Source organism: Fulvia fulva, chromosome 1 (assembly GCF_020509005.1).
Source record: "Fulvia fulva chromosome 1, complete sequence".
NCBI lineage: Eukaryota > Fungi > Ascomycota > Dothideomycetes > Mycosphaerellales > Mycosphaerellaceae > Fulvia > Fulvia fulva.
Window position 1 is genome coordinate 4,894,347 of NC_063012.1, and position 141,431 is coordinate 5,035,777.

The 141,431-nt window shown below is 48.8% G+C and overlaps 23 protein-coding genes across 23 annotated transcripts; 14 read left to right on the forward strand and 9 right to left on the reverse strand.

Annotated features, from left to right (window-relative positions):
* Nucleotides 1-45,812: 45,812 nt before the first annotated feature.
* Nucleotides 45,813-46,389, forward strand: CLAFUR5_00944 (Thioredoxin; the record flags this gene model as incomplete). Its single annotated transcript, XM_047900092.1, has 3 exons — nt 45,813-45,976; nt 46,077-46,177; nt 46,232-46,389. The coding sequence occupies 3 exons, from the start codon at nt 45,813-45,815 to the stop codon at nt 46,387-46,389; spliced, it is 423 nt and encodes a 140-aa protein (XP_047757353.1).
* Nucleotides 46,390-47,112: 723 nt separating this feature from the next.
* CLAFUR5_00945 (uncharacterized protein) lies at nt 47,113-49,107 on the reverse strand (the record flags this gene model as incomplete). The annotated part of the gene is made up of 3 exons (XM_047900093.1): nt 47,113-47,711; nt 47,823-48,167; nt 48,222-49,107. The coding sequence occupies 3 exons, from the start codon at nt 49,105-49,107 to the stop codon at nt 47,113-47,115; spliced, it is 1,830 nt and encodes a 609-aa protein (XP_047755265.1).
* Nucleotides 49,108-50,114: 1,007 nt separating this feature from the next.
* Nucleotides 50,115-53,572, reverse strand: CLAFUR5_00946 (WD repeat protein iqw1; the record flags this gene model as incomplete). The annotated part of the gene is made up of 4 exons (XM_047900094.1): nt 50,115-50,189; nt 50,286-50,652; nt 50,714-52,924; nt 52,974-53,572. 4 exons carry the CDS (start codon nt 53,570-53,572, stop codon nt 50,115-50,117), a joined length of 3,252 nt encoding a protein of 1,083 aa, XP_047756726.1.
* Nucleotides 53,573-53,981: 409 nt separating this feature from the next.
* CLAFUR5_00947 (uncharacterized protein) lies at nt 53,982-54,570 on the forward strand (the record flags this gene model as incomplete). Its single annotated transcript, XM_047900095.1, has 3 exons — nt 53,982-54,045; nt 54,103-54,130; nt 54,183-54,570. The coding sequence occupies 3 exons, from the start codon at nt 53,982-53,984 to the stop codon at nt 54,568-54,570; spliced, it is 480 nt and encodes a 159-aa protein (XP_047756725.1).
* Nucleotides 54,571-54,890: 320 nt separating this feature from the next.
* CLAFUR5_00948 (Dolichol phosphate-mannose biosynthesis regulatory protein) lies at nt 54,891-55,280 on the reverse strand (the record flags this gene model as incomplete). Its single annotated transcript, XM_047900096.1, has 3 exons — nt 54,891-55,082; nt 55,133-55,213; nt 55,263-55,280. 3 exons carry the CDS (start codon nt 55,278-55,280, stop codon nt 54,891-54,893), a joined length of 291 nt encoding a protein of 96 aa, XP_047757349.1.
* Nucleotides 55,281-55,576: 296 nt separating this feature from the next.
* On the forward strand, nt 55,577-56,263 carry CLAFUR5_00949 (Small COPII coat GTPase sar1; the record flags this gene model as incomplete). The annotated part of the gene is made up of 3 exons (XM_047900097.1): nt 55,577-55,595; nt 55,660-55,745; nt 55,799-56,263. The coding sequence occupies 3 exons, from the start codon at nt 55,577-55,579 to the stop codon at nt 56,261-56,263; spliced, it is 570 nt and encodes a 189-aa protein (XP_047757348.1).
* Nucleotides 56,264-56,818: 555 nt separating this feature from the next.
* CLAFUR5_00950 (Aldolase vrtJ) lies at nt 56,819-58,126 on the reverse strand (the record flags this gene model as incomplete). Its single annotated transcript, XM_047900098.1, has 2 exons — nt 56,819-57,831; nt 57,877-58,126. 2 exons carry the CDS (start codon nt 58,124-58,126, stop codon nt 56,819-56,821), a joined length of 1,263 nt encoding a protein of 420 aa, XP_047756196.1.
* A 331-nt stretch (nt 58,127-58,457) lies between these two features.
* Nucleotides 58,458-60,541, reverse strand: CLAFUR5_00951 (Cytoplasmic dynein 1 intermediate chain 2; the record flags this gene model as incomplete). The annotated part of the gene is made up of 2 exons (XM_047900099.1): nt 58,458-60,356; nt 60,413-60,541. 2 exons carry the CDS (start codon nt 60,539-60,541, stop codon nt 58,458-58,460), a joined length of 2,028 nt encoding a protein of 675 aa, XP_047756197.1.
* Nucleotides 60,542-60,883: 342 nt separating this feature from the next.
* Nucleotides 60,884-61,350, forward strand: CLAFUR5_00952 (ATP synthase subunit e, mitochondrial; the record flags this gene model as incomplete). Its single annotated transcript, XM_047900100.1, has 3 exons — nt 60,884-60,910; nt 60,991-61,171; nt 61,283-61,350. 3 exons carry the CDS (start codon nt 60,884-60,886, stop codon nt 61,348-61,350), a joined length of 276 nt encoding a protein of 91 aa, XP_047756198.1.
* Nucleotides 61,351-62,159: 809 nt separating this feature from the next.
* CLAFUR5_00953 (uncharacterized protein) lies at nt 62,160-65,263 on the reverse strand (the record flags this gene model as incomplete). Its single annotated transcript, XM_047900101.1, has 2 exons — nt 62,160-64,855; nt 64,903-65,263. The coding sequence occupies 2 exons, from the start codon at nt 65,261-65,263 to the stop codon at nt 62,160-62,162; spliced, it is 3,057 nt and encodes a 1,018-aa protein (XP_047756199.1).
* A 994-nt stretch (nt 65,264-66,257) lies between these two features.
* On the forward strand, nt 66,258-69,653 carry CLAFUR5_00954 (AMP deaminase; the record flags this gene model as incomplete). Its single annotated transcript, XM_047900102.1, has 1 exon — nt 66,258-69,653. The coding sequence occupies one exon, from the start codon at nt 66,258-66,260 to the stop codon at nt 69,651-69,653; it is 3,396 nt and encodes a 1,131-aa protein (XP_047756200.1).
* A 792-nt stretch (nt 69,654-70,445) lies between these two features.
* Nucleotides 70,446-71,904, forward strand: CLAFUR5_00955 (uncharacterized protein; the record flags this gene model as incomplete). The annotated part of the gene is made up of 2 exons (XM_047900103.1): nt 70,446-70,587; nt 70,709-71,904. The coding sequence occupies 2 exons, from the start codon at nt 70,446-70,448 to the stop codon at nt 71,902-71,904; spliced, it is 1,338 nt and encodes a 445-aa protein (XP_047756383.1).
* Nucleotides 71,905-72,297: 393 nt separating this feature from the next.
* Nucleotides 72,298-73,928, forward strand: CLAFUR5_00956 (uncharacterized protein; the record flags this gene model as incomplete). Its single annotated transcript, XM_047900104.1, has 3 exons — nt 72,298-72,888; nt 72,924-73,376; nt 73,869-73,928. 3 exons carry the CDS (start codon nt 72,298-72,300, stop codon nt 73,926-73,928), a joined length of 1,104 nt encoding a protein of 367 aa, XP_047756202.1.
* A 351-nt stretch (nt 73,929-74,279) lies between these two features.
* CLAFUR5_00957 (BTB/POZ domain-containing protein 1) lies at nt 74,280-78,995 on the forward strand (the record flags this gene model as incomplete). The annotated part of the gene is made up of 1 exon (XM_047900105.1): nt 74,280-78,995. One exon carries the CDS (start codon nt 74,280-74,282, stop codon nt 78,993-78,995), a length of 4,716 nt encoding a protein of 1,571 aa, XP_047756203.1.
* Nucleotides 78,996-79,444: 449 nt separating this feature from the next.
* Nucleotides 79,445-81,748, forward strand: CLAFUR5_00958 (uncharacterized protein; the record flags this gene model as incomplete). Its single annotated transcript, XM_047900106.1, has 1 exon — nt 79,445-81,748. The coding sequence occupies one exon, from the start codon at nt 79,445-79,447 to the stop codon at nt 81,746-81,748; it is 2,304 nt and encodes a 767-aa protein (XP_047756192.1).
* Nucleotides 81,749-83,744: 1,996 nt separating this feature from the next.
* Nucleotides 83,745-84,131, forward strand: CLAFUR5_00959 (uncharacterized protein; the record flags this gene model as incomplete). The annotated part of the gene is made up of 1 exon (XM_047900107.1): nt 83,745-84,131. The coding sequence occupies one exon, from the start codon at nt 83,745-83,747 to the stop codon at nt 84,129-84,131; it is 387 nt and encodes a 128-aa protein (XP_047756193.1).
* Nucleotides 84,132-84,806: 675 nt separating this feature from the next.
* CLAFUR5_00960 (HBS1-like protein) lies at nt 84,807-87,349 on the forward strand (the record flags this gene model as incomplete). The annotated part of the gene is made up of 4 exons (XM_047900108.1): nt 84,807-85,152; nt 85,294-85,743; nt 85,887-86,148; nt 86,200-87,349. 4 exons carry the CDS (start codon nt 84,807-84,809, stop codon nt 87,347-87,349), a joined length of 2,208 nt encoding a protein of 735 aa, XP_047757258.1.
* A 374-nt stretch (nt 87,350-87,723) lies between these two features.
* On the reverse strand, nt 87,724-92,082 carry CLAFUR5_00961 (uncharacterized protein; the record flags this gene model as incomplete). Its single annotated transcript, XM_047900109.1, has 3 exons — nt 87,724-88,423; nt 88,475-88,683; nt 89,380-92,082. 3 exons carry the CDS (start codon nt 92,080-92,082, stop codon nt 87,724-87,726), a joined length of 3,612 nt encoding a protein of 1,203 aa, XP_047757257.1.
* Nucleotides 92,083-92,578: 496 nt separating this feature from the next.
* CLAFUR5_00962 (uncharacterized protein) lies at nt 92,579-92,969 on the reverse strand (the record flags this gene model as incomplete). Its single annotated transcript, XM_047900110.1, has 2 exons — nt 92,579-92,780; nt 92,908-92,969. The coding sequence occupies 2 exons, from the start codon at nt 92,967-92,969 to the stop codon at nt 92,579-92,581; spliced, it is 264 nt and encodes an 87-aa protein (XP_047757260.1).
* A 510-nt stretch (nt 92,970-93,479) lies between these two features.
* On the forward strand, nt 93,480-95,903 carry CLAFUR5_00963 (1-phosphatidylinositol 4,5-bisphosphate phosphodiesterase 1; the record flags this gene model as incomplete). Its single annotated transcript, XM_047900111.1, has 5 exons — nt 93,480-93,681; nt 93,746-94,194; nt 94,305-94,787; nt 94,850-95,247; nt 95,717-95,903. The coding sequence occupies 5 exons, from the start codon at nt 93,480-93,482 to the stop codon at nt 95,901-95,903; spliced, it is 1,719 nt and encodes a 572-aa protein (XP_047757259.1).
* A 1,777-nt stretch (nt 95,904-97,680) lies between these two features.
* On the forward strand, nt 97,681-97,969 carry CLAFUR5_00964 (uncharacterized protein; the record flags this gene model as incomplete). Its single annotated transcript, XM_047900112.1, has 2 exons — nt 97,681-97,818; nt 97,871-97,969. The coding sequence occupies 2 exons, from the start codon at nt 97,681-97,683 to the stop codon at nt 97,967-97,969; spliced, it is 237 nt and encodes a 78-aa protein (XP_047757262.1).
* A 1,277-nt stretch (nt 97,970-99,246) lies between these two features.
* On the forward strand, nt 99,247-100,128 carry CLAFUR5_00965 (uncharacterized protein; the record flags this gene model as incomplete). The annotated part of the gene is made up of 3 exons (XM_047900113.1): nt 99,247-99,458; nt 99,522-99,588; nt 99,769-100,128. 3 exons carry the CDS (start codon nt 99,247-99,249, stop codon nt 100,126-100,128), a joined length of 639 nt encoding a protein of 212 aa, XP_047757261.1.
* A 386-nt stretch (nt 100,129-100,514) lies between these two features.
* Nucleotides 100,515-100,903, reverse strand: CLAFUR5_00966 (uncharacterized protein; the record flags this gene model as incomplete). Its single annotated transcript, XM_047900114.1, has 2 exons — nt 100,515-100,543; nt 100,585-100,903. The coding sequence occupies 2 exons, from the start codon at nt 100,901-100,903 to the stop codon at nt 100,515-100,517; spliced, it is 348 nt and encodes a 115-aa protein (XP_047757264.1).
* Between the last annotated feature and the right edge of the window lie 40,528 nt (nt 100,904-141,431).

Below are 141,431 nucleotides of genomic sequence, written 5' to 3' on the forward strand. Positions count from 1 at the left end.
TAGAACAACTAGGTTATAGGGCATAGTAGACGCCCTTAGCTAGCGGGACAACCTAAGGAATAGTTAGCTACGAAATCCGCGGTTAAGCACCCCCCGAAGCTTATCTACTACCGCCTTACGAGGGTATAGAGTAGTATAGCAATCTAACTACGAAGCGAACATATCGGCCTCTAGGGGTACCTATTATAGAGGAAGGTTCTAGGATATACGAATACTAGCTACCCCTACGGCTATCGCTCCTAGAACGTACGGTACGTACTCCTCGTCTATCCGAGGTAGTCGCTAGGAAGGGGGGAGTAGATAGTAAAGGCGAGGAACCGGACGATTAGGGCACTTCTTAATAACGCTAAGGACCTACGGCGTATTACGAACTAGATACTAGAGAAGGGCTGGCTAGAACAGTACCGCCTAGTAGGAGTAGTATAGGAAGAGAGGACACGACGTAGCGTGACGAGACCGGCTAGGAGCGGGGGCTAACGGGGTAGTGATATAGACTACGTACGTTTAGAGGGAAAGCTAATCTAGATAAGGAGTAGTCGGGGGCGGGAAGGGTTTTCACCTATTCGGGTTTCCCTTTATATATAACAATAGATATATACCTATATAGGCCGGATACGGTCCTAGAACAGGGGAATAACAAATCTATCTATCTATCTATTAAACTCGGTCATTATCTAGTCGTAGTACTAACCGATATATATATTTAGACAGCTAGCTATACGGCGCTACTTTATTATATTCTTAGTTAGCTTCTCCTTCTACTACTTATTGGACTTCGATATAATTACTACTTAGACGTTAGTTATATCTTCCTTAGTATTGTCCTTACTAACTTTACGAGTCGGTAACTAAGAAGGAGCTTATAAGGTAGCTAAAGTCTACGAGTTAGATCGAGCTTTTAGCTACTAGCTAATATTACGGGTATATAGGATAGTAATATTAATAATAGTACCGTATTTAAGTAGGTCTTAGAAGAGCTCGCGTATAGAGCGTATCTTAATAAGTAACCTACGACGCTTATCTAAGGTTATCTTTAGTAATATAAGAAGTATATTAGACTAAGCTAATACTATAAGCTAGCAAACAATAATAGCTAAGATAGGAATCTCCTAAATACTAATATCGTATATATCTACGAGCTTCTAGAATATCTAACTAACTAGAGAGCTCGAGTCGGCCTTACCGCGTACTACCTACTCAAACCGGTCGTAGATATAGTTATCCTTAAGATATGTTAAATATAGCATCTTAAAGGGAGTTAATAATTAGGAAGTGATCTAGTAGCCTAAGGCATCTACAATAACTTAGCTTATAGGGAGATACCTTCTCTCCCCTTTAGCTTAGATAGACATCTAATATAATTAATATATTAGTTCCTAATATATTGCTATATACTCGTACTATTAGTTAGTTAAAGATTGATCTCTTACTTCAAGTAAGTCATTTGAAGCTCTGCTAGGAGAGACAGACCTATGTCCTAGCCCCGAGACCTTATACCGCTCCTTCTTTACTTTACTAAGTAGGCCTTAGTATCTATACCTACGAACTTTCCTATTCTATACTAGAAGCCTTAGCAGGATCTAAGCTACTACTTTAGAACATATACACCTTGTTTTATTATATCTAATCTATTATAGATTTATACTAAGAGAAGATAGAGGAGAAGGGAGGCAAAATCCCAATTCTTAGGAGGGACAATTAGAAGATATAGTTCAACCTTTAGAGATATAAGATAGAGAGCTAATTAGTATTCTTTATAATTAATAACCTAATAGAAGTGTCTTTTAATATCATTAAGGGCAAGACTCTGAAACTCTAAGAAGAGGCTATAACTAAAAAGATCCTTAATACGCTAATATAGACAAGATACAATATAGTGTATAACTTTAGTAACGTGCTTTACTACCGAGCGGGCTATACTACCGAGCGGGCTACTTTTGCTAAGAACTATACTACTTCTATAGATATAGCTATACAACTACTATTATAGCGTATATTAACTTTAAACGAGGCCAAACTGACCTTAGCTGTCTAGGCTACGAAACGCGACGCGACAATTACGAATCGACTTACTACAAAGGTATACGACGCGTCTCGAACTACACTAGGGTATCGATTGAATAGACGACCTCCTCGGGGTAACTACGAGCCTAATTCGAAGAAGCTTATAGAGCTAGAAGAGAGGGTAATACTTGAGTATATACTCGAGCTGGATCTTAGAGGTTTCCCGCTATTAAAGGCTAGTATACGAGTAATAGCTGATTCATTACTATAAGAGAAGGGTCTTAAGCCCGCTAGTCTTAATTAGATAGACAGGTTTATTAGGCGGCATCGTGAGCTAAAGGTTTATATAACACGTAGATACGATCGTTAGCGAGCCCTAATAGAAGATCTAGACGTTATCGAGAGGTAGTTCTTGCTTATACGTAATATAAAGGAGAAGTATAGTATCCTTAACTAGGACACCTATAACTTCGACGAGACAGGGTTTATAATAGGTGTTATTACGTCTTAGAGCGTCGTTACGGGTTCAGAAAGGCGTAGTAGAAAGAGGAAGGTCGTTTAATAGGGTAATAGAGAATAGGCAATAGTGATTAAGACTATCTATATAGACGGAATAGCGCTCCTACCCTACGTTATCCTTATAGGCAAACAGTACATTAGTACCTAGTACTAAGACGGCAACTTAGGTCTAGACTAGACAATCGGGCTAATAGAGAACGGCTAGACTAACAATAAGTTCGGTATAGGGTAGCTAGAGCATTTCTAGAAGTATACTATAGCTCGTACGACTAGGGTATAGAGACTACTTATTATCGATAGCTACGAGAGCTATAACTCGAAGGCATTCCAGAATCTATATAAGGAATACAAGATCTTGGCCCTATATATACTATCGTACGCCTCGTACTTACTCTAGCTATTAGATGTAGGTTACTATTCGCCTTTAAAGAAGGTATACGGTGCTTAGCTCTTGGGCTTAGTACGCTAGCGTATTACTTATATCGATAAAGTAGAGTTCCTACGCGCCTTCCGGGCAGCCTATAACGCTATATTTAGACAGGAGAACATCCTATCGAGCTTTAGAGGCGCTAGTTTAGTTCTATTCAATCTATAGGTAGTAATAGACAAGCTTAATATTAAGCTACGTACGCTAACCCCTCTAGCTCCGGACTCTACCCCTTAGGAGTCGAAGACACTACGAACTACAAAAGAATTCGACTCTTAATCGACACTAGTAACGAACAAAATGCGTGCCCGGGCAGGTTCATTGCCAAACTCGTTATAGGAAGGGGTATATTAGCTTATAAAAGGGAGTAGAGAGATAGCGTATTAGATAGCTCTTATACGAAGCGAGATTAGTAAGCTACGTAAGTCTAATAAGGCCCTTATATAGCGAAAAGTACGAAAGCGCAAGTACATTCAGTCTAGAGGGTCTCTAACCTTCGATAAGGCGTCGTAATTAATACCTCTAGAGGATACCTAGAGGCAGGAAGTAAGTAGAGAGTCGCTAGATAGTGTTCGGCTAGTACTAAGACTACGACGCTATAAGCGATATAGCGAGTCGGGGTATAACGTACGTACCTATTAAGTAGACTTACTAGATAGCGAATAATCTAAAGAGGAATTGTCCTCCTAGTAACGATTCTATAGGATGTCGTTGTATTAAGATACCGTCGTAATTAAAGTGGAAGTAGTATAGTTCTTAGCAAAAGTAGCCCGCTCGGTAGTATAGCCCGCTCGGTAGTATAGCCCGCTCGGTAGTGAAGTACGTTATCCTTAGTAGGATTATAGAAGAAGATGAATTTAAGCTTAAGGGCTTATATAAATCTAGAAGAGCTACTAAGAAGTAGGTGTATCTCTAGAATAAGTATAGCTAGGTGCTACTAACTTATATATATAAGCTTATAAAGTAATTTGTGACCTTTAAGATAAGTAAAGCGTTCACTATTAGATCTGTATAGACATACCTAGTTTCTCTTAGAAAAAGGATTACTAATATTGACCTAGAGGGTCAGTATTATAGGAAAGCTAATATAAGGATGACCTAGCTCTTAAGCTTACTACTACCTAACTACTATATAGTTAGGGATCCCCTAGTAGGCAACGACGTTCGTCTACTCCTTTCTCTAGGAACGGACGACATACCTAGTCCTAGGAAGGTATACGTCCGACCCGGTAAAGGCAGAGACTAGAATACCTTAGGGATCTACTCTCTCCCCTATCCTGTTTCTAATATTTATGTCTGATCTAATCCCCCTACTCACCTCTCCGCAAACCTTAGTATCGGGGTTCGTAGACGACACAAACATCCTAGCCTAGTCAGACTCGATAGAAGAGAACTGTCGCCTCCTCGAAGATAGGCATAAGAAATGCGAGGAGTAGGCAAAGAAGCATAGTGCCTAGTTCGCCCCTAAAAAGTACTAACTTATACACTTCAGTAAAGCGAGAACATACTATAATATAAAGGCGGCGGTAAGAATCTAAGGCTACGAGACAAAGCTATTAGCGGACCTACGAGTACTAGGGATCTAGCTCGACCCGAAGCTAAGCTGGAATGTATAGGTTAAGAAAGCCTAGAGTCGAGTATAAGTCAACGAAGCCTCGATAAAGAGACTTACGGTATCTATATAGGGAGTAACATTCGACAAGGCAAGAGTAATGTATAAGGCGATCGTTAGACTAGCTATGCTATACGGGGCATAGATTTGGGGAACAGGAGGCGTAGGCAAGCCGATCCCGAAACGGATAGAGCAACCCCTAAACAGGATATAGGTAGGCAACCTACGTAGGGTACTAGGCGTATATAAGACAACGTTAATAAGCACGGTAGAAATAGAGACAGGAACACTACTAATCGGCCAGTACATCCGGGGAATAAGAATTTAATACGCGGTAAGGACGACAGGTTACCTAGTATAAACTACGATCTAGGAGGCAAAGAATAAGATAGAAAGCCACTACCGGAGAGGGGCCGGACATAGGACAAGCCAAAAAGAGGATGACCTTACTACCTTTACGGCTATATAGACAAGCACCGAATAGCTAGCACGAAAAGAGGAGGAGCGTAGGACTCGCTAGGCCGGCGGGAGCAAGGCTAAGACCTAAAGCCTAGCGGAATAGATAGCGAGCTACCTATAGGAGCAGGACTAGAAAAAGAAGCCCCCTAAGACAACAGGCCCGATAGCGCTCCGAGCCTTCTAGAGACACAATTACTAGCTATATAGGGACCTAACAAGGGCCGAGGCAAGCATAGCGATCCAAATCAGGTCCGAATATATTAGGTTAAGGGCCTACCTATTTAGAAGACGCGTACTAGACATCTATAGCCCAGCCTACTAGTGTGGCTACCTATCGCAAAACCTAGAACATATGCTACTACGATGCCCGTAGTAGGCGAGAGGTAGGGGAAATTGGAGGCACTAAGCGGGAAGGAGAGACTATAAGTCAATTATTAGGGACAAAGGCAACATTCGCCGAATCTCTCGGTAGATACTATAGTAGGGATACCTCTAGTAGTTTATCCTCGCTAGCGAGACGGAGGAGTGGATAGATAAGAGGCGGAAGCTAGGGGGTAGCAGATAGGGTAGTCATTAGGGTAGGCCTATGACACTAGCGTACCCCTAATAAGGGAAAATTAAGACAACAACTAGGAGGAAAAGATAGGCGGGAAGGAGGAGGGGTTTTCACTAACACGGTTTCCCCTCTATATATACGAAAACAAGATAGTATAGCTGTATAGGCCAAAGGGCACTACAACAGCTTAATGAAATATCTATCTATATAGCTAGGGATACTATTATAGCTTAGCTAAAGATGGATTATAAAAGGACCTTCAAGATCCTTAAAGCTTAAGAAGCTAGGTTAGATCCCTCTAAGGCTAAGTATAGTATAGTAGCCACCTAGGTTAAGCCCTTAGGTCTAGTAAGACTACTCTCCTACCTTCTCTATAAGAAGGATTATCTAATTAAGGACTGCCCTAGTCTACTTAAGGCAAGAAAGGTCCTTAGATCTCATTCCTAACTACTATCTTCCTAGAATATAATATATGTTAAGAAGAAGAGAACTCTACTACCTACTTTAAGGAGGACACTAAGAGAGAAGTCCTCTATAGAAGAACTTAAGAAAATGGTAAAGAAACTCAGCTCTAACATACTATTACTCTAGAAGAACTAGGCCTAGTCTTATACCTCTAAAGTAAAGAAGACTAGAAAAGATTTTTCCGCCTAAGAGTCACGTGACTTGTATAGCTCATCCCTAGAGACAATGTCTAATGATAATAAGTATTATAAAGTGGCTTACTTAACTATAGAAGTCTAAGGCAAGTTCCCCTCGTTAGAGTAGTTACTTAACTCCTATACTTCATCCTATATAACTGACTAAAGCTACCTCTTTCGATCTATAACTCCTTTAATAAGGAAGAAATAGATCAAAGTAGGAGGTAGGTTCTTATTAGCTACTTATATTAGGAATGTAGAGATAAGTAGGAGAGCTAGTAGAAAAGTTGTTTTAGAAGATGTCCTACTTATACCTAAGCTAGGAGTAAACCTGGTTTTATAGAACTAGTTTAGTAAGCATTTTAGTGTTTAACCTCTATCATTTTCTCTTGTTTCCCCCTCTAGTAAGACTATTGTCTAGACAAAGCTCCTTAGGGAGTTCTATTTATTAATAAGATTTCTCCTCTTCTATAAGAACGGGCATATTACTCATTATATACACTACTAATAGAGAATGCTTTTGTGACTACTTAATTAGAGACCGACCTAAAGTAGTAGGAGCTTTAGTATAGAAAATTTGTATACTTTGGGAAGAATTTGCTCTAGAATCTTTATAAGGTAATAGACTTAAAAGAACCTATTCCTATCCCTAAGGATAGCTTTCACTAGTATAGAGTATGTTTAATAGTAAAGATGAAGAAGTATAAAGGCAAATTTATAGAGAGAAGACCTAAAAGACTTATACTTATATCTATTAATATATATGGCCTACTACTAATCTTAAGACTAGGATTCAAATACTAGCTGAAGATTGTTAATAACTTCTCTAGGAAGAAGTAGACCTTTCCTCTTAGGAAGAGAGAAGATGCTCTAGTTGCTCTCTAGAACTAGAAGATTAAAGCAGAGAGGAAATTATTAGCGTATCTGAAAGTAGTAAGGCTTAATAATACAAAAGAACTTATTATATTAGTAAAGTAGTAGGAGAAGGATTTAGGGATTAGGCTCGAGCCGACTAAGGTATATAACTCTCTAAAGAATAGACTAGTTAAGAGGTCAATACAAACCTTAGAGGACTCTATAAGGGCAATGCTTAAAGAGGCTAAAATGCCGGTTGAATTTTGGCCTAAAGCACTAGAGGCCTAAACTTATATAAGGAACAAACTACTAAATAGCCCGGATTACGATAGGTTGAAGGTTTCACTAGATAAGGCTTTTAATAGTATTAAACCGACTATCAACTATTCGAAAGTTTAGGGATACAAAGCTATTGTCTATATAGACACAAGATCCTAACCTTAATAGGTAAGAAGTGATAAGCTAATAAATAGGGGTAAAGAAGTAGTGTTTGTTAGGTATATTAAAAACATAGCTAAAGCCTAGCTCTTTTAGGAACTAGACATAAGAGCTGTTAAACAACATATATATATAGACTTCTTTAAGTACTAGCCTAGAGGTAATATAGGTCTTAATGTTCTAACATTGAATCTACTAAGCAGTATACTAGCTAGGAAGCCCTTAGGAAGGCCGAGGAAGAACGTATCTTTAGGACAATCTACCTACTATTTAGGCGTCTATTAAAGTACCCCCGAAATAGATCAGCTAATTAAGAGCCCTAAAGTCGCTTAGCCGAGAAAGCTATTTATATAACTTCCCTAACCTCCGGAGAACGTAAGGGAATTTCAGAAAATCGATTAGCTAACTAAGACAAGCTCCCTAGATCCCTAGGAAATAGACGTTACTAGGTTATAAGTAACGGTCCCTAAATCATCGCTTAGAAAGAGAAAGGCTGACTATAATGTTAAGGGCTATAATATAAAACAGAAAGCCCTAAAATCTATAGTCTCTAAGCCCGAACTAACTACTAAAGTAGGAGAAGCAGTAGACCTCTTAGAGAACCTTACTACTTTTCACTAAGCTTTCTTTATAGCTATACAATTAGTAGACAGTTCAATACTATAGGATAGCGAATTCCTAGAAGAAGTTAAGGAAATGGCCTTTATAGTAACTATAGAAGCTATTATATATAAGTAAGAGGTCCTAATTCCAAAATCCTATAAGGATGCTATAAATAATAAGAAATGGGGACATATTTAGAAGGAAGCAATCCAAAAGGAACTAGATGCTCTATAGAGTAATAATACCTAGGAAAATTCTGTTCTACTAAAAGGAGCAAATCTAGTTATATTAAGATGGGTCTTTGATATTAAGAGAAGCATTAGTAGAGCTATTGAAAAGTTCAAGGCTAGACTAGTTATAAAGGGCTTCTTATAGAAGTTTAGTGTTGACTTTATAGAGACATTTATACCTATAGTAAGATAGGACACCCTTAGGGTGTTTATAGCTATTATATATAAGAAGGATCTTTATCTTCACTAAGTGGATGTGAACAATGTATTTATAGAAAGCACTCTCTATAAAGACATCTTTATGTTACTACTACTAGGAGTTGAGCTTCTACTAAATATAGTGTTCAAAATCCTTAAAAGCTTATATAGACTTAAGTAAGTAGCTAGAGATTAGAATCAACTCTATGTATTAAAGCTTAGAGAGATTAGATTCATATAGTCAGAAGTGGATCTATGCCTACTTATCTATAAGAAGAGGGAGATCATAATCCTTATATATAGATAGATAGATAGATTTGTCATTCCCCTGTTCTATAACCCTATCCGGCCTATATAGGTATATATCTATTGTTATGTACAAAGGGAAACCCAAATAGGTGAAAACCCTTCCCGCCCCCGACTACTCCTTATCTAGTTTAGCTTTCCCTCTAAACGTACGTAGTCTATGTTACTACCCCGTTAGCCCCCGCTCCTAGCCGGTCTCGTCGCGCTACGTCGTATCCTCTCTTCCGGTACTGCTCCTACTAGGCGGTACTGTTCTAGCTAGCCCTTCTCTAGTATCTAGTTCGTAATGCGCCGTAGGTCCTTAGCGTTGTTAAGAAGTGCCCTAATCGTCCGGTTCCTCGCCTTTACTATCTACTCCCCCCTTCCTAGCGACTACCTCGGATAGACGAGGAGTACGTACCGTACGTTCTAGGAGCGATAGCCGTAGGGGCAGCTAGTATTCGTGTATCCTAGAACCTTCCTCTATAATAGGTACCCCTAGAGGCCGATGTGTTCGCTTCGTAGTTAGGTTACTATACTACTCTATACCCTCGTAAGGCGGTAGTAGATAAGCTTCGGGGGGTGCTTGACCGCGGATTTTGTAGCTAACTATTCCTTAGGTTGTCCCGCTAGCTAAGGGCGTCTACTATGCCCTATAACCTAGTTGTTCTACCTCTCTTTCTATAGTTGCTCTATAAACGATTTCTTACCTTCCTATTATATTACTAGCTATTCGTCCCTTGCCCGGTAGTTCGGCTCGTTTCCGGGTCGAATGCCCCTATACGCTAGTACTAATTCGCGGGCCCTTACGACTGTACTAGCGATAACCTTCTATACTAGGTACTGTGCCGACTTGCCTAAGTAGGAGGTCCGTAGTCCCTAGATATATAGGTCGATCGGCGGTATAGCGGTCTCGTACTTAAGTATCCTCGTTAGTGTCGACTTATATGCCCCGGTAACCTTCCTTAGGCATTAGTTTTGGATCTTCGCTAGCGGCGCGACGAGTCCCTTCGATAGGTAGGCCCTCTCGCCTAAGGACTATACTTGGCTACTATAGGTAAGGACTGGCCGTATAATAGCCGTATATAGAAGTCGTGACTACCGGAAGTCCGCCCCCTATATAGACGTAGTGAGCCTCTAGTATAATGCTATATTCTGTTTAGCTTTCCGTAATATTGCCTATACGTACTTCCTCTACCGTAGCGCCGGGTCTACCTATAGTCCGAGGATCCTAAGCTAATTTGCCGGGTTAGTCGTATACCCCTATATCTAGATAGAAGCTTATATATTATAGAACCGTAGCCGGCGCGTAAATTGTATTAGATTGTACTTTTCTAGGGCAAACCGAGCCCCGTGCCTCCTAGCCTAGTCCTCGTAGATCTTATACTTCTCTTCTAGTAGCCTATAGTTCTCCTTAGTCGAGGAAGACTACGCTAGGATATTTATGTCGTCTACGAAGCCGCTCGTAGCGGTGTTCTAGGATTCTAGGGCTAGGAGCAGCGTCGCTATAAAGAAGAGGAACAGAATAGGTACTAGCGTTAAGCCTTACGGGATTCTAGTATAGACTGCTTGAAATAGGCTTCTATACTAGCCGACTAGGATCGACGTACTACGGTTTTAGAGGTAGGACCTTACGAAGTTAACAAGCCACTTAGAGAGTCCCTTCGACCTTAGGATATAGAGTAGCCGCGGGTATAACACGTAGTCGAAGGCTCCCGATATGTCTAGGCTAAGTAAGGAAGCTACCTTGTCCCTATTCTTATACTAGATAGCCTTTACCTAAGAGGTGATAAGTTCTATCGCGGATAGCGTCGATCGCTATAGGCGCGTACCTATCTAGGTGTCCGGGAGTAGGGAGTGTTCCTCTACCGCCTCGGAGAGTCTCGTTATAACTAGCTTCTTAAGCGCCTTCCTAAGAGTGTTAAGGAGCGCAATTAGGCGGTACGACTTCACCTACGTATAGTCTTCCTTCTACGGCTTACGTAGGACTACTGTCGTCGATTGTTTAAAAGCTATCGGGTGGTATCCGGTCTATAGGCAGGCGTTAAAGATCGCTATAACTACTAGGGCTAGTTGATCTCTACACTTCTTTAGTAGCTCGTTTAGGATCCTATCCGGCCCCGGGGCTTTCTTCGCCGGCAACTTCCTTAGTATAGCGGCAACTTCTCCCTCGGACACCTCCTATTAGACCGCGATACTAGGGGCTAGGGGAGTAGAGCTGTTTATATCGCTTAGATTAGCCTCGACTAGGGGCGGGAAGAACTTGCTAGCTAGTAGACGCGCCTTAGCCTCGGGGTCGCTAACCGGGCTACTAGGCGATTGTAGCGCTAGGATAGAGAAGGAGGGGCCCTGTATAGGGTCCTATCGGGCCCATTTCGCTAGCTTCTACATCCTCTCTAGCTTGCCGGCGATTTCTTCTACTATAGCCCTCTAGCCGACTACTTTCTCCCTTCGTATTATAGCTTTCTTCTATTAGTATGCCTCCCTATATACGTTCTAGGCCTCCTCGCTATAGCTGCTCGTCTATACCCGGCGGGCTCTCCTTGCTTCTCTTACTACCGTAGTATACTCCGGCGTCTAGTATAGTTTAGACTATATCGTTAGTTAGGCAAGCGGAACGTAAAGTAAGGTCGCTTTTCTTATTTCGTCTATTAACCCCTAGACTACTTCGTCTCTCTCGTCTTTACTGTTGTATTACTACTACGCGATCTGGACTAGCCTCTTAGAGTCATCGAGGTACGCCTAGATGTTGGCCTAGTGGGCCTTTCCCTAGTTTAGCTTAGGGGTTCTCGCTAGTATACGTTATATCTATGTCGTAATAGAGGTCCTGACTAGCATATGGTCTAACGACGCCTCGAGTTTATATTCGATCCTATAGTAGGTTACCGTGTAGTAGTAGCTATCTAAGATCTAGGAGAGGTCGATCGTGCCTTAGAGTCCCCCTCTCTTCTAGGTGCCTAGGTCCTTCGGGGTATTAAGGGCAATTACGTTACTCGCTATCAAGTCGAGTACTTCGTCGGCTATAGGGTGCGGCTATATAAGGCTTTCCTAGGAAGGGTGGTATATATTAAAGTCTCCTACTACGATGTGGCACCCTTGTCTTTTAAGCGTACTGTCTAGGTGTCTATAGACCCCTAGGTCGCGGCTAGACCTCGAGGCTAGCGGTTATATATATAGGTTATGTATCTAGGTACTACCTACGTAGAGGGAGGTAATATCGCCCCCGCCTTCTTCGTCTACGTAGTACACTACCTCCTAGTCGGATTCTAGTATGTCCTTACTAATATAGAAGCACGTACGGGGTCTGCCGTCGCCTCGTAGGCATGTCGTATAGCCTAGTAACTTGTAGGTCGTTAGTCTCTTATAGTGCGGGTTAATCTATAGCTCCTAGATTATAAGGACGTAGTAGACGCGCGGGTCCGCCTCGTGTAGGAAATAGTTCTAGACTATATCCTTGCTATAGTTAACGTTATACTAGATGATACTAAGCGTGTCGAGGCTAGTTATCGGTATCGACAATCATTTCCTCTATATCGTCCTATGTCCTACTGCCCTATACGTCCTAGTCTACGCCTATCGGCTATATACTAAAGGGGAGCCGGGCCTAGTTAGATTCCCTCGCCGTAGCTAGTAGAGCACGTGGCCTTCCGTACGCCCTAGGTTACGTATCCTTTATATCGTTCTTAGCCCTAGGGCGCTTATACCCGACCGCCGCTAGTTAGTTCCGGTATAGGCTAGCCTTACGGTTGCCGTAGAATCTTAGGGCGACGGTTCTGTTTATGATTACCTTGTTTTTCGCTAGTTTCCGCTATAGGCATTCCGTACTATACGATAGGTAGTGCCCCGGACAGTTCGCGTACCGTCTCGTAGTCGATATATAGTCCCTAGATATATAGTCTCCTATATAGTTCGAGGAGGCCTACTTGTTTATACACGTGTAGGTTTAGTGTCTATACTATTAGCATTTGAAGTATTAGAGGACACGAAAGGATAAGGAGTGCTTTTCTACTATCTTAAGGCTATATTGCTAGACTAGGCCTTATTCTATTACTAGATCCGCCGCTTTCGCGTCTTATAGCTATACTATTAGCGCCGAGGCCTTCTTACCTTCTGGCCATTTCCTATAGAGCCAAGTCGCCTTCTAGATTAGAGAGTTAAGAGTGACCGGGTTGTCCTCTTAGAGAGCGCGTAGGTGACCCTAGTTAGTTAGGTCAAACTCCTTAGGCATATCGTAGACTAGGATCGTGAATTGTTTCGTTAAGACCTTCGCTAATGCCGTAACCTTAGATACCTACTATAGCTGTGCCTCTAGGTGCCTCCTAGTAGTAGTAGAGCTAGTATAGATCTATAGAGTGCCGTTAGACTGTTAGTTTACTACGACCACCCCTAGTTAGTTAATTCGTTAGGCGAGCTCCTTGTTCGATAGCTTCGTAACTTCGGCCTAGTCTTCCTTTGCTATAATACGGATCGTAACTACATCGTGCGTTAGGCGGGGGCCTAGTATCGATGCCGCGACCGATGCCTAGCTATAGGGGTGTTGATTCCGGGTGGCCTTACTAAGCGCCTAGGACGTCGTCCTTATTTCTTATTGCCCTCGGTAATACGACAGTACAAGCGCCGTACGTAGCTAAGTGATCATTACCTATAGAGACCGGTAAGGGAGCTAATCGTTAGTTTCTATACTTTTTACGTCCTCTATAAGTTGCTACTAGTTGTCTTAGGGGGGCTTCGCCTATAGGGCCGTAGGCGCCGTTAGTACCGTAGCCTAGGCTACTATTGCCTAGGAGTTGCCTAATGTAGCTAGGCACCTCCGCGGCGTTTAGAGCTAAAGAAACAGGGTGAGGAGAGCTTCAAGCTATCTAGATTAAATAAGGTAGAACTCCCTTAGTCCTAGGGGTAGTGGCCTGCTTTATATATCGTTAGAATAGCCTTAATAAGAGCTTTCGAATGTGTCTTATTTTGGCGTAGAGATCAGCTCGTGGTAATACTATATCCCTCGAAGTTATTATATATATATAAGAGATATACTAATACTTACGATAGTAGATAGCCTTAGTATAAGTAGTCTAAGCTAAGTACGTAAACTAGACGCGTATACCTATACTACGGTACGCCGAAGGCGACGAAGTATAGGTAAGTACTAAGAACTAGACGATAGAGAGACCTTCTCGTAAGATAGACGTAAAGTAGTCTAGACCGTACGTAATTACGGAGGTACTATCGGGCAATACTTATAAAGTAGAGCTCCTACCTACTTTAAATATTAATAATTGCTTCTACTTATACCTTCTTATACTAGTTTATCCGCCGATTATAGGACAGACATAACCCGTACTACTACCGATCAGAATTATTAACGACGAATAATACGAAACCGATCCCGCCGAACCCGATTAATAGGAAGTTAAGCAAATTCTAGACTATAAGAAGAGATGGCCGCGAGGACTAATACCGGTAGGAGGCAAGTAGCTATATTAGGAATACTTAGTAAAATATATTAGATATAATAAGCTATCCTAGAAAGCTACGGACTAGGTTATCGAGACTACTACCGCCTCCGTAGCCGACTTTTACTATAACTACCCGAGAGCGACTAAGCTACCTAGTTTTTAACTACCTATAGACTAGATACCGAATAAGAATGCTATAGGTATACGTATAGCGCGCTAACTAGTATAAGTAGCGATAGCTCTAATACCGGTAGGACTAGGCCTCCGGGCTTATAAGAAAGAGAGCGATATACGTAGTCTAATAGATAATAAGGTATTTACGAAGGTAATAAGAGATATAATAGATACGACAGATATAAGAGGAGAGGAGAGTGCTCCGGAGCGTACTCTAAGAGGAGGGGGTAGTGTTACCGTACCGGCGTATATTTACTTAAACCTATAGGTACGTACCTAGACCCTACGCCCGCTAACTAATCTGACTAGCGGCTTAGCGCCCGTATATAACTCTCGCGCCCTCCGCGCCTCTCTTAGATAGAACATCTATTCGACTTATACCTTACCCGACTACGTACTTATACCTACTTATAATATAGAGTACGCCTATTATCTAGGTATAGCTTCTTTCCGATATAGCTAGTCTACGTAAGATAGTCTAAGTAGCTATTACCGACTCTATACTAAACGAGGTCTTCCTAATAGAGCCTAGTAACGCGAGTAATATATATTATATTTTAAAGAGCGATCTATAGCTATTTACAAGACTATTGCTATTTACTATCTATTCGAGAGTAGAGTTAAAGTAGATCTACTACTACTATAGAGAACTATATATAACTTCGTTATTTACCGAGCCGTTACTACTAATAGTATAATACGACTAATCTCGTAGACTTATCTAATCCGCGGAGAGCTCGAGTTAATATAATATAGCCGTCGCCGCCTACTAGAGCTATTTCTTATTCTACTCGCTAATAGTAATATAAATAAGGTTATCTTATCGCTATTCCTATTATTCTTAGACGCTTTCGGACTCTATCGCGGTATATACCGCTCGCTAATAGAGATATATCTTATTCTTACCGGACTGTTACTATAAGAGCGTAACCGCGTATCGAATATATTACCGCTATTGCTTAGCCTATATAGTAGTAATACCTAAGAGGTTCTTAATATCCTTATACTATATCTTACGACCCTCGACGAAGGTAAGATCGTTACTCTACCGGATAGATCTAAGGCTATACTCTACGCCTCTACGTTTATACTTATCGGCGATTTACTATAGTAGTAAGAGAATAGTAGTATACTCGGTCCTATATCCTCTATATCCTCCCGCTACTACTATATTATAAGCGAGGATCGAGGTAACCTTATAGTTAGCGTCTCGGATCTACGGTATTATTACGAGAACGAGCGTATACGGAAGTCTATATTCTATATATCCGTATTAGCGAGAAAGGTACACGGATAGAAGTACGATATACTTCTAGATTCGCTAGCTATTTAGCGTATTCTACCGGTACTAGATACTATTATTACCCGCCTATCTAATCTAGTATACTTAGAATCTTAGGGTATATTACTAAACGTAGACCTCCTTATCCTAGGTAAGATACTTATACCGGATAGCTTAATCCCTTATAGAAAGACGCTTTATATCTTCTTACGTCCGCTAGACTAGAATAAGCTATAATCTTATAACTATATCGAGAGCTATAGCTTATCTAAGAACGGACGTTAGTTAATCTAGGTTCTAGTATAGATAAGAATATATCTTATTAAATAGGTACGGGTAGATAGTAGCGGAGTAGAGTAAGAGATCAATCTTTAACTAACTAATAGTACGAGTATAAAGCAATATATTAGGAACCAATATGTTGATTGTGTTAGATGTCTATCTAAGCTAAAGGGTAGAGAAGGTATCTCCCTATAAGCTAAGTTATTGTAGATGCCTTAGGCTACTAGATCACTTCCTAATTATTAACTCCCTTTGAGATGCTATATCTTAACACTCCTACTCATCTTATATAGGAGGTTATAGTCTGCTCACTTCCTGTTAATAGTACTTAGACCTTTCTATAATAGGTTAAGCTAGCTTATAAACCTCTAGAAGTATAGACTAGTCTTTGGTTTTATAAACCCGTCTATAACTATCTCAGAGGTTAGAGTGTACTTAATAGTAATAAGCCTCCTCTACTAAAGTTTCCTAATAGCGTTATAGGCAATGTCAATGTACTTCGACTTGTTATAAACATATATATCTTTTACTAGAGTAAGGGTAGCTTGATTGTCACCTCTAAATTAGACTGGTCTTAAATTTGATATAGTCTCCTAGTTTCTAGTGATTCTTAGTTAATAGGAATAGTCTCCTACTAATTCTAGACAATCCATTTCTCTTAGTAGTAAAGCTAGGAATTAGGACTACCTTATATATACATTTATAGCTATATATTTAGCCTTTATTATAGATGTTGCTACAGACTTTTGCTTCTTACTTATCTAAGAAACTAGTGCCCTATAGAGGAAGAAGACATACCTAAGGATTAAGACTCTATCTACTTTGTCTATTATATAATCAGAATTATAGTATCTAATAAGGTGTCCTTTTCTAGAATTTAAGAACTAAAGTCCTAGATCAGGGTATGATCTTAGGTACCTAGTGATCTTCTTTAAAGCCTTTATATAGTAGGTAGATAGGTCACTTACAAATGAGCTCATCCTTCCTAGAGCAAAAGCAATGTCTAGCCTTATAATTGTTACTAGCTATATCTAAGTACTATTAATACTCTAGTACTCTGCCTTATCACACCTCTTATCTATATAGCTTAAAGGTTTGAGGGCCTTATAGCTGTCTATAGGTGAGTGTATAGGTGCTGCCTTCTTATAGTTCATTCCTATCTTAGCTAGGCTATCCCTAACAAAGTGTCCTTAGTCAAGTTTTAGGATTCCTCTCTTCCTGTCCCTTATAACTCTTATACTAAGGATCTTTTTAGGTTCACCTAGATCTTTGATCTTAAAGATCTTACTAAGTTCTCTTTTGAACTAGAGAACATCTATTAACTTTAGTATAGCAATTAGAATGTCATCTATATATATATAAGGATTAGTAGCCTAAAACGCTTATCGATCTCTACGCTAAAACAAGACACATTCGAAAGCTCTTATTAAGGCCATTCTAACGATATATAAAGCAGGCCACTGCCCCTAGGACTAAGGGAGTTCTACCTCATTTAATCTAGACAGCTTAAAGCTCTCTTCACCCTATTTCTTTAGCTCTAAACGCCGCGGAGGTGCCTAGCTACATTAGGCAACTCCTAGGCAATAGTAGCCTAGGCTACGGTACTAACGGCGCCTACGGCCCTATAGGCGAAGCCCCCCTAAGACAACTAGTAGCAACTTATAGAGGACGTAAAAAGTATAGAAACTAACGATCAGCTCCCTTACCGGTCTCTATAGGTAATGATCACTTAGCTACGTACGGCGCTTGTACTATCGTATCACCGAGGGCAATAAGAAATAAGGACGACGTCCTAGGCGATTAGTAAGGCCACCCGGAATCAACACCCCTATAGCTAGGCATCGGGCGCGGCATTAATACTAGGCCCCCGCCTAACGCACGATGTAGTTACGATCCGTATTATAGCAAAGGAAGACTAGGCCGAAGTTACGAAGCTATCAAACAAGGAGCTCGCCTAACGAATTAACTAACTAGGGGTGGTCGTAGTAAACTAACAGTCTAACGGCACTCTATAGATCTATACTAGCTCTACTACTACTAGGAGGCACCTAGAGGCACAGCTATAGTAGGTATCTAAGGTTACGGCATTAGCGAAGGTCTTAACGAAACAATTCACGATCCTAGTCTACGATATGCCTAAGGAGTTTGACCTAACTAACTAGGGTCACCTACGCGCTCTCTAAGAGGACAACCCGGTCACTCTTAACTCTCTAATCTAGAAGGCGACTTGGCTCTATAGGAAATGGCCAGAAGGTAAGAAGGCCTCGGCGCTAATAGTATAGCTATAAGACGCGAAAGCGGCGGATCTAGTAATAGAATAAGGCCTAGTCTAGCAATATAGCCTTAAGATAGTAGAAAAGCACTCCTTATCCTTTCGTGTCCTCTAATACTTCAAATGCTAATAGTATAGACACTAAACCTACACGTGTATAAACAAGTAGGCCTCCTCGAACTATATAGGAGACTATATATCTAGGGACTATATATCGACTACGAGACGGTACGCGAACTGTCCGGGGCACTACCTATCGTATAGTACGGAATGCCTATAGCGGAAACTAGCGAAAAACAAGGTAATCATAAACAGAACCGTCGCCCTAAGATTCTACGGCAACCGTAAGGCTAGCCTATACCGGAACTAACTAGCGGCGGTCGGGTATAAGCGCCCTAGGGCTAAGAACGATATAAAGGATACGTAACCTAGGGCGTACGGAAGGCCACGTGCTCTACTAGCTACGGCGAGGGAATCTAACTAGGCCCGGCTCCCCTTTAGTATATAGCCGATAGGCGTAGACTAGGACGTATAGGGCAGTAGGACATAGGACGATATAGAGGAAATGATTGTCGATACCGATAACTAGCCTCGACACGCTTAGTATCATCTAGTATAACGTTAACTATAGCAAGGATATAGTCTAGAACCATTTCCTACACGAGGCGGACCCGCGCGTCTACTACGTCCTTATAATCTAGGAGCTATAGATTAACCCGCACTATAAGAGACTAACGACCTACAAGTTACTAGGCTATACGACATGCCTACGAGGCGACGGCAGACCCCGTACGTGCTTCTATATTAGTAAGGACATACTAGAATCCGACTAGGAGGTAGTGTACTACGTAGACGAAGAAGGCGGGGGCGATATTACCTCCCTCTACGTAGGTAGTACCTAGATACATAACCTATATATATAACCGCTAGCCTCGAGGTCTAGCCGCGACCTAGGGGTCTACAGACACCTAGACAGTACGCTTAAAAGACAAGGGTGCCACATCGTAGTAGGAGACTTTAATATATACCACCCTTCCTAGGAAAGCCTTATATAGCCGCACCCTATAGCCGACGAAGTACTCGACTTGATAGCGAGTAACGTAATTGCCCTTAATACCCCGAAGGACCTAGGCACCTAGAAGAGAGGGGGACTCTAAGGCACGATCGACCTCTCCTAGATCTTAGATAGCTACTACTACACGGTAACCTACTATAGGATCGAATATAAACTCGAGGCGTCGTTAGACCATATGCTAGTCAGGACCTCTATTACGACATAGATATAACGTATACTAGCGAGAACCCCTAAGCTAAACTAGGGAAAGGCCCACTAGGCCAACATCTAGGCGTACCTCGATGACTCTAAGAGGCTAGTCCAGATCGCGTAGTAGTAATACAACAGTAAAGACGAGAGAGACGAAGTAGTCTAGGGGTTAATAGACGAAATAAGAAAAGCGACCTTACTTTACGTTCCGCTTGCCTAACTAACGATATAGTCTAAACTATACTAGACGCCGGAGTATACTACGGTAGTAAGAGAAGCAAGGAGAGCCCGCCGGGTATAGACGAGCAGCTATAGCGAGGAGGCCTAGAACGTATATAGGGAGGCATACTAATAGAAGAAAGCTATAATACGAAGGGAGAAAGTAGTCGGCTAGAGGGCTATAGTAGAAGAAATCGCCGGCAAGCTAGAGAGGATGTAGAAGCTAGCGAAATGGGCCCGACAGGACCCTATACAGGGCCTCTCCTTCTCTATCCTAGCGCTACAATCGCCTAGTAGCCCGGTTAGCGACCCCGAGGCTAAGGCGCGTCTACTAGCTAGCAAGTTCTTCCCGCCCCTAGTCGAGGCTAATCTAAGCGATATAAACAGCTCTACTCCCCTAGCCCCTAGTATCGCGGTCTAATAGGAGGTGTCCGAGGGAGAAGTTGCCGCTATACTAAGGAAGTTGCCGGCGAAGAAAGCCCCGGGGCCGGATAGGATCCTAAACGAGCTACTAAAGAAGTGTAGAGATTAACTAGCCCTAGTAGTTATAGCGATCTTTAACGCCTGCCTATAGACCGGATACCACCCGATAGCTTTTAAACAATCGACGACAGTAGTCCTACGTAAGCCGTAGAAGGAAGACTATACGTAGGTAAAGTCGTACCGCCTAATTGCGCTCCTTAATACTCTTAGGAAGGCGCTTAAGAAGCTAGTTATAACGAGACTCTCCGAGGCGGTAGAGGAACACTCCCTACTCCCGGACACCTAGATAGGTGCGCGCCTATAGCGATCGACGCTATCCGCGATAGAACTTATTACCTCTTAGGTAAAGGCTATCTAGTATAAGAATAGGGACAAGGTAGCTTCCTTACTTAGCCTAGATATATCGGGAGCCTTCGACTACGTGTTATACCCGCGGCTACTCTATATCCTAAGGTCGAAAGGACTCCCTAAGTGGCTTGTTAACTTCGTACGGTCCTACCTCTAAAACCGTAGTACGTCGATCCTAGTCGGCTAGTATAGAAGCCTATTTTAAGTAGTCTATTAAACAGGTACGAGTTGCGTAGCAGTGGAAGACGGCGGATCACACGAAAGACGAAGAAGGACCTAATGGGATAGCGTGTATCTACATACAGTATCGCCGGTGTTGGTGTAGGTAGATGCTAGGTGTCCGGATGTTGGCCAGCCTATAGGCTGGCAAACCCTAGTCACGTGATCTAATCACATGACACACCCACACCTACATGCTTGTCCTGCGGCCTGTATGTTCTCAACACTCCCACTCAGGCCACATGGTCTCCTACAATCCCTTTACGCAAGCTGGAGCTGCCTTACAAAGTTTTGGAACTGCTGGCCATTGAGGGGCTTTGTTAACCCATCAGCAGCCATGTCCTTTGTATGGCAGTAGTCCACTGCAATCTTCTTCTGCCACCAGAGATGTCTGACATAGTTATATGCAACATCAATATGCTCTGACCTTTCATGCACATGGGCATCTTTGACAAGTGTCAAAGCGGCTTGGTTGTCACCCATGAGCTTGACTGGCCTTAGCTCGTCAACAGTGCCCTTGCTTGCCCTTACACTCGGCTGGAAAGAGCTCTTTCCCACCAGTTCTGGGCACCCCATTTCCCTGAGGACAGCAGCAAGAAATTGTGACTGCTTTGCGGCTGCGTTCATAGCCATGAACTCAGCTTCCATTGTTGATGTTGCAACAGACTTCTGCTTCCTACTCATCCAGGACACAGGTGATCCACAAAGGAACCACACGTATCCCAGAATTGAGACTCTATCCACTTTGTCCATAGCGTAGTCAGAGTCCGAGTATCCCTGGAGATTGCCCCCTCCCTTTCTATACATAAGACCTAGGTCTGGGTACGACCGCAGGTATCGGGAGAGCTTCTTCAAAGCCTTCATATGCTGCTGCGAGGGATCAGCAACAAATGAGCTAATTCTTCCAAGGGGGAATGCTAAGTCTGGCCTTGTCATTGTCATTGGCCACATCCAGGTACCATTGTGGCTCTGGTAATCCTGTTTGTTGCACCTCTCATCCATAGGTGCCGTAGGCACTAAATGCTCGTAGCTCTCCATAGGTGAGTGGGTTGGCGTAGCCTTCTCTCTAGCCATGTTCATCTTGGCTAAGTTAGCGTGGACATAGTGTCCTTGATCAAGCTTCAAAGTGCCTTGGGACCTGTCTCTTGTAATCCTCATTCCAAGGATCTTCGTAGGTTCACCAAGATCTTTAATCTTAAACACTTTTCCAAGCTCAGCCTTAAACCACTGAACATCTGACAGCTTCGGAGCTGCAATGGGTATGTCATCCACATGGGTAAGGACCATAAGGTCTCTATCCGTATGGATAAGTAGGCATGGATCTACCTGGGACTGGGTAAATCCAATCTTCTCTAGCTTCGCAACACAGAGCTTGTTCCAGTCTCTAGCTGCTTGCTTAAGCCCATAAAGGCTTCGTAGGACCTTGAACACCATGTTTGGAGGTGCTTCAACTCCTGGGGGTGGGATCATATAGATGTCTTCAAGAAGGCTGCTTTGGGTAAAAGCATTATTCACATCCACTAGGTGCATCTCGAGATCTCTCTCACATACTACTGCCATGAATACTCGGAGAGTATCATGTCTAACAGTAGGTGCAAAGGTCTCTTCGAAGTCAACCCCATATTTCTGTGAAAACCCTCTTGCAACTAGTCTTGCCTTGAACTCCTCAATGGCTCCACTAATCATTCTTTTCACATCAAAGACCCACCTAGAAGTAATTAGATTCGCACCCTTTGGCGGTACAACTGCTTCCCAGGTGTTGTTGCTTGCTAAGGCAATAAGTTCGTTCTCGATTGCCTCTCTCCACATATGTCCCCATTCGGGGTCTCCTACGGCTGCCTTATAGGACTTTGGGATTGGCACTTCCTGCTGATAGGCTATGGCCTGCCCAACAGCAGCAAATGCATGTTCTTCCACGTCGTTCAGAATCTCCTCTACCCAGCTCATTGTAGGGTCTAGATGGAACATCTGGGCGATAAGAGCCTTATGGTGTTTAGCCTCATGCTCTTCAGAGTTATCATCTCCGTCCCCCCTTGACCTCTTGTTGCCTGCAACCTGAGGTGGCGCTAGGTGTTCGGATGGGTCGAACTGAACGACATCTTCTTTTTCTTTCATTGGAGTACCCTGATCTCCAAACTTCTGGTATTCCCCAATGTCCTTTGGGGGAGGGGGAAGTTGCACAAACAGCGGTTGCTGTGGTGTTGATGACTTGGGTAGGTTCTGTACAGATCCACCGTTATCGGCCTTCGACAGTGTTGAAACCGCCTCAATATTTTCTCCTGGCCTTCGTAACGGTGTCTCTGATAATCCCCTATCGGAAAATTTCGCCCCAAAGGGCTTCCTCCCAACAGGATTGCGCTGTGGCGCTCGACTCGGCTGGTTAGTGAAGGTGATACCAAGATCCATATCTCCCCCCTTCTCATTCTCAAACCAGTCGACGTGACTATGCGCTTTTATTGCTTTCATGTCGGGATCCCAGAACAGCCATTGTTTTGTGGTGTTTTCTGAGTAGCCCACAAACACGGCTTCTTTTCCTCGGTTCATCAACTTGTCTCTCCTCAAGCCTTGAGGTTGGGCTCTTGGGTCTACATAGACCACAGCTTTGCATCCCCAGACGCGGAAATGGTCGACTGACGGTACTTGGCCAGTAAAGGCTTCTTCTGGTGAAAGAGCAATACCATCAATGATCGGACCATTAGGCAGTCTGTTTCTGATCACAGTCTGTGCTTGCAAAGCTTCTGGCCAGAACTCAACTGGCATGCCAGAGTCTTCAAGCATAGCCCGGACTGTGTTCTCAGAGGCTTGAATTGACCTTTCCACAGGTCCATTTTGAAGAGAGTTGTAGGCATCAGTTGTGTCCATCTGAGTGCCAAACTCCTTCTCCCACTCTTTTAGCAAGGCGAGAATTTCCTTTGCACCATCACTGCGGATCGCAGACAGAAAGCACCTTGACTGCCGTTCTGCCTGGACCTTCCAATCCCGTAGGGCTGCAGGAGCGTCGCTCCTGGCCTTCAAAGGGATTACCCACTTCTTCCTAGAGAAGTTGTCTACAATCTCAAGCCAATATTTGTATCCTAGCCTAGAGACTGCGTCCTGAAAAGGCCCACAGATGTCAATGGAGATGAGGGCCAGCCTCTCCCCTTTCCTCTCTGTGGCAGGTCCTTTGAACTTCCTCATGTTTGCAAGGGAGCAGACCTTGCAATTCTGGTGTTCAGAAGGAACAGGAATGGGATCTTTCTTGTCAGTGACTCTATGCAGGTTTCTTAGCAGTCCCTTGCCAAGGTGTGCACATCTTCTATGCCATAGCTCCCACTGATCTTCGGACTCAGTGTTAGCCATAGCGGTACCGTCACGTTCTTGAGAGCGTATGCCAGCATGCTGTGGCTCAAGAATTTCCGAGATCGAGTGGATAAACGGTACTCCTCCTCGAAGTTTGGTCTGGACAACGGGTTTACCAGACAAGGATTTTAGGGTGAAACTGGGTGGTTGGACAGCAAACTGTTGGCTGAACTGATTCCACGAAACAAGACTAACTCCAAGGCCAGGAACAAACAGGACATTTTCTAAGACAATTTGCTTTCCAGAAGGACCACCCATTACTGCACTTCCCATATGTGTAGCTTGTAGATAGCCACCCCCAACCTTGATCCACTTCCTCTTTTGAAGAGGCTTCAGTGTCCTGAATAGTGAATCTTGGTCAGTCATATGTGATGATGCACAAGAGTCAAGCAACCACTCGGACGAGGGGTACTTGCCTTTGGCTTCCACAGTGGAATGGGCAACCTCATCAACATCATCATCTCCTGATGGTATCTCAGGGTCTGATGCGTCTTCCTGGGTCGCATGGGCCCTTGCAGGCTTACTAGAGGAGGCCTTTGGCTTGCGGCTCTCCTTCATCTGCTTTGCAAGGTCCGTCATCACCTTGAGGACATCACGAAGGTTTGGTGATGATGACCTCCTACGAGGTGGTGACGGTTGTCTCTTAGCAGGGTAGGTAACCCTAGCTAGTTTGTCCTTGTTCCTAACAGCCTGCTGAGCTGCAGAAAGGTGTGGGCACTTGCTCATAAAATGGTCACCACCGCAGAGATGGCACGTGAGCTTGCCCTGGAAACCCTTCTTAGCGAACATGGCTGTCCCTTGATGAATCATTGATTCTTGCTTCTCCCTAAGAATTGCAAGAATGTCTTGTGGTAAGAGATTCACCTGGGCATCAATTGCATCGCGAATTGAGCCAAATGAGTCTGGCAGAGCTGCTAAGAGTTGCTGGATCTTTCTGTCCTCAGTCTTGATGTCTTGGAACTGAGGCGAGATTGAAACAGCCCTCCTTGCAATTGAGCTAAGCTCCTGCCAGGCGTCATCTATAGACTGGTCTTCTGTCATCACGAAATTGGTGTATTGCTGAAGCAAACTTCTTCCAGTAGCGAGAAGTCTTCTCTTATATTTAGCTTCAGCCCATTCCCACAACTCCTTCGCATGCCGGATCTCGTATGTCATCTCTTGGTCATCTGTCGACAGACAGATGTACATCTCATACAGGGCCGTTGCATTGTGCCGTCTGTACGATGCCTTCCTTATCGCTTGATCCAAAGGAAGGGATGACTCCGATGATGCAGAGGGTGTCGCTATAGATGGGGTTGCAGCGGGAATGTCCGTGATGATGTCTTCGAGGACCCAGTCAACCTGCTTTGATACCAGGTGTATTCTCATCAGCTTGAACCATGTTTCGTGGTTCTCTCTTGTCAGAAGAGGTGCTGCTCTCTTTCTTATAAACCCAGTCTCGTTCTCCATTTTTTGTAAGTTGAGGGACAGGTTGGCTGCCCTCAGGTAAAAGGATGTATTCGGTCGTACGCGATCGGATCGAAATGGGATAAACCGAACGCGAGGTTGATAGCGGAGAGGATGGCTATCCGCCGGGAAGAGGAGGAAAGTCGGTCGGTAAGGATCGTGTTGGTGCTGAGACACTGTAGCGTAACTCTCTCAGCAGAGGGGGTTTCTGAGACACTGCGGCTCTCTCAGATGGAACAGTTAGTCGATGCGAACGCGATGTCCGGAGAGCGACTCTTCTCAGTAAGCTCGCCCACTTGTCTGAGGTATTGGCACAGGCTCCCTGACTCGGAGTCTGACAGTGCCTCACTAGGCTCTTTCACGTCTTATATGCACCTACAGCGCGGCTGTAGCTTCCTGTGCAATGCGGGTGCGGCCTCCAGTCTGCCTTCCTTTTGTTCTGAAGAGGAATAACTCCAATACGACTTTGTCGAGGGTGAAACACCGAGTTGCTAACCCGGGCTCATAACCTGTTAAACAGGTACGAGTTGCGCAGCAGTGGAAGACGGCGGATCACACGAAAGACGAAGAAGGACCTAATGGGATAGCGTGTATCTACATACAGTATCGCCGGTGTTGGTGTAGGTAGATGCTAGGTGTCCGGATGTTGGCCAGCCTATAGGCTGGCAAACCCTAGTCACGTGATCTAATCACATGACACACCCACACCTACATGCTTGTCCTGCGGCCTGTATGTTCTCAACATAGTCTATACTAGAATCCCGTAAGGCTTAACGCTAGTACCTATTCTATTCCTCTTCTTTATAGCGACGCTGCTCCTAGCCCTAGAATCCTAGAACACCGCTACGAGCGGCTTCGTAGACGACATAAACATCCTAGCGTAGTCTTCCTCGACTAAGGAGAACTATAGGCTACTAGAAGAGAAGTATAAGATCTACGAGGACTAGGCTAGGAGGCACGGGGCTCGGTTTGCCCTAGAAAAGTACAATCTGATACACTTTACGCGCCGGCCACGGTTCTATAGTATATAAGCTTCTATCTAGATATAGGGGCACACGACTAACCCGGTAAATTAGCTTAGGATCCTCGGACTATAGGTAGACCCGGCGCTACGGTAGAGGAAGTACGTATAGGCAATATTACGGAAAGCTAAACAGAATATAGCATCATACTAGAGGCTCACTACGTCTATATAGGGGGCGGACTTCCGGTAGTCACGACTTCTATATACGGCTATTATACGGCCGGTCCTTACCTATAGTAGCTAAGTGTAGTCCTTAGGCGAGAGGGCCTACCTATCGAAGGGACTCGTTACGCCGCTAGCGAAGATCTAAAACTAATGCCTAAGGAAGGTTACCGGGGTATATAAGTCGATACTAACGAGGATACTTAAGTACGAGACCGCTATACCGCCGATCGACCTATACATCTAGGGACTACGGACCTCCTACTTAGGCAAGTCGGTACAGTACCTAGTATAGAAGGTCATCGCTAGTGTAGTCGTAAGGGCCCGCGAATTAGTACTAGCGTATAGGGGCATTCGACCCGGAAACGAGCCGAACTACCGGGTAAGGGACGAATAGCTAGCAATATAATAGGAAGGTAAGAAATCGTTTATAGAGTAACTATAGAAAGAGAGGTAGAACAACTAGGTTGTAGGGTATAGTAGACGCCCTTAGCTAGCGGGATAACCTAAGGAATAGTTAGCTATAAAATCTGCGGTTAAGTACCCCCCGAAGCTTATCTACTACCGCCTTACGAGGGTATAGAGTAGTATAGTAACCTAACTACGAAGCGAACACATCGGCCTCTAGGGGTACCTATTATAGAGGAAGGTTCTAGGATACACGAATACTAGCTACCCCTACGGCTATCGCTCCTAGAACGTACGGTACGTACTCCTCGTCTATCCGAGGTAGTCGCTAGGAAGGGGTAAGTAGATAGTAAAGGCGAGGAACCGGACGATTAGGGCACTTCTTAACAACGCTAAGGACCTACGGCGCATTACGAACTAGATACTAGAGAAGGGCTAGCTAGAATAGTACCGCCTAGTAGGAGTAGTATAGGAAGAGAGGATACGACGTAGCGCGACGAGACCGGCTAGGAGCGGGGGCTAACGGGGTAGTGATATAGACTACGTACGTTTAGAGGGAAAGCTAATCTAGATAAGGAGAAGTTAAGGGCGGGAAGGGTTTTCACCTATTCGGGTTTCCCTTTGTATATAACAATAGATATATACCTATATAGGCCGGATAGGGTCCTAGAACAGGGGAATGACAAATCTATCTATCTATCTATATCTCTTATATCTTAGCTATAAACTTGTCCGCGGACTCGGCGTCTAGTCGCTATTTATATAGTATTAGTAGTATAGGTAAGCCTAAGTCGAACTTAGAGAACCTTAGATTACGCCTAGTATTAGTATAGAACGGTAAGACGCCTATTATTACGGACACTATATTGTTTACTATAAACTTAGCTAATAGAGTCTAATCTAGCTAGTCGTCCTAGGTATAGTTAACAAAGATACGTAGGTATTACTCTATTACTTTGTTCGTATCCTCCGACTATCTATCTATTTCTAAGTAGAATAACGAAGATAGCTTTCGACTAATACTAAGTAGCGCGTATATCCTACGCTAGAATACGGAAACCTATTACGTACTACGATCCGAGACAATAGACTTCGGGAGCCTATGTCTACTAAACATGTACTTAAGGAATACTAGTACGTAACGCTCTACTATTATCGAGGTAATAGCAATAATTTATTGCTTCTTAGTTAGGCGGTATATAACGGTTATAATATTCTCGTACGTTTGTCCGTCGACTACGCTTGTTCCCTTCGGTAGTTTAACTACGAAGTTAATAGAGATATCCTCCTAAGCGCTAAATAGTACTAGTAGCGGTCTTAATAGCCCTAGGTACTAGATGTTAGTGTTCTTGTTCGTACGGTAAGTACGGTAGGTACGTATATAGCTCTTAATAAATCGTACGATACCTAGCTAGGTATAGTTACGAGCTACTAATCTATATGTCTTCTCGTCCCCTAAGTAACTAGCTACTATATAGTCGTAGAAAGCCTATACGATACGAGTACGTACCGGGATTTCACCTTTATCTAGATTGTCTTCTAACTCCGGAGGAACGAATAGGCTATAACCACTATATATATTCTTAATATATATTATACCTCTGACTAGGACTATATAACGGTTATCGATATAGTGCTTCCTTAGTAAGGTATATAGATTATCTCGTTCTAGCTATTAAACGGCTTCCTTAGCTTCTAGTTACGTATAGAGTCTAAGAATAGCGGTCGTAAGCGGGGTTATAACGTTATTATTATATACCGATAACACTCTAGTAGATAATAGGTTTAGGATGCGATCTAGGCCTAGTAATACCTAATACTACTATTATTTTCGTAGGTTATCTAGGTCTCTAGGCTTCGGTAAGTCCTATAAACGTCGGGTTAAGCTGTCTAGCTTAGTACCTTAAACTCCTAGCCTATAGACGATCTTATAGAAGAACTACGAGAGAAACTCGGCCTAGCGAGCTTGTCTACGGTTCAATTGCTTCGTACTTATAAACTATTCGAGGTTCTTATAATCGGAGTATATAAGCCTCGGCTTGTCCTTCGATTCCGGGTCTAGTAAATTCTTATAATCGTCGGTGCCGTATTCGTTAATAGTTAGCTCCGGTCGCTATTCCTCGAAAGCTTATATAATAGCTAGGAGCTCCTTATCGTAGATGTCGTAGTTATATTACTAGGGATCTATCTTCTAAGATATATAAGCGATAGGATATAACGCTCCTCGCTCGTTATGTTATAAGAGTACTACTACTATTACGTAATCTAAGGTATCTGTTTCTAGAATAGTCTCTCGCCCTAGGTAGAAGTGTTTTAAGGTAGGCGTATCGATAAATGCTTACTTTAATACCTCGAACGCCTATTAATATACTAGAGACTAGTCCTATAGGACATTCTTCCTCGTAAGCTTCGTTATAGGTAAGTAGATCTTACTAAAATCCTTAATAAACCTATAGTAGAAGTTAGTAAACCCTATAAACGACAAGATGTCGGTGACATTCGCGGGTATAGGCTAATTCTTAACGTATTTAATCTTAGCTAGGTCTATCTAAATGCCCTTATTTATAATGATGACACCTAGATAAGTGGTCTCGTGTCTAAAGAACTCGTATTTGTTAATATCTAACTAGAGCCCGGCGGTATCTAGCTTTCGTAGGACCTTTAGGGTATATTAGATATACTCTTCTCTTGTCTTACTAAAGATAAGTGCGTGATTAAGGTAATATAACACGAAGTCATCTAGAAACTCCCTTAGTATATCGTTTATAAATAACTAAAACGTTCCTAGTATATTATATAGTCTAAAAGGCATAACTACGTACTCAAACTGCCTATATCTAGTAGTAAAGGCCGTTTTCTACTCGTCTCCTACTATAATACGGATACGATTAAACGTAGCGATAATATCTAGTTTAGTGAACTATTGCGCGCTAGTAATACGATCTAAGGTCTCTTAAAATAGTGGAATCGGGTAGCGACTCTTTGTCGTAAGCGCATTTAGAGCTCTATAGTCTACGTATACTCGTAGCCCTCTACCCGGCTTTTTAACTATTAGAATAGGTACTACTACTAGTAACACGCTTCTCTAGATAAAACCTTTCTTAAGTTAGTCGTCGATCCACTTCTTAATCACCTCGTTCTCTCGTATAGAGAAGGAGTATAGTCTTCGAAATAGCGGTGTCTAACTATTCTTTAGCTTAATCTTATAGTCTACGCTAGGCCGTCGCGGTGAGACCTTATCTACTTCCTTACGGCTAAATAGCCTAGCCATTTCCCTAAACTCTACTAGTAATAAAGAGATAGGATCCTAGTCTTTGTCCTTACCGTTTATAAAATGTTAATAGTCGTTAGCTAATATAGTAGAAGCGTTAAGTTGCCGCTAGGTATAGTTACCCTAGGGCTTCTCCTATCTATCTATATTTTCTTAAGTATTAGTATCTACTAATATCGCCGCGCTACCTCCTAGTACTAGCTTCGCTCTTATACCGAAAGCCTTTAGTATATACGCGGATAGCGGGTCTCGCGCGACTTACTTATTAGGATTTTCTTTCGGGTTAAATATCTATATTATATATACTTTATAGCCCTTCCTCCGGCTTATACGCCGAAGTGCTTCTATATTAAGAGGCTTGATATCGATCTCCGGCTTAGTCTCGACCTTTAGTTCTTTCTTCGTTCGACGCGCTAGGCGCTTAAGTGTTTTAACCCTATCGGCGGGTAGTAGCTAGCGGACGTAGTAAGACGGTTCCGGTTTATCGTAGGTGTCGACGGTATGTCGTATTACTACCTTCGTCGTATACGTCTCCTATACTACTATAGGTTCGTCTTTATCCTCTACGTAGGGTTTAGCGTAATTAGATAGAGCTTAAGGTCGCGAACTCTCTAGTACTAGTATCTCGGTCTAAAGAACGCCTCTTAGTATAATATCCTTATCGTTAATAGACTATAAGTATACTAGTTCAGTTCCGAGTATATAGTTCTGTCGACAATATAGTAAGAATAGGGTTATAGTTTCTAACGTATAGTAGAACGTAGATTAATACTCGTCGTACTAGGGACGGCCGAGGACTATATCGTATTCTAGTAATACGTAGTAGCTAGACCTAGTCTCTACGTAGTTACCGATCTGAATCTGTACCGTTGTTCTATAAGTAATAAGGTTACTAGTAGGTCGGCTATCTACTAATATTAGCCCTAATAGATTAGGTAGCTATATTATATTAAGGTTATTCTTATACGTAAAGTCGATATTAAAGTACGTAGAGTTAGTACTATTATTATAAAGAGTTTAAGTAGGGATCTTTCTATTCACTATATATAGTATAACTAGATAAGAAGCTATTACCGGATTGTGTTTATCTATAGAGTAGTTTATAGCTAGTAGGGAGTATACCAATATACTTAAAACCTTACCTCTCTTAGGAGGCCTATATTTATGTTTATACTTTTTCTCGTTTTCTCGTAACTCTAACTCGTACGGTCTACTACGTATTACGCTTACGGAGTAGACTAGGCGTTTTCCGCGCCGCCGGTATTATTAGCGTTACTACTATTACTACCGTTACGGCGGTTATTACTAAGGTTATAGTCTAGCGTAAATAGGCGGCGGGCGACATCTCGAAGGGGGTACTAATCGGTATCGACACGGCGGTAACCTTCTTATTCGTACTTTAAGTACCGATTCTAATCGATATATTCCTAGGCGCGAGTAGTATCTAAAGGTTAGATATACTAAAATGCCTAAGGTCGATTAGCCTACTTAGTCTTAGCGTTCGGATTAGTATTGTTACCGCTACTACCCGAAGCCGTATCCTTCTTATCGTCGTTACTCTTAGTAGTCTTCTTATTACCTTAGGTCTTATTACTATTACCGGTCTTACCGTACTTAAGGTCGAACGCCTTAAACTTGTCCTCGTAGTTATATAGCGTAGACACGACTTGCTTAAGGGTTATATTAACTATGTCCACGTTTATAATACGGTTGTTGTAGCGCGAGTTTAACTTACGGAGTAGGAAGTCCTTCTCGAATTTCTTTTCCTTCGCGCCGTTATTAAGGTTAACGATATCGGCGTTCTTACGGAAGGATAGGTAGAAGTCACTAAACTTCTCCTTATTACCCTACTATAGACTATTAAGCTTAGTTATAGTATTAGTATAGGCATTACGGGTACCGTAGCGCCGGGCTAGATCTTCTATTATCTTATCTATAGAAGCGTACTAAGTAGTCGTACCTTCCGTAGACTTAGTAAGACTAGGGATCTTTAAGTCGATATAGGTCTATATACCGTTCTTTAACTAGCTCTAGACGTTCTAAAGGGAGTCCTTTACGGTACGGTACTTAGAAGCTTAGAGCTTAGCTTCGGTAGTACGCTACTACTCTTAGAACTTAATATCGTCGCTCTTTAGATCGAACTTAGTAGGGGCCTTTAGCTCGTTAGAGAACTTAATACTAGTAGTTATATCGGCGTCGTAAGTCCTATATACGGAGATAGGGTTACTATCTAAGTCGGTACTCGGGCGATTCTTCTTATCCTTACGGCTACCGTCCTTACGGCTATTCTTACGGCCCTTATTACCGTCGTCCTCGTCGTCTAATAAGTCTAATAAATCCGGGTCCGACTTCTTCTTTCTAGGCTTATCTCTATTCTACCGACGCTCTAGTAACTCTTTTGACTCGGTTCGCTAAGGTAGTAGGTCTTACTTTTCCTTAGACCGGCTACGGTCCTTCTCTTACTTCTTAAGCTTAGTAATACGCTTCTCGGCTACTACGAGCTTAGTCTCGGTCTCTACTAGCTTACTCTCCGCTACCTTATACTACGTACGGTATACCTTCTTTATATCTTTAGCCCTCGTAAGCTCGTCTAGGTCGATAACGATAGTATTATCGCGCTTAGTAATCTCCTCCTTTAGTCGCGTAACCTCCTCTTCTAGGGACTATCTAGTCGCCTATTCCGTATCGATTATATCCTCGAGTCGGTCTATCTAGTCCTTAGTATCTTACGCCTTACGGAGTTTAATACGGTTAGCTATATCGAGCGTAGTATTAAGTTTATACGTACGTTAGTAATCGGACTCGATATTATAGAGGATCTTATAGATCTACTAGGGATAATCATTAACCGTCTTCTTAAACTTGTCTATATTTAACCCGTTTTACGAGTCGAAGGCTTCCTAGAAGTCGTCGATAGTAACTCTCCTCTTTCTCGGTGCCTTAGTACCCTTATCTTCTATCTTATCCTCGATAAACTCCGCCCTATATAGGTTAGCTTAGTTTAGCTCTATCTCGACCTCCTCTTCCTTAATTGCCTTGAGTTAGTCGAACACCTTCTTTTACTACTTACGGTACTAGTTATTCTCGTCGAGGAGCCTATTTACGATATCTTCTTTAGGTCCTTAAGTCTATATCGCCGGGTTCGCGCTATCGTTATTAGGTAGATCGGATAGTAGGGTAAAGAAGGATAATCTATTAAGGGACGCGCAATAAACGCGTCTATTAGTATTCTCTATACTTACGCCTAGTACGCCGGTACCGGTCTATCTCGCTATTATTACTATATTAGCTATAATCTACTTTAAGGTACGACTTAGTAAGTACGATACCTAATCTTAGTACTTCCTCGTATACTATCGCGGTTTCTCTATAATCTCCCGAATATAGCTTCTCGTGTCTCTCTATACGTTAGTAATAATCTATTCGAAGTGTTATAAGTAGGTATAAGTACGTAGTCGGGTAAGGTATAAGTCGAATAGATATTCTATCTAAGGTAGGCGCGGAGGGCGCGAGAGTTATATACGGGCGCTAAGCCGCTAGTCGGATTAGTAAGCGGGCGCGAGGTCTAGGTACGTACCCGCGGGTTTAAGTAAATATACGCCGGTACGGTAATAGCCGACGCTTCTCCTAAGTAGCGGGAGGAGCGTAGAGGCGAAGAAAAGGAAGAGGATTAGAGAGAGCGATAAGCCCTACGGGATTCCCGTTTCTATAGGCCGTATCTAAGGTTTACGCTACTCCCCTAGGACGAGCTACGTAGACCGGTTACTAAGGAAGGACTTAACGAACGCGACGAGCTAGCTAGGTAGACCTTTCGCCCGGAGGTTATAGAGTAGTCGGGCGTAGGAAATTTTATCGAACGCCCCCGAGATATCGAGGAATAGTAGGGTAGCGACCTATTATCGGCGTATTACCTAGATTATATAAACCTATTCTATAACGAGTTCGAGGGCGGTCGTCGTAGACCGCCCTAGTCGGGCTCCTATCTACTCGGCTAGGAGGAGCTAGTACTCCTCGGCTAGCTTAGAGATATAATTAGCTACGATACGCTCTAGCGCCTTACCGATCGTACTAAGTAGAGCTATTGGGCGGTAGGCCTTCCTAACGTCGTATCTAGCCTTACCCTCCTTACGGAGGACGACTATACTCGAGTACCGGAAGGGGGTCGGTACGTATAACTACTAGAGATATACCGTAAATAGCCCTACGAGGTACGGGGCGAGCGTCTAGCGGTAGTACTTAAGGAATCGGTTAGGGATCTTATCTAGTCCTAGGGCCTTGTCTAGTAGCGCCGCTTTTAGTACTATTAGTACCTCCGCCTCCGTTACTTCTTAGCTAGTCTCGAGCTCCGTTAGGTATATAAAGCCTTCGATATTGTCGAGTCGGGTAGTAACCGGAGGAGGGAAGAACGCCTCTACTAGCGCGTCGGCTCTACCTTACTAGGCTTCCTAGAGGACCCCTTACCTATTACGGATAGGTAGGAACTATAGTAGTAGTAGCGGCGTCTCTAGCTTCCTTATACGCGCCTACTTAGCGAGCTTCTAGACCTTACTTCGGTCTCCTATAACTTTACGGACGGCGTTACGCTACGTAATATTACCCTAGTACCTAATAATCCTACCCTTCTCGTTATCTAGTCGGTAGTATCGGGCGTATATAGCGTCCTATCTTATCTCGTTCTACCGGCGCTACGCCGCTACCGTTATACGGACTACGTCTACGTATTCCTACGACTAGGCTAGCGACGCGTACTTCGAGGGTCGGGTATAGAGGCTCTTATCCCGGATTACTCTTACTATATACTACTATAGGCTACCTACCGCCGCGTCGATTTCCGCCTCTAAGCGGAGAGGTACCGGCGGTACGAGAGCCGTTATTCGTTCTTTTAGTACCTTATTAATCTCCTTCTAGTCCGCTCTCTTCTACTAAGGCCGTAGTTCTAGGGCTAGTAGCGCCTATAGGTATATTATATCGAACGTCGTACGGATAGCTAGGTAGTCTAGATAGCCGGTATCGAGTTCTAGGTACGTATCGTAGAAGATAGTCCGCTAGGCTATCTACTATATCGCGAAGGTTAGGTTAAGCGTCTAGGTCGTATTTTTCTACTAATATATAGCCGTGCCTACGGGAAGTACTAGCCTAAGGCCGGATACCTCTACTAGACTAATAAGCGCGTCTACGGCGCTATAGGCCGAGAGTACGCTATCGCCTCCCTATCTTAGGTAGTAGAGGTTAAGGTCGCCGACTAGGATATATATATTAGCTTCCTCTTAGAGAGCTTCTTAGAGCTAGTAGAGAGTGGCCGACTAGCTATCGTCTACGTCATTATCGCGATTTCTTTACTTACGTAGAAGTAGACCCGCGCTACCGGCTAGTTACCTTAGGGTACTATAAGGTAGTATCTCGGGTCTACGAGTATCGTCTTTCCGTTTATCTACTACTCTTAGATAGCAACTATATAGTACCGGCTAGGGTGTAGTAGGCTAAGGAGTAGCTTCTAGGCCTTGTCCTTACTCCTATTAGCGTTATACTATATAATAGTTAGCTAGGTAAGCGTACTATTTATAGTTAGACTATTATATTAGCTATAGTTCCCTATTCTACCTCCGTAGGTTTACTACTATATTGTCGTTCTCGTCGCCCTCGCCCTCGCCTTAGCTATCCTATCGCGGGGCCGGCGTCGCTAGCGTAGCTACCGGTAAGGGCGCGCTACCTCTATAAGGGCGGAATATCGTCGTATCGAGGCGCGTCTATCCGAGGCCCTAAGCCCGGGGGTCGGGAAGCGCTAGTCGGCCCGCTCCGTATATTAAGCGTCTATCGCTATTTAGCCGCCTCTTCTTACTCCTATATATAACCGGCTAGAAGCCGTTAGCGTCGACTCTTAGACGGTATAGTACTATCGCTATTCCTCCTCTTCCCTAGCGTATACCTAGGCGTGCTCCTACCGCCTATTCCGCTACCTACCTCTTTACTCTATATCCGCCTATCTACGCCTTATAGTCCCCGCCGTAGTTAGCGTACTTACTTATCTTAGGTTAGAGGTATTCGCGGGTATTATATACCTTCGCGTAGTAGCCGTAGTAGGTCTCCTACAGATAATACTTTATAGTATACCTAAATCCCTAGTACCGGAAGTACTAGGTTACTATATAGGTATAGTCGTGCTTTTTAACGTAGTAGTACGAGTAGGCTAGGACTAGTCCCTTCTCTATAGCCTAGATCCTCTAACTATTATACTTAAACGTAAGTACGAGCGACGAGTATTTCCGCTCTATTCGTTCCGGCTTCTTTAGCTAGTACGCCCGGCTAATAACGAGGCCTAGGATAGTGGCCTAGTTATCCTTTATAATAGCCTCTCCTATCGCTACCGGGCTAGTATCTACTAGGAAGGTATTAACTCGGATACCGTATATAAGGGCCTAGTATACTAGCGTAACCGGCGTTACGCTCTTCGCGTTTAGTACCTCGACCGCCTAGGCTACGCTCTATAGTAGCGTCGGTCTCCCCGCTATAGTTACGAGCGTATAGCGTACGTCTCTACTCTTTAGCTTCTAGGCTATAATAATGTCTTATTTACTAGCCTAGCGCGCCTACTCTACGAGGCGTTAGTACGATAGTACCGCTACCCGCTCTCTTTCTTTAGGGTTGTCTATATATATCGTGACCTCGCTCTAAACTAGCCTAACGCGGTACGTTAGTTACTCTACGGCTACTATAGCCGCTTAGGTATATATCGCCGGCCTAGCTCTTCCTAGCGCCTAGATCTCCCGTAGGAGGTCCGCGTTCGTCACTTCCTTTACTAGCGCTAGCGCCTTCGTCGCCCGTAGTAGCTCCTAGATTACTTTAGCTAAGCTCTCGAGGAGGCTACGGATCGCGCGTTTATAGGGCAGACTAGCGCTCGCGAGGATAGCTATAATTTCGTATATAATCGCGGTATATTCTACCGTATCTATACCGTGTTTCGTATACTAGTTCTTCTAGTTAGTAGCTTATAGTTATTATAGTCGTTATAGTAGATAGTCTCCGTATTCCGTTTCTCCCGGGCGCGTCGTCGCTCTACGCGTCCCCCTTCGTTCGCCGCCCTTCGAGGGCGCTCTTTACTTTTACGACGCTATCGCCCCTTCGTTTATCATTCCGTATTTCGGGAGTAGTCTATCGGTTATATACTAAAGGGGAGCCGGGCCTAGAAAGGATTATATATTATAGAAGCTCTTAGGCCGTAGCTACTCCTCTATTACGGCTACCCTACTCCTATCTATTAATACGCCGTCGGCGCTTATAATAAACCCGAGGAACTCTACCTCCTTCTAGAAGAAGTAGTATTTCTTAGGGTTAGTAAAGAGTATAAACTTACGTAGTCTTTAGAGTACCTCGCGTACGGCTCGTACGTAGGCCTTACGCGTCTTACTATAGATAAGAATATTATCTAGGTATACTACGTAGGTATTATCTACTAAGCTAGCTAAGGTACGGTTAATATACTCTAAGAAGGTAGCTAGGGTATTAGTAAGCCTAAAGGATATAACTATATACTCGTAGTATCCGTATCGCGTACGAAACGTAGTCTTCTACTTATCGCCTATCTTAATAGAAATATAATAGTATACGTCTATTAAGTCGATAGTCGTAAAGAATACTAAACCCTAGAGCCTATTAAGCGTCTCTCTTATAAGGGGTAGAGGGTAGCGGTTCTTTATAGTAATCTTATTTAGGCCTCTATAGTCTATATAGAGCCTAAGAGTACCGTTCTTCTTAGGTACGAATAGGATAGGCGTACCCGCCTTACTTATAGAGCGCCTAATCTACCCTTTCTCTATTGCCTCAGCAATATACTTCTTTAAGGCCTCTAACTTAGTTATCGACTAGTAGTATAGCGGCTTAAATAGAGGCTTCTTACTATCTACGAGATCTATCGTGTACTTAACCCCGTCGGGTATCTTACGCTTCGCCTACTTATTAGGTACGTAGATATCTCGGAAGTCTATAAACTCCGGAGGCTACTTAGGAACCCCCTTATTAGCTTTAATTAGCCGGATACTTATAGTAAAAACTTACTTAGAGTCGTCGAGATCCTCTATAAACTCGCGTACGCTACGCTACTATACCGTATAGGTCTCGATACTATAGAGCTACTAGTCCTTCCGATCGATCTTAATAACACGATTACGATAGCGCTAGGGCCTACCTAGAATTACTAACGGCCTACCTATAGGCGCTACGTAGTAGATTACGTTACTTACACGTTCTACTTCTATATTATTAGTAAGCCGTACTCGTAGCGTATAGGTACTATAGTAGTAGCCTTAGTCCTACGTATACGACTCTAGTTTTAGGAGCTTTACCCTACTAATAGGCTATAACTAATACCGTAGGACGTACTTATACGATACGAGGCTAATATTAGCGTAATTATTAGAGAGGAACGTAGCTTCTATAAAGCCCTTCTACGTCTCGACTACTCCCTATAAGTATCTAGCCTTTATAGTATTAACTTATATCGTTAGGTCGACTAGGAAACAATCCTTAGCTAGGCTCTTCTCTTTTCCCGACCCCTTCTTCCTAGTTAGTACCTCGGCGGCTTCTATTCTACGGACTAACTACGAATCGCGGTCTTTCTCTTAGTACCGATTCGGATAGTTAGGACTCTTATAGCCTATCTTATAATAGCTAAAGTATCTTATATTACTTATATCTCTAGCGCTACTACCTAACTCTCTACTACCTCGCGGGCGACCCGTAGGTATTTCGCGTAGAGCCTAATCTAGTTTCTAGTACTTAGGGTCGCGCTCATTCCGCTTATATACGCCGCTAGCGCCTCTCTTACGAGAACGGTTATATCTACTACCCCCGTCGCTACTACTACTACTACGCTCTATACTCTCGATACGTAAGGCTAGGATTACTAGTTCTTCTCTAGTTATTAGGATATCGTATAACTTAATAATTATGGAACCTAGGTAAGGTATAAGCTTAGCGAGTAGGTACCGTATACGCTACGCCTCCGTAGAGTCTCCTAACTAATACTCTATTAAATAGGTACGAGTTACGTAGTAGTAGAAGACGGCGGATTACACGAAAGATAAAGAAGAACCTAATAGGATAGCGTGTATCTATATATAGTATCGCTAGTATTAGTATAGATTAATACTAGGTGTCCGGATATTTACTAGCCTATAGGCTAGTAAACCCTAGTTACGTAATCTAGTTATATAACACACCTATACCTATATACTTAACCTGCGGCCTATATGTTCTTAACATCCTCTATAATATCTAGCTTAGTTATAAACTACCTCGCCGTCTAGTTATTCTTCTACTTTACCGCCTTATATTTGAGTATAGTATTTGATACGCGGTTTATAGAGTGACCGTATACGTTCTAATAGAAGACTTTAAAGTTACTATAGGTATATCTCTCTAAGTCTATAACGTTATAGTTTATATACTATCTCTCGCTTACTTCCTCTATTAGGAATATAACTCTATATAGGACCTTACTCCTATTAATTATATACGTAGCGAAAAGGGACACGATGATAGCGATCGCAGGAAACGACCAGGAGCAGGAGAGTAACGAGTGGAAGGAGGTCTGCAGGAAGGCAGAAACAATGACAATGGCAGGAGATGGCGAGCACCCAGAAAGAGCACTTAAGGGGATGATTTTGGAGCTCCTTGGAGGGCTAAAGGCACTAAGGAGCCAAACAGGACAAATCATTAACAGGACAGTAGCAGCAGCAGCAAAGAAGAGGACACAGGAAGGCCAGAAACCAAGCCAACCAACCTGGGCAGCAATTGCATCCCAAAACCCTCCCCCCCAGAAAACAGCTATCAAGATCTACATTTCCGACCAGCAAGAGCAGAAAGAGATTGAGGGCCTGTCAGGCAAGGAGATCATACAGAAGATTGGGATACAAGGCATCATTGGAGCCAGGAAAGAGAAGGGAGGTGTCCTTAAGCTGTTCACAGCACAGGAGCAAGACAGGAAGAGGCTAGAGACACAGAAGGAGTGGACAGTCAAACTAGGCAAGACGGCTAAGGTCTCACACCAACAAAATATGGTTATTGCCCATAGGATGACCACAAAGTTTGACATTGAAGGAGACCTTAAGAGGCTGCAGGACCAGAACCAGGCTGTATGCCCAGGGCTACAGATCACAAAAGCAGCATAGGTCAACAGAAAGACAAAGGACACAAAGAGAGAGTCTTCTCTAGTGCTCTGGATAGGCACTGCAGAACAGGCAAACACCGTGCTTGACAAGGGCATCTTCTAGGAATGTGAAAGAATGGACACAGAAATCTATAGAAGCACCCACAGACTACTGCAATGCTTCAAGTGCCAACAGTATGGTCATATCTCTACTAGATGCCCAAGCCAAAAGGACACTTGTTCCCACTGTGCTGGTAGCCACAAAGTACAGAATTGCACAGCCCCAAAGAGTGAAGCCAGATGTGCATGCTGTGGAAAGAAACACCCTTCCTGGTCCCAAGACTGCACAGCTAGGATTGAGGCAAAGAGGAGGGCAAGAGAAGCCAGGATCAACACCCCTATCAGATTCCAGACAGGGACAATCACCCAAGAACCCCCAAGGACTGTCTACAACCCTCTAAAAAGAGGCAGAACAGAAGAGACCACACAGGCCCAAGGCCACCCTGCCATAGGTAGACCAAAGTCAATTATGGTTGCAGGAAGAGACCCGTCACAAAGCAGGCTCAACCTTACCACAATCCCAAATAGCAGCCAGCAGCAGGAAGCACGAGAAGACCAGCAGGAGACCAGCATGGATGAGTCATGATTGAGACACCCAATCTTACCACTATCCAGTACAATGTCAACAAAAGCCAGCACAAGGTCCAGAGAAGCTTTCTCCAAGCACTGGACCCAAAGAAACACCTAGTCATTGCAGTCCAGGAACCTTGGATTAACAGCAAATCTAACAGACCATCTACTGCTAACGACCCAAGGTATCACACACTCCTAGCCAAACAAGGCACCCCTAGAACATGCATGTACATCAGCAAAGAGATGGCAACAGACAGCTGGGAACAAATCCAACAGGAAGGGGGAGACATCACCTCAGTCAGACTCAACACCAACCAAGGCAGCATCCACATCCACAGTGTATACAACCCACCCCCTAGCTCCAGAAGCAGCACCCAGCTGGGCACACTACAACAGCTGCCAGACATCTTGCAGAGTGACTCCCAACACATCGTGCTGGGAGACTTCAACTTGCACCATCCTACATGGGGATCAGACTTTGCACCTGCCCATCACTTCCTAGCTAACAGACTCCTCTCCACTACCCAAAGCAACAACATGCACCTAGTTACCCCAAAGGGCCTAACTACCTGGTCACAGAGAGCAAGCTCAAGCACCATTGACCTGTGCTTTGCATCACATGACCTGCAGCAGAAGGTCACCAGATGCTGGGTTAACCAGGACTTGGAGTCCTCATCAGATCACCTCCCAATTCAGGTGGAGTTTGAAACACAGACACAGCAGGAAGGAGACCTAGAACCTCAGCTGGCCTGGAAGGCAGCCAACTGGGAACAGATCAGACAAGACCTGGAACAGAAGCTAGCTGGACTAGAGACCAGGAGACTGGAAACAGCCTTAGACATAGACCAAGCAGTGGCAGAACTGGTTAGAACAATGCAGGAAACTGCAGCAGCCCACACTAGAGAAAAGAAACAGTCACTGTACCAGAAGCCATTCTGGACAAAGGAATGCTCAGAGAAGGTCAAGGCAGCCAGGCAGGCCAGGAGAGCCCTTACCCAGAGTCACTCCCAGGAAGCATGGGACAGATACAACCAGGCAACCAGAGACAAGAAGGCCCAGATCAAGAGGGACAAGATGCTGGAGTGGAGGTCAACAGTTGGATCCATTACCCAGAATCCTGAGAAGATGTGGAAACTAGCAAAGTGGGCAAGACAACCTACACAGGACAGAAACATACTGCCCCAGTTTCCAAACATTGAAGACCAGGAAGGAGTAATCCAACACACTCTCCTAGGAAAGGCACAGGCATTGGGGAAACATTTCTTTGGCACACAGGTAGAAGCTGACCTGCAGGATCTGGAGGGCAGTGTGTATCCAACACCACTAGAGCAATCCTGCATAGTGGGAGAGGGAGAGATCAAGAGCATCATTAAGAGACTCTCAGGAAACAAGGCCCCAGGACCAGATGGGATTCCAAACTTGTTCATCAAGACATGCAAGGACCAGATCTCCCCTGCACTGTCAAACATCTTTTCACAGTGCATGGCCCAAGGACACTGCCCTAAACACTTTAAGGAGTCACTGACTGTGGTCTTGAGAAAACCACAGAAAGAGGACTACACAAAGCTAAAGGCATACAGACCTATTGCCTTGCTCAACACACTAGGCAAACTCCTGGAAAAGATCATAGCAGAAAGGCTGACAAACCTAGCTGAAGAACATGGAATCCTTCCTGAAGAACAGATGGGAGGCAGGAAACAAAGATCAACACTAACAGCTGTAGAACTTATCACAGAGCAGATCAAGACCCTGTGGCACTTTGGGAACAACAAAGCAGCCACACTCCTCTCACTGGACATATCAGGAGCCTTTGACAATGTCTCACACCAGAGGCTGATCCACATCCTGAAACAGAAGGCTATCCCCAACTGGACAGTCCAGTTCATCCAGTCCTTCCTCAGAGGCAGAACCACAAGACTAAGACTGGGCAGATACAAATCTGACAGCATGCCTACAGAGACAGGAATCCCACAGGGATCAACAATGTCTCCAATCCTGTTTCTCCTCTTTATAGCAGACCTGCCAGCAAAGCTAAACTCTAGAAACACATCAACCTCAGGGTTTGTGGATGACACAAACATCCTAGCCTGGTCAGACAGCACAGAAGAGAACTGTAGAATCTTGCAGAAGAAACACGAGGAATGTGAGGAATGGGCCAGGAAACATGGAGCCAGATTTGCCCCAGAGAAGTATCAACTCATCCACTTCAGTAGAGCCAGAAACAGACACAATATGCAAGCCCCAATCACTATTCAGGGACACACAACAGAACCCTCAAGTGAATTAAGGGTGCTAGGAATATGGCTGGATCCAAAGCTTAGCTGGGGACCACAGGTCAAGAAAGCACAGGCAAGAGCAGACAACAACAGGCAAGAGCAGACAACAACAGGCAATCAATTGACAGGCTTACAGCCTCCACATGGGGAGCCACATTTGCGAAAGCAAAGGTTATGTACAAGGCCATTGTGAAGCCAGCTATGCTATATGGAGCCCAGATCTGGTCAGCCCAAGACAAGATCCCAAAGAGAATTGCAGATCCTATCAGCAGAGCCCAAGCCTCCTGTCTGAAAAAGGTGCTTGGAGCATACAAGTCAACTCCAACAAGGGTGGTCGAAATGGAGTCTAGCTCCCCACCAGCCAAGCTCTACCTTCAAGGGTTGAGATACCAGTATGCAGGAAAGACGTCTACATACCCAGCCCAGCTAGTAATCCAGAAGGCAGTCAACAAAATCAGGAGCCAGTGCACAAGAAGGCACAGACAAGCAAGACCCAATCCAGCCCCACAGAAGCAGCAGGACCTGCAGAAGTTCAAAGAACTAACAGAACAGCTGCACCTAGCCCAGCAGGAACAGGACAGAGGGGCTCAGGGGAGAGAATCAGCAGCCAGCCAAGGGAAGAAGCAACAGTCTCTAGCTGAAAGGATGGCAGGACTCCTCTGGAAGACTGAATGGACAAGAACCCCACAGAGGCCAGGAACCCCAAAGGCACTCCAACAGTTTGGTAGCCACAACTACCTACTGTACTCAGACCTGACTAGGTCAGAAGCAAGCATAGCAATACAAATCCGCTCTGAACACATCGGAGTCAGGGCATACCTGCATCAGAGAAAAGTCCCAGGTATCGAAGACAAGAGTTGCCCATGCGGCTACCTGTCCCAGAATGTCGAACATAGACTTCTGGTTTGCAAAGAATGGAGTACAGGGAGAGGTGAATGGAGGGCAAGGGCAAGGAACAGAAACTTCCAAGCCATGATCAGCAATAAGGGAGACCTCCAGAGAATTACAAGGTGGATCATCCACCAAGGATTTTTGGAGCAGTTCTCTCTTACTAGGGAAACAGAGAGATGGATTGAGGAGAGAAAGAAGGAGGAGGAGAGCAGGAAGAGGGGGACAACTCTAGGGTTGCAGACAAGGTAGTCAGAGGCTAACCACCATGACACTAGTGCACCCTAATGGAAGGAAAACTGAGAACTCATGGCAAGGAAGCTATTAGAGAAGGAGAGGAGGTTTTTACCTAGGAATAGGTTTCCTACCTTATGTAGTAACATATATAGACATAAACCCGCATGGGCCGGAGGGCACCACAACGGGTAAATGAATCATCTATCTATCTATATACGTAGCGTTAGAGAGGGCGAAGGTAATCGTAAGCTCTCGTAGAAATACCCGGGCCTTCTTAATAGAATTACTCTTAAAGGGCGTAGGTTCTTTAAGACGTAGATAGGTCGCTTACTATATCGCGGCGTCTATTACTACCTTATTATCGTTAGTAATAGTACTTAGAGTTTTAGAGGGCGGGTATTTACTTAAATACGGAGTACCTTTACTTCTACTATATAGACCCGGGTCTTTGGTTATATCTCGCCGGCGCTATAACTATACGACCTCTCTCTCTAAGGCCTACTCTTCGATCTCTTCTCGTAATACTTCTCTTCTCGTAATAAGAGCTTCTCTATATAACCGCTATTAGGTTCTAGGGCTCGGGCGAGGCTTAGGCGAGTCGCTTACGGAATTGTTTTAAGGCTCTATTTTAGCGTATATAGATTATAACGATAAGAAGCTTTAGAACTATAAGAGTAGAGACATCGTAATATATAGTACGTCTACGATTCTCTAAATCGTAGATAAACTAAAGCTTACTTTATTTCTTAAGGCCGGTATTTCGTAGATAAGTCGTAGTATACGTTACGTACGGCTTCCCTACGTCCCGTATAGTCCGAAGAACCCTAATATTATATATAGATAGCCTTATACTAAGGCTACTATTATAGGTAGTAAGGTAGTAGCTAAGTAATAACTTAATTAGTATTAGTAACTTAAGTAGATCTAGTAGCTAGATATTTAAGCAGTAGTATAGTAGTTAAAAGCGATATCAGTAGCTATATATAGATCTAGCGGACGACAATTAGGTAAAAGGGTCATCCGCCGAGTGAATCAACAACTCACCTTGCTAACGGCTATATAGCGATTCAAACACCACCTGCTACTCAAATTGCGACATCAGCTACTCAGTAGCAGAGACACACCCTAGGACCGCGCTAAGGTGTCATTCACCTCTCCTCAGCTATGACGTCGTCTCTCGACATGACGATAGAGGAACATGCAACCTCGCCGCCTATACTCCCTATGACTTCTTACCGCTGCTCAAGTATGGAAGAACTGAAAGGGCTCAAAGACTACCTCAAGGCCAGTAATGCCGAGGGCACTCACATTATGGAAGCGACGACAACGTAAGCGAGGTCATCTACGGATGCCACTATGGGTTGACCGAGACGATCTCTCGATCCCCGTGGCTTGTATCGCCTCTGCTGAGTAACTTATTTTATTCAGGTGGTGTTCGCAATGCAAAGCAATCCAGCCTTTTGTGGACAAGATGATTGCTAAGTATCCGGATGCAAAGTTCTACCGATACGATACCGATACTGCTCTAGGTGCGTTGCAGCCTGTTGGCGGTCTGTTCCAACAAGAAGACTGATGTCTCGCAGATATCGCTCAGGAGCTCGGTGCCAACTCCATGCCAACGTTCCATATCTTCAAGGACGGCGATGTCAGGGACAGCGTGACTGGCGCGAAGGCACAGGCTTTAGAAAAGGCGATCAGCTCGAACTACGACGACAAAGTTGTTGATGCACCATCTGAGTAGACATCTCTGAACGCACCAATCCTCGCAAAGAACTGCTTTTGAGTGGAGTGCAAGTGTCGCCGAGTGCAGTCTGTCGCGTCTGGGTGCACCAATGTAGGAGTAATAATGCTCCGCAGGAACCGCAGCACTCTGGGTGAAAGGCAGATTGTGTTTCATCAATACTGTTACCATCACGATCGGATCTGTCGAAGGCAAGCTACAAGTTTTGCTTGTTGTACCAGGACCACGATGGTGTTGTAGACGATGATAAAATCCACACCTCTCCGAAGCAAGCAGTAAACAGTCGAGAGCACGACCAGCCGTGAAGACGTGGAGACAGCTCCCTCAGCGAACCATTTCACCTCTGATTACCAGGCTCATGCACGGATGTCCATATCCGCGCAGCGTATCTCGCCTCTTACTCAACATCATCCAACTCTCCGTGGTCAACTTCCTCGCCCACATCGTTCTCCAGCGCAGCTTGTTCGCCTACCGCAGACCCTGGGCCATTCTGACCCTGGACTACAGCACTAGCTTCTCCTTGAGGCTGACCATTGCCTGCTGGAGGGTTTGTTGGGAGTCCATTCGCACCCAAGCCATTGAGGAATTGGCTCAGAGGAAAGGAGACACCCTGCGCGCCCCAGCCTGCCGGTGGAGGACCGCCAGGGAAGGCTGCACCATGCAGTGGAGCTGTACCGTTGAGAGGACCGACTGTAGAAGCTGCAACGCCCTGGAAAACCCCACTCAGTTGGTTGATTTAGTCTGAAGGGCCTGCGTAGCTGCAGGAATGCCGAGATTCTGATTTGCTGCAGCCCCTGGAACTGGTGCAGCGACCGGCATGGTACCAAGTAGACCGCCCACAGGACTATTGACGCCTGCGCCGAACATTCCGAACATGTCGTGGAGTGAGTCTTCGCTTGCGATGTTGTGCTCCTTTATCAGCCTTGGGATTTGAGCATGTACCTCGTCGTCTTGGAGGCAAATGAAGTATCCTCGTTCTCGAGAGTGACCGCATGGTATCTTGAAATCCGGACCAGTGTAATGTTTGCAACTTGGCGTGGGCTCGTCTTCTGCCATGAGTGACGGCTCAGCAATGAGTGAGGAGGAAGACTCATCGTTCTCCCCATCTGGGCCACAAGACTCTTCTTCGACTGTGTGGTCCAATGGGAGTAGTTCTGGGGGCTCGCCGTCGCTGCTGCTCTCGCCATCAGTATCCTGCCACTGTCCATCTTCGTATCCAGCGTCAGCCATTGGATCACCTCCAAAAATGTAGGTAGACATGGGATCAGCCATGCTCGCTGAAGCTGGATCAAGTTGTTCCAAGAAGTATGTCTTCTGACCACCTGCCAAACAGAGGGTGTTAGCTATGCTTGAGGACCACGTGGTATTATCTAAGCAGTTGGTATCTGGCATGTCTGAGACACAGAGGATGCCTTCTACCCTTCAGTACTTACCTGAGGTCACATAGAAGATGTGCAGGTGATCAAGTAGAGGGAGAGCTTGTAGTACCGTCAGAATGGACACCCAGGACCCATCGCGGAGATCGACAGTGTCGAATGTAACCATCCGAGCGCAAGTAAGGTTGCACACAGCCTTTGCGAGCGTGAGGCACTCGATGGCGACGCCATGCAGGTGGAAGAAGCTCAGCCTGCTTAGCTGCACGCCGCTCAACATAGAGCAGCAGATGTCGCCGGACGGTGCGCTACCATCGAACGAAAGCTCCAGTCTGGTGATGTTTTGCAGTGCACGCGTGAATTTGACAACTCTACGTCCTGCGCGGGCAATATCGGCTGTATTCGCTATTCAGTCTGTTAGCATGATGACCGCATTGCTCATATGAATAAGGCACTTACTCTGGAGGCTGACAGTCCGCAGCTGTAAATTCACCTCTTCCAGACTTGCAAAGGCCTTGATCAGCTTCGTGATGGTGGCAGTCGAGAAGTTCAGGTCCAAGAGTGGCGAGAGTGCATATTGACCAGCGCTGGCCTTCGATATCGAATTGATACCAATCTTGGTGATGGTGGTAATGCCACTGTCAGCAACAGCGAGGATCATGGTCCGAAAAGTATGTGAAAGCCACTCGTGGTAGATCTCAATCAGCTCCCGGCTAAAACCACCATAAACATCGTCTGGTGGCGGACATGTTGAGATGGTGTGGCTCCCAGTCTTTCGACGGAACTTGTTGAGGCCGTGCCATTGAACATCGTCCGGAAGCAACTTGGCATGGTCGACGAGCATAAGTGTTCGCAACGATGGCAGCTGCTTGAAGGCTTCGACCAGTAGCTTCTTGCCACCGTCTTGATCGTGACGAAGGGCGCGCTGATCTGCTGCGTACGAGGCATACGCTCGCTTTTGACGTGGGTCCAGCGCTGAGCAGCAGTCCTGTCTGCTCTCCGGGAAATGCCCAGTCAAGATGTAGACATGTCGAAGGAAGTGGCGAAGCTTGATGCTGCCAGCTATACCCACCAGCGCTGCTAGGCTTTGTGTGGCGAAGATGAAGCACTTGGTGCCGATATGCTGGGTGGCGAATTCGTGCAGCGTCTTGACTTCGATGTCGCGGCAGGTGAGGCGAAGGTTGAGGAGATCATCGGAATCAAGGCGGCAGGCCACGTTGGAGAGGATCTCTTCAGGCAAGGTTGCCAGGCGGGTGGTGGTGGTGGCGGTGGTTGTGGCGGAACTGGCGTCGTCGCCGGGAGTGGTGGTGCTGCCAGAGGAGCTCTCAGTCGCCGTGATTGCCATGGCTGTCGCAGGCGCTCAGTGAGAGAAGCTGCGATGAGGTTGGTGGCGGAGGTGATGCAGGTTGCAAGAGGCTTCCGTCAGCGCGCGGAAGAGTTGTAGGCGGAGGTCAAGAGTGTTCCGGTTTGTTGATGCAACTGAGACTGCACACAGGCGCAGAAGCAGCAAGAAGCGGGAGTCGCCGAGTCAACTCGTGACAACAATTTCAGAACTTGGCAGAACTCGATCGAACCACTGCGCCGGTGGACCAGTGAATGCGCATTGCTGCTGCTCTTAGCGGTGCAAGCAATGCCAGTTCCATGGAAATCAACACCGCTCACCAGACAGGCCCGAGCTGAAGCAAGCACATCCGTCTCGACGCAAAGACTGTTGCAGAGGCCAATGCGCCGTCGTCTCGTGCCATGTCCCGTCTCGTCGCCGATGCATCAAGCATGTCTCGATCGTCCTCTACTCGCTGCGCACTGGCTCGTGACCCCATATACTCGAACCACCAGCCGTGTGGGAGGTCATCTTCGGCCACATCCATCCAGTTCAAAAGCGCCTCCGATCACGCAAACATCACGAAACTGTTTCTGGCTATGATGATCTTCACAAGACCTGTTACTGCCGTCAGTGCTGGTCGACTGGAACGCGGATGCGACGGCCTGCAGTCAGATCCATACCTACCCGCGTGATGTCGTCCGAGACAGTGTACACGTAGATCGTGCCCCTCGAGAGACTAGTAGCAGCAACAACTACCCTCTGCGCAAAGCCTACGTACAAAAGAAGTTGCCCCTTTCAGCCAGCTCAGACGTCTCCTGACGATGGGGACAGCGATGCATGCAGCTGGCACATGTGCCGTTGAAGTGGAAATGCGCGCTTCAAGCGCCTCGAATTGATCGTTCTCAATCGTTGTTTTCCAGCACGGTGGCCGTTTGTTTGGCCCACACAACTCTTGTTCCTGCTTATGCTCGGCCTGTGGAATACGAACGGTACAGATCATGCTAGTGCATCTTCATTCCGCGTCGAAGTCAGTCAAAATTGGGAACGAGGCCAACGTCACCTAGGCGGCCGAAGAGAAGTTGGAGAAGCTGGGCATGAGGTAGCTGCTAGTATGTAAGAAAGCAGCCTCAAGAACACGAAGCTCAAGCTTGCTATTGGATGTCTCCTCTCGCGAGCAAGTATGACAGTAGATCACGCACCGTGATGACAGCTTCCTGGTTCCCACCCGCCCGCTCCACATCGTTTTGCTGGGTTATTCTGTAGTGGTCATGCATGCGCTTTCTGGAGCGGAGTCCGTTTGGAGCAATGTATTCCTCATCCTCAGCTGCTTCACGCTCTTCTTGGGAGGGGGCCGGAATTGCATGCCCAGATGACGTTGTCTCCTGATCACTCGTAGTCTGACGTCTCCGTCTTCCAATCCGCACAGGCCACGCAATAGAGCTGAAAGAGGACGCATCATGCGCAGTAATCCCTCGACCAAGCCGCGCAACTTCTCTTTGTCGAGCGTCCGGGGAGAAGATCTTGATGGTATGATCGATGCCAGAGACCGCTAGCATAGTTTCGTGTCTAAGAGCAAAGGGTCCAAAGTCAGCAGATGTCTCGGACACATAAAGATCAGTTCGCTTACGGATGGCCTTGAATAACATTCACCACCTCTCCGTCGCCTTCCAGGATATTGATCAGTTCAGAAGTTCTCCGGTCCCATATGAAAATGTTCCCACAGTCACTGCCGGACACTACGTACTCGTCGTCAGGGCCGAAATAGTTGACATCCTTGACGGTCCTCACGTTGCAGTGCCCACGGTATTGTCGAGTGGCCCGCGAGCACTGTGTCTCCGCTTCGACTTTAGGGCGCAATTTACGGCGCTCGAAGCCTGTCCGATAGTACCTTGGCGCGATGTTCGGTACACCGTCTTCTTCATCCGGCTCCGAGCTTGAGTCTGATTCATCCCTTCTGTCCTCGCTGCCATCATCGCCGTAATCACCCAGATCTTCGTCGCTACTTTCGTCGTCGTCTCCGTGATGGTAATCATCTTCGGCCCCGGAGTGCTCCTCTAGGAGTAATGGATCGTGTTCTGCCCGGGCTCCGGTTTGTTGAACATCACCGGTAGTACTAGCGCTTTCATGCCGCCTCGCCTCTCTGACAGCCAGAGCTATGTCATCCCCAGTTGCTCCATCAACGACATCACCATTCGCATCCATGACCTCCACAGCACTCATAACGTCATCTTCAACGTTTTCTTCCTCGTTAAGCGCGCCATCAATTGCTTCTTCAGCCGCAACTTCCCGTATTACCCTGCCAAGGCCGCCGAAGGCACGGTCAACGACAACGAAATTGAGCCCTTCTGCAGCTTCAAGCAGCAGACCACGAGCAACTTTACGACCCCAGAACGTGTGGGCAGCGGAACGGTCTTGAGCCTGGACAGTTCCGCCTCCTTCTGCTAGCGCTACGGCCGAAGAAAGGTCCGCGAAAGGTATCTTTACTGCGGCGGCGAAGGCAAACACCGCGGCTTTCTGATCTGCAAAAAGACGTCGACTCTGCTCGGTTTCGAACCTATTACTCTCGATGTTGATGATGGGATCGTCTCCTGCCTTCGAAAGAAGATAAGGTATCAGGTATTCGTCAATGGCTTCTGTGCCAGCATCCTGTTCTGGTATTGGGAGCCTGTGAGCAGCCTTGCTCCCAGCTGGCATATCGCTTGGTCGTGTGAAACCTTCGATCAAGCGCCCCACGCCGGAGTCTAACCATAGCAATAGAGCTTTTAGAAAGTCGTAGAGGAACTCTTCGTCTTGTGCGAGTGGAAGCTCGCTGTTCCGGGTCTCAATCGCGAGGTATGGTTCGAGCATTGGGCTTGCGATGCCGGATGCTGTCTGCAGCTTGCCACCGAGTACTCTCGCAAGCGTGCCAGCACCTTGAATAAATCGACGCGTACCTTCGCGTTGTCGCCTTAGTGTTTGCTGCACGTTCACTGCATCGGGTTCGGGATCTAAGGGATAACCCCAGTCTCGGACCACCTGATCAATATCTGGCATTATACTAGCCGCCTGTCCTAAGGCTGTGGTAAATTGACTGGTTGCAGGAGAGGTGGCTTGGATCCCAAACAACGAAGTGCGAACTTTCACTGATGCTCTGGCGATGCGCTGTGCATCTTTCTGCCGCTCTGTCAGTGTCTGGGGCACATTGGGTAAATCGATGTCTTCGGTCTGCCCATTCTGGTAACGGATTCTGAGAGCTGCTTCGAGGCCTTCAGCGCGTGGGCGCGATGAAGCCCTTGCGTCTTGGCCAAAGGATGCCTCGCTACCGGCTGCCTGTCTCTTCCGCTTCCTGTCGCGACTTTCGTTTGTTTTGCTACTTCGCAAAGCTCCAATACTATCCTCTTGATCAACTGGTAGATCTCTGATCAGATCGAAGCTATAGATGTGATCGCCGCTCCACGACGCGATCAATTCGTCCGGCCTAGCATCGCTAATTTTGCAAGCCGTAATGTGGCCATTGTCCGCCCTCTGCATCTTTCGCTGTCCTTTTGGCGCGAATTTCCTCACGCACTGCGTAGCTTGGGCCATCAGCTCTTGCTCGTCGTGAGAGAGGTGATCGATAGGGGACAACGATCGACCCATTTCTGCGAGCCTGTCTCTACCGGTCATCCGGCGATCATGAAGAAAACAATGCAGATGAGCACCTCCAAGAGCAATGTAGTGTGGTTGGCTTGCCGAGCAGGATATTGTGTTTAGGTCCAGACCGTATCGCTTGTACGAGATAAGCGGCGGTGGGATGTTGCTGTGATGAGAGCGGCTGGGTGGTGGGTACGCTGATGAAGGCTGCCTCAAGTCCCATTGTCTAATCTTGTGTCAGTGCGTGATGGGGTCCTTGATCTTAACGACTTTACCTGACTTCCCCGTCCTCACTGCAAGTCAAGAACAAATGCGGCGAGGATTCGGTGACAATGCGCTTGACACGGTCTCCGTGAGATCTGTAGACTCGTGCGTTTGTATCACCATCGCTCAAGTATGTCACTCCATCGTAGATATTGTTTCGACCTCTTCTTCGTCCCTCAGACGCACTGTGCGAAGCATGAGAGGCTCCACTACTCTGACCAGCATACTCTAGATCAAAGATGCGGACCTGGGCGTCGCCTGCAGCTGTAACAACGGTGCGATCGTTGCTATGTGGCATGAACTTGACGGAAAAGATGTTCTGAGTGTGCCCAGTCGCAACGGTGGCGGTGAGCTGGAATTGGTCGACTGCATTCTCCGGTTGGTACGTGTGAATGTTCAAATGTTGATCGTCACTGCCGCTAGCAAGTAGACGACCTGACTTCGACCAGGAGAGTGCGTTCACACAGCCTGAGTGACCGTCCAGCTCGTTGACGATGTCGAGATCATCGATCAATCGGCGGTTGGCGTACAGCTTGCGGTAGCTGGCGGAACGTATCGCGACATCGTCGATCTCGCGAGTGTGCAATTTGGTGATGAAAGAGTCCTTCATGGCCGGGTGTCGTGTTCCTGGTCGGCAGCTCGACCGTGTGAGGTTGCCGCGGTCAAGTGTCTCAGACGCGATTGCTTGTTGAGGCTTCACAGGATCCGCTTGTCTTTGCCCTCAGTCCGGTGCTTGTGGCATGCCCGGCAGTTCCAGTGCAGACACAAGCAGCATGGCAATAAATCAAGCACTTGTTGGTGCTGCCGCTATGTGAAGGTGAAGCTTCTGGCCCCATGATGATGCGTATGCTCGCGTCGCAGTGGGGAGCGGCAGGGGCGGGCCGAGATTGGCACAGGGCATGTGAAGCTGAAATGATAATGGAGCGACAACGACATCTTGGTGGGAGACATTGACGATCGGTTTGTTCAAAACTGCTCGTTTGGAGTAAATGTGCGGATAAAGCTATACACCATCCGCCATGACTGATTCAGCTCCAACACTCGCGACAACATCTGTCCAATTGCCTCGAGTGGCCATCACTTGTGAGCGTAGCTGGACTTCAATGGGATATCAGTCGCCATGCTAATGACTTCTTGAAGATTGTACTCAATGCAAGTGGTTGTTGAGGTAGGTCGTGTCGAACCTTTCGAGGCTGTCTAGTACTGAGTCACAAGTTCAGAGCTGCATACTTTGCCCAGGAACTACTATCGACATTCGGGACAAGCATAGGAGAGATCGCCCTGATCCCTGCCACCGGAGGGATCTTCACAGTCTACGTCACTCATGTCCGTACTGGCAGCGATGGCTCCAATGCGAACAGCGATGCCGCCGAGGTCATGATATGGGATCGAAAGGCTGAAGGTGGATTCCCGGAGACGAAAATCCTGAAGCAGAAATTGAGAAACCTTATCGAACCAGAGAAGAATCTTGGTCATTCTGATACTCCATCTTCGAAGCCAAAGGCGGTGACTGCAGGGAAAGATGAAGGAGTTGCGGTTCCACATCCACAAGCAGTAGCGACAGCATCCACAGCTGTGACCGCCGAAGAATGCAAGGACTGTACTTGAGGGCCAAGCCTTCATGACATGCACACTCCAACAACGTATCTCGACATGGTCTGTACCCTCAGGTAGTCCGTTCGACGGGGACAGCTGCGGGCACCAATGGTCCATCATCTTGTGTCGCGGAGGCTGGCTTGATTGTGTCGTGACAGGATGCTCTCAGTCGGATCGGCACAGCATCGAAGAGTCGACCTAAGATTCCAGATAGCGAAGGATTGTAGGCATTGCACGTGGTGCTACATTCGAGACCGCTGTTATTAGATGTGCAAAGCTTCAATGCAACCCCTGACTCCATCGCTGTCCAGCCATGAACCCGCTGATCCCTCTCATTGCGCCTTCTGTGCTTGAGCCTTTTGCTTTGCCTTCAACGCCTTCTTGCGATTGCTCCTTATCATAACAACACTAAGGAAACTGCCGACTACTGCGCCGCCTAATAGGAGGAGGATTACTGGGATGCGGATCGCCCACACTCGGGGTGGGAACAGTGTTTGGATCGGATGGCCGCTGTCAACGAATGGCTAATGACGGTCAGCAAACCGAGTGAAGACTTATGCATGCAGCCATGTACCATCAACAGAGTCCAAGTGGTGTAGTAGAGGAAGACGGCAGACGCGAGGATGAGCATTGCGAGGCCAACGACGCGATCGAGCTGGCAAGAGTTAGCGTGATACGCGACGAATTTGGCATAGTATACCTACGAGAGTGTTGGCAGCCATTGTTGTCGTGTTTTGTTCAAGGGAGCGTGCGTAGTGTTGTCACAAGGATTACGTACAGTATGTGTAGCATTGAATCGAAGACGGCTTTCGGAGGTGGCAGAACTGGTGCCTGAAAGATGCCTTAGAAGTACAGGGTCTAACAACGCTGATCAACTTCCATTCAGTACATGTAACCTCGACAACACCTGTCACCACCACCACCACCACCACCTCACTTCACTTCACACTCGCACTACACCGACTAGACACCACCACACCACCTTCCATCATCAATCTTGCGCACGTCCGGATCAGCCATGTGGATCGTCGACTGGTGTACGTTTCGGATGCGCATCAACTTCGGACATGGCATGTGAACAGTACAGCTGACATGCTGCAGTTTGGGACCTGCTGGCCAATCTTGGCCTGGCCAACAAGCATGCCAAGCTACTGTTCCTCGGTCTCGACAATGCTGGAAAGACGACTGTGAGCCGAAGACAGTCTCCACCTTCTCCCACACCCGCTAATCCCTTTTACAGCTCCTTCACATGCTCAAGAATGACCGCGTAGCGATCCTTCAACCCACTCTGCACCCAACCTCAGAAGAGCTCAGCATCGGCAGCTGTCGCTTCACCACCTTCGATCTCGGCGGCCACCAGCAAGCACGACGATTGTGGAAGGACTACTTCCCCGAGGTCTCTGGCATTGTCTTTTTGGTAGATGCCAAAGACCCCGAACGCTTCGCAGAGAGCAAGGCTGAGCTCGATGCACTACTCAGCATGGAAGATCTGGCCAAAACACCGTTCTTGATCCTCGGAAACAAGATTGACCACCCTAACGCGGTGTCCGAGGATCAGCTCAGGCACGAGCTTGGGCTATATCAGACCACGGGCAAAGGCAAGGTCCCACTCGACGGCATAAGGCCTATTGAGATCTTCATGTGCTCGGTTGTGATGAGGCAAGGTTACGGAGATGGTATTCGCTGGCTATCGCAGTACGTTTAGATGAGCGGAAGAGCAAGGACCGGTCGCGAAGCTTCACAAGAGATATCAAGAACCAATGCACTCGCGAATAAAGGTAGTGGTGGTATTCATGGGGCTAGGCGTTACTACAATGATATGCTGAGCGTGGTACAATCGCCATCACGCAAATCATGAACATACTCCAGGATGTTTCTCTAAGCACCATCTGTCGGTATGCCTGATGCGCAGCTCAGTCTATCCTTTCGGTGATCAAGGCTGTTCTCAAGAGACTTTCCGCGTCTCTGTCGTTGCCTTAGATTCGTAGAAGCTCTCACTCTGAAGAAGTGTTCCTCTACATAAAGACAGCGTTCTATCAACACGTGAACCTACGTCCGGTCGAATCCTGCTTTGACTCTCATCTCACCCGGAGGCACCACGAGACAACACGGGCTTTATTGTTCATACTCCGGTAATACCTAGCAGCCATAGCAGGAGTTGAAGCGCCAGGATTACTGCTATCTTGCGGAGTGCTCTGCTGCCATGCGAAGAAGTTGCGCTTACAGAAATCTATCGAAGCGCCTGTGCGCAGGTCAACATCTATTCAGTCGTAATTTGCATCCTCTCAACATCGTGCACAACGCTGCCATTAAGCTGTTTGCCCTTCAACACCGCCTGGGCAAGCATGTCCACTCTCTCCAGTGCCTCGTCCCCGATTTGATAGTGTACAACCAGTCTACCTCCCAACAGCCGCAGTCCAACTCTCTGCCCTGCCTCGATGAAGTCTTTCGCCGTGATATTAGCAGCTTCAATGTCAAACCATACCATGTTGGTCTCCACGGGATTTGTTGTCTTGCCGCCGTACTTTGACCAAATCTTCTCGATCTGCCGTGCCCGCTCGTGACATTCATTCAACTTCCCGCCTAGAAACGTATCTTCCACAGCGACCCTTGCTGCAGCAGTGAGAACACCCAGCTGCCTCGTCCCACCACCGATCGCCTTCCTCACCCATCTTGACCTCTTCACAAAAGCCTTCGTTCCCACGATCACGGATCCGATCGGTGCTCCTAATCCTTTACTAAAGCACAGCGACACCGAATCGAAACAGTCACAAAACTCCTTCAAAGTTCCGGCTTGGGCAGCAACAGCTTCCCATAGCCTCGCACCATCCAAATGCATCACAATACCGTTCTCCCGTGCCCACTCACTGATCCTTCTAGTCTCCTCCAAAGGCATGATCGTCCCTCCCAAGGTATTCTCCAAAGATATCAACTTCGTCGGACATCCATGCACATCATCCCTCAGATCCGTAACTTTCTTGACGTCCTCCAAGGTAACATAGCTCCTTCCTGCACTAGGGACCGCACCTTTTATCAGTGCTCCACTGAGCGATGCAACACCTCCAGCCTCCCACTCAATGATATGTGCCCTATGGTCTGCCACGACACTATGTGGCGGGCCCTGGAGATGAGTTCTGATCGCGATTTGGTTCCCCATGGTGCCGGACATGACGAAGAGGCCTGCCTCTTTGCCCGTGAGCTTTGCCATGAAAGTTTCGAGGTTGTTGGTCGTGGGGTCCTCTTGGAAGACATCGTCGGCGAGTGTTGTAGCAGCTATAGCGGCGAGCATGCGTGCGTTCGGGGTGGTGATTGTGTCGCTGCGGAAATCAAAAGCCGAGGGCGAGGGAGAGGCCCAGGCATTGATAGAAGTGGAGGTGCCATTGGCGAGGTGCTGTGCTTCTGCTTCGATGCGCTGGGCTGAGATGCCGGAGGCCATGGTGCTGGATGTGGTGTGGATGGAGCTTTGGGTGTGGTGGTAAGGGGAGAGAGGTGGGCTTGGGAGGTATGGAAGTGGACAGGAAAAGCTGCTTCTACTTATCCTCTGCAGGAGAGCAGATCTGGAAAGCATTTGGTACACGATGCATCCCGTGGCATGGCAGCTGCCTGAGGTAGTGTTGAAATGCGAGCTTCGGCGAGGTAGACGATATCGATAGGGCGTGATCCCGCAGCGCCGGCGCAGCGTGATCATCGGTTCGATCTATCTTATAGGGTAATCACCACCAAGTTATAGGGTAAGTATAGGGTAAACGTGATGAACATAGGGTAATGAGTACCACAGTGTTACCGTGATGAGCAGGATGTTGCAGGTCATAAGCAGCAAGAGATTTGCGTGAAGTCAAAGACCCGTGGTCTTGCTTCGCATTGGGCAATTTGCAATGAGTATCTCGAATCAAATCGCTTTACACTTCAACCTTGGTCTTGGTCTGTCTCCCAACCCACTTCTTGACACCGACCCACGAGTCCTGCTTCGTATCTACGCCTCCGAGCTCGCTTCCGACCTCGAACACTGTGGTAATGCCGTCCAGCCCGCCAACAGCTACATGGCGTCCCTGACTCTTCTCCCACGCGAGCTTGTTGAGGCTCTTGAGTGAGTAAACATCCTTCTCGACATGGCTAGGTCTTCCGCCCCCAACCGGGACTTCTGAACTCGCGTTCATGTCGTATATGTCGAGCCGACCACCACCATCTACGCAGCCGAAGATGCCAGGCTTGGTAGGGGACCACTTTACATCGTACACGCTGTCATCACGATCAATGGAAACAAGCGGTCGAATAACCTCTGCATTTCCGGAGATTGTAGCGCTATTGGTCGTGGGCGGTCTCGCGCGCCATACCTTGACGCTCCAGTCCAGCCCGCAGCTGACGAACAGATCGCCCAGATCAATCTTGCCGCGGGCCGGATGGAAGTCTATGCCAGTGACGGGTGCTTCATGGCCTTTGTAACTCGTCCTTGCGTCCACGCCAGATTTGGCACCCGCACGATCGTATCGATGTACTGGAAAGATACTGCCTTGTTCTGTCCCAGCAAGGAAGTATGTCGGATCGGAAGCAGGAAACGAGATGCAGCTTGGTGCCACATCGTCAGTCTTGTATGCCGATGGGTTCGGCGCATGTAGTTCGAGGTACTCTTGAGGTTGAGTGAGAATGTCGGTTGACCAGGCGCAGACTACGCCATCGGTAGACACCGACACTACCGAGGATGCGTTTTGTGTGCCAACCACCGACAGGCTGTAGATGGGATGTGCGTGTCCTGTCCGCCCACCTGTGAGGGGTGTCTTTTGTACAGGCTCGCCTGTCCGTTGATTACGTGCGCGAGTGTCCCACAGGCAGAGTTGACCACTGTAGGTACCCCCGAGTATGAGCGATGGATGGTAAGGATGGAATTGGCAAGACAGCAGGTCTGAAGTGGCATGCAAGCTGTATTCCGGCCGTCCCTTGAGGTGCATGTTCCATACATTCAACAGGCCTGGCGGTGTGTGAGGAGATCGCGCTGATTTCGTGTAGGCGGTGCAGAAGAGTTCCGGGAATTTTGGACTGAAGTCGATGTCGCTGATGATGCGCTTGCCACCCATCACATCATCCAGATCGAATTGCGCCACCTCTTTGACTCTTCGCCCTCTCCTGCCCACGTACTCGTCGTCTTCTACCTCGCGAGACTGCAAGGCGTAGTCTGCCAACACATCGTACTCCTCATCTAATGCCCGCTCTATGACTTTGCTGCTCCTTTCCACAAAGTCCAGAAGGTCATTGCTACTGATCACAGCACTCAATTCCTCTGGTGCGAGTGCCCGTGCTGGAAACCTCTCCCTCTCTGGTTGCGCCGCCTCATCCAGTTTGAGCGCTTTCAGCTCCTCTTCAATTTCCTGTCGCAGCTTCTGTCTGATCTGTTCCTCCTCAAGTTCTCGTTCGCGCTGGCTCAACTTTCTCCGTCGTCTAGAAGGGCTTCGATCTGCGCTGTTTACCTCACCAGAGTCTTCACTATCCGGATCCGGCTGCCAATGCTGCTCCGTCTGGACGCCTTTGCTGTAGGATATCACCTCTGGCTTGGACTCCACGTGTATCTCGTAGACGGTGGTCAGGCTAGCGAATGACAACGTCTGCGGCTCGGTTGATGCGTCCTGGTATGTCACTGACGGTGTGCTCGCATCGTCGGAGGATTGATCAATTCTGCTACTCCGCTTCTTGTTGGTCGGTGTGCCAGGGGTTGTGGATGAGGGTCGATCGACCAGGGAGGATATAAGGGACTCGATGTCTTCTCGTTTCGTGGCACTGGAGCTCCTCGGGGACGGTGCGACTAGCTTGGAGTAAGTCAGCAGTCCGTAGAGTACTTTCACTTTCACCGGCGAGCCCGTACCTCGGGGGCATCGAGACTCTGCCTGTTGGTGGTGAAGTCCTTCTGGCGCAACTCGCGCTGTCGCTTGAGCTCTGCGAGCTTGGCCTTCTTGGCGAGGATCTCGTCTTTGCGTTGCTGTATGGACGACATGTTGCAGTAGGCAAGTGTGCACGGCTGCACCGAGAGGTGTCGATGTCGATGTTAATGTCGATGTATGCAAACACACGCGCTGCACTGATGAGTACGCGCTTCGGCTGGCTGGCTAGACTAGAACTACAAGCAAGGGTCGGTCCTCCTTCTCCGAGGCGCGCCGAAAAGTCAAGCTCACCTCTTGAGCAGCAACACCCAACCACTGACTGCTGCAACGCCCAAGGCCCTTCCCGCCACATCACCCTCTCTCGCGCACCCTCCACTCCATTCAGCAGCATCTCGTGGCTGTCGAGCGTATTCTCGCACCAACTTCCGGTCTTTCCTCGATCTCTACCTCCCGCGATGGCTTCCTCGTCGACAGGAGTGAATGTAAGGACCGCCCTGATCCGAGCCATTGAGCTGCGCACATCGCATCGAAAGGGCTACGTACTGAGCAGAATCGCACACAGGTCCTCCGATGGGGCGCACTGGTCTTCGGCGTCTTTTACGGCTTCTCACACCAGCAAGCCATCAGTTCGAGAGACAAGGCCGCAGCAGCGCAGCACGAATGGGATCGCAAGCAGAACCTCATAAACGAGGCGAAGAAGCAGTTTGCGGAGAAGCACTCCTCAAAGAAGAGCGGTGATGGCGGTACGTGCATGTCCATAGAGAACAGGACCACTGGAAGAGGCATTGGCAGACCGCATGGCCGGACGAATACCTGTTGGGATACGGCGGAGATGCTGACGATGGCTTTCACAGTGATAACAAATCCAGAGGACCCCAAGTTCGACCTCGAAGCGTACTTCAAGAAACTTGAAAGCTCTTGAACGCACCAGGAGAAGTAATGATCACACAGGGACAATACGGGACAAGCGAGATGAGATGCCAGCGCAGAGCATCACGGCATCGATACGGATACGAGAGAGCGAGTGAGGCATGCTTTGGTCTCGCTAACACGATAGAAGCTTGCAGCTCCAATGCTCTGGAGATACCCAGCGCATCTTCGCCAAGCAAAAACTTCTGTATATATCCCCTGTACAACAACACGACATTTGCTGCGTCCGTGGGCGCAACTCAAGACAAGTGCTACTGCCACACGAAAGTGCGTCAACACAGGCATCGATGAGCACAACTCTCGAGCAGGGAAGAGCTCGCAGAGCATGAGATCACGTGAACTTATGCGTAGGGCTCGATTCCGACTTGCTTACCATCGCTCAGGAATCCGGATCTTCTTGTTCCCACTTGGGCTCATGATACCGGCTGACATTGGGACAGCAAATTGACTATATTGTGTAGGCTCCGAGCCGGGAAAAGCCTGCCACTACTTTCTGAGAGTCGCAAACCTAGCGCGGGCACATTCGCGGTGGGAATGATTGCTTTTTGCGAATGGCGCGGTGTCGTGGAAGGCTTGGGGGAAGGAAGAGAAGAGTTGCAAGGATTTTTGGACCGGAGGGCAGGGTTGAGGTCAAGGAGGATCACGCGCCAGAGAATGGGAGGAGAACGATTGTGCATGAGTTAGCAGGAGCTTCAAAGGGTGGTTTGGACGCAATTAGTGATGCGCTTAGTGCGTTTATGAGTGCGCCGCCGCCGGCAGTGTGGATCCGGCAACGTTGTTTGGAAGTGAGCTATGTACTGATCACCAACCAGCATCGGCCCAGCCTTGTGATAGCTTCCCATCACCAGCAGTCTGCAAGCCTGGATCATCAGGAGCGAAGTGTGACTCGGACCTGCTGCTGGCCTTGTCTTTGCCAGCACCATTCGCCGCCCACTGATCATTTTCACCTGCGGCCGGAGCAGCATCCCAAGCACTGACTTTGCTTTTCTGCTTCTTAGCTTCGTTCTTCCTACTCTGCTTGTCGTGTTGGTTCCAAGCATCGCCGCCATTGTCGTTCTTCCCCGAATCCCAGCCACCGTCATTTGCTTTGGACTTTGCAGCGGCCCAGACGCCACCGCCACCATCGCCGCGCTTCACCGATGTGTGGTTACTGACAGAGTCGCTTGGCTTGACATCATCCCTCTGCTGGTCACCACCCCAATTGGCCTGAGATGGCGCCTTTACACCCCAGCCAGTGTTTGATGGTGCAGTTGGTGCTGAGGCTGGCTTGGTACCCGAACTGGACGGCTTGAGTCTCATCTTGAGCATCTCCTGCACGAGCTCATCCTTTGGCAATCGCATCAACTTTTCCTTCTCTGCCTCGTCGACCGCCCGCTTAGTGTCACTGGTGTCGATCTTACGCCTCAAAAGTTTCTCCAGTGTGGACTGGCTCCTGTACTTGAAAGTGAAAATGGCGTAGGGCTTGTCCATAGTGTCGAGATACTCTGGCCGGAAAGTCTTATGGGCATAGTCGGCGCCTCTTCCTGCTTGCACGCCATGACTCAGGTCTCTCGCTCTGCCCGATGGTGCTAAGACGGTTGCTGGTGGCGGATATTCGTACGGGTCGCGCGGTTGCGGCCTTGGTCGACTTGTGCCCTGTTGTGGCTTATCCCAGTCTGCCCAGTATGGCTTGATTACAGGCTCGAGAGCGACGGATGTGGTGGTTCGAGCTGGACGTCTGCTTGATGCGTGGGATCGGGCTTGTCCCTCACCAGCACCGACTTGATTCCAACCGCCGTTACCGCCTTGTTGCGTCTTGGCCTGACTCTGATTGCCCCAGGCGGCTGATTGAGATTTCTGGTTGCCTTTCGCCCAGCTATCAATCTTACTTTTCGCCGTCTGGCTTTTGTTGTCCTTGGTACTTTGGGCCCATGCATCATTGTTCTGGCTTCGGCTTTTATGGGACCCAGCACCATCATTGTTGTGCCAGCCCGCCGTCTTCGATCTGGTGTCGTTGTTATCTCCTCCACCGCCCCAATCGCCTCCATCCTGCTTCGAATCGTTCTTGTCGTTGTTCGCGCCCCAGCCGTTATCTCCCTCGTTGTTAGACTGTCCGTTGTCGTTCGCTCCCCAGGCGCCGGTTCCGTCCTTTTTGGACTCACTCTTGCTGTCATCTTTGTTCTGGTCGTCATTTCCACCGGCTGCGCCACCCCAAGCATCACCTGCTCCGCCGTCATTGGCTTGATTGTCGACATCGTCGGTGGCCCAATTGCCACCTCCTTTCTGGGAGCTAGCACCCCATCCATCTCCCGCCGGCTTCTGGATAGAAGATCTGGCACTGTGGGCACCTGACTGCTTCCTCATCTGCTTCTGTTGTAGCCCGCCGTTCGTCTCGCCATGTCCTTGTTCCTCCCAGCCGTCGTTAGATCTAGGGTTGTGGCCTGTACGGTCATCTATAGCACCGCTCGTTCGGGTCGTTCCAAGCTCAGGCGATTGTAGATGTTGCTGTAGTCTCGGGTCAGGCCATTGTTGCATGTGCGGGTCGTTGGGACCAAAGAGTCGAGCTTCCAGAACCAAGAAATCTCTCGTGTACTGCCAGGTTTTTGGGTCCATTCTGCGCATGCGTGCGTAGATAGCCTGGCGCATTGCAGTGAGCTGTTCGTCGGCCTTTCCCAGTTCTTGCTGCTTGTGTCGAAGAGCCTTCATGGCGCTTAGATACATCTCCGGATCATTTTCCCATGCGTGTGCCTCTTGGGCTAGCTCTGCACACTTCTCCCTCTCACCGAAGCTCAGACGGTAAAGGCCGTCCATTTCTTTGCAAGTTTCCAGTACGAAGCTGAAGCCTTCGGGAGCACTGACGCGTGGCAGAAGAGACGAGGGTGGAGCTCGAGGAGTATACGCATTGTGTAAAGGACGATTTTCATGCCGCTGCGTTGGTGACTGTTGGACTGTATGTGGGACAAATCGACGGCGCTGTTGGAAGTCATACCCTGCGTGTGGTGTAACAGGAAGTGCGTAATGGTCGTTGGCAGTTCTTGGTCGAACATCGTACGCATGGGCTCGCACATCTCCTGCATTGCGATCGCCAGAATCGCCGTGAACCGTGAATGGCCGCGGTGAGTAGCGATTGTCATTGCGAAGATCTTGACGGTAGCGTGGCAAGGGGGAGCGATGATCATAGCGACCAGGCATGTGGCGCCTGTAGTCTGGATCGTCGCCAGCGCCGTCGAAGAGACCAAACATACCACCACCAAGTCCATCGTCGGCTGCTACTGAAGGCTCCTTTGCCGGCGCCTTTGGTGCTGGCCTGGCAGAATCCCTCGCCTTCGCTGCAGGGGCCGAATGCGCTACAGATGGCGCTCGAGATGTTGCGGCGAATCCGGTCTCGTCGCCACCATCAATTACCGTCTCTGCAGGGCCATGCAAAGCGTCTCCCTTACATCGGAGGATGACCACCTCGATAGTGCCGACGTTCTTCGCAAAGGCAGGGTTCGTATCGGGCGCCTGGTCGGCGTTGCCTGTGCGAGTTAGTCACGGCCTGTCGCTCCAAACCTGCGCGACTCACCAGTCTTCAGCTCCGCGAACGTCCACTCTCGAGCCACGAAGCTGCCTTCAGCTGTTTTCTCCTCCTTCTGTCGCAGTCTGAAATCCACTTCATAGTCGCGCGTGCCCATGCCCGGTGCTGGTAGCTGGAGGTTTTGCCGATTGCGGTTGCACTGATACTGGCCGTCGATGAACACATAGGCGGCCAGCCCAGGCGCAATGTAGCCACTGCTCCTCACGCGTACATTGAAGGGCACCTTCGTATCGGGCACTGCGATGAAGGCCTCGACCCCGCCGTCCGTGAAGCGGTGGCCATATTCTTTCAGCTTGGTGTCGCTCGGGCCCAGCTGTATGCAGCAGGTGATCTGCTTGAGAGTGGGCATGGCGACGGCGGTATTGTTGGAAGTCCGCAAGCGGCTACTGGTGTGCGCGGTACTGTGAGAAGGTGGTCTAGGTCAGGTTGAGGTGCATCTTGGTGGGGGGTTTGCGGCGTGCTGTTGACTTGGAAGAGCGTGAAGAATTGGTGTTGGGTGTGGATGCGAACTGTGCCCCGCCATCACGAAGACGAAGGCGCGAGTGAGTGTAAACGCTGGTTACATGTACTTGACCACATCGGCCCCTTCGTGACGCGAGTTCAAGGACAGCTTCATCGCCTGCTCTCATCTGTCGACACCCTGCACGAACCATCGTGGCTAGTCTTAGTGCTGAGTCTTGTACGACATGCCTCATTGGCTTCACGCGGTAAGTACATATGTACGCGCACAATGCGGTCGAATATCTGTCGAGAGGAGAGGATGATGGAAGACTTCCGGAACGCTGTACATGTAGACACGACGGGAAGAAGTGAGGTATACCTTATCATTTCGCTACACCGGCACAGCGCGGACCGAAGAGCTAGCATTCAAGGTTACATGTACCACCCGACATTATACATAGGCTATAGCCTTCTTGCCATCACCCGCAGCGCCGCAGCAAGCAGCAGGAGTGCCAGTGTAGGCATCGACAACGACAACAACAACACGACCTGCGCGTGCCTTTGCTATGCACGCAACCTGTGCAACGGCGAGCACAATGATTCCAGGTTGTGGTGGAGAGTGGCCGCTTACATGTACGCTTGGCGCACCTGTACAGCAGGTGACGACGATGACATCTGAAGATGCTCTGACAGCTCGACACGTCCGCAACGCTCTTCCGCCATCACCATTTATTTGCTCTTTGTTTCTGCCACCTGCGAGTCTTGTCTCCCTGGGCGCGCAATCTTTCGCACACACCTACCCCTACAGCACCTCTTGCACCTACTGTAGTATTGCACTGCTTCTTTGTATTGCACTCTGACACAAGCTGCCCTCCACTCCCGACTGCTCGGGCTGTGGCACCATGATGCAGCGAAGCGCCATGCCTCCCTCCCTCTCGGCGCATCATATAGTACATGATCCGGACACAGACGACGAAGACCTCGACGACGCTGCAATCTCTTCAGACGGCGAAGACGGCGGCAGCGAAGCCGATCCTCGAGAGCACGCCCATGAGTCGACGGGTCTCGCGAGGCGGGCGTCCAAGGAGATCGAGAGCCTTGGTCTCAGAGATGTTGCCGCACTGTCAGGTGAATCGGCTGTTGAAGAGGCGGAGCCACAGGGCATGCTCGCAAGAGACAAGCAACGACGCACCACCACATACAACTACCAGCTGGAGAAGCAAATGTCGCATGTAGAAGCCAAGCAGTTCTATCAGCAGCAGCAGAGGCAGAACACCATGTACGATGAGCAGACTGCCACGCCCCTTACCGGCAGCCCCATCATTCGCTCCAAGACGTTTGGCTCGCACATGGGAGAACCCTTCCAAAGAAGCGGCAGCACCCGCAGTATGAACAGCTTCAAAGAGCCAGGCTTTGCCTCTGCGCTTCCCGTGGGCCTCAGTGACCCTCAGAAGGACCCGAACAGTTCTACTATTCAATCGCCGGGTATTGGACGCTTCGAGGGTGCGAATGGCATTCATTCTGCTGCAGTGAAAGACGAGGATCCAGCCGTGGCCGACAAAGCTGCACGAGCCCATGCGCTACACCCAGGCTTGCCGCATGAGTCCAAGCCGATGCTGGAGCAGGAAGGCATGCATGGTGCAGGAGCAGGCATTGGTCAAGATGCGCCGAACGACTCCAGTGTTACGACGGAGCTTAGCGCCATCTATTCTAACATCCAGAAAGTCCTCGATCTGAGACACAAGTACATCCGTCTGTCCCTACAGGGCCCTCATGACAACCCAAAGGATGATCCGGGATGGAATATCTACCCTCCACCGCCCGAGCCGGTATGGCACGAGAACAAGCAGCGGACGGACAAGCATGGCGAGCCAATTGACGAGGATGTCAAAACGCCAGTTACTCCCAGGCGAAAACAACGTAAAATGGGCCAGGAAATTGGCGAGGACTTTGATCTTGACGACTGCCTGCCGGTGCCAGAAGCTGGGGAAATGTCTTTCAGGCTGGACGACAAGGGAGTATACCAAGTATACGAGTCTGCAGCCGCTGTTGAGCTTGGGGAGCCCATCTTGCATGTACCGGATATCAGGGAGTATTACATGGACCTCGACAGCATACTCAGCATAGGCTCCGATGGGCCGAGCAAATCGTTCGCTTATCGTCGCCTGCAGTACCTGGAAGGGAAATTCAACTTGTATGTTCTTCTGAACGAGTATCAGGAGATTGCAGACACAAAGGCCGTGCCGCATCGTGACTTCTACAACGTGCGAAAAGTCGATACTCACGTTCACCATTCTGCCTGCATGAACCAGAAACATTTACTGCGCTTTATCAAAAGTAAGATGAAGAAGTCACCCGACGAGGTCGTATTGTTTAGAGATGGAAAATTTCTCACGCTTAAGGAGGTGTTCGAAAGTATCAATCTCACAGCATACGACCTCAGCATTGACACCCTGGATATGCACGCCCATACAGACTCCTTCCATCGATTCGACAAGTTCAATCTGAAGTACAATCCTATCGGTGAGAGCAGACTGAGGACAATCTTCCTCAAGACAGACAACCACCTGCAAGGCCGATACCTTGCAGAGCTCACCAAGGAAGTCATATCCGATCTGGAGAGTAGCAAGTATCAGATGGTAGAGTGGCGTATCAGTATCTATGGGCGGTCAATGGACGAGTGGGACAAGCTCGCTGCTTGGGTGGTAGACAACAAGCTGTACTCGCCCAATGTTCGCTGGCTGATCCAAGTACCGCGACTGTACGACGTGTACAAAGGATCGGGCCAGATGGAGAGCTTTGATCAGGTCATTAAGAATCTGTTCCAACCACTTTTCGAGGTCACGCAAGATCCCAGCAAACATCCTAAGCTGCACATCTTTCTGCAGAGAGTTATTGGCTTTGATTCTGTCGACGACGAAAGCAAGACCGAGCGCCGGATCTATCGCAAGTTTCCACTGCCAAAGGACTGGAATACGAAGCAAAATCCGCCATACACGTACTGGATCTACTACTTGTTCGCCAACATTGCATCACTGAATGTCTGGCGCAAACAGCGTGGTTTCAGCACTTTTGTCCTTCGCCCACACTGTGGTGAGGCTGGTGACACGGATCACTTGGCTGCCGCTACGCTGTGCTGTCATAGTATTAGCCACGGCTTGCTGCTGCGTAAAACTCCATTACTGCAGTACGTTTTCTACTTGGAACAGATCGGTGTTGCGATGAGCCCACTGAGCAACAACGCTCTTTTCCTGGCATACGAACGAAACCCTTTCCTGCAGTACTTCCGACGTGGTCTCAATGTCAGCTTATCGACAGATGATCCGCTACAGTTCGCGTTCACCAAAGAACCACTCATAGAAGAGTATGCGGTCGCGGCGCAAATTTACAAGCTATCGGCAGTGGACATGTGCGAGCTGGCGAAACATTCAGTCATACAGTCCGGCTTCGAGCATGCCATGAAGCAGCGATGGCTTGGTAACAACTATCATTTGGCTGGTGTCGCTGGCAACGACATGGCTAAGGTCAACGTACCCAATATCAGAGAAGCTTTTCGACATGAGACCTGGCTGCAGGAACTTGCCATGATCGACCGCTACACCAATGCGCCAAGTCAGTCGCGCCTCAGTACAACAGCGCTGGCTCCGGGTAGGCACTCCAATAGTGCTGCAGCAGTACCCGCAAGCCCTACAGCGAGTATGAAGACCAACCCTTCTGCTTCAAATCCCATGCATGGTGTAGATGGATCGAACCAGCCGGGCGGTGCAAGATACCAGGACCCCAACGCCGCAGCTACACCACATTCCTACAGACCCAATGCCCAGGCGGCCCGACTTTCCACGACAATGTCCCAGCTAGACCTTGGCCAGCAAGACGGGGCTTCGGGCTACCAGTCTCGAGGTACCAACGTCCGCGACTATGGCCAGCCTTCACGTTCGTCGACCCTTCTATTTAACTCACCTGCAGTGGACGACCCACAAGGAACATTTCCACCTCTCCCGCAAGCAGCAGGAGAAGGCACCAATCCAGCTGCGGTCCTGCAGCCAGCCTTTGGAAGCACTCTTATTCACGGCTCGGAGCCAAGAATGTTTCCGGGCGTTGTCAGTCGGCGAAGAAAATCGTCCATCGTCAGCCGTCCGTTAAGTCAAAATATAGACGGGGAGAGTTCTGAGAATGCGTTGGAAAAGAGCACTAGCACGCTGTCAAGATCACAGGGCGAGGACGCTCTGATGATGGGCTTGGAGAGGAGGAACACGATTGAAGAGACGGCAGCTGAGAGTGAAAACACTGACGACTGACGAGACTATGAATAGATGTATCGTTGACACCATGCGATAGAAAGCGAGGCGTACAGGCGGGCTTGCCTTATAACAACACTGTGTGAAGAAACCTCTTGGAATAGCTCCAATGTGTGACCACGCCTGCACGTGCCGACCTGTTATCGTAGAAAGCGAGGACCCTTCCTCATACCACCTATACCCCAGTTCGTGAACCTTGCATGAAGGATTGGCTGTGCCTATCTTGGAATGACATGACAACACCAGTGACCAGGCTCGTTTCGATTCTTGTGCACGTCGTCGCTCCCCTCTTTGTGCTTCCTGGGAACAAGGCACTGTGCACCTGATATCGATATCGCAGATCACGGGTCCCCAGCCATCATCCTTCAACGAGACCGACGTCAGCAAGCGCACTGATTCAACCCCACCATCCCGCGCTTGGCCAGCTGACGACCTACATGTACCCTGTCGTACACCGCAATCACTTGACGACTGCGACTGCGTCCACTTCCCTTGCTACGACTACAGCCTCTACACCTCATCGCCGCTCATTGCTGTGCATGCTGTGTGAGGCGTGGGCTGGATAAGGCAGACGAGCCTCGGCATATATCATCCCCTGGCCATCGTTCCCATCAACGTACGATTGCTCTCGTGGGTCTCGAGCTGCATTCCGACTTCGGACAGAGTGTCTAGTGGCACATGGTCGAGGATAGGCACGATTGAGCACGTTTCGGGCGGCGAAGCTCGACCACATGCAAGTAGCGGCACGTTTGGCCATCGAGCGAGCCCCAGAACGAAGAGACAGAGTGTAGCATGGACGAACGACAACAACCGGCGCATTCGAGCGACCAGATCCGACGACCAGGTCACACGTCAGCCATGCCATCACGTTCGGCTGAGTCTAGCAGGCGCATGCATCCCGACACCGAGTCTTTGCACGGCGTCATGTCAAGAGGTATGTTGCAGAGCCATGCTTGTATCGCCAGCGTACCTTCTTGCCCTGCGTCGCACACGTTCACACAGCATGGCTTGGTGTTGTCAGTCTTATAGCGACTGGGCTGACTTCTACAACCTAGTCGATTCATGGATCGACGTTTCTTCGCAGCCGTCGTCGTCGTCTCTGTCATCGGCTGGCGAAGAGATTGTAACCACTGGACTGCGAGTGCAAGACGACCCTCGAACGAGGCGGCGACGAACACAGCGATCCGACCTGCCGACACATCTCCACATCACAAGAACACAGTCTGCGGGCGGCACTAGCAGTCAGGAGGAATACGAAGAGAGCGAGAGCGAATCGGACAGGATTATGACATCTTCTGGAGAGGGACCCATGTTGGCAGCACCTCTATCTCGACCTAGCATGCCCTTCGTACAACGAGCCCAGCAGCCTTCGGCACAAGTCTCTGCTACTGTTCAAGACTCGGACGATGATGACGAGAACAGGACCGCGATCAACTATCCTATTAACAACGACACCTGCTTTACGCCTCTACCCAATGCTTTTTCACATCCACCAAGTGCTGGTCAGGCACGGCATGCGAGTCAGCCGGTTCCTGACTCATACTTTCCTGCAACGAGGTCGATACCTGCAACACGATCATCGACTCGTCAGTCTCTTCCTGCGAATATGGAACGACGTCACAGCCATCTACCACACAATGTGTTGTCACCATCGTTCAACGCAGCTGCAGAACATGACGAAGCACTACGGGCCAGTCTAACGAGCCTGCTTTCCGTTGCGGCTGCCGCGCGAGGCTTGCCAAAGGTACGGCCTCAAGCCGCTGAGACGGCGCTTCCGCCGCGCAGCAACAGGGTCGACCCGTCGACGTTCAGGATGGTGCCAGAATCCGCGCTGCCCGTGAACTCTCCAACACAATTCCAGGAACCTACCTTCAAGCCTACCATCAGAAGAACCTCTACCAACTCGACATCGACATCAGATCGGACAAAGGACCATAAACGGAAAGCAGTCGCAGTACCGACACGGAGCGCCAGTCGAGAACGCCGAGCACTTAAGAAGGCTCGAAGGTCTGCATCGACCGAGGACTTGCACGTTACCCCAACTCTCCTAACTTGGGTAGTGTCCGCCGGTATCGTAGTGTGTTTGAGCGCCCTAAGCTTTACTGCTGGCTACACCGTCGGCAAAGAAGCCGGTAGGCTAGAGGCCACCGAGCTCATGGCAGATGAACAGCTCCGAACTTGTGCTCGAGAAGCAGGAAGGTCGAGTCTCGGCTTGAAGCGTTCATTGGCACGGAGTGCGATTCAGGCATAGGGATCATTGAGCAGCATGCATTGCGATGGCGTTATGATGGCGTGGAGTGGAGTGGAGCACGATGGCAACGAAGCATGACATTCATGCGAGATATCCCAAGGCGGTGGAGTAGATGGCGGGGAAACAGTTAGGATTACATGTCTCTTACGGAGTATCGTGGCAGCATAGCACTTCCTGCGACCCAAATTTATTACTCAAGGGCCTCTTGGCCATTTGAAGCTTTGAGGGATCAAAGCTAAACCGTTGCATGTGCCAAGGCATTCACATGCGTCCTATTGTGACGCTCGCTGGCTATTGTGTAGCTTGCTTTGAAAAGTGCGACGTTGCTGCAACACAGTTCAGATTTTATTCCTCAACGAACCAGCCCGTCTACAACAAACACTCGCTACAAAGATGGACGGGCTTCTTGGCCCAAATGGCTTCACCATTCCTGCGGAAGTCAACGTCAGACTACTGCCACTTCAAAGCAGATTGGCCACTGAAGACCAACACCTCACTCCAAGAGTTCTGGGTGTCGAAAGCAGCACAAGAGGACAGGAGTGTCGTCAGCTGTACACGCCTTCAAATCGCGCAGCTTGGGCCACGCCTCCAATGTCAGTAGCAAGATTTGAAAGCGCGGAGACTAGGCGTCGTTTTGAAGAGCCACCGGGCAGAAGATACTGGGAGGGAGAAAGAAGTGATGATGGTCGGCGCGACTCGAGGACCGAAGCGTGGTCCGCTCAGCACACATTCCCGAAGCCGCCAGAGAGGCGGAACAGAGAATCAAGCGAGGATTATGACAGCTACAGGGCAGCAGCCACGGTCATGCGGGATCAACAGTATGCGCCGCCAACCAGTGCATCATCATATGCCGATCCGCAACGGCGGAGGCTGGTGACTGACCAAGCCGACTACGAGATTATCAAGCCACTCCGATCGACGACCGGCAGTTTAAGCCACGAAGAGCTGTACTTGATCGAAGACTGCAACACCAAAGAGCTGTTCGTGCAGAAGAGGCTGAGGATGACAACGACGTCGAGCAGAGAGCGCGCGCGACAGCCGAGCGCAACGCACTATTGCAGATCATGACACAAGAAGGTGCCTCTGCGCATGTCGTCCAAATCATCGAGGCCTTCTACGACGGCCGAAGCGCATACAGCCATCTCATCCTCGAACACTGCGACAGTGGCACCCTCGAGGACTTCATCTGTCGCTACCAGCGAGAAGACAGGAGAACTCCCGAAGACTTTGCTGGGCATGTGCTGGCAAGCCGGGCGTCTGCACTCTGCACATGCCACTACGGAGGCGGCCATGCTGGTGCTACAGGCACTGCTTCTCGAGATTGGAAAATGCTGTGTCAGGTCAACATCAAGCCGTCCAACATCTGGCTCACGTCGCAAGAAAAGGTTGGGCCCTACCCTCGAATTGTGCTTTGTGGATTTGATCTTGTCTCGACCAAGGAAGATATCACAAGCAGAAGGGCTCACGAGTTGGTCGCGCGGTACGGAGACCAGCAATGGATGGCACCCGAAGGTCGATACCAACGAGATGACTTTGGTCGATACCAACGAGATGACTTTGGTCGATACCAACGAGATGACTTTGGTCGATCGACACAATCGCTTACATTTGGAAGTGCAACGGACGTCTGGCAGATGGGCGCTGTCACTCAAATTCTGTGCCGTTTATCTCAAGAGCCGCGAAGCATGAATGGAGATCCAGATGTCTGTGGCAGGGACTTCTCGTTCGCCCTGAACAACCTGGTCGCTTGCTGCATGCAGCCAGACTGGAGGAATCGACCAAACGCCATGGACTTGGCGAAGGAGGTGCACCGGGAGATGTTGCAACGCGCTCGAGGTAAAGCGAAACGTGGTGAGGAGGGTGGTGTCGAGGTATTGGCTAGGAAGAACCAAGGCGTTGAATACTGTCGGCGGGTGAAGCAGACGCGTGCATGCTGTGACTGGCAGCGAGAGGAAGCCGTCAAGTCGTGTCGTGCGTGTTGCGGGGCTTCTCGGCTGCCAATCCACTTCGGCGGACGACGATGACTTCCAATTGACGAATACATACTTGTAGCAAGGAAGTGGGCCACCACTCATCCTGACTCTTGCATCGCATTCGCACAGTTCGTCCGCCTCGCCACATCGCAGCCATACCGTCGCCCCTCGACCACCACCCGCACGAGCGAACACGCATCTCATACGCGCGCCCATCGACATCACAGAAATCGTCTGGCTGCGCTGCAAGGACTCCGCAGTCGATCCCTTTCCTTTGCTTCCTGGAGACTGTTCCAGGCTTCGCCAACCGCACCTTTAAACACGCCGTGATCCAGTGTGGTCACAGCGAGGTGCGACAGTCGGAGTCGTCGGACCATCTCCACCGCGTCTCTCTCCCAGCCCATGATCAGTCTGCTCTGGAAAGCCTTCTATGATGACCATGTCGATACCTTTCGGCAGCTGTTGGAGACCGCGGCCTACAATGCGCGACCGTATGGAGCAAGAGGAGCATCATCGCACCGTTCCGCTGCGATAGCGAGTCCCGTACAGCCGGGCACTTCGCCAATGAACACAAGAAGCCGTCGGACTGCTACGCCAAAAACAGCTGTCAATGCCGGGTCTGCCTTGACCAAAGAGAATCTCAACATGCTTGATGGGGCGGGTATGACACTGTTGCATTACGCAGTGTCGTCTGTCAAGGAGACTGCCATCGACTTTGCGACAGCACTCCTTGAGCACCCTATCATCGACCTGTATGCGCAGGATGAAGAGAACGGCTGGACAGCCCTGCATCGTGCCTTTTACTTCGGCAACATCACGATTGCGCGCTTCATATTGGAACGTGATGCAGGTGTGGCGCTTAGCAAGTTGAGAGGGAACTCCCGGCCGACCCTCTCGCTTGTCAAAGTGAAGGACAAGGAAGGGCTCGGCCCACTAGACTTGTACGCAGCTACGATCAAGGATAGGACTCTTCGCCCGGCGCTCTCTACGCGCCAGCGATCAGGCTCCAACGGCAGTGATGATGAACGTCCGATACTGGATCCCAGCGACGGTCATGGTCCATCTCCAGTCAAAATTCCTTTCATTGATGTCCATGGCGATCAACTCTTCCATTTTGGCAGCAACCGAAACGTCTCACTGGGTTTCGGCGATCAAGATGATCGACAGTTCCCAGAACGCATCAATCTACGACGCCCTGAGCACCTCGTACGACGGTTCTACGAAGAGTACCTGGATCATCATGAAAGTAGGTGGTCTGGTCACGACCCAGCGTACCAAAGCAAAGCAGACTCAGTGTCGAACATGTGGGTAGAGGATATCCCTTGGATGCCAAAGTCTCGGCCACTTGAGATCCAGGATGTGCATATGTCCAAGCTGCACACTGCCGTGCTCACGACAGACCCCGAAGCCAACTTATACATGTGTGGCCATGGACAAGGAGGCCGCCTAGGAACTGGAGATGAGCGCACGCGCTTCCACTTTGTATGCATCGAAGGTGGTGCGCTCGCTGGCAAACGGGTCGCTACTGTAGCCCTTGGCCAGAACCACACACTAGCTCTCTCTGACGACGGCGAGATATTTTCATGGGGCAACAATGCATACGGGCAGTTGGGCTACAATCTGCCAAAGGCGCCAAACGATGAGGAGCCCATTACTACGATTCCACAACAGATCTTTGGACCTTTGAAGCGGGAGACGGTCATTGGCGTGGCCGCGTCTCGCGTCCACTCAGTGGCCCATACAGCGACCTCATTGTACGTGATGGGTAAGAACGATGGACAGCTCGGAATTGTCGACTCGGATGCTCGCTCTCTGGACATGCAGGTTGCTCCTCGAAGGGTCGCCGCAGCCTTATTCACATCAGCCATAGCATCCGTGGCGGCCATCGACAGTGCTACTGTCTGCTTGCTGGACAATCATGATGTCTGGGTCTTTGCTAACTTTGGGTATGCCAAGGTGCCGTTTCCGCTTGATGGCTTCACCAATTACTTCCTCCGACAGAGCTTCTTGGTGACCACGTATGACTCTGCGCCCAATCAAATTAGCAAAGTCACTGCTGAAGGCGACACCATCTGCGCTCTCTCCACCCGCGGCGAGGTCTACACCGTCTCCATCAGTCAGCGACAAGACACCAAGGCTAGCGTCTCCACCACCAATCCAACCAAGATACGTGGCGCGATCTCAACACCGCAGCGCATTTGGTCGCCTAAGAAAAGTAGCATGGCGGCCAGAGACGTCGGCCTTGACACTGATGGCAGTATCATTCTGTCTACGGAAGAGGGCAGTGTGTGGAACCGTACTAAGCGCGCCACCATGAAGGATGCATCGAATGTCGCCACCTCAGAGTATAAGCCCAAGGATTACAAATTCTCGCGGGTTCCTGGCTTGACACGTGTAATGGCTGTGCGATCATCTGGCCATGGTGCCTATGCTGCCATCCGTCGCGACTGCGATGTGCTGCAGACCCAGGTCGTGGTCGAAGACCCGACTCTGTGGAAAGATCTATTCCCACTGCTCTCGCTGAGTCAACTTATCGACCACAATATCGAGAGCGAAGACGATACATCGCGACATCGGTTCTGGCAAGGCACAAAGCGGCCAAGCGAAGTTCTGCTGCTCAGAAAGGCTGTTCTTCGGTGCGCGGACATCGGTGCAGACTTGAAGACGCTGTTTGAGAACGGTTGGAACAGACCGGCCACAAAATACGATGCGCTGTTGGCGACAACGTCTTCCGAAGTCAGGATCCCGGTCCACCGGTGGCTGCTGACTGCCCGCAGCCGAGTCCTCCGTAGAGGTTTCAGCAATCTCTGCGAGATGAGCACCTTTACCATTCCAGATTTTGCCAGATCGGAGCTTGATGATGAAGGAAGAGTCGTGATCACTTTCCAAGGGCTGGACTTGCTCACGATACTCGACCTCGCACTGTACATATACACCGATACAGTCGTGGACTTCTGGCACTTCGTAAAGAGCGCGCCGAAGATGGCATATAGCTATCGCCAGGTACGCACTGAGCTGATGAAGGTTGCGACGAGACTAGAGCTCGCCAAGCTCGAGCCCGCCGTCCGTCAAATGGTTGAACCTCGACCTTGTCTTGACATGGACATGGAGATTGCGCACGGCGATCCGGCATACTTCTACGATGGTGACGTTGTTATCGAGCTGGAAGACGACGAAGTCAAAGTGCATAGCACTTTAATGCGAACCCGTTGTCCATTCTTCGAAGGAATGTTCATGGGACGTTCTCGAGGTGGATGGCTCGCTGGCCGCGATGATCATGCCGAGGTCAACGTCGATCTTAAGCACATTAACTCGAAGACCTTCAGCCTGGTCTTGCGCCACATCTACTGCGATTCCGGCGAGGAACTGTTCGATGAAATTGTCAGCGTTGACATCGATGACTTTCTGGACAGTGTCCTTGACGTTCTGTCCGCGGCAAATGAACTCATGCTAGATCGGCTACAGCAGATTGCGCAAGCAGTCATTGGAAGATTCGTCAATGTCCGTAATGTCTGCGATTTGCTCAACGCCATCGCACCCAGCTCGGTACGAGAGTTCAAGGACGCTGGACTGGAGTATCTTTGTCTCAATCTCGAGGCCATGTTACAGGGGCAGTACCTTGGTAGTCTAGACGAAGATCTTCTTCTCGAACTTGACAAAGTTGTGCGTGGGAACCAACTGGCGTACATGCCATTCGCGAAAAGTGGTCGCGCGGCAAGAGAGCTTTTGGACCAACATCCTGAGCTGGCCGCTACCATGGATCGGAACAAGCGGGCGAAGGTTGACAACATCGCGCTCAAGGCCAAGTACGATAGATTTGTCTCGTTTGCACCAGGATCTTTGGACGAGGATAATGCGGCTTCGCCAATGCAACTCAAAACTCGCCGGCGCTCCTCGAATACAGTCAGGACCTCGACTGATCACCCTTCGCTGAGAGCCAAGGCATCCACGAAAGATATGATGTTTGCCATGGACGAGGAGGTGGACTCTGGCATCGCTTCACCTCAAGCATCTCCGTCTATCAGGCCAATGCCCAGCCCTCGTGGGCTTGATCCGCAGAGCACACCCCCAGATGATGTCTGGTTCAACTCCAGGGGCAAGGCGTTGCCATCGCCTAAGCTCGCGGCCCAATCTGTGCAAGATGGCTTCATCACCCCAAGGACTCCAATATCGCCACTCATGGCTGGCAAGACGCCGCCAAACGCTGGTCGACCATGGACGTTGACGCCGCTTCCGGGACAGAAGATGGAGATGAAGGATATCATGGCGCAAACGATCTCTGGTCGAAAGTCTTCGATCACACAAGGCCTAGCTGCTGCAAAGGGATCAGAAGACCCAATGGACGTACCTGCTCCCTTTCGTCTTCCTGGACCGAAGATGTCGCAAAAGGACCGTAAGCGAATGCAACAAGTCCACCAAGCGAGCCTACGTGCTTCGCCTGCACCAGAAGAGGCGGAAGTCAAATCCTTCTCGTGGCAAGCTGTTTCCAACCAGAAGCGGCCGGGCCTGAAGGATGTGATCGAGTGCGAGTCGACTTCAAAAGGCTCTCCTTCACGGTCGCCCAGCACTCCCACGCTCACGACAAGGCAGACTGTTGCCAATCCAAAGGCTTCGTCATCATCGAAGCCAGCAATTGGTCCCGCTAGCCCATCTCTGCGACAGCTCAGTGTCACGGAACACAAGACAATGGCGACCAATGGAGCGGAGGGCAAGGGTCAGGCGAACAGTGTCTCACACGTCAGCAATAGCAAGCCTATCCCACAATCCGTTCGCCACCAGCCGGTCGTAGATCCCGCATGGGGTCTCAGTATGTCTGAGATCGTGGCGCAACAAGAGCTGGAGAAGAACGCAATCAAGGAGGCTGCTGCAAAGCGAGACCTGCAGGAGATACAGGCAGAGCAGGAATTCCAGGAATGGTGGGAGAAGGAGAGCGCAAGGGTGCAAGAAGCGGAACAGCAAGCGACGGCTGCTGCGACCAAGGCGCCGAAACGAAATAGGGGACGAAGGGGTCACGCTGGAAGAGGCGGTAAGGGTACTGGCGGCAAGGGACGCGAGCATGCCGCCAACGGTGGTGAGATCAGCACTGCAACATCAAGCGCCACAAAGCCAACACGGTGAGAGTAGACGATCGGTCGCTATAGAGCTTGAGCGTCTCAAGACGCGCTTCTTGTATATGTGTTGCGGTATTAGACATTCAGAATACTAGAGACGTCCATTGCAATCTGCCGAGACAATGCGTTGCGCATGTGACCGTCTCTACTGTAGGCGACCCGAAGATCCGGGGATCGGCTACCCCACGTAGAACTAGAACTACTGCTATCGCCTCTCAATCTGCTTCCATGTCCAGCTAGACGGTGCAAGGAGAAGACTCCCCTGTGACTGAACAATGCTGACAGCAGCAGCCTTGCCTTTGCCACGAGGAGCGCACCCATCTCACGACTGTCGAAGACGCATGCGATAGCCACGAGGGCGAGCACACGATCGTCTCCACTCCGCATCTGCTCGTGCAGCTTACCTTACCTTACCACGGCCGCCGCCGCCTACTGACAGACATAGCCATACACACAATGCCCTCTGCAAGCCTGTCGCCACACGCTCCGGCCTCAGGCGCCACCAGTCCTGCGCCTGCACAACGACCGGCGTTGATGAAGCGTCAGAGTTCCCAATCCTCGAATCAGTCCCTCTCGCGACACGGCATCGCGAGTCCCGGCGGCAGCGTCGAAGCGCATGGCCAGCCACTCCGCCACCCCGTCAAGGCGCGACACGCAAAGATTGTCCTGCCGCGCAATCACAGCAGTGGCCGCAACCTCGCGAAACTCAATCGCCAAGCGCAACAGGCACAGCACGCCGTCGATGACGGCCGCAAGCACTCACGCCAGCGCTCGCATGAGGGCGACACCGAGATCCGACTGCCCGGCAGTCTGGACGAGAGCGCGCAGCAGAAGCCCCAGATGCGCCGCAACCTGACCTCATACCAACTGCCGCGGAACACATCGCACGTGAAGCTAAAGAAGAATCTCTCGCACGGCCAGCTCACGCGACTCGGCTCGGGGCGCAACCTGGTCGCTATGGGCGAAGCGCGACAACGCGCTCCACCGTCGCCTGGCTTGAAGGGCAAGAGCAAGAGGCCCAGGTCGGCCGAGATGGCGGGCGAGGAGAAAGGCCGTGAGCTAGAGTCGTCTCAGCAGCAGCAACAGCGCAAGTTGTCAGGTCAGAAGAATAAGAAGGCTGGGTTTGCGGTCGGTAGCGCCGGCGACGCGAGCGATGAGGACGAGCAGGTACAGCTCGAGGGTCAGGAAGACGAGTGGACTGAAGAGAGCGCGAGTGCGAGTCCGTATAGCACCAGGCAGAACACCGCCAACAACTCCCGAAGGTCAAGCGTTATACTAGATCGGTCTGCTGAGAGATTGCCATTCGAGAAGATTGCTGTACCCGAGAGGTTCCAACTCGGGAAATCAGCTGAAAAGCAAGATACGCTGAAGATGGAGCGCGAGTGGCAGAACAGGCAGGAGCAGGAGCAGCCAGTTCCCAGTGAAAGCGACGAGAGTGACGAGAGTGATCCGCCCAGTCCGCGATCTACTGGTCACGCCAAGCAGAATGCAGAGTCTCGACAGCAGGAGGTCAGACAACCTCCTGCGCCACAGACCTTGCAGCTGCGGCCAAAGCCTGAGCAAGCGGAGGCTCCTAAAGCTGCACAGCCAGCGCAGCCATCATCACCGAAGCCTACAGAAGAGATTTTAGAGGAGAATGTGCAACAGCTGCCGTCACCCCGGGGCTCGCCTCCCAAGTCAGTATCGAGTCCACTACATGTCACCAAAGATGCTCATCCGAGCACAAGGAGATTACTCGACAGGAGTCAGCAGTACCATTCGGCCGCACCAGCTGTCGTAAGTAATGTCAGTGCCTTGGATGATGTGCACAGCAATAGAGGGTCCCCAGCGGCGTCCATGAGGTCGTCCAAGTCGACCCTTGATGCCGCAAACGATCAGCAGGAAGATGAGCTTGTCTCGCGATTTGTACCCAGCACATCTCACCCCTCATTTGGCAGTGGCGCCAATACCGCAACGAACACGCCCAAACAAAGTGGCTTCCATACCCCGGAGGAAGACAGTACACTGGCTGCGCAGAGACGAGAGAAGAACATCTCAGGCTTCCAGATAGGTCCAGTCAGTCCTGGCTCTACAGTGTCAGCCGGTTCTTCTGGCGCGAACACTCCTGCAATAGGCCGATCACGCACCGAACTGCGCATGCTGCAGGATAAAGCACTCGCAGAGATCGAGGCCCAAGGTGATCACAAACCGCACCTTCCGGCACACATCTACGACAGACGTAACGAGTCTCTCAAATCTTACCTCAATAACATTGCAGGTGAGGGCCGCGGTCAAAGCACTGGACTCAGCATGGGCCCAGACGTCTTCCAAGGCCGCTTCAGAGCTCTGAACACCGAGTTGAGAGTGGTGCAGAAGTTCCGCGATCCCCTTGGTGAAGCCATTGCAAGGCTGAGAAGCTGCAAAGGCAGCAAGCTTAATCAACACGCTTCGAAACAGGCAGCCCAGCAGAAAGTCTCTGGTTCGGCGGGGCTGAGCAGCAGCAAAAGTGCAGTCTCGCTGCCTGCACAACGAGCTCGACAAGCAGGCGATCTTTCAAAAAGTGCATCACCACCTCAGGTTGACAGCAACGCTATGCTGAAGCGCGGTATTGCCGGCGCACAGAGCGAAGTCCGCTTGCAAAGCTCAGGCGGTTCTGAAAGGCAAAAAGCTCAAGGCAAGAGGGAGGTCAGCTTTGCTGGTAAGCCCCAGACGAGGGAGTTTGAGCCTCTACCAGAAGAGATGGACCCGAGTGAGATTGCGAGGCAGCTGTGGGAGAGCTGATTAAACAGCACGATCACCCCACTGCTTTCGACATGGGCGAGATTGTCACTTGATATGTGCGCATGTCTGTCGGCTGTGACCATCAGGTTACTGTATTCTTGTCGGCAGGTTGTTTGCCTCTAGCGAGGAGTTCTGGCGCGTGGTTGTGGATACATCTTTCGCCGACTGTGCAGCAATTACAGGCATGGAGCGGTCTTGACGTTTGTGTTTTGTTTTCACGACGGCCGCTGCGCTGCGTGCTATCGGCGCTGGGTTCTACTGTAGGTAGTGAGGCATGTTTGGGTGCGCGAGATGCATTGTACTTGGCGAAATCGCATTGATTCCTCGTGAGCCGTCAAACTACAAACAGAGTACATGCATCAGCTGCCACTTCTGTCGAAGTAATCTTGGTTCCATGTTGAGTGCAACGTGCTGCGGGTGAGTGTAACTACTGTGGAGCCAGCACTTCTGGGCAATACTTCTGGGCGAGAAGCCATCGCGAGGGCTTTGGTACGGAGTGGAGTTGGGCGATTTGCGGCATTTGTTGTAATGTTTCGCAGAGGCACAGGATGCTGCAGCAGTCTGTCGTGGTCTGGAAGTGATGTCGATGTCGCGAGCGGAAATGATGTGTCCACTACTGCTCACGGCTCGCAGGCCCCTCGATCTTTGCCATCACAGCGCTATCCTTCTCGCGCGAACACCACGTTGCGAGATGAGCCCATGCGCTAGCGGTGTGTATGAGATAGGCGCCTGCGACACAATGGCACGGGACATGTATGTTGTGCTACCCTCGTGCAAAGCACATGGCTGCAGACTGCAGTGTGCTGGGGAAGGCAGGGTCGAGACATGGGCAGTGACGATGTACCTGACATGAAGCGTGGCCGAGGTCCTCACGTTGGCGAGTGAGTGCTGAGTCGTATGTAATTTTGCTGCCACCTTGCGATCGACGTCGAACGGCTGCCGATAGATCGACTGACTTGACGTTGGCCGGCTCTCGCACGCGACCTCTTCTCCGCAGAAGCACAGAAGTGTTGCTGGTTGGCAGCGAATCGGTGCCTGCAGTGGTCCGCGAAGAAATTTGTGCTCCCACGCTAAGGCAGGAACCGTGGCGAAGTCGATCCGCAGAAGCGCGCGGACCGTTCCCTCAGCCGGGGATAGATTGTCGCCGGGCTTGTTTGTGTTTGTGTCTCGAACGTGGCGAACACGGTCGGTCAGCAGTGAGCACATACCGCCGATGCGATCCAACGTGCACCAAAAGTCGCAGACGGCCATGCGGAATGGCGCTGGGCATGGGGATGTCAAGTCCAACGTGAATTCACTTGTTACCCGGCGCAAACGCATCAAAGCGGCATAGTGTGCCATTTAGCGCCTTAGCTTTTGTTCCTGTTTAACGCCATGGCGGAAATTGCGCTGGTGTGACACCGTGATACGTCAAGAACTCAAGGATATCCCGGTGCCAGTGCACGGGTAACATACTGTAGCACATCGTTGGGTCTGTGTGGTATGAATCTGGCGTTCCCATAATACACTCTCTGCGCCCTGGTCGCGACGCTCTCTGGCTCCTTCAGCACGCACAACCACGCCCACACACTCACTCACTTGCTTCGAACGCTGGACCGGCACCACCGTCTCTACGACACCACAATCGCTTCATTCAATTGCCTCCTCGCAACCAATTGACCGACACTCCTTCATCCAGCTTCGACAGCCACTCTTCGAACGCCACTTGCCGACTCTCTGACGCGCCGCAATTTAGACGACACAGCGTCAAGCGAAACATCTTCCACTGCCTTCGCGTCTACCTCGTCGGTGGAGACGTAGCAGAAGTAAAGGACCCACGCATCACCGCACCTGGACGCGACATCAGCGACAAACAGCCTCTGCGACAATCCTTCTCAACTCACATCAACAAACGCCGCATCAGACGCATTCCAATCGGCGTCATATCGCATCAAGCTCAGATCCAGACCTCCACTCATACCGATCGCCTGGTTCGTACGTCACCCCCAAGGTCACGATGCGATTCTCAACCACCATCGCGGCGCTCGTTGCCATCGTCGCAGTCAATGCTGCTGAAGCACCAGCACCCCCGGCATACAACCAGCAGTCCATGACATCGGCAACGACGACCTACACCATCACTAGGACACTGTCGCGCGTCGTTGAGACCGTCACCGCAACCAGAAACGGCACCACCGCCACCTACGAGAGCACGTCAACTGTCCCAGCAACGACTTTGGTCTCCGCTGCCCCAACTGGCTATGGCAACGCGACTCTTCCAGGTACCGCAGCGACAGCATCAGCAACATTTTACCCACCACCACCATCGCAAGGTGGTGCCGGCAAGGCTGAGGCAGCTGGTATCGCCGTTGCCATCGGCATCATTGGCATGCTCGCCCTTTAGAGGCAATTCTTCTTCTTCTTTGACGCGTCGCACATGCGATTGCATCTCCTTTCAGACAGTGGCCGAGTGCTGCTGCGTTTCTTGACGGTGTTTAACGAGATTACGAGTACCGGCCGCGCTGCTTATTGCTGTTACTTGCACGATGCCTGCCTTACGCTTGAGCCTCCAGTCTTGAGAATTGTTGGTCAATGGCAACAACAAAGTTTATACCCCAATTGGAGAGGAGGAAACGAGATGAGACAGGGAGTGGTTTCGATTCTTTGTGTGTAGCTCTTCTTGGTGCAGATATGATTTTGGAGAAGATGAAGATATCTTACCTGGCTGCCCCCGATCACGTCTTTCTGGGCTATCGTCCCTGTCACTCGTTCCCGTAAGCATGTTACATACATGAAGTGAGGTCGGAGGTCGGATGATGGCGAACGGCTCCTTGAAGAAGAAGTGGGTCTTATGTTGTCGTGTGCTCTTTCTGGTGTGTGCGTCGGGAGATCGGCTTGGAGCTGTCCTGGTCGTGCGTGCAAAGCGATGATCTCATGTCTCGACAGCACCCGCTCACATTCATGTTCACTGTTCCTGCATGTGCATGTACGTGGACACCGCGTCACACTCTGGTAGAGCAGCAGCACCAGCCTCTGGTTGACGTTCGAGAGCGCATCGCTTCCACCTCTACCTGCGAACATGCAGCGCGTCAAGAACATCGACTATGACGAGGACGATGTATACTCCGACGAAGAAGAGCACACGTACGCGGAAGAGGCTGACGCAGGGTACTCGCAAGAGGACAAGGACAACTTCACGACGTTGACTCCTGTCGTCCGCGCGGAACTCGATGAAGCAGGAGTGCCGGCCACTACACAGCAAATCGAAGAGGCGCTGTGGCACTACTTCTGGGACGTTGGCAAGAGTGTAGCATATCTCATGAACGCAAGGACGCCAAGAGACACGAAGAAAGATGAGGAAAAGGACAAGGATAAGCCAAAGAGCAAGTTCGATGAGGCGGCGCAGAAAAGCGCACAGCTTGCAGGTGAGTCGAGCGATCTCTCCTCCTTTTCTGCCACAATGGAGCATTTGGGGCTTGAAACAACAGCAGAGGACATACGGGGCACAGGTGCGTGTGCACGACACCATCCAAGCTTGAGACTCGAGCTGATGAAGGTCACGGCAGAGCGTAAACCGAGCACGTCTGCTGCAGACTGGTTCCGTGGCACACCTTGGACTGGTGTGCCTGCGTCGATGCTGAGCACCTTCACCCCGGTCCAAAGACTGCCGCAAGTCAAGCTACTGGGAGGCTCGTCGAAGTTGGCCAAACTCGCCGCGGAACGTCGAAAGAAGGCAGCCGCAGCCCGGAATGCACAAGCACCAAGCGCACCCGCAGATTCTCTCAGCTCGCTCGAGCGCCTGAGCGTATCGAGGGACGCGAAGGAGAATGAGTCCCCAGCGCAACCGCCAGAACCAAAGAAGTACCCTATGCGGCGAAAACGATCACCAACGCCACCGCCTAGAGACCCGGCTCCCCCACCGCTGGAGCCAGAGGAGGACGTACCAAACCTCCGCTCGTCTCCTACTGCATTCGCCCAGGCGCTTTCCACCGGCACTGGAAGTGTGAACGGCCGGAGTAAGATGGATCTCCGGGACCTCTTTGGCCCCAATACGTCCAACTTCAAAGTTTTCGACGGGCCGTCGCCGGACGACACCGTCATTCAAAGACAACAGGGCAGCAAAGGCTTGAACAAGTGATGTGGCTGACAGTCCTTTCAGGCAAAATAAAAGCAACTCAGCCAGCGAATGGTCTGGCGAAGAAGACAGAAGCACTCAAGCTTGATGCAGGTGCAGCAACACCTCCTGCTCCAAAGGTGAAGAGCAAAGGCCTTGATGTGCCCAAGCTGTGGGTCGAGGAGATGTCCAAACAGAAAGCATCTGCTTCTTTTGTGGTGATTGGCCATGTAGATCACGGCAAGAGCACACTGATGGGGCGACTGCTACTCGACACTGGCGCTGTATCACAACGAGACATCGATAGGTGGGTTTGACTATTGCCACTTGCATGATCTCATATAATTGACATCGACAGGTACAAGAAACAAGCGACTGACATTGGCAAGTCGTCCTTTGCACTAGCTTGGGTGATGGACACAGGCTCCGAGGAGCGTGAGCGTGGAGTCACTGTCGATATCGCGCAGCACCACTTCAGCACAGATGTGGCAGATTTCACCATCCTGGATGCGCCGGGACATCGCGACTTTGTGCCCAACATGATTGGGGGTGCATCAATGGCCGATCTAGGCGTGCTCGTGGTCGACGCCAATCAGCTGGAGTCGGGCATGAAAGGTCAGACACGTGAGCACATCTTACTTGCCTCCGCCGTTGGACTACGAAAAATGGTAGTAGCTGTCAACAAGCTGGATTCGACTACACCCAAGTGGGACCAAAGCATCTTTGAGAATGTGAGCGCGCAAGTGCTTAAGCTTCTGAGGGAGACTGGCTTCAAGGAAGCAGACATCAACATCGTGCCTTGTAGTGGACTGAATGGCGACAACGTGGCCAAGGCACTCACTGGAAATACATTCGCGCAATGGATATCGAAGCATACGACGCTACTGCAGCAGTTGGAGAAGTTGGCGACGCATACCGTAGAGCCTGATCTAGTGCAGAAGCCTCTGCGAATGCAGATTGCGGACGTTTTCAGAGGTGGCATCACAAATCCACTCTCCATTGCTGGACGCATATGCTCCGGCCATGTTCAGGTCGGCGATGTCATCCTCGTTCAGCCTAGCGGAGAGAGTGCCGTAGTCAAGGGCATAGAGGTCAACGGCGAAGGCAGGGACTGGGCGGTCGCAGATGACATCCCAACACTACACCTTATCGACATCGAGCCGCAGCATCTAAGAAGCGGCGATGTAGCGTGCAGCCCTCAGAAGCCAATACGTGTCATCAAGAACCTCACGGTAAAGGTGCAGGCCCTAGACAGTCTGTTGCCGCAGCAGGTCAACGTACACATCGGTCGGCTGCATGTGCCGGGTGCCATCAGCCATCTGGTCGCAACCGAAGATGCGAAGGGTGAAACTATGAAGAAGAAGCCACGTATAGTGAAAGCAGGGCAAAGAGCTATAATCAAGCTAGTACTCGACGATGGCGCTCCATTGGAGACGGGCGACCGTGTCGTGCTCAGAGCGGAGGGAAGTACAATTGCAGCAGGAGTGATTGACACCATCAGCATCTGATTGCAAGACGTCTGGAACGTCTATGCAGAGAGCATGAGGCTTTCAATCGAGGAAAGTGCACGATGTTTGTCTCGCGGGAGCTGTGCTCGGTTTGCCAACAAACTCAGCTCTGCAGTCGACACCTGTCCGAGTCACACATACGACGCTATCCTACTTGATGCATGTCCCGGCACTCGAGTAATACATTGTGCTCCAATCATACTGTGGCCTGAGAATATGTTCTAAATTAACATGTCGCCGCCCATTTCACTTCCCACACCTCCGTGCGTGTTCAATTGCCTTTGGTACCTCACCATCGCACATGAAAGTTACACGTCAGCTCTGTCCTCCTCAAGCGCTCTCATGAGTTTTGGCCTGGGCCAAAAGGGCCACAATCAGTCGTACTTGGTGTCCGCCCGGCGGCGCCTGCTTCCCAGGACACAGTCAAAACACCACACAATGCTAGCCAACAGCATCGAGCCCGTGGCAACCCATGTCAAGATCAGGAACTTGTTGCCTCTCTCTGCCTGAATTCCAATCTCGTCGCCATGTTCATTGATCACATCGGCTCCCTTCACCGCAATCGCAGTCGTGAGAGCGCTTGCTATGCCAATGACCAGGAAAGCCATCCATTCGACGAACATATTTGCGAAAGCGCTCAAGCGTCCGTCGAGGAAGAAGCTCACTATGGCCAGGACAAGCGCAGTCCCTTCGAACCCGATTGCGACGCAGTAGAGCACGAACGCCGCTCTAGCAGCTATCCTCACAGCCTTGATGCCGTCGCTGATGTCTTCGGGCCAGTGCAGGTTTGATACGAGGTCGATGTTGCCGTGGCCGCTGTTATCGAGCTCGGTCCGAAGGATCCGCTGCGGGTTGAAGTCGTACATTGCGGTACGACCGGAGCAGCCGGTGACGTTGTGAGTGATATCGGAGCGTTTCAGTGTGGCATCTGGGACGGCCTTAGGGGCGTAGTAGCCTTCGCAGTAGGACATGAGGTGTGCTGAGTAGAAGTCGTGGAGACCAAGCTCTTGAGCTATGCTGTTGATTGTGTCTTGGATCTCGTCCTGGATGCCTTCGGTTGCGCCATCGGTGAGGCTATGGTGATGGTGAGCACGACTGATGTCAAGTCCATCATGATTGACTTACTCGACAATTGGGTTGTCTGATGAACTATCGAGGGCTTCGAGATAGCCTATCCTCGAGGTATTGAGGGTCAGGACTGCATAGTCTTCTAGGAAGCCTTTGCTGGAACCTGCAAAGAGGCAGAGAAAGGTGAGCACTAATGAGGCCGCGATCAAGGCGATTGGGAGTAATGCTAAGGCCCTCATCGCCAGCAACTGTCGGGTGTCGAGTATCTGGTAGAGTTGGGGCAGTGTCAGTGCCAACACCAGCAATTGTTTTCGTTAAGCGGGTTGCCTGCCACTGCGTGTTTTTGAGGCAAGCACAACTTGGACGTTTGCTGAGGTACATGTAGCCTTGCGAGCCTTGACCGACTCACAGTCCATGTGTTAGCGAGTGTGTTATGTGTGCCCTGCTGGCATCCGCTGCGTCACACATCGCGCGAACACGTGGCTGTGGACAGCAGCTGTTCGTAGCAAACACTGCTCTCGACCAAGCCACATCAATGCTTGCCTCGCGAAGTTGTTGCACCTGTGACGTTGGAGACAGCCACCAAACCTGATCTGCAGTCACGGCGACCAGGATGATCAACGCTGCTATTGGCCATGAAGCTTATGCACAAGCTTGATCTTGAAATGTTCGGAGGACATGAGGGCCAGGGTCTAGACATGGTGATCATTGAAGGACGACTGAGGAACTATTGTAGTACTGCCTCAGGTCAATTAGATGATCGGGCCTACAGCACAACCTAGGGAGTGGCCTCGTGCCAGTAATCAGAAGAGCTGCTTCAGCATGTCTTCGCCAATTCTCAGCACCGGCTCACCAACCTGCTTCAGCATCTCCAAGCTAGACTTTGCACGATTACGCCTGGCAGGCTTGGGAGAAGGGCTTCTTCAGCGTCTTCCACCTCGCCCACCCCTTCTGCGGCGCACGCGACGCTCTTTGTCACTGCTGCTGCGGCTACTGGTGGTAACAGTACTTCCATCAAAAGCCTCGACGCTGTCACTGCGGTTGTGCTCCACAGTGTAGGGCCCGTTGCTATCAGGCTTCTGCAATGGCTTCTGTCTTCGAGCTGTTTCGCGCAAAGTTTCCCGTGACGGAGACTCGCTGAACGCTCTAGCCAGAGGTCTGATGTCGCTGGGCAGCGTACTCGGGCCAGTCGCTGTCTCACTAGTGCCAGAACGTCGTTGTCCACGATCGGAAGGCCTCGGTGTGCGGTCACGGTCTGCTTCGTGGTACTCGCGCTCTCTTGTGCGAACAGTATCCCGCTCGTAGTAGTATCCTCGCTCGCCACGTGTGACAGTACGACTTCCAGAGCGTCCTCTATCTGCTTTCTCAACGCCTTCAGCACTGAAAGCGTTTGACGCCGGACCATCATGCTGGTGCTTCATCAGACCACTTCTGCGAAACTCCGAAGAGCTGGCATCGCTATCGGGTGGCGTGGGAGAAACGTCGAGCTTGTTCGAGAACCGAACACGACTAATAACATCACTCGCACGACGCTTGGACGGCGGCGTGACCGTCTTGGGGCTGTCTTGACCTGCCTTGCGGTGGACAAAGCGCTCTTTAGTCTCTTTGTAATCCAGATCCGATCGGCGATCATCATCGAATATGTGCTTAGCCCACGGACAATCAGCTGATTGGACTGTTCGTCTGACATATATCCATTCCTTGTCTCCATCTCGAGGAGCGGGTTCGCTTAGTGGGGAGTCGTTGCGGTTGGACATGTGTGATCTTGGAGAAGGCATCGAGACCGGTACCGCATCTTCTTGCGGATAAGGCAGATCTCGTTTCCTCGAAGGCCGATCGCTGGCCGTCGCGCAACTATTGGCGCTCTGGAATTGTCGCTCGTAGGATGTGGTCTGATTGTCGCGGTACGAACTTCGATCGCCATCGCCCGGATCCTCCTTTGGCAGTCTCTTTGCTTTCAGGTTCCCTCTGCGTGTCGATGAAGTCAATACAGTCTTCGCTACTTCCCCTTCATTCCAGTAGTCGTGAGACGTCCACTTGCCCACCAAGGAGTCCGGCTTCTCGGAGTGGATCGGTGTCTGGGTTTCGCGATCAAGTTCTTGAGCGGGCTCCGTCGTCCAGTGCTCAGCTTTACCCTGTACCTCGCTTACAGCCTTCTCACTTCGAGATGCGCGTCCGATCTGTGAAAACGGTGGCATGTCCTGTGCAGATGACGCACTCGAAGATGGCGGTGGGATTGCAGCACGATGCTGCCGTGTAACGACGTCTCGCGGCTTTTGGCCAGTCTCGCAAACTACCACAACTTCTTGCTTCTCCTCTTTGTGCTTAGCTGCCCGTACGTGGGCCTTGAGTACAACACCAGAATCCCGGCGAGCAGATTCAGATGGTCGTGCCCAAGGCTTCTCCTCCGGAACGTCACGCACAGACTCGATGCGTCGCTCAACAGGCACGCGTTCGACCTGTACCATCTTGCCGTGCGCATAGGGGTCGGTATGAGCTTCCAGCTTGCGCTCAGCTTGGCGATATCGCACCACCTCGTCTCGTGCCAGCCGACGAATTTCTGTCTCTGACGGCACTGACCTGTGCGAACGACTGTGCTGTCGTGCAGCTGTCTGGCTCGATGTCGTCCACGCGACCTGTTCATCCATGGCAGGATTGACTTTCGTCGTGGCATCTCGAACGCCTGTCGTACTCATGGGTGGCGGTGGCGGCAAGCCTGGCCACTGCCTGTACTGCACCGTCACTTCTTCCGGCCTCACCTTCCCTTTCGTCGACGTCTTGGCCGGTGCATCACTGACCTCTTGCGCTGCTGTGCCTGGACATGTCGTTGACTTCGACGAAGGTGCCATGATGACTGGTGGCGGGGGAACTCCCACATGTATATGTCGATGGATATACTCCTTACGCTTCGGCGACGCAGGCTGGGTTGCGACGGGTGGTGGTGGTGGCGGAGCCGCAACATGAAGATGCCTGTATATGTATCCTTTTTGCTCTGTCTCGGTCGCATCGTCCATCGAGCTTGGTGAAGAAGGTTCGTTGACACGAATGTGCTTGTAGCTGTGGTCCCTCGAGTCCTCCTCTCTTACATTTCTTCGAGGCGGCTCGATCTCCTGCCACTCAGCATGTCTCAGGAGGTATGCGGCCCGCTTCTCTCGCATTTCTTGATTACTATAGTAGTCCTCGTCAGGCACGAAGGCTCTTATGCCAAGCTTGATATCATTGCTGTCATGTTCCTCGACTATGTGTGTAACCTTCCTTGTCTCTTCCGCCGGTGCCACACGACAGCGTCGACAAATGCCTGGCGGGGGCGGAAGTCCATCTTCGGGAATTGGATGTTCTTGGTGGTAGCGGGCGCTCCGAGGACGAAGGCATATTCGACATATGTGATAGATGGCGAGTGATGGGACGCCAGATCCGGACTTCGTCGAGCCAGGTAGTGGTTCCTCTCTAGTCCTGATGTGCGCGTGGCTCAGCCTCTCATCGGTGCCATCACACGGTATGGCGGAGCCGCGTGAGAGCTCACTACGACGCTCATAGCGAATCGAGTACTCGACTTCTGCGCCATCATCCGTGCCTGGAGTGAAAGAGGTTGCGTTTCGAGGCCAGTAGACGTCTGGTAATGGTGGCGGTGGAATAGTCATGTAGGGGACGTTGTTGTTAGCCATGTTAAGTGAGAGACTGCATGCCCGTCGTTGACGAGGTGGAAGGTGTTGGTGTTGGCTCGTCGGTGCAGCCAAGTCGGGTTGCTAAGACGTAGTGTGTGTGTGTTGATTGAGGTGAATTTGTGCAGCTATATTGTGTCGGCGTCTCCAAGGAAGCTGCTCGTTGACTGCGGCGGAAAGCTCAGCAGAGAAAGGCTTGCGGAGGTTCTAGCGCTCCGAAGGAAGCTCGCCTGTCTTCAAGTGAGTGAAGTTGTGGCAGGCGGACGGACGGGCCGCCCACTATGAGTGGCAATGACCGTTATGCACACTAAGATGTGAGAAGGCTGCACCTACCTGTCAACCAAACTCTGGGTCTGAGTGATGCGCTCTTGCTGCATGTCACGTTGTGTTCTACAAAGTCCGAATTGCATCATGTTCCCAGCGTTCACATCGTATCAAGTTCATGATCGCGCAGACTGTTTTGTGGTCCGTTTCCTGTTCCACTCGCTACTGTCCCCCATCATTCTCCGATCACATACGTGCATCCTGCTGCTCCCATCCAGACCTGATGCTTCCTTCCCGCATCGACATCCAGCCGGGCGCCGGGACCAAACGTCTCCTTCCGAGGCTCAGCATCGTTAGGGTAGGATATCGTAAGCTCGCCCTCGAAGATAAGATGTGTCGTCAAGCCGCTATGAGCGGGAGGTGGGTAATAGGCGTGGCTGGGACCCATGTTCAGCCAGGGCGCAGCGAGTGCTATGAGAATACCTACGGTCCATCTGAACCACACAGCCTTGAATCAGCACTGGAACGAATGCACTGGCAAGCCTACAATGAGTACCCGTCCACGTGAAGACATGTTCGAAGCCCCAGTCTTTCACTTGCTTCTCGGCGCTCTTGCGGGACACCATGTCGAGGCAGTGTTGTGACAGAAGCTTGTGGTGTGCAGCGGAAGCGTATCGTCCGGACTACAGGGCATGGACAGTTCAACGTTCTCTGCACGATTGAGTCTGAGGTCTATGCAAGGGCAGGAGTGAATTGCGGACAAGGTTTCACACAGCTGCCCGCTCGGCTCGGCTCGGCTCAGCGCGGCAAGCCGGTCTCGGCACTTTGGTCGCTCCTTTGCTCTGGTCTGGAGACAAACACTCACAGTCACCGACACATCCATCGATGGGTCGCAGTGGATTCGGGTGCTTTACGTGTTTCACAGGGCAAGCGCACAGCACGCTTGATGTCGCTTGCTATGCCGACCGTCCTCCGTGTAGTGACTGCGTGGGCCTCCAAGCAGACCATACCGAGCGCTGCAGGTGGTGGGCTGTGTTTGTGTGCTCACCGGCTGGACCTTGAGTGCGCCGCGCTCTTCTGAGCATGCCCCTACTTACAGACGTGTATTCCTGACACTTGCAGAGCTCAGCGACAACATGACCGACAGACCAACGGCAGGCTTGAGCGATTGCGTCAAGAAGCACGCGCAAAAGGCCTATGAGCGCGACGCCAAAGGCCATCAAACTTTCGATGCCTTCCTCGAGACCCTCGTCAAGCCGGAGTCCTCGGCGGCGCTGCCTATCACGGAGGACCTGAGCCACCCGCTGTCGCATTACTACATCTCAAGCAGCCACAACAGTGAGTCTTCTGGCACTGCATCCCGTCGTCCGGCTGAAAGCCAAATTAACCACTTGCCGCACAGCTTATCTGTCGGGCAACCAGCTATGGGGCAAAATCACCACCGACTCCTACAAGGACGTCCTCATGCGAGGCTGTCGATGCATCGAGGTCGACATCTGGGACGGCGACTCGCCTTCTTCTTCAGAAGCAGAAGCTGAATCGCCCAAGACTGACCATGATGTCAACAAGCTCTCCGGGATGCTAAAGAAAGGCCTCAGCAAGCTCCGTTCTCAGTCGCCTTCAGCTCATGATGCACCCGACTCGCCCAAAGGTCACGCTGAACAGATGCCTACACCATGGCGAACCAATTCTGGCCGATATGAGCCTGTGATATACCACGGCTATACAGCTACCCGTGAAATGCCTTTCCGGAAAATGTGCGAGGCAGTCCGCGAGTATGCATTTCGGACTACCGATCTTCCTCTGATCGTGAGCCTTGAGGTGCACTGCTCTCCCGCTCAGCAAGACATTGTAAGAGATGCCTCTGTTTCGCAAAAGGCCAGAGATTCGTGGGCAATCTCGAGGCTCATGATATCAGCAACATCCTCCCTCAGACGTAAGGCTGACCCGTGACACTGCAGATGGTAGAGCTCATGAACGACTATTGGAAGCCTTATCTGTATCGCGCACCAGCCGCTTTCTCCGACTCTACTCCCCTACCACCACTCGCGACCCTGAAGAAGACCATTCTAGTCAAGGTCAAGTACACACCTCCTGAGAAGGCCAAAGCTGCTCAATCCAAAAACACACACAGCGAACATCAGGACTCTAGTGGCACCGAAGACGAAGGAGCTATGAAGAAGGGAAAGATCTCCGAAGGTCTCAGCAAGATGGGAATTCTCACCCGGGCTTCCCACTTTCGCGACTTCGACCAGCCCGAAGCGAAGATCCCGACCCATGTTTTCTCTCTGGGCGAATCGAAACTCCTCGACGCTTGCGAGCAGCAACCGGACAAGTTGTTCAAACATAACTTGCATCACTTCATGAGAGCGTACCCGAAAGGTACAAGGGTGCGCTCTTCCAATCTAGACCCGGCTCCTCTCTGGCGCTTCGGCCTCCAGATGGTTTGTACTCTAGCTTCCATCGTCCGAAAAGTTCTGCAGATCCGTGATGCTGATTCTTGCAGGTCGCATTGAACTTCCAGAGGATCAACGCAGCCATGATGCTCAATGCCGCTCAATTTGAAGGTACTGGGGGTTGGGTGTTGAAACCGAAAGGCTATCTGCCCGTCGAAGGCAAGCAGCCAAAGCCAGAGAGGATTACGTGCGACCTGTCGATCAAAATACTTGCAGCTCAAGGCCTTGGTCACCGAGACGACATACCCGACGCCTACGTAAAGTGCGAATTGCACGTCGAGAGCCAAACAGGACCGGGTCAAATGCAGATTCCGAACGGCGGCAAAAGCAAAGGAGGTCAACGAAAATATCGAACAGCCACTCGTCACAATCGTGACCCAGACTTTTGTGGGGAGCTCGCACATTTTCCCAATATCGCGAACGTCGTTCCAGAGCTGAGTTTCGTAAGGTACGTACTGCTTCTCTTTCCTTGTTGCACACGACCACATGACCACATCGATCAGTCGCGGTTGCTGCAATTGCAGCCTCAGAATTGGCAGTACACTGGATACATACCACATTCTCTCCGTCGGGGCAGCAGGCGAAAGGTCACACATAGCCAGGCGTCATAGCGATGGCGAAAAGGTCGAGCACATTGAGATGCAATGTGCGGTGTACAGGATACACAGGCAAAGTGTTGAGCTCTCACAGAGATGATTGACCGAGTATTGGGGAGCATCGAACGTTGCACAGCGCGTGGTCGTGCACCCCAGTTATATGGTATCCGGTGCTCGTGCGTGGCCCACCGCTACCGACATGCATCGGCACTCGGTGGCGAGATCGCTTAAGCAGGTCCGGGATCGCTGAGCTGCAGGAGCGAATGCCCAGCTTATTTCTGGAAGTTTAATGCTGATGATATGTTCGCTAACTACTAACAGGATCAAAATCATGGATGATGCGTTGGCGCAGAAGGACAGACTACTGGGATGGGTCTGCTATCGACTTGACAGGCTACCACAGGGCTTACTTCTGGTACCACTGCGAGGAGAGGACTTCAAATTGACAGGAGGAAAGCTACTGCTGGAGAGCCACACGAAGATCCTGACCACGGCACAAGCCACCTGATTTGCTAACTCTGGTATGCAAATGTGATCGCTCCGGCACCTATACGAGGCCAGAGATGGCGTCTTTCGAGTTGACATGGTATCGTTGTTCGGCAAATATGGCTCTTCATGTTTTCCGATTGGTGGAAGCCGGCATGTTCGAACCGACCGGCTTCCAGTGCTTTGCGGTAGTGAAGTCGACAAGTGAATCGATGTGATAATGGCCTGTGTAGGCGTGCGCTAGCAACAATATATCGATATCCGGTTGACCGAAGATCAACAAGGATGATAGGCAGCTCGAACGCTCATGTACTCTTGTCGGGCGGCAGACCCATACCCTCGGATGTTACAGCGTTGGCAAATGGATGTAACTCAGACCTAGGCAGAGACCCGGCCTTGAGAGCGCTTCACTGCGATTGATCAGAGCTAGCGTTGCGTACTACGTGAAGCATCAGCATTGCATACAGACGGCCTGGTCAGTGGAGCTATCGCAGAGCACCGGCAGTGACATCCTCTCGAGCCGGTTTTCAGATGCCATCTGCAGTCCAGCACATGCGAGTCGAACTCAATTCCTGCCTGGTCCAAAGCCAACACACCTTGAGGTCCTGCGACCTCATGTGCTTCCAGCGCGCGCGTGAGGACTCAAGAAGATCTTGCGACGGTCATTGAGCATGAAGCGAGCAATAATCATATAGGTTCACACGCCACCACGCTTCGAGTCAGTACTGTAGTGCTGCTTGTGTAGATCCGATCGCTCCCCGTCGAGGATCAGCTAGCCCGACAGGGCTCTTGCATAAGCGCTCTCCAGGATCATGTCGCGATTGCGGTCCGCTGAGGCTAGTAATCTTACAAGTCGAATACTTTTCTCCTTCTACCTTCCATGCCAAGCGTCTGTTCGAGCACAACCCACTGTGATCACTCTGTTGTTGCTGTTGTACTACAACGCACGCAGGCGCGCAGAGCGCGGTCAACCCGGTCTGCTCAGTTTCGATCACGAGCAGTTGCACGGTCTTCGTGTCGCTGCATCATAGTTGTCTTATTGCCAGCGGCAGTCATTGAAGGGTTCCGACATGATAATCCCTGCTCCAGGCATACGGTCTGACTTGTTTGTCCGGGATACGATCTCGAGTGTCCTGGCTTTCGGCACCCTTGACGGCGCCTTGCATGACAGCACGACATGCGACAACGCAGCATATGCACATCAGTTACCCTGATGATACTGTTCCAGCGGACTGCAGCACCGTTGTCCGCTGTCAAATCCTGTTCATACGTATTGAGTTTGATTTTGGGCGCTACAGTATTCGGGGAAGCAGGGTCAATGCCAAAGCCAGTCGGTATAGATGACATGATGCAGCCCACCACTAACCCCATGCACCTTTCTGATCATGTTCGAGTAGCGGCCAAGTGCAGCGATATACCGCATGCCGTTCGTGCTAGTGTAACAGCTTAACGAAGTCCCGAACCAGGTAGTGACCTCGAGGACAGAGTCATCCCAACGCAAAGGTTGAAGTCACAACATACTAGTAGCTTGCAGGCCCTGCTCTCACCCCAGGGCACAAGAGCAGTAGCATTATCCAGTGGAGCGAGCCAATGCCTGGTAATTACACTGCGCACAGTCCGAGAAGGTACTTATATAACGTCCTCTGCTGCTTCTGTTGGTCCCTCAGCTAAGACACACTCTCCAGTCGCTTCCGCCGCCACTCCCTCAAGCCAAGCCATATCAACGGGCCCATCTTTCTTCGGACCCAACCTCAGGTCTCAAAGCCCAGCCCAGTCACCGCCAACGACGGTTCGACAACATGTCCTATAACCAACAGCGTCACGAGATGCTTCGAAAGCTTCAGATCGAACAACTTCCGACCCTCTACGCTCCAACAGAAATGGAAGAACACTACCACCCATTCGGCGAGAGCTTACCGATACGCTCAAAGATGCCAGTAAGTGAGGCCAATGCTTGCGTGTCGAATTTGAGGCTGACGCTCGGCACAGGTCCCCGGCAAACGCTGTCCCAACTGTCTGAGACGTGGACAAACGATCTGGGTGATTCCTGGAAAGCGATGCTCGCAGTGCGGTACAGAGGTCCTGTAATGAGGGTGCACGGGCGGGATGGAAAGAGACGGTGCCGGTTTGCTGTCCTGTGCGATACTGCTTTCTCTGCGAGGCGCTTGGTGCTTGAATCACGGTCGGGAATGGTTTCTGGGTGGGACAGCAATGGACGTTTGGGCGCATCACTGATACCGCCGTGCGGTTACTTTTGGGGAGACGGGGACTCGAAAAGTTTGCTTTGCGACGATGGTATAAACAGCTGGGTCTGTTTTGGTGATGCTGTATATTAGATGTGGGCGAGGAAGGCATGCAACGCGCAGCCTTGATATCACCCCGTCGTTTCTCGCGCTTGTATCGAAGTTTATCATTTAATGACATGTCCAAGTGAAGCACCTCGGGCTGCATCCCTCCTCGTGTGGGCGGGCGGGTCGTAACACAACTTTGTGGAGTCAGTTGTGCATGGCCGCAGGGCCAATGCGCGGCAGCCAGCTGTGAGTGTAGTGTAGTAATGGAGGCATTGTAGGCGAGAAGTGCGGGCACCGCCGGCGAGCTGGCCGAGTCGCACGGCTTTCGCGGTGCACACACACTGGCAAAGCTGGCAGAGCAAAGCTGGCTGCGACTCGTGAAGGCGCATGCATGTGCGCACTGATGAATGATCAGTGACGACGCGCAATAACACTCCATGTACACGTGCTGCGGCATCTTAACACCGCCTCATCGTAGCGTGCAGCGTATATGCACATGTAGCATTGAGTTGACCGCAGGAGCTTCTCATCAAGTGACTTGTGGACATGATGAATGCTGTGGATTCTTACTGCAGCACAGCATAGCACAGAGCGAACGCGTTGTGCTTCTGCTTCTGAAACCACAGTGGTAGGTAGTCGGGCTGATCCGTCGTCTGATTGATGCTGATTCTCCATTAATGCTAGGCTGATGTGATCTGCCACGTGGAGGCACCGCGTCGCAACGCGGCCGAGCCACTTCGGCATGTCGGCACCTCTGCGCCATCACATTCTTTTAGCGCCACTTATCACGAGCTCCGTCCACAATCTCTGCTGAACATGTCCATTGTCCACCCGCAACTCCCAGCATGCACAGACGCCATCTGATTATGCACGATGACTCGGCTCCCATGTCACGAGAGAGGCGAAAAGTGGATGATGCTTCGAATTCGAGCCAGGTACCTGACGATCACTGTTGAACTGGCGCACTCTATGGCATCACGATTGCGGCTCCGCTGCATCAAAATGTAGGTACTGCGTGTGGGCAAGCAGCATCCTTCTTCTCCTCTCCTCCATCGCAACACACTTTCCATCACAATGTATCCTCTACGACAAGCTACCCTCAGATGCGTGAGATTGGTTTCGACATCTCGAGGCCCGACTCTCAAACATTACAGTAGCAGCGGCAGAAACCTGGCACAGACATCAGCTGCCGGAGAGCAGATTTCGCAGACGGCAAAGGCAGAAGGTGGTCCGGCCAAAGGCGCAATGTCAGCAGAGATGCAGAGTCAGGTCGGAAAGGCTAGAAAGTGAGTTTGTCGCGCTCGCCCCGTTAACTCGTCGTATGGGAACCGAGCTGACCAGTAAAATAGTTTCGAGCAAGCTGCCCAAGAGATTGGCCAGAAAATGCAGAGTGACCCAGCCGCAGTGTCATCTGAGGTACGTTCAATGTTGGTGTGAAGAAAAGTGTCTAAGATCATCACGAAGCTCCAACTCTGTTCAGATCGCTGCTCTGACCTTGCGGCGGTGAAGCCTAACGCGTGTCGTGGTCGTCGTGGCTGCCTTCGTCGTCGCGAGACCAAGGAGTCGTGGATATATTCTTGAGCTGACTTGTCGCAGGATGCCGCTTACTTGAAGTCTCGCGAAGCCCGTGCAATCGGTCAAGGACAGCCACCAGCAGACTCTATCAGCGCCGACGCGCAACGTCTTGCCTCGATGAACGAAGGCAACACAAAGCTGAAGGACGCCAATGATATGGATCCCGCGGAGCAGTCCGCAGCCGACCGCATCGAGAACTTTGAAAATGTCGCTGAGCAGGTGGCACCAAAGCTTGCAACCAATCCCGAACAGGTCACAAAGGACGAGGCCGATCTGTTGCACTCTCGAGAGCAGCGTGCCTTCGGAAACACTTCCAAGGGCGGAGTCGCCAGTCAGGCTCAGAGTGCTGTGGCAGAGAATGAGACGAAGGGCAGCAAGTAGATGTTCGGCCATTGGAGCGGCGAGTAGGCGAGACACTCAGCATGCTAGAATCCTGGCCATTACTTTTGCCCAGTCTGTGCGACAGTGCCGCGCCGATGAAAATGTCTTGCCATTTCAGTGAATGAATGAGACACTGATTATGTCTGATCGATTTGTAGACCATAGCCCCTCTATGTATTCGAGTGTGAGCGCAGTCAGGCGTCCGTCACATTCCGATAAATTGTCGTTTCTGTCTCTATTCCTCCAGGTCATCCAGTCACGAATTGCGTCCATATTGCGACAGGTGTGCCACTGATCGAGGTCTGCAAGGAGTAGCACGCCTCTACCCTCTGGGACGTAGACACGTGGAATAGGTATTAGATCCAGAGAGCACATGATCGTTTGTCTCAACTGGGCGACACAGTGGTCGGCGAGTCTTGTCAGCCAAAGTACCATTGGTCTGTGGACCACATTTACCTAAATGCATTCGGTGCGACATGACGAAAGGTGCGGCTGGGGTGTCTTCAATACCATAGTATGTTGGTGAGAGGCTTCTCCAGACGTAGTCCAGGCAATGGAGGGCATGATGGCTGTTAGTGGTAATCCAGAAGCGCCCAAAGACCCAATCTTCTTCTCTCCGAGGTTGCTCAGATTCCTCGTCCGCCTCTTCTGGCGATAGATCAATGAAGCGTTTGTTGAGCAGGTCGTGCCATGATTGGTCAATCTCAGCGTCGGGAAGTCCTTCGTATCTGGGCTCTTTGGGGTCTTGTGACAGGAAGTAAGTGCCCATTCGCATCTAGGTGGACGCCTCCATAAAGCTTCTAAAAGAAGTTCTTTCGTGCACTGGAAAGCTCGTTTGCGGCTGTCGACTGGAGGAGTATCATGACGGACAGAGATCGCAATGTGGCCCAAGGACTTCACTGTCACCTAGAGCTGCTGGCCACCAATCCACCACAGCTATATCTACTGGCCATGTTCACGGCCAAGGTGTCTGTAGGCCCCATCTACCACAGCCACCACCTAAGAATTGCCAAGCAACCTCGAGACCTGGGTGACTCCCATCAAGTGTTGATCAAATTTGGGCGATTAGTCAGGAAGCCACTATATAAAGCCAGCACAGGAGCTTTTCCATCGATCGGAGACACGCACGACGCACCATTCGAAAGCGCCTATTAAGGTTATCACCTAACGAGAACAAGAGCAGCGCGCCTGCGCTGGCGGCCGCGCAATTGCCGCGGAAAGCGACCAGAAAACAGGAATTCACCTCCTGTCCGACTGGACCCTGAAATTGCGGAGCCGCGGAGGTGAATTGCCTATTTAGGCAACTTCTAACCTCAGCCGTAGCCGAAGTGCAGCGACATGGAGACTAGATCCCAAGCCCAACTCGCGAGCATCAAGCAGCTCGCGAGGGACACCCAAATCTCTATAAACGGGGATGCGACATAGGAACCTAGCCAACAGTAACTAACCCTTTAATAGCTAAGCTAATAACTAACCTAGTAATAGTAAGACAATAGCTAACGACAATATACTAAGGGCCTAGGAAAGGTATAACAAACCCTAGCCGCCCCGGCCCCTCCGCGTAGACAGAACTATATAAAGAAGCCTAGGCAATACTCGACGAAGACGAACACCTAGCCCGAGTATATAAGAATATAATTACGTAGCTCCTTAGTATACTTAAGGCACTCGAATACTAGACTCTAAGAACGATCTACTAGACTATATAGTACGTAATATAATAGAAGAACCCTACGTAGGCTATAATCGCCGCGGGACACTACCCGGCCTAGCCCTAGAGGACTAATAACGCGATCCGAGTCTACGTTACCGACCCGGAGGAGAAAAGGGAACTCGATATTATAAGTAGGTATAAGTACGTAGTCGGGTAAGGTACAAGTCGAATAGATGTTCTATCTAAGGGAGGCGCGGAGGGCGCGAGAGTTATATACGGGCGCCAAGCCGCTAGTCGGATTAGTTAGCGGGCGCGAGGTCTAGGTACGTACCCGCGGATTTAAGTAAATATACGCCGGTACGGTGACACTACCCCCTCTCTTAGAGTGCGCTCCGGAGCACTCTCCTCTCCTCTTATATCTATTATATCTATTATATCTCTTATTACCTTCGTAAACACCTTATTATCTATTAGACTATACGTATCGCTCTCTTTCTTATAAGCCCGGAGGCCTCGTTCTACCGGTATTAGAGCTATCGCTACTTATACTAGTTAGCGCGCTATACGTATGCCTATAGCATTCTTATTCGGTATCTAGTCTATAGGTAGTTAAAAACTAGGTGGCTTAGTCGCTCTCGGGTAGTTATAGTAAAAGTCGGCTACGGAGGCGGCGGTAGTCTCGATAATCTAGTCTATAGCTTTATAGGATAGCTTATTATATCCAATATATTTCACTAAGTATTCCTAATATAGCTATTTACCTCCTACCGGTATTAGTCCTCGCGGCTATCTCTTCTTATAGTCTAGAATTTACTTAACTTCCTATTAATCGGGTTTAGCGGGATCGGCTTCGTATTATTCGTCGTCGACAATTCGGATTAGTAGTAGTACGGGTTATGTCTATCCTATAACCGGCGGATGAACTAGTATAAGAAGGTGTAAGTAGAAGCGATTATTAATATTTAAAGTAGGTAGGAGCTCTACTTTATAAGTATTGCCCGGTAGTACCTCCGTAATTACGTACGGTCTAGACTACTTTACGTCTATCTTACGAGAAGGTCTCTCTATCGTCTAGTTCTTAGTACTTACCTATACTTCGTCGCCTTCGGCGTACCGTAGTATAGGTATACGCGTCTAGTTTACGGACTTAGCTTAGACTACTTATACTAAGGCTATCTACTATCGTAAGTATTAGTATATCTCTTATATCTTAGCCGTAAACTTGTCCGCGGACTCGGCGTCTAGTCACTATTTATATAGTATTAGTAGTATAGGTAAGTCTAAGTCGAACTTAGAGAACCTTAGATTACGCCTAGTATTAGTATAGAACGGCGAGACGCTTATTATTACGGACACTACATTATTTACTATAAACTTAGCTAATAGAGTCTAATCTAGCTAGTCGTCCTAGGTATAGTTAATAAAGATACGTAGGTATTACTCTATTACTTTGTTCGTGTTCTCCGACTGTCTATCTATTTCTAGGTAGAACGACGAAGATAGCTTTCGATTAATACTAAGTAGCGCGTATATCCTACGCTAGAATATAGAAATCTATTACGTACTACGATCCGAGATAATAGACTTCGGGAGCCTATATCTACTAAATACGTACTTAAGGAATACTAGTACGTAATGCTCTACTATTATCGAGGTAATAGGAATGATATGTCGCTCCTTAGTTAAGCGGTATATAACGGTCATAATATTCTTATACGTTTGTCCGTCGACTACGCTTATTCCCTTCGGTAGTTTGACTACGAAGTTAATAGAGATATTCTCCTAAGCGCTAAATAGTACTAGTAGCGGTCTTAATAGCCCTAGGTACTAGATGTTAGTGTTCTTATTCGTACGGTAAGCGCGGTAGGTACGTATATAGCTCTTAATAAATCGTACGATGCCTAGCTAGGTATAGTTACGAGCTACTAATTTATACGTCTTCTCGTCCCCTAAGTAACTAGCTACTATATGATCGTAGAAAGCCTATACGATACGAGTACGTACCGGGATTTTACCTTTATCTAGATTATCTTCTAACTCCGGAGGAACGAATAGGCTATAACTACTATATATATTCTTAATATATATTATGCCTCCGACTAGGACTAACGTACTTTACTACCGAGCGGGCTATACTACCGAGCGGGCCACTTTTGCTAAGAAGTATACCACTTCTATAGATATAGCTATATAACTACTATTATAGCGTATATTGTCTTTAAACGAGGCCAAACTGACCTTAGCTGTCTAGGCTACGAAACGCGACGCGACAATTACGAATCGACTTGCTATAAAGGTATACGACGCGTCTCGAACTACACTAGGGTATCGATTAAATAGACGACCTCCTCGGGGTGACTACGAGCCTAATTCGAAGAAGCTTATAGAGCTAGAAGAGAGGGTGATACTTAAGTATATACTCGAGCTAGATCTTAGAGGTTTCCCGCTATTAAAGGCTAGTATACGAGTAATAGCCGATTCATTACTATAAGAGAAGGGTCTTAAGCCCGCTAGTCTTAATTAGACAGACAGGTTTATTAGGCGGTATCGTGAGCTAAAGGTTCGTATAACACGTAGATACGATCGTTAGCAAGCCCTAATAGAAGATCTAGACGTTATCGAGAGGTAGTTCTTGCTTATACGTAATATAAAGGAGAAGTATAGCATCCTTAACTAGGACACCTACAACTTCGACGAGACAGGGTTTATAATAGGTGTCATTACGTCTTAGAGCGTCGTTACGGGTTCAGAAAGGCGTAGTAGAAAGAGGAAGGTCGTTTAATAGGGTAATAGAGAATAGGTAATAGTGATTAAGACTATCTATATAGACGGAATAGCGCTCCTACCCTACGTTATCCTTATAGGCAAATAGCACATTAGTACCTAGTACTAAGACGGTAACTTAGGTCTAGACTAGACAATCGGGCTAATAGAGAACGGCTGGACTAACAATAAGTTCGGTATACGGTAGCTAGAGCGTTTCTAGAAGTATACTATAGCTCGTACGACTAGGGTATAGAGACTACTTATTATCGATAGCTACGAGAGCTATAACTCGAAGGCATTCTAGAATCTATATAAGGAATACAAGATCTTAGCCCTATATATACTATCGTACGCCTCGTACTTACTCTAGCTATTAGATGTAGGTTGCTATTCGCCTTTAAAGAAGGTATACGGTACTTAGCTCTCGGGCTTAGTACGCTAGCGTATTACTTATATCGATAAAGTAGAGTTCCTACGCGCCTTCCGGGCAGCCTATAACGCTGTATTTAGACAGGACAACATCCTATCGAGCTTCAGAGGCGCTGGTTTGGTTCTATTCAATCTATAGGTAGTGATAGACAAGCTTAATATTAAGCTACGTACGCTAACCCCTCTAGCTCCGGACTCTACCCCTTAGGAGTCGAAGACACTATAAACTACAAAAGAATTCGACTCTTAATCGACACTAGTAACGAACAGAATGCGTGCCCGGGTAGGTTCATCGCTAAACTCGTTATAGGAAGGGGTACATTAGCTTATAAAAGGGAGTAGAGAGATAGCGTATTAGATAGCTCTTATACGAAGCAAGATTAGTAAGCTACGCAAGTCTAACGAGGCTCTTATATAGTAAAAAGCACGAAAGCGCAAGTATATTTAGTCTAGAGGGTCTCTAACCTTCGATAAGGCGTCGTAATTAATACCTCTAGAGGATACTAGGAGGTAGGAAGTGAGTAGAGAGTCGCTAGATAGTGTTCGGCTAGTACTAAGGCTACGACGCTACAAGCAATATAGCGAGTCGGGGTATAACGTACGCACCTATTAAGTAGACTTACTAGATAGCGAAGAATCTAAAGAGGAATTGTCCTCCTAGTAACGATTCTATAAAATGTCGTCGTATTAAGATACCGTCGTAATCAAAGTAGAAGTAGTACAGTTCTTAGTAAAAGTGGCCCGCTCGGTAGTATAGCCTACTCGGTAGTAAAGCACGTTATATATATATTGTTTAAACGTAGACGGCTATCTAGGCCTAGGGCTTTTCGTCCTTTTAGCTTACTTATAAGTCCTTTTACTATATTAGAGCTAAAACACGACATATTCGAAAGCTCTTATTAAGGCTATTCTAACGATCTATAAAGTAGGCCACTACCCCTAGAATTAAGGGAGTTCTACCTCATTTAATTTAGATAGCTTAAAGTTCTCTTTACCCTATTTCTTTAGCTCCGAACGCCGCGGAGGTGCCTAGCTACATTAGGCAACTCCTAGGTAATAGTAGCCTAGGCGAAGCTCCTCTAAGACAACTAGTAGCAACTTATAGAGGACGTAAAAAGTATAGAAACTAACGATTAGCTCCTATACCGGTCTCTATAGGTAATGATCACTTAGCTACGTACGGCGCTTATACTATCGTATTACCGAGGGCAATAAGAAATAAGGACGACGTCTAAGGCGATTAATAAGGCCACCCGGAATTAATACCCCTATAGCTAGGTATCGGTCGCGGTATCGATACTAGGCCCCCGCCTAACGTACGATATAGTTACGATCTATATTATAGTAAAGGAAGACTAGGCCAAAGTTACGAAGCTATCGAATAAGGAGCTCGCCTAACGAATTAATTAACTAGGGGTAGTCGTAGTGAACTAATAGTCTAACGGTACTCTATAGATCTATACTAGCTCTACTACTACTAGGAGGTACCTAGAGGTATAGCTATAGTAGATATCTAAGGTTACGGTATTAGCGAAGGTCTTAACGAAGCAATTTACGATCCTAGTCTACGATATGCCTAAGGAGTTCGACCTAACTAACTAAGGTTACCTACGTACTCTCTAAGAGGACAACCCGGTTACTCTTAACTCTCTAATCTAGAAGGCGACTTGGCTCTATAGGAAATAGCTAGAAGGTAAGAAGGCCTCGGCGCTAATAGTATAGCTATAAGACGCGAAAGCGGCGGATCTAGCGATAGAACAAGGCCTAATCTAGTAATATAGCCTTAAGATAGTAGAAAAGTACTCCTTATCCTTTTATATCCTCTAATACTTTAAATACTAACAGTATAGACACTATACCTATACGTATATAAATAAGTAGGCCTACTCGAACTATATAGGAGACTATATATCTAGGGACTATATATCGGCTACAAGACGGTACGCGAACTGTCCGGGGTACTACCTATTATATAGCGCGGAATACCTATAGCGGAAACTAGCGAAAAACAAGGCAATCACAAATAGAACCGTCGCCCTAAGATTCTATAGCGACCGTAAGGCTAGCCTATACCGGAACTAACTAGCGGCGGTCGGGTATAAGCGCCCTAGGGCCGAGAACGATATAAAGGATACGTAACCTAGGGCGTACGGGAGGCTACGTACTCTACTAGCTACGGCGAGGGAATCTAACTAGGCCCGGCTCCCCTTTAGTATATAGCCGATAGGCGTAGACTAGGACGTATAAGGTAGTAGGATATAGGATATTATAGAGGAAATGATTATCGATAACGATAACTAGCCTCGACACGCTTAGTATTATCTAGTATAACGTTAACTATAGTAAGGATATAGTCTAGAACTATTTCGTATACGAGGCGGGCCCGTACGTCTACTACGTCCTAGTAATCTAGGAGCTATAGATTAACCCGTACTATAAGAGACTAACGACCTATAAGTTACTAGGCTATACGATATACCTACGAGGCGACGGTAGACCCCGTACGTACTTCTATATTAGTAAGGACATACTAGAATCCGACTAGGAGGTAGTATACTACGTAGACGAAGAAGGCGGGGGCGATATTACCTCCCTCTACGTAGGTAGTACCTATATATACAACCTATATATATAACCGCTAGCCTCGAGGTCTAGCCGCGACCTTAGGTCTATATATACCTAGACAGTACGCTTAAGAGACAAGGCTACTATATCGTAGTAGGAGACTTCAATATATACTACCCTTCCTAGGAAAGCCTTATATAGCCGTACCCTATAGCCGACGAAGTACTCGACTTAATAGCGAGTAACGTAATTGCCCTTAATACCCCGAAGGACCTAGGTACCTAGAAGAGAGGGGGACTCTAAGGCACGATCGACCTCTCCTAGATCTTAGATAGCTACTACTATATAGTAACCTAAAGGGACTAAGTATACGACGTTCTTTATATAAGTAGCCTAGAGTTAGAAAAATAGCGACGACGACGGTAGTAGACGACCGAGAGTAAGGGGGAGACGAGTAGAGGACGCTCTATAAGAAGGCGGAAGAGATAGTAGCGGTAGAAGAAGGGAGGTTTCCGGAGAGAGTACTAAAAGGAGTAATAAGCGAACTACTCGGGGGACTAAAGGCGCTTAAACGATAAATAAGCACTACGATCAACATAGCAATCGAGGCAGTAACACGAAACGTAAGAAATAACCCTTAAAGAGACCCGAGACAGACCTAGGGCCTAACGACCTAGGCAACAATCGCGAGCCAACCCACCCCCCCTTAAAGCATAGTACTACGAGTCTATATTACGGACTAGAAAGAGAAGGAAGAGATAGGAAAGATGACCGGGAGGGAGATAGTCGAGAAGATCGGAGTAAAGGGAATAGTAGGGGTAAGGGTAGACAACAAAGGGGTCAAGCTGTTTATAGCACACGTATAGAACAAGAAGGCCCTCGAAATAAATAAGGAGTAGACACTAAAGATCGGGAGTATAGCGAAAGTCTCCTATTAATAGTATATAGTAATTACGTATAGGGTCCTACGAACCTTTAATATATAAAGGGATATACTAAACCTCTAGAGGTAAAACTAGGTAATAGCACTAGGACTATAGATCATAAAGACAGCGTGGGTCAAGAAGAAGATAGAGGAGGGCAAGAGGGCCTCCTCGCTAATCTTATAGGTTGTAACACTAGAGCAAGCGAACAAGGTCTTAGACCAAGGGTTGTACTAGGACTTTAAGAGGCTAGATATAGAAATCTATTAGAGTAACCATAGAATCTATCAATGTTTCAACTGTCAATAGTACGGACATATTGCCCTAAAGTGTAGCAAAGCCACACTAGTCTACTTACACTATACTAGTGATCACGCGACCTAAGAGTGCTAAAAACGGAAGGAGGACACAAGATGCGTAGTATATAGGAGAAAACACCCGGCATAGTCAAACCAATGCCTAGTTAGACTATCAGCCTAGTAGAGAGCGCGGGAAGCAAGGGTAACAACACTAACTAGGTTCCTAGTAGGTAAACAGAAACAACTAGAGAGAACTACCTACCCGAATAAGAGACCCCGGCCATAAGAGGAGCCACAAATAGTACTAGTAATAGGGAGACTAACGTTCTTATACAAGGTAGCGCAGAGTAATAGACAAATAAGAATCAACTAAATGATAGGGAGCTAACCCTAAAGGGAAGAACAGGAGGAGGGACGGGAAAACTAATAGTAAGACCAATAGTAAGACTAAACGGACCTAGACATAAACATGTCCTAATGCCTTACACTAATAGACTATCAATCATTTAGTATAATGTGAACAGAAGCAAAGACAAGGTCTAAAGGAGCTTTCTATAAGCCTTAGACCCGGAGGAACACTACATTATAGCAATATAGGAACTATAGATCAACCTACACTCTAGGATTCTATTAACTATACGAGACCCGAGATACTACGTAGTAATAAACAGAACCGAGGGAGTCCTACGAACTTGTATCTATATCAGTAAGAAGGTACTAGTAGAGGACTAGTAGGCCTGGCCGAGAACCGACAGGGATATCACTATAGTATAGCTCAAAACAACTTAAGGCTAGGTCCTAATCTATAGCGTATACAACCTACCTCTAGAGTCTAGAAGCAGCACACAACTATATACGCTAGGAAGGCTCCCGGAAGCAATAGACCAATAAAACCACAATATCGTAATAGGAGATTTTAACCTCTACTACCTAAAGTAGGGATCGGACTTCACCCTAGTATACTACTTCTTAGTAGGGAGGCTTATTGGTTAGATAGAAACAGCCTAAATGGACTTGATCACGCTAAAGGGAACAGAAACTTAGGCTAGAAACAACAGTTCTAGCACGCTAGACCTATACTTTATGTCCTACGCCTTAACACGACGGGTAGAAAGCTATATAGTTAATAACTAACTAGAGTCCTCATCAGACCACTATCCAATCCAAACCGACATCCAACTTATAGTTGAGGAGGAGAGGGAACCTAAGAGGAGGCTCTACTAGAAGTAGGCCGAGTAGACACTAGTATAGTAGCGGCTAGAAGGCGAACTAGAACAGCTAATAGAAGCTATACAAAGGGTAGCCTAGGCCTATATACCTAAGAAGAGATGGTCGCTATACTAGAAGCTATACTAGACACTAGAGTATATAGCTAAAGTCAAGGAGGCAAGGAGAGCAAGAAGGAGATAGGAGTAACGGCGTACCTAAGTAAACTAGGAAGCCTATAATAACGCGTATAAAGCAAAGAAGGCGTAGATTAGAAGAGACAAGACGTAGGAGTAGAGGTCAACTATAGGGATGATTATAGAACACCCGGAACAAATCTAGAGACTAGCAGAATAGGCTAGGAAACTAGACGAGGAACGAAACTCCCCGCCCTAGTTTCCCTTAATATAGGACTAAGACGGGGAAACGCAAACCACTCTAATAGGGAAAGCGAAAGCATTCGTAGACTACTTCTTCGGGACTTAGGTAGAGGCAGACCTAAGTAATATCCTAGGAACACGCATTCCTCCGCTAAGGGAGGCTAACTAGTAAGTGTCTACTATAGAGATCGGAAACATTATTAAGAAACTGAAGGGTAATAAAGCCCTAGGCCTAGATAAGATCCCTAACTATTACCTAAAAGCTAGTAGCAGCCTTATTACTCTAGTACTTACGCTAATCTTTACCTAGTGAAACCCTAAAAGGAAGACTATACTAAGTTGAAGTTATATAGACCAATTGCGTTACTAAACACACTAGGGAAGCTCCTAGAGAAGGTCGTAGCTATAAGGCTCACCGGAATAGTAGAAGAATACAACCTCCTCCCGGTAACGTAAATAGGGGGGAGATAAAAGAGATCTACCCTCATAGTAGTCGAACTGATTATAGAGCAAATCAGACATATCTGGCACTATAGCAACAACAAGGTAGCCTTACTACTTTTACTAGACATATTAGGGGCTTTCGACAACGTGTCCTACGTAAGGCTCCTACACATCCTTAGAATAAAAAGCATCCTAGCCTAGATAGTACACTTTATGTAGTTATTCCTTAAGGACAGAACAACCTAGATCCTCCTAGGGTCCTTCAAAGCCCCGTAGACCCTAATTACGAACACGGGCATCCTATAGGGCTCTACACTCTCCCTAATTCTGTTCCTCCTCTTTATAGCCGACCTGACCCTACTCCTAGAAATAGTAAACACCTTAGTATCGGGGTTCGTAGATAACACAAATATCCTAGCGTAGTCGGGGTCTATAGAGGAAAACTACGCACTCCTAGAGGAGAGACATAGACAATGCGAAAAGTAGGCAAGAGAGTATAGGGCAAAATTCGTACCGGACAAGTACTAACTTATCTATTTTAGTAAGGTAAAGATAAAACACAACTTGGTAGTACTAGTAAAAATCTAGGGGTTCGAGACCCATCCTATAAGGGAACTTAGAGTCCTTAGGATATAGCTAGACCCGAAACTTAGCTAGGGACCATAAGTAAAGAAGGCGTAAGCGAGAGCGGACACTAATAGATAATCAATTAAGAGACTTACTACGTCAACCTAGGGGGCGACCTTTACAAAGGCCTAGACTATGTATAAGGCCATTGTCAAGCCCGTAATGCTATATAGAGTAGCAATTTAGGCAGCGGAAAAACATATCCCGAAGAGAATTAAGGACCCCCTTAATAGAGCGTAGGTAGCCTACCTAAAGAGAGTACTAGGGGCATACAAGTCAACCCCTTATAGGACAATAGAAATGGAATTAGGTACAGCCCCTATTAGGGAGTACCTCTAGGGCATAAGGTATTAATACGTAGAGAAGACATCAGCATACCTAGCCTAGGGAACTATCTAAGTAGCTACTCAAAGGATAAGAACCTAGTAGGAGAGGAGGAGAAGACCTAACCGGCCACACATAATCCTATAGAAAGAAGTAGACCTAAAAACATTATAGGAAATCCTAGCAGCCCTTGAACAGAGAGAAGCTCTAAGGGAGCAAGCTAATATAGGGGACAAAGGGAAAAAGAAGCAAAGTTAAGTAGAAAGGATCGTAGGTCACCTATAGGAAACGCGTTAGAACCAAAAACCGGTGAGGCCAGGAGCCCTACTAGCGGCTAGGACCTTCGGGAGGTATAACTACCTTATCTACAAAGACCTGAAGAGGGCGGAAGTAAGCATAGCTATCCAGATTCGCTCTAAGCACATTAGGCTAAGAGCATACTTATACTAAAGAAGAGTCCTAGGATACGATTCTAAACGTTGCCCCTATAGCTACCTATCCTAAAACCCGGAGTATATAGTGCTGAACTGTGCTAAGTGGGTAAAAGGGAGAAGCTAGTAGAGGGCGAAGGCAAGAGACAGGCAATACTAGGCCATTATCTAGGACAGACAAGATATAAGGAGAGTGACAAGATAGATCCTTAACGAGGACTACCTAGAGCAATTCTCCCTAGTAGTAGAAACGGAAAGGTAGATAGAGAGGAGGGAGAGAGAGAGAAGAGCCGGGGAAACAGAAGGGAGAAAGGGAATCGAGAGGAGGATATTACTAGGGTTATAGGCAAGGTAGTTATAGGGTAACAACTATAACACTAGCGTACCCTAAAGGAAGGAGAACGAAAGGACAAGACAGGAAAGAACGAGGAGGGCAAAGACGAGGAGGTTTTCATCCGTTAATTAGGTTTCCTACCTACACAAATAGACCTAAATAGCGAGAGACCTATATAGGCTATAGGGCACTAAAACAGGCGAATGAATAATCTATCTATCTATCTATATAGTAACCTACTATAGGATCGAATATAAACTCGAGGCGTCGTTAGACTATATACTAGTTAGGACCTCTATTACGATATAGATATAACGTATACTAGCGAGAACCCCTAAGCTAAACTAGGAAAAGGCCTACTAGGCTAATATCTAGGCGTACCTCGATAATTCCGAGAGGCTAGTCTAGATTGCGTAGTAGTAATATAATAGTAAAGACGAGATAGACGAGGCAGTCTAAGGGTTAATAGACAAAATAAGAAAAGCGACCTTACTTTACGTTTCGCTTACCTAACTAACGATATAGTCTAAACTATAGTAGACGCCGAAGTATACTACGGTAGTAAGAGAAGTAAGGAGAGCCCGCCGGGTATAGACGAGTAGCTATAGCGAGGAGGCCTAGAACGTATATAGGGAGGCATACTAATAGAAGAAAGCTATAATACGGAGGGAGAAAGTAGTTAGCTAGAGGGCTATAGTAGAAGAAATCGCCGGCAAGCTAGAGAGGATGTAGAAGCTAGCGAAATGGGCCCGATAGGACCCTATATAGGGCCCCTCCTTCTCTATCCTAGCGCTATAATCGCCTAGTGGCCCGCTTAGCGACCCCGAGGCTAAGGCGCGTCTACTAGCTAGCAAGTTCTTCCCGCCCCTAGTCGAGGCTAATCTAAGCGGCATAAATAGCTCTACTCCCCTAGCCCCTAGTATCGCGGTCTAATAGGAGGTGTCCGAGGGAGAAGCTACCGCTATACTTAGGAAGTTACCGGCGAAGAAAGCCACGGGGCCGGATAGGATCCTAAACGAGCTACTAAAGAAGTATAGAGATTAACTAGCCCTAGTAGTCGTAGCGATCTTTAACGCCTACCTATAGACCGGATACTACTCGATAGTATTTAAATAATCGACGATAGTAGTCCTACGTAAGCCGTAAAAGGAAGACTATACGTAGGTAAAGTCGTACCGCCTAATTACGCTCCTTAACACTCTTAGGAAGGCGCTTAAGAAGCTAGTTATAACGAGACTCTCCGAGGCGGTAGAGGAACACTCCCTACTCCCGGACACCTAGATAGGTACGCGCCTATAGCGATCGACGCTATCCGCGATAGAACTTATTACCTCTTAGGTAAAGGCCATCTAGTATAAGAATAGGGACAAGGTAGCTTCCTTACTTAGCCTAGACATATCGGGAGCCTTCGACTACGTATTATACCCGCGGCTACTCTATATCCTAAGGTCGAAAGGACTCCCTAAGTGGCTTGTTAACTTTATACGGTCCTACCTCTAAAACCGTAGTACGTCGATCCTAGTCGGCTAGTATAGAAGCCTATTTTAAGTAGTCTATACTAGAATCCCGTAAGGCTTAACGCTAGTACCTATTCTATTCCTCTTCTTTATAGCGACGCTACTCCTAGCCCTAGAATCCTAGAACACTACTACGAGCGGCTTCGTAGACGATACGAACATCCTAGCGTAGTCTTCCTCGACTAAGGAGAACTATAGGCTACTAGAAGAGAAGTATAAGATCTACGAGGACTAGGCTAGGAGGTACGGGGCTCGGTTTGCCCTAGAAAAGTACAATCTAATACACTTTACGCGCCGGCTACGGTTCTATAATATATAAGCTTCTATCTAGATATAGGGGCACACGACTAACCCGGCAAATTAGCTTAGGATCCTCGGACTATAGGTGGACCCGGCGCTACGGTAGAGGAAGTACGTATAGGCAATATTACGGAAAGCTAAACAGAATATAGCATTATACTAGAGGCTTACTACGTCTATATAGGGGGCGGACTTTTAGTAGTTACGACTTCTATATACGGCTATTATACGGCTAGTCCTTACCTATAGTAGCTAAGTATAGTCCTTAGGCGAGAGGGCCTACCTATTAAAGGGACTCGTTACGCCGTTAGCGAAGATCTAAAACTAATGCCTAAGGAAGGTTACCGGAGTATATAAGTCGATACTAATAAGGATACTTAAGTACGAGACCGCTATACCGCCGATCGACCTATATATCTAGGGACTACGGACCTTCTACTTAGGTAAGTCGGTATAGTACCTAGTATAGAAGGTCATCGCTAGTATAGTTATAAGGGCCCGCGAATTAGTACTAGCGTATAAGGGCATTCGACCCGGAAACGAGCCGAACTACCGGGTAAGGGACGAATAGCTAGTAATACGATAGGAAGGTAAGAAATCGTTTATAGAGTAACTGTTGAGAATATGCAGGTCATAGGGTCAACATTAGGTGCTTAGGGGGATTAGTAATCAGGGCTTGCTAGTCAAGTCCTGAGTATAGCTGTCCCTCCTGAAACACCTACACTAACACCGGCGATACTATATGTAGATACACGCTATCCCATTGGGTCCTTCTTCGTCTTTTGTGTGATCCGCCGTCTTCCACTGCTGCGCAACTCGTACCTGTTTAACAGGTTATGAGCCCGGGTTAGCAACTCGGTGTTTCACCCTCGACAAAGTCGTATTGGAGTTATTCCTCTTTAGAACAAAAGGAAGGCAGACTGGAGGCCGTACCCGCCTTGCATAGGAAGCTACAGCCGTGCTGTAGGTGCATATAAGACGTGAAAGAGCCTAGTGAGGCACTGTCAGACTCCGAGTCAGGGAGCCTGTGCTAATACCTTAGACAAGTGGGCGAGCTTACTAAGAAGAGTCGCTCTCCGGACATCGCGTTCGCATCGACTAACTGTTTATTCTGAGAGAGCCGCAGTGTCTCAGAAACCCCCTCTGCTAAGAGAGTTACGCTACAGTGTCTCAGTACTAACACGATCCTTCGACTTTCCTCCCCTTCCCGGCGGATAGCCATCCTCTCCGCCATCAACCTCGCGTTCGTTTTATCCCATTTCGATCCGATCGCGTACGACCGAATACATCCTTTTACCTGAGGGCAGCCAACCTGTCCCTTAACTTACAAAAAATGGAGAACGAGACTGGGTTTACAAGAAAGAGAGCAGCACCTGTTCTGACAAGAGAGAAGCACGAAACATGGTTCAAGCTGATGAGAATACACCTAGTATCAAAGCAGGTTGACTGGGTCCTCGAAGACATCATTACGGACATTCCCGCTGCAACCCCATCTATAGCGACACCCTCTACATCATCGGAGTCATCCCTTCCTTTGGATCAAGCGATAAGGAAGGCATCGTACAGACGGCACAATGCAACGGCCCTGTATGAGATGTACATCTGTCTGTCGACAGATGACCAAGAGATGACATACGAGATCCGGCATGCGAAGGAGTTGTGGGAATGGGCTGAAGCCAAATACAAGAGAAGACTTCTCGCTACTGGAAGAAGTTTGCTTCAGCAATACACCAATTTCGTGATGACAGAGGACCAGTCAATAGATGACGCCTGGCAGGAGCTTAGCTCAATTGCAAGGAGGGCTGTTTTAATCTCGCCTCAGTTCCAAGACATCAAGACTGAGGACAGAAAGATCCAGCAACTCTTAGCAGCTCTGCCAGACTCATTTGGCTCAATTCGCGATGCAATTGATGCCCAGGTGAATCTCTCACCACAAGACATTCTTGCAATCCTTAGGGAGAAGCAAGAATCAATGATTCATCAAGGGACAGCCATGTTCGCTAAGAAGGGTTTCCAGGGCAAGCTCACGTGCCATCTCTGCAATGGTGACCATTTTATGAGCAAGTGCCCACACCTTTCTGCAGCTCAGCAGGCTGTTAGGAACAAGGACAAACTAGCTAGGGTTACCTACCCTGCTAAGAGACAACCGTCACCACCTCGTAGGAGGTCATCATCACCAAACCTTCGTGATGTCCTCAAGGTGATGACGGACCTTGCAAAGCAGATGAAGGAGAGCCGCAAGCCAAAGGCCTCCTCTAGTAAGAAGCCTGCAAGGGCCCGTGCGACCCAGGAAGACGCATCAGACCCTGAGATACCATCAGAAGATGATGATGTTGATGAGGTTGCCCATTCCACTGTGGAAGCCAAGGGCAAGTACCCCTCGTCCGAGTGGTTGCTTGACTCTTGTGCTTCATCACATATGACTGACCAAGATTCACTATTCAGGACACTGAAGCCTCTTCAAAAGAGGAAGTGGATCAAGGTTGGGGGTGGCTATCTACAAGCTACACATATAGGAAGTGCAGTAATGGGTGGTCCTTCTGGAAAGCAAATTGTCTTAGAAAATGTCTTGTTTGTTCCTGGCCTTGGAGTTAGTCTTGTTTCTTGGAATCAGTTCAGCCAACAATTTGCTGTCCAACCACCCAGTTTCACCCTTAAATCCCTTTCTGGAAAACCTGTTGTCCAGACAAAACTGAGAGGGGGTGTTCCATTCATTCAAAGTGTTTCAGAGCAGCTTGAAGCTATGCCTCAAGCATATGCCTCTCTACAGGAGCATGACTTGGATCTGTCCAAGTTAGGTACACATTTTGAGTGTGAATTGGAACAGGCTATGACTGCCACTGAGTCCCAGGACCAGTGGGAGCTATAGCATAGAAGATGTGCACACCTTAGCAAGGGACTGCTAAGAAACCTGCATAGAGTCACTGACAAGAAAGATCCCATTCCTGTTCCTTCTGAACACCAGAACTGCAAGATCTGCTCCCTTGCAAACATGAGGAAGTTCAAAGGACCTGCCACAGAGAGGAAAGGAGAGAGGCTGGCCCTCATCTCTATTGACATCTGTGGGCCTTTTCAAGGGGCAGTCTCAAGACTTGGCTTCAAGTACTGGCTTGAGATTGTAGACAACTTCTTGAGGAAGAAGTAGGTAATCCCTTTGAAGGCTAGGAGTGATGCTCCTACAGCTCTAAAGGAATGGAAGGTTCAGGTAGAGAACAGCTCAAGGTGTTTTCTATCTGCAATCCGTAGTGATGGTGCAAGGGAAATTCTTTCCTTGCTAAAACAGTGTTTGTGCAACTTCCCCAACCTCCAAAAGACATTAGAGAGTACCAGAAGATTGGAGTAGAGGGGACTCCAAGAAAAGAAAAGGAAGAGGAACTTGTTCAGGAGGATCAACCTCAACAGCCACCTCAGCTTGCAGGCAACAAGAGGTCAAGGGGGGATGAAGATGATGGCTCTGCTGAGCATGAAGCCAAGCATCATAGGGCATTGATTGCTCAGATGTTTCATCTTGATCCAACTATGAGCTGGGTTGAGGAAATCCTGAATGATGTGGAGGGATATGCATTTGCTGCTGTTAGGCAGGCCATAGCCTACCAGCAGGAAGTGCCAATCCTAAAGTCCTATAAGGAGGCAGTGGGAGACCCCAATTGGGGACATATGTGGAAAGAGGCAATCCAGAAAGAACTTATTGCCTTAGGAAGCAACAACACCTTGGATCCAGTTGTACCACCAAGGGGTGCAAGCCTGGTTACATCTAAGTGGGTTTTTGATGTGAAAAGAATGATCAGTGGAGCCATTGAAGAGTTCAAGGCAAGACTGGTTGCAAGAGGGTTTTCACAGAAATATGGTGTTGACTTTGAAGAGACCTTTGCACCTACTGTTAGGCATGATACCCTTAGGGTCTTCATGGCTGTAGTATGTGAGAGAGATCTTGAGATACACCAGGTGGATGTGAACAATGCTTTCACCGAAAGCAGCCTTCTTGAAGACATCTACATGATCCCACCCCTAGGTGTTGAAATTCCACCAAATATGGTCTTCAAGGTCCTTAGAAGCCTGTATGGACTGAAGCAAGCAGCTAGAGATTGGAACAAGCTCTGTGTTGCCAAGCTAGAACAGATTGGATCCACCTAGTCCCAGGTGGATCCATGCCTACTCATCTACAGAGGAAGAGACCTCATGGTCCTCACCTATGTGGATGACATCCCCATTGCAGCTCCAAAGCTGTCAGATGTTCAGTGGTTTAAGGCTGAGCTTGGAAAAGTGTTTAAGATTAAAGATCTTGGTGAACCTACGAAGATCCTTGGAATGAGGATTATAAGAGACAGGTCCCAAGGCACTGTAAAGCTTGATCAAGGACACTACATCCAAACTAACCTTGCCAAGATGGGCATCTCTCCAGAGAAGGCCACACCCACACTCTCACCTATAGACAGCTATGAGGATCTGAGACCTTCAGCTACTATGGATGAGAGGTGCAACAAACAGGAGTACCAGGGTTGCAATGGTACCTGGATGTGGCCAATGACAATGACAAGGCTAGACCTTGCTTTCCCCCTTGGAAGAATCAGCTCATATGTTGCTGACCCTCCAAAGCAACATCTTAGAGCTTTGAAGAAACTCTCCAGGTATCTGAGATCATACCCGGACCTGGGCTTGATGTACAGAAGAGGAGGAGGTATTCTCCAGGGATACTCAGATTCTGGTTATGCTATAGACAAGGCAGACAGAGTCTTAATCCTTGGACATATATGGTTCCTTTGTGGATCACCTATGTCCTGGATGAGTAGGAAGCAGAAGTCTGTTGCCACATCAACAATGGAGGCTGAGTTCATGGCCATGAATGCAGCAGCCAAGCAGTCACAGTTTCTTGCTGCAGTCCTTAGGGAGATGAGGTGTCCTGACCTGGTTGGAGAGTGTTCATTCCAACCTAGGATCAAGGCAAGCAGTACTGTTGATGAGCTGAGACCCGTGGAGCTTATAGGTGACAACCAAGCAGCTTTGACCTTTGTCAAAGATGCCCATGTCCATGACAGGTCAAAGCATATTGATGTTGCATACCACTATGTCAGGAATCTCTCGTGGCAAAGGAAGATTGCAGTGGATTACTGCCATATAAAGGACATAGTTGCTGATAGGCTGGCTAAGCCCCTCAATGGCCAGCAGTTTCAAAACTTTGTAAGGCAGCTCCAGCTTGTATAAGGGATTGTTTGAGACCTTCTGACCTGAGTGGGAGTGTTGAGAATATGCAGGTCATAGGGTCAACATTAGGTGCTTAGGGGGATTAGTAATCAGGGCTTGCTTGTCAAGTCCTGAGTACAGCTGTCCCTCCTGAAACACCTACACCAACACCGGCGATACTGTATGTAGATACACGCTATCCCATTGGGTCCTTCTTCGTCTTTTGTGTGATCCGCCGTCTTCCACTGCTGCGCAACTCGTACCTATTTAACAGTAACTATAGAAAGAGAGGTAGAATAACTAGGGTGTAGGGTATAGTAGACGCCCTTAGCTAGCGGGACAACCTAAGGAATAGTTAGCTACGAAATCCGCGGTTAAGTACCCCCTAAAGCTTATCTACTACCGCCTTACGAGGGTATAGAGTAGTATAGTAACCTAACTACGAAGCGAAAATATCGGCCTCTAGGGGTACCTATTATAGAGGAAGGTTCTAGAATATACGAATACTAGCTGCCCCTACGGCTATTACTCCTAGAACGTACGGTACGTACTCCTTATCTATCCGAGGTAGTCGCTAGGAAGGGGGGAGTAGATAGTAAAGGCGAGGAACCGGACGATTAGGGCACTTCTTAATAACGCTAAGGACCTACGGCGTATTACGAACTAGATACTAGAGAAGGGCTGGCTAGAACAGTACCGCCTAGTAGGAGCAGTATAGGAAGAGAGGACACGACGTAGCGCGACGAGACCGGCTAGGAGCGGGGGCTAACGGGGTAGTGATATAGACTACGTACGTTTAGAGGGAAAGCTAATCTAGACAAGGAGTAGTCGGGGGCGGGAAGGGTTTTCACCTATTCGGGTTTCCCTTTATATATAACAATAGATATATACCTATATAGGCCGATTAGGGTCCTAGAATAGAGGAATAACAAATCTATCTTTCTATATATATTGTTTATTATACTATTATAGAGCCTGTTAGCCTATATAGCTATACTACCTACTTCTAGTTATAAAGGGGAGACTCGTATTATAGAGTAAAAACCCCCTCTCCTCTCCTATACGTTCTTAACCTTACCTTCTTTCGTGTTTTCCTTATTAAGAGTATACTAGTATTATAGACCTACCCTAATAACTACCCTATCTATACCCCCTTGACCTCCCGCCTCTTCTCTATCCACTCCTCCGTCTTGCTAGCTAGCGCGAACTATTTAAGAAAGCCCTACTATAGTATCTACTATACTATCCGTTTTACGTCTCGCTTATCCGTTACGATTAACTAGTAGTCGCGTCTTACTACCTTGGCTCTCTACTAGCCTCGTTCTTCTACCTATTACGGGCACCGTAGTATTATATACTCCGGGTTCTATAACGGGTAGTTATACTAGTATACTAGGCTATATACGTCCGGGACTTTCCTTCTATATAGGTAGGCCCTTAACCCGATATATTCGGACCTAATCTATATCGCGATACTTACTTCGGCCCTTATTAGGTCACGGTAGAGTAGGTAGTTATGTCTCTAGAAGGGGCGTAATGCTAGGGGTCCTCGATTTAGTAGGGGATTCTCTTTCTATTCCTATTCCTAAAGGTAGCCCGCTACCTACTCTACGAGGCTTTACGTCTTTACCTTATTACCCTTTTTCCTCCGTACCTTTTCCTCCTCCTCCTTCCTCTCTAGCTACTCCTAGGTTCGCTTAACGACTTCAAACGTACGTAGGTCGTCTTACTTTTAGCTTTAACGTACCCTAAGGCTAGGTAGTCGGTCGTACCTCCTAGCGATCTTCTCCGTAGAGTCCCGAATAGCTTATTATACTAGATAATCCGCCGTCTTCCTAGCGTATTAGATCCTTATTCCCTTAATATAATTTTTAATCGGGGGGGACCCTATCTCTACCTCCGCTACTCTCGTTAGCGTTATCTTATAGGCTCCTAGTATCCGTCTAAGGTTCGCGGCCTACGTCCGGTTTAGGGGTCCCTCTATCCGCTTCGGGATCGGTTTGCCTACTCCTCCTGTCCCCTATATCTAGGCCCCGTAGAGCATTACTAGTTTTACGATCGTCTTATATATAATCCTTACCTTACTAAACGTAGCTCCCTATATTAACGTTATAAGTCTAGTTATTATAGCCTTGTTAACCTAGGCTCTATTCTAGGCTTCCCTAATCTAGGGGTTCTAGCTAAGCTTAGGGTCTAGCTAGATTCCTAGGACTCGTAATTCGGGAGAGAGCTTCGTTACGTAACCCTAGATAGTTACCGTTACTTATATATTATAGTAGGTTCTTACCTTACTAAAGTAGATAAGCTAGTACTTTTCCGGGGCGAAACGGGCGCCGTATCGACGTACCTATTCCTCGTATACCTCGTGTCTTTCTATAAGTAGCCGGTAGTTTTCTTCGATCGTTATTAACTAGGCTAGGATATTCGTATCGTCGACGAACCCCGAGGCCGACGTTTATAGTGAGGTAAGTAGTAGGATTAGGTCCGCTATAAAGATTAAGAAGAGGATCGGGGATAGTATTAAGCCCTAGGGGATTCCGTATTCTATATATATAAGGTTGCCCTCCTTACGCTTCCTAAGGACAATCTACGTTATTCTCTCCTTAAGGAAGGAGTTTACGAAACTTGTTACCTACCGCGGGATTCCTTTTTACCGTAGGATATAGAGGAGTCGCTTATAGGAGACGTTATCGAATACCCCTAAGATATCGAGAGACAATAGTAATATAACCCTATTCCGTCTATAGTACTAGAGAGTATAACTCTGTTCGGTAATAAGCTCTATAGCCGTTAGGGTAGATCGTTTACTCCTACTACCTATCTATATCTCTAGGAGTAGGTTATTATCCTCGACGAGCTATATAATTCTTCTTACTACGACCTTCTCTAGTATCTTTCTAATTATATTTAGGAGTACGATCGGCCTATAGGACTTTAGCTTTATATAGTCTTCCTTCTATAGCTTCTTTAGGACGACTATAAGGGACCGCCTAAATAGCCGTAGGTAGTACCCCTTACGTAGGCAAGCCGTAAATAGTTCGGCGAGGTATAGGGCGACTTCTTCTTTATATTCTTTAAGGAGGAGGTTTAGGATTCCGTCGGGTCCCGGGGCCTTACGGCCCTTTAGCTTTCCTATAATCTCCTTTATCTCCTTCTCGCCTACTATCTAGTATATATCGAGTAGCTCCGGGTAGATCGTTCCCTCTATATCCGTTAGGTCGGCCGTTAACTATGTCGTAAAGAAGTAGTCGGCGAACGCCTTCGCCTTCCCTTCCGGCGTTATCTAAATTTATTACGGGCAGCCCGCGACCCCCTACTATAGCTACGTCGGCCCGGCTGAACCGCGGACCTTCCGTATCGGGTTAGCGCGGCTTAGCTTTACTTTATAACTTCGCCGCGCCTCGCGCTCCTCTTTCGTAGCTTCGTAGAATAATAACTATCTCGTTCGGACCTTATAGTACGCGCGCCCTTATAGTTTGTTCTACTACCCTACCTAGATCGCGGATCTAGGTAAGGGACGCGTAATAATAGGAATAGATAGAACCGTAGAACTCGAGAATGCGTAGAGTCGTATTAGAATATAGAATACGGTAAGGCGTATAGCGCGTAGATACCTAGAGAACGTAACGCGGCGATATTATTAGTAGGTAGTCGCGCGCTCGTAGACATTTAGGATATAGGCACCGTTACGCCTCCCCCGAACCTAGATAACATAACTTTATAAATAGCGAACGGCGGTATACTACCGCTACCTAAGCCTAAGGGCAAAAGTAAGTAGCGTATATCTCTTTTCCCCGACCTCTCCTCTTTTCTTTAGAGTTAGATATAGGACGATAACCGGCGGGTCATAGTAGATACCGGTGTCGCGCTATAATAAGAGATTGATAAAGCTGACTAGAAGGCCTTCGAGCGAGAAGAAGGTAGTAGGATTGACTTTATAGAACTATTCGAGTTTAAGCTCAAAGAGAACCTAGGCGGCGACCTAGACGAGGTATATCTATTACTCGACGAGGTAGAACATATTCTCGTATCCGAATACTAGAATGTCACCCTAGACAACCTTACGACCCTTATATCCTAACACCCGAAGACTACCTACGACTTTGTACTATAAGTAGTCAATACGGCGATTACTAAGGGTAGACAACTCGATATAATAGAGCGAGCTAACGACCTCTAGAACACCTAGTATACTACGCTATATACCGAATACGACCGTATCTATAAGATACTACGAAGTGAAGATCTTGTTATATAGAAAATGGTTTTAGATCTTAAGAGTAAGAAGGATTACGACCTAGCTAAGTTATAAGAGCTAGAGAAGAAATATAAGGAAGCTAATAACCTATATAAGTAGTTTAGTAAGATCTATAAGAAGGAGAAGAAGAAGGTACAAGATGCTAAGGTAAAGAACTAGGCCCTATAACAAGAAGTCGATAACCTAAAGGCTCGGCTTAAGGTAGGAGACACTATATAGAACGGAGGTAGGGGCCGCTTAGGCCGCCGACCCTCTCGTTCCCGCCTACGCGAGACCTTACTCGAGTAGCTATTACGTAGGTATCGCGAAGCTACTAGTAGAGGTAGCGGTAGCGGTAGTAGTAATAACGATAGAGACGACGATAACCGTAGTAGTAATAGCCGAGGACGTAATAACGACCGTCCGCGACTAGGACCTAATAATAGTCGTGACTTAAGAATACGTAATACCCGTACCTAGACACTACTAGTTAACCTCCTAGAATGTCTCTTTACTATTAACCGCACCCTTACTCGCGGTATAGAGATCGGTAAGGGTATACCTAACCCTAAGTACTTTAAGAACGATAATGACCCTAATTTCGATAGCTAGTATAGTAGTGTTCTCCTAAAGCTAACTATAGTAACCTTCCGTACTAAGGTAGATAGTCTACGCTTTATATATAGGTAGATGTAAGGTGATCCTTAGCGAAGCATTAAGCCGAGGATCCCTATGCCTAGATAGTAGTCCTTTAACGAGTTTAAGACTAGAGAAGAGTTATTAGATTAGATAATACGCTAATATAGTATACGTAATAAAGGAACTAAGGCTATAGTTAATATTACTACCTATAAGTAAGAATAAGGCGAAACCTTTATAGCCTTCTATACCCGCTACTCGAAGTTACGCACCTAGATATTATAGACCGATAAGACCGAGCTTATACTATTCTATAACCGACTAAACCGTAAGTACTTTATTAAGACCTTCGGCGACCGCGAAGTCGACCGCCGCCTAGATAGTATATAAGACGTTATCGAGGAGTATACCGTACTAGACGAGAGCTTCTACGAGACAGATCGACTATACCCGTAGAAGGAGCGCCCCCGTAGTAATAGTAACTCGAACGGTAATAGCGGCTAGAATAACTAGAATAACGGTAACGTAGTTACTAGTACCGCTACCGGTATAGTAGGTGCCTTAGTATAGCGCCTACTATAGTACGCTAGTATTAAGAAGAAGGAGGATCTACCGACATATCTATAGAACCTACCTACGCTTAACCGTAAGTAGCGCGAAGACCTTAAGAAGTAGGGTAAGTACTACCGCTACCGTATAGGTTCTTACGTATCGACTAACCCTAAATACCTAATATATAGGTATAATAGCGACTATCGCCTACCGCGTCTACGTAATACTACGCTAAATCCGAACGTAAACCTTAGTTCCCTAGCCGCCGATCCGTAGTAGGGAAATAGTACGACCGCTACCTAAGCGTAGTAGATAGCGGTCACCCGAACTTCCTAGGATAGAAAGAGTATAAGATTAAGAGACACGGAATGTAAGAGACGGTAACAGACTATAGTAAGGAGCTTAAGATATCGGTATACGTACTAGATAAGTAATAGCTAGCTATATACCCTTTTATAGTGTTACCCGTAATAATATAATATAGAAAGGCTCGAGGCCTTATAGATTCTACTTCTACCTCTCTCTTTCTTAACTAGAAATTTATACGTAAATACATAATACCCCTAATCCCTTTAACGTAAAGCCGACGACTAATAGTGTCACGGGCAGCCCGCGACCCCTCACTGTAGCTGCGTCGGCCCGGCTGAACCGCGGACCTTCTGCATCGGGTTAGCGCGGCTTGGCTTTACTTTATAACTTCGCCGCGCCTCGCGCTCCTCTGTCGTAGCTTCGTAGAACAACAACTATCTCATTCGGACCCTATGGTACGCGCGCCCTTACAGTTTGTTCTACCTTACTACCCAGATCGCGGATCTAGGTAAGGGACGCGTAACAACAGGAACAGACAGAACCGCAGAACTCGAGAACGCGCAGAGCCGCATCAGAACACAGAACACGGTAAGGCGCACAGCGCGCAGATGCCTAGAGAACGCAACGCGGCGACACCATCAGCAGGTGGTCGCGCGCTCGTAGACAGTCAGGATACAGGCACCGTCACGCCTCCCCCGAACCCAGACAACATGACTTCACAAACAGCGAACGGCGGCATGCGACCGCCACCTAAGCCTAAGGGCAAAAGCAAGCAGCGCACATCTCTTTTCCCCGACCTCTCCTCTTTTCCTCAGAGTCAGACACAGGACGACAACCGGCGGGTCACAGTAGACACCGGTGTCGCGCTACAACAAGAGATTGATAAAGCTTACCAGAAGGCCTTCGAGCGAGAAGAAGGTGGTGAGATTGACTTTACAGAACTGTTCGAGTTCAAGCTCGAAGAGAACCCAGGCGGCGACCCAGACGAGGTGTATCTATCACTCGACGAGGCAGAACACATTCTCGCATCCGAATACCAGAATGTCACCCCAGACAACCTCACGACCCTTGCATCCCAACACCCGAAGACCACCCACGACTTCGTGCTACAAGCAGTCAACACGGCAATTACTAAGGGCAGACAACTCGATGTAATGGAGCGAGCCAACGACCTCCAGAACACCCAGTACACCACGCTGTACACCGAATACGACCGCATCTACAAGATGCTGCGAAGTGAAGAGCTTGTCACACAGAAAATGGCAGCAGATCTCAAGAGCAAGAAGGATTGCGACCCAGCTAAGTTGCAAGAGCTGGGGAAGAAATACAAGGAAGCCAACAACCTGTGCAAGCAGTTCAGCGAGATCTGCGAGAAGGAGAAGAAGAAGGCACAAGATGCTGAGGCGAAGAACCAGGCCCTACAACAAGAAGTCGATGACCTGAAGGCTCGGCTTGAGGCAGGAGACACCACACAGAACGGAGGTAGGGGCCGCTCAGGCCGCCGACCCTCTCGTTCCCGCCCACGCGAGACCTCACTCGAGCAGCTATTGCGTAGGTATCGCGAAGCTGCTGGTGGAGGGGGCGGTGGCGGTGGTGGTGATAACGATAACGATGGAGACGACGATGACCGTGGCGACAATGGCCGAGGACGTGACAACGACCGTCCGCGACCAGGACCCAACAACAGTCGTGACTCGAGAATGCGCAACACCCGCACCCAGACACCACTGGTTGACCTTCCAGAACGTCTCTTCACCATTGACCGCACCCTCACTCGCGGCATGGAGATCGGCAAGGGTGTGCCCGACCCTAAGCACTTCAAGAACGATGACGACCCCAATTTCGACAGCTGGTACAGCAGTGTTCTCCTAAAGCTGACTGTAGCAACCTTCCGCACTGAGGCAGATGGTCTGCGCTTCGTGTATGGGTGGACACAAGGTGATCCTCAGCGAAGCATCAAGCCGAGGATCCCTGTGCCTGGACAGCAGTCCTTCAACGAGTTCAAGACTGGAGAAGAGTTATTAGACTGGATGACACGCCAATATGGCACACGCAATGAGGGAACCAAGGCTATGGTTGACATTGCTACCTGCAAGCAAGAACAAGGCGAAACCTTTGTAGCCTTCCATGCCCGCTACTCGAAGTTGCGCGCCTGGATGTCATGGACCGATGAGACCGAGCTCATGCTGTTCCGTAACCGACTGAACCGCAAGTACTTCATCAAGACCTTCGGCGACCGCGAAGTCGACCGCCGCCTAGACAGCATGCAAGACGTTATCGAGGAGTGCACCGCACTGGACGAGAGTTTCTACGAGACAGATCGACTATACCCGCAGAAGGAGCGCCCCCGGGGCAATGGCAACTCGAACAGCAATGGCGGCCAGAACAACCAGAACAACGGCAACGCAGTTGCTAGTGCCGCTGCCGGTGTAGCAGGTGCCTTGGTACAGCGCCCACTACAGTACGCTGGTACCAAGAAGAAGGAGGATCTGCCGACACATCTACAGAACCTGCCTACGCTCAACCGTGAGCAGCGCGAAGACCTTAAGAAGCAGGGTAAGTGCTACCGCTGCCGTACAGGTTCTCACGTGTCGACCAACCCTGAATGCCCAATGTATGGGTACGATGGCGACTATCGCCCACCGCGTCCACGCAATACCACGCCGAATCCGAACGCGAACCTCAGTTCCCTAGCCGCCGATCCGCGGCAGGGAAATGGCACGACCGCTGCCTAAGCGTGGTAGACAGCGGTCACCCGAACTTCCTAGGACAGAAAGAGCATGAGATTGAGAGACACGGAACGCAAGAGACGGTAACAGACTATAGTGAGGAGCTTAAGATATCGGCATGCGCACTGGATAAGCAACAGCCAGCTGTGTACCCTCACATAGTGTTACCCGTAATGATACAACAGAGAAAGGCTCGAGGCCTTGTAGATTCTGCTTCCACCTCTCTCTTTCTTGACTGGAAATTCACACGCAAATACACAATACCCCTGATCCCTTTGACGCAAAGCCGACGACTAACACTGGGAGATGGAACGGCCACTGCGCGGCAGATTACACACGCGGCCCCTGTAGACGTAGTCATAGGCGATCATCACGAGCAAATGTTATGCTACGTCACCGACCTCGAATACGACATCGTCTTTGGCCTGCCGTGGCTTACAGCGCACAACCCAAACATCTTCTGGGAGACAGGCGAGGTGGCATTCAGGTCGGATTACTGCTTTGGTCACTGTCTACAGAATAAGACACCGACAACAGTGCAATCCCTGAACCACCGCGAGAAGAAGAAGCAGGCACCAGTACGGTACGGACCAGAGCCCTTCACTGGAGATGTAGCGAGCTTCACAGCAGGAGGAGCAGAGCTGAATGCCTCATCATATGACCTGGAAGACATAGACGATGAAGAAGTGGACTGCCAGGGCGTTTCTCAACGCGCGTGGGGGATGTACGCGCACCGGCCTGGGGCTGAGTGCTTCTACATCATGCCCACTAGGCGTGAGAGCGACGGCGGAGAGCTTAAGCTGAGTGCAATGGCTGCTGATGATCTGGACCAATTCTTGAACAAGCAGTTCAATCACAACCCGAAGGAGAAGTTGCCGCCAATGTACCACGATATTGCGGACGCTTTCTCAGCTAAGGATCATGAAGGACTCCCACCTCACCGACTAGGCGTAGATCATGAGATTCACATTAAGCCTGATGGTCCACAAGAGCCACCATACCGCAAGCCCTACGGCCTAGCTGAGAAGGAGAACGAGGCAGTTAAAAAATGGCTAGACGAGCAAACATCTGAAGGGAAGGTGCGGAAAGCAGGGCAAAAGACGAACCAGTCTCCTGCACCAGTGCTAGTGGTACGTAAGCCTGGAGGTGGGCTGCGTGTTTGTATCGACTACAGAGGATTGAATGCGATCACTATCAAGAACCGGTATCCGATTCCCTTGATACAAGAGACGCTCAACCGCATGCACGGCAAGAAGTACTTCACAAAGCTGGACATTGTAGCAGCCTTCAACAAGTTACGGATAGCTGAAGGGCACGAGTGGTTGACAGCGTTTGCGACACGATACGGCATCTACGAGTGTCTAGTGTTGCCATTCGGCTTGTGCAACGGACCAGCATCGTTCCAATCATACATCAACAAGGTCTTGCAAGAACACCTAGACGACTTTGTGTCGGCCTACCTGGATGACGTACTTATCTTCAGTGACACCTTGGAGGAGCACATTGAACACGTGCGGAAGGTTCTCACCAAGCTACGCGATGCAGGACTTACAGTGGACATCGACAAAAGCGAATTCCACCAACAGAAGGTGAAGTATCTTGGGCTAATCATAACCCCTGACGGCATCGAGATGGACCCCGAGAAACTCGAATGTATTCAGACATGGGAAGCTCCTGAGAACCTGAAGGATGTCCAGGCCTTCCTTGGATTTGCCAACTTCTACAGGCGATTCATCGAAGCATTTTCGCGCATAGCTGCTCCTCTCACAAACCTGACCAAGTCGGACGGACCAAGCAATCACAAGAACAGAAGGATTCAATGGTCACTAGATTGCCAACGAGCCTTTGACAATTTGAAAGCTGCGTTCAGCAAAGCCGGCATGCTCGCACATTACGTGCTAGGCAGGGAAACAGTAATAGAGACAGATTCTTCAGATTTTGTGAACGCCGGCGTGCTTTCGCAGTATGACGAGAATGGTGTGCTACATCCTGTGGCCTTCTACTCGAAGAAGTTGAGTCCACAGGAGTGCAATTATGAAATCTATGATAAGGAACTGTTAGCCATCATCAAGGCTTTTGAGGAATGGAGACCCGAGCTCGCCTGCGAGGCAGATGATGAGGACTCACAGCCAGTCAAGATTTACACCGACCACAAGAACCTGGAATACTTCATGACGACAAAGCAGCTAAATCGGCGACAAGCGCGTTGGGCTGAGTTCTTGTCACAGTTCAACTTCAAGATAATATACCGTCCAGGACTTCAAGGTACAAAGCCAGACAGCCTGACGAGACGCAGCCAGGACCTTCCGCAGGGGGTGGACGACCCTCGGAACCAGCATCAGCATCAGACATTGCTGCCTCCTAAGCGATTCCTTAAGATCGCCTCACTACAGGCAACAGTAGAAGATGCGCCGGAAGAAGAGGAACCAGTACCGCTAAACCCTGAAGCTGAAGAGTTTATGCCTACAGAACGAGATGCGCCTACTGAACAACCGGCGACGCGTGAAAGTCAGCGGGAAGCCGAACTCGAGTATCGAATGTCGACGGCGTACGTAACCGATAACGAGCTCAAGACCGCGATTAAGGACCTGCAGAAAGACCGCACTCCTACACTGCTACAGAGAGCGAAGATTCACCCAGCACACTGCAAAGTGGATGGCGACCTGCTATATGTTCGAAACCAATACGACGGCTGGAGCTTATGGGTACCAAATGACCAAGCTTTACAGACCAGGATAATCAAGATAAACCATGACGCTCCAGCAGCAGGCCATCCAGGACGAGCTCGCACTTATGAACTCGTAGCACGTGAATTCTACTGGCCTGGATTAGCGAGATCCGTGCGCAGATACACCGCGAATTGCCGCACCTGCCGTACAACAAAATCTCTGCACTCCCAGCCACTAGGATTACTACAGCCACTTCCTGTTCCAGATCGGCCTTGGAAACACATTGCAGTCGACTTCGTTGTCGGACTCCCAGACAGCACTCTTGACGGCATGGTCTACAACAACATTATGACCGTCACTGACAGGCTCACTAAGGAAGTCGAGCTGATCCCTATTGGCGCAATGACAGCACAGAATACGGCAAGGCTTTTCCTCAAACATGTGTTCTGTCGGCGCGGGTTTCCTGACACCATTACACCAGACCGTGGCAAGCAGTGGGTTGCTACCTTCTGGAAGAAACTCTGCAAGATGCTCCGCACAAATCGCAAGCTGAGTTCTTCGTATCACCCAGAAACTGATGGACAGTCAGAACGCACTAACCAGGCGATGGAACAGTATCTCCGCATGTTCACCAACGAGGCACAGGATGACTGGGCAGAATGGCTGTGCCTTGCTCAGTTCGCGATCAACAATCACCTGTCTGAGACTACTGGTGTGTCGCCGTTCTACGCCACCTTAGGATACAACCCTGAGTTCATAGAGCGAGTTGACCTGAACGCTGGAAAGGAGGGAGGACTGACCACTCTCCAGCGACTGGACGCGCGATCAGCAGAAACCTTTGTGCGTCGAATTTGCGAGCTTCACAAACACCTTCAAGAGAATATGCGAATGTCACAAGCTCTCCAAGCAGAGGCAGCAAACCGCCACCGAAGCATTCCTCCAGACTACAAGGTGGGTGATTGGGTGTATCTTAGCACCAAGAACATCCGCACGACTCGACCATCTAAGAAGCTGGACAGGAGATATGTCGGCCCTTACCAGATCACGGAAGTTATGCCGGCCAGACTCTCTTATCGACTGAAACTATCAGACGCTCTAGTAGGACTTGATAACTGCTTCCACACCTCACTACTACAACGAGCCGACCACCCCGATTTCCCACCACTTGAAGGGCAGCATCTGGCGCCGCCACCACCGATAACTATCGAACCTGACACCACCGAGGCTGATGCAGCAGCCGATGTAGTGGCAGCACCTACGCACATGTACGAGGTGGAAAAGATCCTTGACATGTACACCCGTAAGCGGGCAGGCAAGGTGAAGAAGGGGCACAAGCGCAAAGTAGATACATGGTACAAGGTGAAATGGGCTGGATATCAGAACGAAGAGGATGGTGAGACCTGGCAACCTGCAGAGGACATGCTTGAACACGCAGCCGCCGCTGTTGCAGACTTTCACCATAACCGGCCGGAGTTGTCTACGCCTGTAGGCTTCGCAGCTCCATCTGACTGGTCCCTACCAGCCACTGAGATACTCGGGCTCAACTCGATCAGGGTCATTCCGAAAGACACCGTCACGAATGAGTCGCCTCGAGCCTTGCCTCTAATAGAATCTGCTCCGCACATATTCGATACTCGAGTGGAGCCTACAGAGCCTGCAATGATACCCAACTTTGGTCATAAGGATCATACGCGAGTGCGAGCCGAAGACAGACTTAGATCTGGGGCAAGCCAGCTAACTAGGCAACATGTTTCTCGAAGGAAGCCGGTCGAGGATAGTCTTGATAGAGCGAATGCGATGTTATCGGATGACGACAGGGCACTAGAGGATGATTCGGCGTTCGCGCGATTATGGAGCTCGACAGGCAAGTGGCCTCACAAGGTGAATAACGCTCAGAGGACTGAGGCGTGTTTTGGGAGGGGGGGTACTGTCACGGGCAGCCCGCGACCCCTCACTGTAGCTGCGTCGGCCCGGCTGAACCGCGGACCTTCTGCATCGGGTTAGCGCGGCTTGGCTTTACTTTATAACTTCGCCGCGCCTCGCGCTCCTCTGTCGTAGCTTCGTAGAACAACAACTATCTCATTCGGACCCTATGGTACGCGCGCCCTTACAAATAGTAGGAGATAGAACGGCTACTACGCGGCAGATTATACACGCGGCCCTTATAGACGTAGTTATCGGCGATTATTACGAGCAAATATTATACTACGTTACCGACCTCGAAAACGACATCGTCTTTAGCCTACCGTAGCTTATAGCGTATAACCTAAACATCTTCTAGGAGACAGGCGAGGTGGTATTTAGATCGGATTACTACTTTAGTCACTATCTATAGAATAAGACATCGATAATAGTATAATCCCTAAACTACCGCGAGAAGAAGAAGTAGGCACTAGTACGGTACGGACTAGAGCCCTTTATTAGAGAAGTAGCGAGCTTTATAGTAGGAGGGGTAGAGCTAAACGTCTTATTATATAACCTAGAAGACATAGACGATAAAGAAGTAGACTACTAGGGCGTTTCTTAACGCGCGTAGGGGATATACGCGTACCGGCCTAGGGCTAAGTGCTTCTATATTATATATACTAGGCGTAAGAGCGACGGCGGAGAGCTTAAGCTAAGTGTAATAGCTACTAATAATCTAGACTAATTCTTGAATAAGCAGTTTAATTATAACCCGAAGGAGAAGTTACCGCCGATATACTACGATATTACGGACGCTTTCTTAGCTAAGGATTATAAAGGACTCCTACCTTACCGACTAGGCGTAGATTATAAGATTCATATTAAGCCTAATAGTCTATAAGAGCCACTATAGCGCAAGCCCTACGGCCTAGCTAAGAAGGAGAACGAGGTAGTTAAGAAATAGCTAGACGAGTAAATATCTAAAGGGAAGGTACGGAAAGTAGGGCAAAAGACGAGCTAGTCTCCTATACTAGTACTAGTAGTATGTAAGTCTAGAGGTAGGCTACGTGTTTATATCGACTATAGAGGATTAAGTACGATTACTATTAAGAACCGGTATCCGATTCCCTTAATATAAGAGACGCTTAACCGTATATACGGTAAGAAGTACTTTACGAAGCTAGATATTATAGTAGCCTTTAACAAGTTACGGATAGCTAAAGGGCACGAGTAGTTAACGGCGTTTACGATACGATACGGTATCTACGAGTGTCTAGTGTTGCTATTCGGCTTATATAACGGACTAGCATCGTTCTAATTATATATTAACAAGGTCTTATAAGAACACCTAGACGACTTTATGTCGACCTACCTAGATAACGTACTTATCTTTAGTAACACCTTAGAGGAGCACATTAAATACGTACGGAAGGTTCTTACTAAGCTACGCGATATAGGACTTATAGTGGACATCGATAAAAGCGAATTCTACTAATAGAAGGTGAAGTATCTTAGGCTAATTATAACCCCTAACGGCATCAAGATAGACCCCGAGAAACTCGAATGTATTTAGACATAGGAAGCTCCTAAGAACCTAAAGGATGTCTAGGCCTTCCTTAGATTTGCCAACTTCTATAGGCGGTTTATCGAAGCATTTTCGCGTATAGCTACTCCTCTTATAAACCTGACCAAGTCGGACGGACTAAGCAATCACAAGAACAGAAGGATTCAATAGTCACTAGATTACTAACGAGCCTTTGACAATTTGAAAGCTACGTTTAGCAAAGCCGGTATACTCGTACATTACGTACTAGGTAGGGAAATAGATAGATAGATTTGTCATTCCCCTGTTCTAGGACCCTATCCGGCCTATGCAGGTATATATCTATTGTTATGTACAAAGGGAAACCCGAATAGGTGAAAACCCTTCCCGCCCCCGACTACTCCTTGTCTAGATTAGCTTTCCCTCTGAACGTACGTAGTCCATGTCACTACCCCGTTAGCCCCCGCTCCTAGCCGGTCTCGTCGCGCTGCGTCGTGTCCTCTCTTCCTGCACTGCTCCTACTAGGCGGTACTGTTCTAGCCAGCCCTTCTCTAGTATCCAGTTCGTAATGCGCCGTAGGTCTTCAGCGTTGTTAAGAAGTGCCCCAATCGTCCGGTTCCTCGCCTTTGCCATCCACTCCCCCCTTCCTAGCGACCACCTCGGACAGACGAGGAGTGCGTGCCGTACGTTCTGGGAGCGATAGCCGCAGGGGCAGCTAGTATTCGTGTATCCTGGGACCTTCCTCCATGATAGGTACCCCTGGAGGCCGATGTGTTCGCTTCGCAGTTGGGTTGCTATGCTACTCTGTGCCCTCGTAAGGCGGTAGTGGATGAGCTTCGGGGGGTGCTTGACCGCGGATTTTGTAGCTGACCATTCCTTAGGTTGTCCCGCTGGCTAAGGGCGTCCACTATGCCCTACAACCTGGTTGTTCCACCTCTCTTTCCATAGTTGCTCTACAAACGATTTCTCACCTTCCCATTGTGTTGCTAGCTGTTCGTCCCTTGCCCGGTAGTTCGGCTCGTTTCCGGGTCGAATGCCCTTATGCGCTGGTACTGATTCGCGGGCCCTTGCGACTGCACTGGCGATGACCTTCTGTACTGGGTACTGTGCCGACTTGCCTAAGTAGGAGGTCCGTAGTCCCTGGATGTATAGGTCGATCGGCGGTATAGCGGTCTCGTGCTCAAGCATCCTCGTTGGTGTCGACTTATATGCCCCGGTGACCTTCCTTAGGCATTGGTTTTGGATCTTCGCTAGCGGCGCGACGAGTCCCTTCGATGGGCAGGCCCTCTCGCCTAAGGACCACACTTGGCTGCCATAGGTAAGGACTGGCCGTACAATAGCCGTATATAGAAGTCGTGACTGCCGGAAGTCCGCCCCCCATGTGGACGTAGTGAGCCTCTGGCATGATGCCATATTCTGTTCAGCTTTCCGTAATATTGCCTGTACGTGCTTCCTCCACCGTAGCGCCGGGTCCACCCATAGTCCGAGGATCCTGAGCTGATTTGCCGGGTTAGTCGTGTGCCCCTGTATCTGGATAGAAGCTTGCATATTGTGGAACCGTGGCCGGCGCGTAAAGTGTATCAGATTGTACTTTTCTGGGGCAAACCGAGCCCCGTGCCTCCTAGCCCAGTCCTCGCAGATCTTGTGCTTCTCTTCTAGTAGCCTACAGTTCTCCTCAGTCGAGGAAGACCACGCTAGGATGTTTGTGTCGTCTACGAAGCCGCTCGCAGCGGTGTTCTGGGATTCTAGGGCTGGGAGCAGCGTCGCCATAAAGAAGAGGAACAGAATAGGTGCTAGCGTTGAGCCTTGCGGGATTCTAGTGTGGACTGCTTGAAATGGGCTTCTGTACTGGCCGACCAGGATCGACGTACTGCGGTTTTGGAGGTAGGACCGTACGAAGTTGACAAGCCACTCAGGGAGTCCTTTCGACCTTAGGATGTAGAGAAGCCGCGGGTGTGACACGTAGTCGAAGGCTCCCGATATGTCTAGGCTAAGTAAGGAAGCCACCTTGTCCCTATTCTTATACCAGATGGCCTTTACCTGAGAGGTGATAAGTTCCATCGCGGATAGCGTCGATCGCTGTGGGCGCGCACCCATCTGGGTGTCCGGGAGTAGGGAGTGTTCCTCTGCCGCCTCGGAGAGTCTCGTTGCAACCAGCTTCTCAAGCGCCTTCCCAAGAGTGTTAAGGAGCGCAATTGGGCGGTACGACTTCACCTGCGTATAGTCTTCCTTCTACGGCTTGCGTAGGACCACTGTCGTCGATTGTTTAAAAGCTATCGGGTGGTATCCGGTCTGTAGGCAGGCGTTGAAGATCGCTGCAACTGCTGGGGCTAGTTGATCTCTACACTTCTTTAGTAGCTCGTTTGGGATCCCATCCGGCCCCGGGGCTTTCTTCGCCGGCAACTTCCTCAGCACAGCGGTAACTTCTCCCTCGGACACCTCCTGTTGGACCGCGATGCTAGGGGCTAGGGGAGTAGAGCTGTTTATGTCGCTTAGATCAGCCTCGACTGGGGGTGGGAAGAACTTGCTAGCCAGTAGACGCGCCTTGGCCTCGGGGTCGCTAACCGGGCCACTAGGCGATTGTAGCGCTGGGATAGAGAAGGAGGGGCCCTGTGTAGGGTCCTGTCGGGCCCATTTCGCTAGCTTCCACATCCTCTCTGGCTTGCCGGCGATTTCTTCCACTGTGGCCCTCCAGCCGACTGCTTTCTCCCTCCGTATTATAGCTTTCTTCTGTTGGCATGCCTCCCTGTATACGTTCCAGGCCTCCTCGCTATGGCTGCTCGTCCACACCCGGCGGGCTCTCCTTGCTTCTCTTACTACCGCAGTGCACTCCGGCGTCCAGTATGGTTTGGACCATGTCGTTGGTTGGGCAAGCGGAACGTGAAGTGAGGTCGCTTTTCTTATTTCGTCTGTCAACCCCTGGACTGCTTCGTCTATCTCGTCTTTACTGTTGTATTGCTGCTGCGCGATCTGGACTAGCCTCTTGGAGTCATCGAGGTACGCCTGGATGTTGGCCCAGTGGGCCTTTCCCCAGTTTGGCTTAGGGGTTCTCGCTGGTGTGCGTTGTATCTGTGTCGCGATAGAGGTCCTGACTGGCATGTGGTCTGACGACGCCTCGAGTTCATGTTCGATCCCACAGTAGGTTACCGTGTGGTAGTGGCTATCTGAGATCCAGGAGAGGTCGATCGTGCCTTGGAGTCCCCCTCTCTTCCAGGTGCCCAGGTCCTTCGGGGTATTGAGGGCAATTGCGTTGCTCGCCATCAAGTCGAGTACTTCGTCGGCTATAGGGTGCGGCTGCATAAGGCTTTCCCAGGAAGGGTGGTGTATGTTGAAGTCTCCTACTACGATGTGGCACCCTTGTCTCTTGAGCGCACTGTCTAGGTGTCTGCAGACCCCTAGGTCGCGGCTAGACCTCGAGGCTGGCGGTTGCATGTATAGGTTGTGTATCCAGGTGCTACCCACGTGGAGGGAGGTAATATCGCCCCCGCCTTCTTCGTCTGCGTAGTACACTACCTCCCAGTCGGATTCTAGTATGTCCTTGCTGACATAGAAGCACGTGCGGGGTCTGCCGTCGCCTCGTAGGCATGTCGTGTAGCCTGGTGACTTGCAGGTCGTTGGTCTCTTATGGTGCGGGTTAATCCATGGCTCCTGGATTGCAAGGACGTGGTGGACGCGCGGGTCCGCCTCGTGTAGGAAATGGTTCTGGACTATATCCTTGCTATGGTTGACGTTATACTGGATGATGTTAAGCGTGTCGAGGCTAGTCATCGGCATCGACAATCATTTCCTCTGTATCGTCCTGTGTCCTAATGCCCTGTGCGTCCTGGTCTACGCCTATCGGCTGTGTACTAAAGGGGAGCCGGGCCTGGTTAGATTCCCTCGCCGCAGCTAGCAGAGCACGTGGCCTCCCGTACGCCCTAGGCTGCGCATCCTTTACATCGTTCTCGGCCCTAGGGCGCTTGTGCCCGACCGCCGCTAGTTGGTTCCGGTGTGGGCTAGCCTCACGGTCGCCGTAGAATCTTGGGGCGACGGTTCTGTTTGTGATTGCCTTGTTTTTCGCTAGTTTCCGCTGTGGGCATTCCGCACTATACGATGGGTGGTGCCCCGGACAGTTCGCGCACCGTCTCGTAGTCGATGTACAGTCCCTAGACATATGGTCTCCTGCACAGTTCGAGCAGGCCTGCTTGTTTGTGCACGTGTAGGTTTGGTGTCCATACTGTTGGCATTTGAAGCATTGGAGGACACGAAAGGATGAGGAGTGCTTTTCTACTGTCTTGAGGCTGTATTGCCAGACCAGGCCTTGTTCTATCGCTAGATCCGCCGCTTTCGCGTCTTGTAGCCATACTATTAGCGCCGAGGCCTTCTTGCCTTCTGGCCATTTCCTATGGAGCCAAGTCGCCTTCTGGATTGGAGAGTTAAGAGTGACCGGGTTGTCCTCCTAGAGAGCGCGTAGGTGACCCTGGTTGGTTGGGTCAAACTCCTTAGGCATGTCGTGGACTAGGATCGTGAATTGTTTCGTTGAGACCTTCGCTGATGCCGCAACCTTAGATGCCCACTGTGGCTGTGCCTCTAGGTGCCTCCTAGCAGTAGCAGAGCTAGTATAGATCTGTAGAGTGCCGTTAGACTGTTGGTTCACTGCGACCACCCCTGGTTGGTTAATTCGTTGGGCGAGCTCCTTGTTCGATAGCTTCGCAACTTCGGCCTGGTCTTCCTTTGCTGCAATGCGGATCGTAACTGCATCGTGCGTTAGGCGGGGGCCTGGTATCGATGCCGCGACCGATGCCCAGCTATAGGGGTGTTGATTCCGGGTGGCCTTGCTAATCGCCTGGGACGTCGTCCTCATTTCTTGTTGCCCTCGGTGATACGACAGTACAAGCGCCGTGCGTAGCTGAGTGATCATTACCTGTAGAGACCGGTAAGGGAGCTGATCGTTAGTTTCCATGCTTTTTGCGTCCTCTATAAGTTGCTGCCAGTTGTCTTAGGGGGGCTTCGCCTGTAGGGCCGTAGGCGCCGTTAGTACCGTAGCCTGGGCTGCCATTGCCTAGGAGTTGCCTAATATAGCTAGGCACCTCCGCGGCGTTTGGAGCTGAAGAAACAGGGTGAAGAGAGCTTCAAGCTGTCCAGATTGAATGGGGTAGAACTCCCTCAGTCCTAGGGGCAGTGGCCTGCTTTTTATATCGTTGGAATGGCCTTGATAAGAGCTTTCGAATGTGTCGTGTTTTGGCGCAGAGATCGATGATTCCGTCAATAGCGCGATGGTTGGGGAGCGGTCTGAGTCTACTTCTTATCCGTATATATACTGAAGGCTTTCGGTATAAGAGCGAAGCTAGTTAGGTAGGGAAATAGTAGTAGAGATAGATTCTTTAGATTTTATAAACGCCGGCGTACTTTCGTAGTATAACGAGAATAGTATACTATATCCTATAGCCTTCTACTTAAGAAGTTAAGTCTATAGGAGTGCAATTATGAAATCTATAATAAGGAACTATTAGCTATTATTAAGGCTTTTAAGGAATAGAGACCCGAGCTCGCCTACGAGGTAGATAATAACTTATAGCTAGTTAAGATTTATACCGACTATAAGAACCTAGAATACTTTATAAAGACAAAGTAGCTAAATCGGCGACAAGCGCGTTAGGCTAAGTTCTTATTATAGTTCAACTTTAAGATAATATACTATCTAGGACTTCAAGGTATAAAGCTAGATAGCCTAACGAGACGTAGCTAGGACCTTCCGTAAGGGGTAGACGACCCTCGGAACTAGTATTAGTATCAGACATTACTACCTCCTAAGCGATTCCTTAAGATCGCCTTACTATAGGTAATAGTAGAAGATACGCCGGAAGAAGAGGAATAAGTATAGCTAAACCCTAAAGCTAAAGAGTTTATACCTATAGAACGAGATACGCCTACTAAATAACCGGCGACGCGTAAAAGTTAGCGGGAAGCCGAACTCGACTATCGAATGTCGACGGCGTACGTAACCGATAACGAGCTCAAGACCGCGATTAAGGACCTATAGAAAGACCGTACTCCTATACTACTATAGAGAGCGAAGATTTACCTAGTATACTATAAAGTAGATAGCGACCTACTATATATTCGAAATTAATACGACGGCTAGAGCTTATAGGTACTAAATAACTAAGCCTTATAGACTAGGATAATTAAGATAAACTATAACGCTCTAGTAGTAGGCTATCTAGGACGAGCTCGTACTTATAAACTCGTAGCACGTAAATTCTACTAGCCTAGATTAGCGAGATCCGTACGTAGATATACCGCGAATTACCGTACCTACCGTATAACAAAATCTCTATACTCCTAGCCACTAGGATTATTATAGCCACTTCCTATTCCAGATCGGCCTTAGAAACACATTGTAGTCGACTTCGTTATCGGACTCCTAGATAGTACTCTTAACGGTATAGTCTATAATAACATTATGACCGTTACTAATAGGCTTACTAAGGAAGTCGAGCTGATCCCTATTAGCGCGATAATAGTATAGAATACGGTAAGGCTTTTCCTTAAACATATGTTCTGTCGGCGCGGGTTTCCTAACACTATTATATTAGACTATAGTAAGTAGTAGGTTGCTACCTTCTAGAAGAAACTCTATAAGATGCTCCGTACAAATCGTAAGCTAAGTTCTTCGTATTACCTAGAAACTAATAGACAGTCAGAACGTACTAACTAGGCGATAGAATAGTATCTTCGTATATTCACTAATAAGGCACAGGATGACTAGGCAGAATGGCTATACCTTACTAAGTTCGCGATTAACAATCACCTGTCTAAGACTACTAGTATGTCGCCGTTCTACGCTACCTTAGGCTATAACCCTAAGTTTATAGAGCGAGTTGACCTGAACGCTAGAAAGGAGGGAGGACTAACTACTCTCTAGCGACTAGATACGCGATTAGTAGAAACCTCTATACGTCGAATTTGCGAGCTTTATAAGTACCTTTAAGGGAATATACGAATGTTATAAGCTCTCTAAGTAGAAGTAGCAAACCGCTACCGAAGCATTCCTCTAGACTATAAGGTAGGTAATTAGGTGTATCTTAGTACTAAGAACATCCGTACGACTCGACTATCTAAGAAGCTAGATAGGAGATATACCGGCCCTTACTAGATTACGGAAGTTATACCGGCTAGACTCTCTTATCGACTGAAACTATTAGACGCTCTAGTAGGACTTAATAACTACTTCTACACCTTACTACTATAACGAGCCGACCACCCCGATTTCCTACTACTTAAAGGGCAGTATCTAGCGCCGCTACTACCGATAACTATCGAACCTAACACTACCGAGGCTAATGTAGTAGCTGATA